Raw genomic sequence first — 144,179 nt, 5'->3', positions numbered from 1 at the left:
TAATTGTCTCTGGAATGCAATTAAATTAGAGACCTGCTGGGCAAGTGCTAAATGGAAATTCAGCACTTTCTTAGGTTACTTAATTTACTAGTCAGCTCAATTATTTAACTCTGCCACAAACAGCACAAACTGTTTATCTCATTTTGAAGAGTTGATGCTTTAAACTCAGTTCAACTGAATGCAGTCAAGATGATAGAGTTTCAGCCACATAACTCTGTGAATAATTATTATTGCATGTGTATTGACAGAGCTTAAACCATTCATCAAAGGCATAATAATCTATAGCATAATCTATATTTATTTTTTTATTTTACTGCCTGAATGATGTCAAACCCAAAGCTAGACAATCAAATACACTACAGTATATGGACCAAAGAATGTAGACACCTGACCATAACACCCATATAAGGGGTATTCCGAAACTGTTGCCAAAAGGTTTGGAGAACAGAATTGTTTAGAATGTTTCAGTATGCTCTAGGATTAAAATTTCCTTTCCCCGGCATGAAGGGGCCTAGCCCAAATGTTTTTCAGCATGACAGTGCTCCTGAGCACAAAGTGAGCTCCACTGCCAAATTTCTTCTTCTGGGCACAAATCCTCACAGCCATGTTCTAATGGAAAGCAGTTATAGCAGCTAAGGGGGAACAACTCAATGCCCATGATTTCGTAATGGGATGTTCAATACTCAGGTGTCCACATACTTTTGGCCATATAGTGTATTACCAAATCACTGTGGTTGAAACAAAGTGAAAAGGAGGTCCATTAGCTTATTTCCAAACCTAAAGAACTAGCTATCAACTATTCATAAATAAGTCATAAAAATTGCAATCAAGATTCTCTGACCTCTACCATAGGCATGTAACGAATTCACAACCCATGTGATGAACCTGTTACGGGAGCAGTCACGTACACGGCCCATCTCACCGAAAGAGATTGAGCGTATGGTCAGCATCATCCATCGCAAGTTCAGTTCCATCCAGATGCAGCTCAAACAAAGCACCTGTGAAGCTGTCATGATCCTGAGGTCTCGCTTCCTTGATGCCAGGTCTGTTTTTGAATGAAACATTTTAAGTTTGATCTGCAGAGTGAATCTGACCCAGCACCCACCACTCCCCCAAATACACATCTATTTGTTATCGAAATTATATACAATAAATGACAGACAGATGTGATAGATGTCGACAGATGGCCTGAGCATTGCCAGGCTGTGCACTTCAAAGGCACTTTAGATTAGACTTAATTTTAGATGAAGTCATTTGTGTTTGCTGGATAGGAGACCATCAGCAGGCACTCTAGATTACAGCAGTAGAGCAGTACTCAGTTGTCTGTGATGGTAGTTTTTTTTTCTATTATTATGAGATATACACAAATGAATTTTAATCCCTCCATCAAAGAAAGAGAAAGAACAGGTAGAGAGAGAAAGAGTGAGAGAACCTGTCTCCATGAAACACTGCACATTATAAGCTTGTCCAGTAAATTGTGTGTGTGTGTGTGTGTGTGTGTGTGTGTGTATGTGTCTTCCAAGTTCAAAAGCGGAGTGTTTTTTCTCATGTCCCCTCATGTCTCTTGTCCCCTCATTTTCCTTCAGCTCTTTGAGTCAGACCCTGTGCAGTTATCTCAGCTCAAACTGACACATTTATGTTATTCTTAATATTTACTTTCCTCTTCTCTTCTTCCCTCACTCCATCTCAGACGAAAAAGACGTAATTTCAGCAAACAGGCAACAGAGATCTTGAATGAGTACTTCTACTCCCACCTCAGCAACCCCTACCCCAGTGAAGAAGCCAAAGAAGAACTGGCTAAAAAGTGCAGCATTACAGTATCCCAGGTGAGAACTACCATTCCATTAGTTCCCTAATGGCCTAAACTTACAGACGACAAAGATGTACCAAGGTTCAGAGACGGAATGACTAAGTGAAGTCTCAAAAGCAAAGCAGTGTGTTCCTAATAAGTAAATATATGCAAACAATACTGCTATCAATTAGTAACTAATTTTGATAACAGAAAAATATTATCTATGTAGTAGCGTAAATAAGAATGGAGATCATTTGAAGGTTGGCGTGGTTGAGAGTGTGAGTTTAATACTGGACCCCAAAACTTCCCTTTCTTTGTTCTCATCATTGAGTTTCACTGAGTTTTGAGGAAAGACCAGCCTGTAGCCATAGCATCACATGCACCACTGTTCATAAAATCCCTTGTTAGCTGCTATGCCTTTCAGTAACCATGTGAGTGCCTTCCTGCATGTGTGTGGCTGTTTGTAAGAGTGACGAAGCAACAGAGATAGCTGGATGAAATGTCACAACCAAAGTGATTGTCCCACTCCAAAAACATTAAGTTAACATATACCTGAAGGCAGTTGTGCCCCCCTCATCCATTTCCCCACAGACAAAAATTGTTTTAGCACATGAAGCCACATGGTGGTCTTTTACAATGTCTAATGTTAACCTGCAGGTCCCAGCATGTTCTACAGAAATTGTTTGTCAAGTGTAAATGTTTATTTTTTCTGTGGGGAGGGGGTTGTGGAGGGCCACTGAGGAGTCAGATACTGTAAAAGCCATTTTTTTTTGCCTTCAGGGGGTGGGAAGCACCATCACAGTGGCACAGGTATGTCAGACTTCTCCTGTTCCACTCTTGTTCTGTTATATATATATATATATATATATATATATATATATATATATATATATGTGTGTGTGTGTATATGTGTATATATGTATATATAATACCCATTTTTGTGCATTAATCAAAATCAAATCTCAGGATACAAACAGATGTAATCACCACCCCCAGTAATGTACCTGAACTGACACTTTTTTGATTTTACTAAATGTCTTTTAGTGCAGCATTAAATATTGCATATATACAGGACCCATTAGCACAAAACACTGACCTGTGATAGACCACTTACTGATCTTTTAATCAAATCAGGTTAAATTAGCTACAAAATTCTACCTTGATTACATGTCCCAGTTTATGTTCCATGTTTGCTACACAGTGATAATGAGAGGTACCTGTGTTTAATTCTATTAGAAAATATCTCATGTATTTGAGTGCTGTGATCAATAGTCAGTTATTCTGTGTTGCACAAATATGCTGCCTTTAGAATGTTGGTGCCTGGGAACTATTGCATTGTGGTTTGTGTTTTGATGGCTGTTAATGTTTTTTGGGGTTTTTTTTTTTGTACTGGAGAACTCTTTCCCTTTATACACCTCCATTAAATGGGGTACCATAGAAACAAGTCAGCCAATCAAGAACATTAGGATTTAAGGTGGCTCTAACAAAAATCACATGAACTTAGTTGAAGAGCCCCCAGGAGGATCCAGTGAACGCATTCTAAAAGCATTTAGTAGAATTGAAGGGCACACTATTTTGAGGATCTCTAATTCAGAAAAGCAGTGGCCAAGTACTCTCTTACAAAATCTCCTCTGTGTTTTTTATTTTTTATTTTATGTAGTGTGTCCACACTGTTGACTGGCAGCAAGTATGAAGAGCAAAAGTATGTTTTTTCTATGTATATTATTTACTTGAATAACAAACAAATGTACATATAAAAACACATTTATTCATTTACTAGCTAATTTTATTTAAAAGCCACTTAAGTAAATGTAAAGTAACAGTGAGTTCAATAAGTTTTACACAAAATCTGGGATTGTGATGGTCACCTTGTTTAAAAGCTGAAGCATTGCAAAACTCTGCTTTTCTGTACACTGCACAAAATTATAACTTAAGTGAAAATATCTTGAATATGGAAATTAGATTATTATGAGATTATTATAAATCAAAAGTTAAATAACTATTATAGATGGTTTTACACATTTCAAGCTTTAAATTTTCATATTCTATTAGCAGAATTAAAAAAAAAAAAATAATTTCTGGAAATAAATGTTTAAAATTACACAAATCTGCCAATATAACAAGACTAATTCAAGCTTCAGATTACATTTACAGCATTTGGCAGATGCCCTTATCCAGAACAACTTACATTTATCTCATTTATACAGTACAACTGAGCATTTGAAGGTTAATGGCCTTGCTCAAGGGCCCAGCAGTGGAAGCTTGGCAGTGCTGGTATTTGAATTTACGACCTTGTGATCAGTAGTCCAATGGCTTAACCACTGAGCTACCACAGCCTACAGATTAGCAATGTTATCTAGTGTAGCAATTCATCCTCGTGTACAATTTATTATTATTTATTTTTCTTTTTTATTATTATTGTTTTCCTGTTTATTGCACTTGGCAAGTAGCCATTATTTTAGCACTTTAATAGGTAGCTATAGTGTTTGGCACTAAAGCCATACAATTTGAATGTTGCTATTACAATGGGGGAAATAATATTGAACGTGTCAACATTTTTTTTTCAGTAAATATATTACCAATGAGGCAATTCACATGAAATTTTCACCAGACTTTGGTATTAACTGAAGAAATCCACACATATTAAGAAATCCAAACATTAAAGTGCATAAATGAAGTTATGTGTATTAAAGCGGAATGACACAGGAAAAAATTATTGAACACGCTAAATGAAATTTATTTCATACTTAGTGGATACCTCTGTTTGTAATGATAGCTTCAAGACACTTTCTGTATGAAGAAATTAATTTGCCACAGCATTCAGGTGTGATTTTGGCCCATTCTCCTAAACATATTGTCTTTAAATCTTGTTCAATTGGATCAAGTCAGGTGATTGACTGGGCCATTCTAACACCTTCATCATCCTGCTGGATGGCACCAGATTCTTCTCCCAAATCTCCCAGTAAACGGCTCCATTCATCGTCCCTTCAATTATACGAAGTCTGCCAGTACCATGGGATGAAAAACAGCCCCACACCATGATGCTTCCACCTCCAAACTTCACTATTGGAATAGTGTTTTTAGGGTTATGTGCAGCGTCATTTCTTTTCCAAACATGGTGTGTAGTATGACAGCCAAAAAGTAAAATTTTACTTTCGTCTGACCAGACTACACTCTCCCAGTATTTCATAGGCTTGTCCAAATGAGTTGTAGCAAACATTAAACCAGCTTTGACATGCCTTTTCTTTAGTAATGGAGTCGTAATGCAGGGTGAGCGTGAGCAGTGGACTGCATTGTCTATTGTTTTCTCTGTGATGATGGCACCTGCTGCCTCCAAGTGTCTCTGGAGCTCTTTCCAAGTGGCCCTTGGCTCTTAGGCTACTCTTCTGACTATTCTTCTGACTCCCTAGTCATAAATCTTGCGAGGCGCTTCTGTGCATAAGTGTGCATGTGCAGAGTGATGTTGCTTCCACTTGCGGATAATGGCCCCAATGGTACTTACTGGAGGATTCAGAAGTTTTGAAATACGTCTGTATCCAATTCCATCAATATGTTTCGCAACAATAAGGTTCGGAAGGTCTTAGGTGAGCTCTTTGCTTTTACCCATCACGAGATGTTTATTGGTTGACACCTTGGTAATGAAAAGCCTTTTTATAGGCCATCAATTTACTAGCCCAGCTGATATTAATTTGCACAGATAGGGCTATAATTACTAACAGATTTCAGATGGTTCCTTACCTTACCTTGCCTTTGAGAACTGCTTTTTCTTAGCGTGTTCAATACTTTTTTCCAGTGTCATTCCACTTTATTACACATAACTTTATGGACTTTAATGTTGTGAATTCTTTATATTTCTGGATTTCTTGAGTTAATACTTCATGTGAATAGCCTCAATGTAAATGTATTTACTGGGAAAAAAATGTTGAAACCTTCAATTCTTATTTCCCCCATTGTATTTCTTAGCTTTGATCAATCCTGGGATAGACTCTGGAGCCACTACAACCTTGACCAGGATAAAGCGGTTATTGAAGATGAATGTATGAATGAGTGATTTACATTTCTAAATTTCAAGTCATTTCTTGTTCTTAAATTGGACCAACAAAGAGATTGGGATGATAGATTCCTTTTGTTACTGATATTCGTGAATGTAATGATGATTATGAAATTTAAACATTTGTACATGTAAGTGCATAAATCTGCTCAGAATTAAAATTTAATTATTGTTCATACACAACCATATAGAAGGGCCTTTTTAGATGATCATTAATGTCTTTTGCAGACTGAGTGAGCATGAGTAGAAGTGAAAATGTTTGTCAATAGCCAGTTAGGTTGACTTATTCTACTATGATACTCCTGGGGTTAAAACAAGTGATGCTTATCAATATGTCAGCTTATAAATGTAGCTGAGCTGTGAGGTAATGTGTTAGCAAAGTAATGCAGTAATATTTATTATTCATTATTTAACATTTGTTATTGAATATTCAACAGCTATTGTATCCACTTTTGACAGTTTTATTTTCCTCATATGTGGGTCATGTTGTATGAGTTCCTTAAGAAAAGCTGCACACATCTGATGGTATATAAACCTATCCTATTCCCTTGCATTAACTTTAGCAGTGTATTGAGCCAAGCATGGGGGTGGCGAGCTGAATTATTTACTTGAAGCCCATTGGCTTCCCTCTACAATGGGAAACCAAACCCGAGTTTGAGTTGCAGAAATACAGAAATAACACATTACTTGAACACAGCAGAGGTCATTCAGCCTAGTAGTCAGTGTTGCATGCTGTAGTGATCAGTTGATTGAAAGTCTGAAATTGTATCTCTCTCGCTCTCTCACACACATCCACACACACACACACACACACACACACACACACACACACACATTTTTTGGATGAAGCCCTTTGCCATTTTATGCAGTGAATATAGTGTAATGTGGTGTTTATCTATTCGAGGATGGCTGAACTCCATTTGCTATTTTGGCATAAATTTCCATTTAACCCTCCTATTATAATGGGGGAAAAAGTTACATCTATTATATTATGGGCCAAAATGACTTCCACAGTAAAACAGTAAAGAACAACTTAAAACAGTAAACCTTTATTATGGCTTGTCCAAGACAAGACATAAGAATAAATATTTGCATACAAGTTCATGACCCTAAATGAGGAAAGTAAAAAGTTTAAAAAAAAAAAAAAAGTCAAAGAAAAAGAGAGATTAACCAGTATTTCAAACATCTCAAATGTGGAAATGGGTCAAATTGACCCATAATATAATAGGAGGGTTAAATAATTTCACTTAGTTGGTACAAACATTTTTAAGAGTGTGTATTCACTTGGTGATTACTACATGTGAATCTTTTTGTTGCCATTTCATTCTTCTCTCTTGCACAATTTCTTAAGACACAGATACTTTTCCATATAGATAATTCATATTGATTTGTCAGTGAATGATTTCCAGTCAGTCTGGAACATAATTTCGTATGTGTGATTCTTTTCTCTTCAGCATACCATGTTAATATATTGGATGTATACAGGACCGTAACACTGATTTGGCCTTTTTTCACTCTACAGGTTCAGTGGACTGAGTCCTGGCAGACACGTGAATGCCTTTAAAATAATCATGTACAAAAAAACACAACCTGATTGACCAAGAACGAACACCAAATGTGTAGGATTTTATGTCTTGTTATGTAATCCTTTACATGGGTTAGACAATTTAACTCTTCTTTATAAAATATTTTTCTTTTTTATCTTTAGATATTTTTTCATTGTTACTTTTCTTTTCTTTTTTCTTTGTAAGTTCAAATTCCAGACATATGTCCCAGGCAAATATAAGTGATATTGCTCCATTTGGCTGAATAATTAGAGAAGCCTAACAGTTTACAGCTTAATACCTAAATGTGAATTTTACCCTGACCCTAACTCTAAGCAGATTAGCCAAAAAGGATGATGGCTATTGCATTCATTATATCTGATTAAACCTTGCTTGTTAGTTTAACCTCTATGTAAACCCATCAAACAATTAATATCAAAGCAAATTCCTGCCAACTGTGGGGGTTTTGGCTGAGCAGTCATTAATTTTAATTGCCTAGATATTAAAGTTTTAGAAATGGTGGAGTAGCACTGATCAGATGCCATGTAAATTTACTAGCTTTGGCATAGCATGGCTGCAGCTCTTCAAGATATTAAAGAGGAAATGCAGTGAGAATTAAATAAAGCTTCATTACAGTGGTTTGGGCTTTCTGCCTGGCCCAGTCAGTACAGAAATATGACAGAAGAAATAGCCATAGTGACAGGCCTCTGTAATGTATAGGGTTATAAAGAAACAACCCATAATCTCTTTATCATTCCACAGTTATTGCAGTGCAAGCATTGACACTTCTGGTGCCCATGTGACCTAGATCTTATTGTTTTCAGTGGTCTCAGTTTTTATACTATTGTAATAAATGTATGAGGTAAATGTTGTAGGAGGACGCTAAAGTTTTCTATATGAAATAGTTTATTGTGAAACTATTTACTGTAATATGTGTACTATAAATCTAAGAGGTCTAAGGAAAATTGCATGATTAAAATGAATAAAATGTAATTTAAATTGCTTAATTATACTACTAGATTTAATTTCAGGCATAAATCTAACAATTTTTGGAAAGGAAATTAATACTTTACCAAAAACCTATATAATGGAGAATTTTGTCCCATTGCACACCAAGGATTCTTTCCATCTTTGAAAAAACTTTGCCATCTTCAGTTGCAGCTTTGGTGGCAGAGCAGCACTGAACTCACTGTCACAAGACAAGCAGTCTCTGGTCTGTTGGTTTTGTCTAGAGACAAACAGAGAGCATGTCTTGCTCTCATGCATAATAGTGCACAAGCTCTGTCTGATAATCGCTTAATTAGTCTGTGAGCCAAACGGAAATTACTGCACGAGGCTGGGGACCATCAACTTGATGGACCCGAACGAAACAGCTTGAAGTGATCACACTGTGTGGTGCACAGTGCCTTGTCCACCTTGACATCTGACACCCTTCCCTCTCCTCTCCCAACCCCCTTTTTTACTTTTTCTCCCCCAGGTATCTAACTGGTTTGGCAACAAGAGGATCCGTTACAAGAAGAACATCGGCAAGTTCCAAGAGGAGGCCAATCTGTATGCTGCCAAAACTGCTGTGAATGCAGCACATGCTGTGGCTGCTGCCGTGCAGAACAGTCAGACCAACTCCCCCACTACACCCAATTCTGGTAAGCATTACTGAACCTGGACCATCACCACCCTATTTCTCCTTTTCACTTTATTTGTATAGCGCTTTTTACAATAGACATTGTCTCAAAGCAGTTTCCATTTCCTTTCCTGATTCCTTGCACAAGTTTATCTTGATGATATGATAGAAAGTTCTCTTAGACTAGAGAATTACACTTCACTATAGTGCCTTCCACAACATACAGTATCTCACAAAAGTGAGTACACCCCTCACATTTTTGTAAATATTTGATTATATCTTTTCATGTGACAACACTGAAGAAATGACACTTTGCTACAATGTAAAGTAGTGAGTTTACAGCTTGTATAACAGTGTAAATTTGCTGTCCCCTTAAAATAACTCAACACACAGCCATTAATGTCTAAACCACTGGCAACAAAAGTGAGTACACCCCTAAGTGAAAATGTCCAAATTGGGTCCAATTAGCCATTTTCCCTCCCCAATGTCATGTGACTTGTTAGTGTTACAAGGTCTCAGGTGTGAATGGGGATGTGGTGTGTTAAATTTGGTGTCATCACTCACACACTCCCTCATACTGGTCACTGGAAGTTGAACATGGCACCTCATGGCAAAGAACTCTCTGAGGATCTGAAAAAAAGAATTGTTGCTCTACATAAAGATGGCCTAGGCTTTAAGAAGATTGCCAAGACCCTGACACTGAGCTGTAGCATGGTGGCCTAGACCATACAGCGGTTTAACAGGACAAGTTCCACTCAGAACAGGCCTCGCCATGGTCGACCAAAGAAGCTGAGTGCACGTGCTCAGCGTCATATCCAGAGGTTGTGTTTGGGAAATAGACGTATGAATGCTGCCAGCATTGCTGCAGAGGTTGAGGGGTCAGCGGTCAGCATGTTAGTGCTCAGACAATACGCCGCACACTACATCAAATTGGTCTGCATGGCTGTCGTCCCAGAAAGAAGCCTCTTCTAAAGATGATGCACAAGAAAGCCCGCAAACAGTTTGTTGAAGACAAGCAGACTAAAGACATGGATTACTGGAACCATGTCCTGTGGTCTAATGAGACCAAGATAAACTTATTTGGTTCAGATGGTGTCAATCGTTTATGGCGGCAACCAGGTGAGGAGTACAAAGACAAGTGTGTCTTGCCTACAGTCAAGCATGGTGGTGGGAGTGTCATGGTCTGGGGCTGCATGAGTGCTGCCGGCACTGGGGAGCTACAGTTCATTGAGGGATCCATGAATGCCAACATGTACTGTGACATACTGAAGCAGAGCATGATCCCCTCCCTTCGGAGACTGGGCCGCAGGGCAGTACTCCAGCATGATAACGACCCCAAACACACCTCCAAGATGACCACTGCCTTGCTAAAGAAGCTGAGGGTGAAGGTGATGGACTGGCCAAGCATGTCTCCAGACCTAAACCCTATTAGGCATCTGTGGGGCATCCTCAAATGGAAGGCGGAGGAGCACACGGTCTCTAACATCCACCAGCTCCGTGATGTCATCATGGAGGACTGGAAGAAGACTCCAGTGGCAACCTGTGAAGCTCTGGTGAACTCCATGCCCAAGAGGGTTAAGGCAGTGCTGGAAAATAATGGTGGCCACACAAGATATTGACACTTTGGGCCCAGTTTGGACATTTTCACTTAGGGGTGTACTCACTTTTGTTGCCAGCGGTTTAGACATTAACGGCTGTGTGATGAGTTATTTTGAGGGGACAGCAAATTTACACTGTTATACAAGCTGTACACTCACTACTTTACATTGTAGCAAAGTGTCATTTCTTCAGTGTTGTCACATGAAAAGATATTAATCAAATATTTACAAAAATGTGAGGGGTGTACTCACTTTTGTGAGATACTGTAAATGCTATACAAGACAAGTAAAGTTAAGCAGACAAGATTAAGCTCTGTTGTGTATATACTGAAAAGAGAAAAAAAAAACCCAAATGGTTCTATACTACTCTCACTGTCCCGTTTCACCATACTCCTGTGCATTAAGGTGTTACCATTAGAAGACTAGTAGTATGATGCAGTATACCACTGCAACTAAAAGAACATATTAAACAGAAGAGTATATTGCGGATATGGCCGAGTCCCTTAGGCTTTGTGGGCAAGAGATTTAAAGGGATCCCCTTTTTCTTGCATCCAGGATTCCAGATGAAAGATGAAGAATTTCAGCTGGATTCTGCAGAGAACAAAAACACTCTTTTAACCAGCATGTTTACTGGTACTGACCTTTTCCATTAGCATCTATCTGTTTTTATTGTCATTGCTACATGATCCCTTACATACTAGTCATTTAGAATAGCAGGTGATATGAAAACCCTGTGGAGGGTGGGCTGCTATTCCCATACACAATCTTTGTGTATGTCTGATGTTAATTTATTTATTGTATTATTTGTTGGTTCATTTGTATTTGAATCTTAGTATATAGTATAGACCATACTATTGGTCAGTTTAATCTCTTTTCTTTCTTCAATTTCATCAGTTCTTTTCTCCTTTGCCACACTCTAGTTGCTTGCATTTTTTGGCTTTATGTGTGGTGTGGTAATAGCTGTAGTAAGTATGAATGTGTATATGTGTGTGTGTGTGTGTGTGTGTGTGTGTGTGTGTGTGTGTGTGTGTGTGTGTGTGTGTGTGTAAATCCCCTTCTCTTTCTTAGTCTCTAAACTCATTTAGACCCTTACATTTTTCCTTTCCAGGTTCGTCAAGTACTTTTAACCTCCCAAACTCGGGGAACATGTTCATGAGCATGCAGAATCCGAATGGGGATTCTTACCAAGGGGCACAAGTCGGAGCCAATGTGCAGTCACAGGTAGGCTCTACGTACAGGGACTGGAGCTTTATGCCAGAACAGAGAATCTATTAGTTAGCAATTTATCCTCAGTGCAGCCTCAAAAAAACCACCACCAATTTACAGATAACCACATTCACAAATCTCATTGAATTGTATGCTCTCTCCTAAGTCCCATTTTAGCAAAAGATTATTAATTGTTGATAACTGATGCATGGAGTGGCCATGGACAGACAATTTGAACAATCCATCAGTGCCCTTCAATTAATTATTTTTATCTTGGCTTACAGTAGCCAATAAAAGCACATTATCATTAGAGTTAATAAATTGATCCCACCTCTGGAACAGATCCTATTTTACAGGTGATGTAACAAATGCATTTGGCTCTGACTTTCGCTCTTGGGTTGGTATTGAGTGTATGTAACTTTCCTTTCCTTCAAGCATCTGTATTCTTTCCTGTCTCTGTATAACTGTGTTATTCTATAAATGATTTACTTTGATATACATCTCATCGTCATTAGAAAATTATTTTCAAATGGGAAGGAGGGTTTTTTGAACTGTGATAATATAGTTACAGATGATTGTTAAAAATCAAATTTGTTTATGGCATGTTATGATTGATTTTTAACATGCTGCATCATGTAATATTACTGACTTCAAAACACAGATCCATGTAATTAATGAGTATTTGTTATTATACAGTTCCATGTATGTTTTTGTTATGAAAGCTCTATGCTTTCAAAGAAATGCTGTTTACAAAAAGTAACATATATCTACACTTTGCACAAATTCATACACTAAATACATTTCCATATTTTATTTACTTACAGTATTTTATTTAAATATAGTCATAGTAGAGAGTTAGTTAGAAAAACATATATAGCAACTGACCAATGACCTGATGTAAATGTTATAACAAAGACATAGTTTCATCAGCTCAGTTCAAATCAGTGGCTCAGTCAATTAACTAGCATGGCAGACCATGGAAAAAACATCTTTCTACTGTAGGAATGGTAAGGTTTAATTCATAGGATGCATCATAGTATTCAAAGTACTTAACATGTAGCCTAGCCACTTGTAGAAAAGAGATGACAAAGATAATTAGATAAGTTCAATATTTTTCACATAATCGCAGATGATAAGAAATGCTAACATTCAGATTTATAATAGACTGCATTTCACTGGATTGAAATAGTGAATTTGCTACTTTGTTTTTGCTTTGCTTCCACCTTTAATTCGATTAATCCAGTCCAATAATCCCTCCACTGTTTAGATCTGAGTGTTTAATGTGTTAGCACAAAGCATATATGTTTCTGATATTTCCTGTATTCCTGATACACAACTTGATAGGCTTTACTTCCTCTTATGTTCTCTGCAGGTGGATACCCTGCGACATGTTATCAGTCAGACAGCAGGATACAGTGATGATCTGGGGGGCAACTCCATGTACAGTCCACATAGCTTGGATGTAAGTAAACACTGACACATCACAAATAATCTTGAATGCATTTCAACCTGCACAGGGCACACATCAGTGACATTACAGACTTGATGGAGCTCATCCACATAAATTCATATACATTCCCCTCTGAAAGTATTGGAATAGCAAGGCCAATTATTTTGTTTTTGCTATACATTGAAGACATTTGGAATTGAGATCAAAAGATGAATATGACAGATCAGAATTTCAGCTTTCATTTCCTAAGTTAAACCAATTATGTCACCTTTTGTTTGAATCCACCCATTTTTCGAGTGATCAAAAACATTGGAACATGTGAATGACAGGTATTTCTTGTTGTCAAGGTGTGCCCTGTTAGATTGAGTATTTAAACAATTAATAGCTCTGAATGTCTACTCTTGGTTTAAACCATGGGTTTCGCCTGTAAAGACTGCAATTATTGTTAAAGAGGATTAATCTACATGAAGTTCAGAGAGCTTTATATGGGAGAAAAGCAAGCCATTTTGAAGCTGAGAAATGAGGGAAAATTTATCAGACCCAGTGCACAAGCATCGGGCATAGGCAGTGAAACAATTTGGAATGTCCTGAAAAAGAATGAAACCAACTTTCAACAGTTGATTGAAACATTGTGAGAGCTGTAAAAAAAAAAAAAAAAAAAAACAACAGTCAGTGACATCACCAATGACCTCCACAGGGCAGGGTTGAAGATATCAAAATCCACAGTTTGAAGAAAACTCAGAAAGCAGAAATATAGAGGCCATACCACAAGATTCAGACCACTCAGCAGCAGTGGTCAGAGCACTCAGCAGATAGAAATTCATAAATAAAAACAGAGATGAGCCACATTTAGAAGAAAAAAATTAATAAACGACAGCATTGAGGAGTTCAGTATCCACAACCAGTTGCCTTTGCAGGTAGTAAAACAAGACTTAAAAACCCCTACTGTTCGTTTTGGCTTCTAATTTATAGCCTACCAGCAAACCTTGCACCTCTACTTGACATCCTAAAACAATACATTTACGAGACTTTCAGTGATTTTCAGTGTTTTCTCACTACTGTTGGGTTGATGAATGTGCTTGGGTCAAATAGACAGCACAAAATGGGTTTCGACAGCATGTCAATCAAATAAGACTGTTCCCAGCGCATGTAGACATCACAACATGTGTGATATAATGATGTACACAAAATGTAGTGCATCATAAAATGCACTATTCGATGCACTGCAGCTTTTTAGAGTAATGGAGAGAGGAAAAATATGTGTTAATGTTATGGCTGATAGGTAGGCTCGCTCTCTCTCTCTCTCTCTCTCTCTAAAAAAATATATATATATATATATATATATATATATATATATATATATAATAATAAGCCCACAGTCACTCTCTGTGCGACTCAGAAATCAAATGCCTGCTCTACGCAGATGACCTGGTCCTGCTGTCTCCCACTGAACAGGGCCTTCAGCAGAACCTGGATCTGCTGTATCAGCACTGCCAGACCTGGGTCCTGGTAGTAAACCTCAAAAAGACTAAAATCATGACTGTTCAGAAAAGATCCAGACCCCAGGGAACACTATCTAGGACTAAAAATCAGTTCCACGGGCAACTAAAACTCTGCAGTGAATGAACTGAGAGATAAAGACCGTAGGGCATTTTAAGCCTTCAAAAGACAATGCCCTTTAGAGATTCCTGTTAGAATTTGTCTGAAAGTATTAGTATCAGTAATTGAGCCAACTGCCCTCTATGGCAGTGAGGTGTGGGGTCCACTGCCGAATCAAGAATTCAACAAATGGGAAAAACATCCATTTGAAACCCTGCATGCACTATTCTGTAAAAATATCCTACAAGTATATTGGCACACAACAATGCATGTAGGGCAGAATTAGGCAAATATCCGCTAATTATAAAAATACAGAAATGAGCAATCAAATTCTGGAAACACATAAAACTCACTGACCCCCCAATCATATCATTACAAAGCCCTGCAATACCAAGAGCTGATCAAAGAAAACAGTCCCCTCTCTCGACTTGTCCGAAGCTTTAGCCCTGAAGGATCACCAACACCTACTAACCCCCACCACACTGACACTTTAGACCAGAACAATAAAGTCAAACAAATCAGATTAGACCAAATTACAACACAAATGAAGCAAAACTACATCAACTATTGGGAAACCCAAACACAACAACAGAGTAAAATACAATGCTATTTGTCCCCACAAAGGCATGTTGACAGATAAAAAACTGAGAAGCACCTTAAAAGGTACAGACTCAGTGGATGCGCCGTAGCAATAGAAACAGGCAGACACAGGACAACATGGCTTCCACTGGAAGAAAGGTTGTGCCTACATTGCAACCAAAACACAACTGGGACTGAGCTGCGTTGCGTAACAGAATGCACAAAATACACAGACATCTGAGAAAAATTCTTCCCATAAATGAAACGCACACACCAAACATTTGATGATCTATCAAACAGTGATAAACCTCTCCTCCTACTAGGAGAAAATAAAGACTGCTGAATATTAGCAGCACAATATATCTAGGCCTGCCACTGTATGAGTGACAGTGAGTGGTCTGCCTCACCCTTGTGTTTCTTGTAACTGTTGTGATTGCTCTTGTTTATTATTGTTTTATATTTTTCTTCTCTTTATTAGCAAATTCACATATACATATATATATATATACACACATATACATATATATATATATATATATATATATATATATATATATATATATATATATATATATATATATATATATATATATTTGACATTTGACACATACCACCTACCTAAACATTGTTTCAGACCAAGTACACCCCACAATTGTATTCCCTAATGGCAGTGGCCTATTTCATCAGGTTAATGCATCTTGCCACACTGCAAAAAAATTGTCCAGGAATGATTTGAGGAATATGACAAAGAGTTCAAGGTGTTGACTTGGTCTCCAAATTCCCCAGATCTCAATCTGAACAAGCATCTGTGGGATATGTTGAACAAACAAGCTGAGATGGCAAAAGTACACACATGCTTCACTCAAGTAGAAGTACAGGTACTCATGTTTAAAAAGACTCAGGTAAAATTTGAAGTACTAACTACATTTTTTTACTCAAGTTAAAGAAAAGAAGTATGGGCTCTGACATACTTAAGTAAAAATTAGCCATCACTACTACCTGTTTTAGTGTCATGCTGGTAACTGGACCTCACATCATATTAATATATTGATACAAAAAAAAAATTGCATTTAAAATTTTGTTAGCTAATGAATGTATCCCGGCTGAGCAACCACCATGTAGAACACAAACAGAGAAAAGACTAAGCTGACGAAAAAAGAAAAACTATTTGCCATCACCTAGGCCATATCCTCTTGTCCTTGGAAATGACAATAGTCATAATGCTTTAAAAATGACAAAAAGTGTTATACTGTAAATTTTATTGAAATCCAAACAGAAAGAAAATTAGAGTGCAAGCATACTTTTTGGCCATACAGATAAGTGTAAGACATCATTAGAAACTAGAAAGGGTCTAATTTTATTTGTCTAAACTCACAGTAACAACAAAACCTTGTGCTTTTGTAAAATAAAGAAAATAAACAGGGTGTACTGTCAGCTGTCTCTGTCTCCGTGAGAATCTTTCTGAAATGTCTCAAAAATGAACTGAAAATCAGCGAATACTTGAAACATATGTCTAAAGAAAGCTTGAAATGCCTACTTTTAAATAAAACATTTCACAATGACAATGCTAACATTAGCAAACACATATGCTGCACTAAAATTGAGAAGCAGTAAAGCACCTATATGAACTTATGCTAACATTACAGACCTAGCAAACATAGTAAATAGACTATTATTACTGAAAACATTGAATTGGCTCATGACAAGAAAGAGATAACAATAAAACATGTAATTTACCTATATGTGCTTCCTCAAATACGACTGTGAATTCTTGCAAGCCAGCACTTCCTGCTTTTTAAGTTGATTCGCAACGCATTCGCCAAAAATCCTTTTTGATGCAGAAAATTTCGAACATCTCCCTCATATATGGACATGGGTGATCAGGAATGTTTCTATTCTCAGTCATGTTGACATCTCTAACTCCGTCTCTCATCCATAACGTTAGCCATTGTTCTTGTTGCCTTCTGCCTTGCTCAGTGGTAGCTTCATAGACTAGCTTACGTTTGTTGTGCACGATACCCAGAAAATGAAAAAAGCGCGCAATGACAAGAAATAACATTGATCATGCTGCCAAATACAGATTAAAACTAAAGTAATGAGTCTGGTTTGAAAATGTAAGAAGTAGAAAGTATAGATATTTGTGCAAAAAATGTAAGGAGTGAGAGTAAAAAGTTCTCAGAAAAATAAATAGTGAAAGTAAAGTACTGATACCAGAAAAATCTCATTAACTACAGTAATGAAGTATTTGTACTTTGTTACTTCTCATCTCTGCAAACAAGTCTGATCCATGGAGGCCCCACATCACAACTTACAGGACTTAAAATATCTGCTGCTAATGTCTTGGTGCCAGATACCACGGGAGTGGGATATACCTTTATTTATTTATTTATTTATTTTTATTTAACACAAAATACAAGTCTTACAATTAAGCCAGTATGTATAAGAACTCTATTTTGGCATGTCTCCATTCAGAGACGTAATGAAATCATTCTTGTATATAATAATGCTTAAGCGTATTCATACATTTCACAAATCAATACATGGCTTCATTCCCTCATGCTGATAGAATTGATAATTCCAGCATTACTACATTTAGCTTGGGGTTCTCTCACTGACTACCTCACCACCATTTTAGTTGTTCCATATTTTTTTTTTTTATAATATATAATTTTTTATATGATGAACATCTTAAAGAGTTCTTGTGGAGTCCATGCCTCTATGGGTCAGAACTGTTTTGGCACCAAAACGGGTACCTACACAATATTTAGCAGGTGGTTTAAAGGTTACGGCCAATCGGTGTACTGTATGGTTTAGATGGATTATAGTGCTGTCATTGTGTGTGGTTTTCATTATGCATTCCACATTACAATTCGTGTTATAAATGAAAATACATGGGTGGGTTTTAACAACAGTGGGACGTGGCAGTGTATCCATTGCAAATATTCATTCTGTCTTGGGATTTGACTTTGTGGCCTGCAGCAGTGCAGAAGAAGTGTCATGCTCTTGCAAATCACACTTGTATACTAACACTCTCACTGTTATCCACTTTCTCACTCTGATATAGTGCTTGGTTCACTCACTCCATTAATCCATTAGCACTAACACAAGATGTCTGCATATGTGTTTGTGTGTGTATGCGCACCCACCAATATTTCCCCCAGACAGAAAATGGAGGTGTCAGGCTGCCTACTCGTCTGGTCACTAGCCTACAGTGACCAGAGAATGATCCATGTCACCAGGGTTGAACAGACTTCCTCAACTCTCCTATTTCAGTCCTAACCATGACACTGTGGCTGAAAAAGGCCAGCTCAATTTATTTATCGACCTATTCTGGAAACTCAGTTTCTGACACAGAAAAGCATAATCGACTGCAACCTCTACAAAAAAAAAAATTCTTAGGAATTTCATATGAAGAGGTGTCTCACACAGTGTATGCTTGGATCTAGGCTATACAGACAACTGTACACAGGCATGTTCACACCCATCATGCTTTCTCATAAGCATACACCCCTCAAGTCAGACACTCAAATGGTTATAAATATTTGTTATATAATTGCCATAGATATGTAACATTTTCCATATGCTTTGGCCTGATGTCTTAGGAATTGAGGAGGAACAGTGTGTAATTTTGGGAACTTTGGTTTGATATGCTCATTACTATGTTGTCTCACACATATTTTGCTTCTCACATTCACAATTTCATGTCACTTCACTTCTAAATCTTGTTAATGAATTCTCTTTATTTTTTTCTACTGCAGGCTAATGGGGGATGGCAAGATGCTATGACCCCATCCTCTGCAATCTCCCCTACTGAAGGTCCTGGTAGTGTGCACTCTGATACCTCGAACTGATCTCTGCATTGACACACTGACCAATCGGAGACTGATCAGTCAGAGACATCACAAACTACCATCTTCACAAATACATTCAGCAGAACATTTGAACATTTTGATGTCTCTTAGGAATTGAATTTTCTGGTCTCAGCAGACAATGTCTCTTCATTATTTTACTAATATTTACTGTTACATTCTCAGATTTTTTTGTTAATTACACAGTATATTTTGTATTATTTTCTGTGAATGTGCAAATAGATATGTTTCATATCTCATTTACATTCACAAGTACACATTTAGACATTTAGAACATAAAACCTGATAGCAAATCTAACCCATTTAATTTAGATAATATTTTTTGGATGGCGGTTTTGGGAATTTTAAAGATGATATGCATTTCATTATTTTCCCTTTTCTTTTTTAACCACACTAAATTAGAAGATGAACTTGATGATTTGGGGAATAAATTAAAATTATGGAAATTTTGGGAGAAAAAAATATTCCATCAGTGAAATGAGTTTCACCTGCTATCCGATATACCTTACAATTTAGCCAGTATGTATAAGAACTCTATTTTGGCATGTCTCCATTCAGAGACATAATGGAAAAACATTCTTGTATATAATAAATCTTAAGAGTATTTATACATTTCACAAATCAATACATGGCTCCATTAACTCATACTGATAGAATTGATAGAATTCCAACATTACTACATTTCTCTAGCTTAGAGCTCGATCACTGACTACCTCTCAAAAATCTCATCACCATTTTAGTTGTTATAGTTGTTCCATATTGTAATTTTTTATGTAAGGTTATGTGGGTGCATTTTGAATACACCCCTCTCACGTAATGTAATGCATATTTTATTCTTCAAAGAAAATTAGTTGCTTTATTGCGACTTACAAAAAAATGACAATAATACCATAGAGAGTGAGAGAATTTTGGGGGAGGGTGTGGTTTAAGAACATTGGAATGGAAATTTACACTGTTAAACTGCTGTAAGTAGTGAAAACATTTTAAATGTTACTCATCCTATTACTAATTCACTAAAATAAGAAAACAAACAAACAAACAAATAAGAAAGATAAAAAATATTGTAGTGCATAAATGGTCCAGTATTCAAAACTGTGCATTTCAGGCCCTGTTTGACAGGTCCCCAACTTCCTTTCTCTCTTTTTTTGCATTGTATGTGACTTCTGAAACTGATTTAAAAAGATCATGAACATTTATTTGTGGCAGTGATTCTAATGTATTACTGATGTTTTTCATTTCTTTCTAACCAGACTACACCTCGGACTGAACAGTCTTCCTTGTGGAAGTTATGTGTAATTCCAAACATGAATAAACATCTTTTCCTTTCATGGTGGAACACTTTGATTTTTGGTTTTGTTTTTTTGTTTGTTTGTTTTTTGAATCAATGTATACTTAAAGATCAGTTATACAGTGATGGGGAAATAAGTATTTGGACGCTTTTGATTTTGTTATTTAATATACTTCCAGTGCATACTATCTCCATATTTACATGTCTTTTGTCATGTCTTTTGACTTTGCACTCATAAATATGAACAAAAAGTGTGTATTCATAAGCATAAAAAAGAAAAAACCATAACTGATATGAATAAAGTAGTCAGACACCATAAATTAACAACATAAGTACTTACAGTCATGGGAAAAAGAAAGTACATCCTCCTTCAATTCTATGTTTTTATTTATCAAGGCAGAACTTTTGGCAGTTTGGTGTTTTGTAGCATTCAGGTGCATGTCTACATCATGACAAGAAGAAAGGACATCAGCCATGACCTCAGAAAAGTAATTGTTGCTGTTCATCAATCTGGGAAGGGCCATCTCCATTCTACAGTGAGAAGGATTGTTTACAAATGGAGATCATTCAAGACAGTTGCTAATCTTCCCAGGAGTGGACGTCCCAGCAAATTCAGTCCAAGGTCAGACCATTTAATACTCAGAGTTATAAACAAATCACCAAGAGCTACATCATGTTCCTACAGGCCTCTTTTAGCACATTAAATGGTGATGTTCATGACAACTCAGAAGAAGACCAAACAAGTATGGCTTTCATGGAAGGCTGGCTAGGAAAATGCCCCTTCTCTGCAAAAAGAATATGGCACTTAAAGTTCTTAAAGAATAAGAACTTAGCTATGCAAAATTGCATCTTGAACAAATCATTTGAACAAATCACAAATGTTCTGGAACAATATCCTTTGGACTGAAGGTGGAGAAGTTTGGTCATCATGCACAGTACCCTGTTTGGCAAAAACCAAACATAACATGTCTCCACAAACACCACAGGCCAATTGACAAGCATGGTGTTGGAAGAGTGATGATTTGGGCTTGTTTTAAAGCCACAAGTCAATGAGACAACGATGGACTCCACTTTATACCAGAATATTCTTGAGACAAATGTGAGGCCATCTGTCCAGCTGAAGCAGCTTAAGCTGGGCCGAGATTCGATCATGCAACAGAACAATGATCTCAAGCACACCAGGAAATCGACAACTGAATGGTTAAAGATTACAAAAATGAAGGTTTTTGGAATGGCCAAGTCAAAGTTCAGATTTCACTTAAGAGAGCTGTGCATAAACAAATGCCCTCAAACATCAATGGACTGAAGCAATCTTGTAAAGAAGAATGGGTCAAAATTGCTCCAAAACAATGTGAGAGACCGAAACTGTTTACTTCAAGTTAATGTTGCTAAAGGTGGTTCTACATGTTTCTGAATTATGGGGTGCACTTTTTCTTCCCCAGCTGATTTCTGAATGTTGGTTTATTTTTTTAAATATTAAAATCTGTTGTGTTTTTTGTTTGTTTGTTTCTGTTGTCACCTGAGGTTATTTGTTTTTTTTATAGGAGAATGAGGCCCACACAATTGTTATTTAGGCCCTGATAACTAAAAACTAAAAGGAGTATGTACTTTCTTTTCCCCCATGGCTATATGTTTTTAGCAGTTGTTGGCAATTGCAATTGTTGGTCATTGCAGATTTTTCAAAAACCAGTCTTGAGTTATTTTGTCTGTATGTTTGGGGTTGTTATCTTGTTGAAATAGTCATATTCTTTTCAAATACAGTTTCTTGGCCGATGAGATTAAATTATCCTCTAATATGTCCTGGTATATCGCTTCATTCATGTTTCCTTTGGTGACGTATAATACATTAGTATCGTTTGCAGAGAAGCAGCCACATATCATGATGCTCCCACATGTCTACTTCACTGGGTATGTTGTTCTTGGGATCATATGCACAACCCTTCTTTCTCCAAACATGAAATCTGTATTATTGCTAAAAAATTAAGTTTCAAAGGAGTTCTGATATGTTCTGATATGCAAAATGTGCACACAATGGGCTTCATTTATCAATCTTTTTGTAAAATGGTGTGTAAATGTTTGTGTAAGTCAAACAAACTGATTTTTCACCGGATTTACAAAAGATTAGGAAATGTTGATTTTCTTTGAACATGCGTGTGTATGTTGAACACATATAAAGTGCAAAGTGCATTCCTGACACAGCTCATTCACATCTAGTGACGCCCAAACAACCTCCATAATAGTTCAAGTACACAGACAGATGGGAGCATGAAATGAATGATGCGAGTAAAATCAGAAAGGCAAAAGGAGTTATTTTGACTCATAATTAATGATGAGTATAAAGGCAGAAAGGCAGTGGTTATTTTGACTTCTATACAAATAAAAAATATTTAAGTAGTGTTGCAGCACCTGAAAAGGTCAAAAGCTAGAGACAAATTACAGAAAATGTGAAATAGGTGTCTACTAAGTGAGGTCACAAGAAAATGGTGTGACATTGAAATGGTGGAGGAAAAACGGAAGCACACCAGGCATGTCAGACAGAGAAACTGCTATTTTCAAAAAATAGTTTTAAGTGTCTCTTCCAATGTGCATAGTGTTAAAATAAGATACAGTGGCAAATGAAAAAGATTTATAAGCCAGCATTCATTCTCTGAAGAAAATCATACCAGTCTTTGAACATCCTTTCACTAATAAGCAAGCACTAAATATTCGGTCAGCTGAAGCATTTGTTTATGGATTATGGCTATGCGCAGACAGACAAGCCTGTACAGCGGCATTTCCTTTGTCATAAATGTTGGCTCACTTTCTTTATTTTATATATTCTTTAATTAATACCAATAATATAGATTACTGGTTTTCACAAAATGTTCTCAATGGTTCACTTAGTCCCTGACCTAGAGAACTACCATGATGACATTTTTTTCAATACAGACTACAAGGCAGTTCTATAAGTTGCTCTGGATAAGGGCTTCTGCTAAATGCTGTAAAAATAATAAAAATAAGCAGTTTAAACTCGACAATATAATCTGTATATTAAAGTACCGTTATCTTAGCAATTAAGCAAATTATATGATCTGAAGTTGATCAAGCCAAGGTTTATTTAGGCTACTAATGCACAAATTTGCACACCATCAAGAGCACAAGTGGAATATTAACTTTTTCCAAACTTACAGGATTTATGAATGATTTACGTATATCCAGCTTGATAAATGAGGCCCATTGTGATTAAAATAATTGTTCAATTTACTACAACTATAGCTCATTATTCAGACTTACTGCCTACAAATTTGCTATTGCATGAGGTGCAAATTGCACTTTAAAAGCCAATGTGAAGTGGTGATAAAGGTCACCCATTAAGCTGTCAAACAGCTAGGGAGTAAATATGAATTTCAGTAATGAAAATCATGTAGCCTCCATCAATAAAAGAAGTTCTTGTTAAATAAAGACTCTTGCATCAGAACAAGTAAACAGTGCTGAGGGCATTAATATAGCTGATATGGCATTTCATTACTAATTGAATTTAAAGAAAGGCTGCTGGATATGGAAGAAATTACATTGTATTCCTTTTTTCTTGTAGTTGACTGTGTTCCGTAATATTTAGAAAATTATCACAGAAGTCCTGTTTAATGTGTTGAATATCTTTGTTGGATGTTAGGAAGACTGATGTATTCCTGAAATGTGTGCTTTGACAAAGGTCACAAAAGTGGCACAGTTGTCAACCAGTATTATTCTTCTATGTATTATAGTTTTCCTAAATAGCAATTTATAGGCCAAAAATGGTTTCTTATTACACATTCTGCAGGAAAACCATGCAGTTAGCAACACTGCCTATAAAGATGAATATGAGATGATAGATCAGAATTTCAGCTTTAATTTCCTGATATTTACAATTAAATGTGTTTAACAACTTAGAATATGGCATCGCTGGTGGCAATTTTTATGTGAGCAAACGTATTGGAACAGATAGACCTGCATCAAGCCGGCAACCTACTGACATAACCAAATTGTTGCATTTTTCTTTTGTTATGCTTTTCCAGGCTTATGCCACAGCTTCTTTAAGTTGATGTTTGTGTTGGGGGTTCCTCCCTTCAGTCTCCTCTTCAAGATGTGGAATGCATGATTGATTGGGTAAAGGTCTGATGATTAACTTAGCCAATTTAAAACCTTCCACTTTTTCACCTGATGAAATACATTTTGTTGGCCGTATGTTTTGGGTCATTGTCTTGCTGCATGATGAAGTTCCTCCCAATTAGATTGGATACATTTCTCTGTAAATTGGCAGACAGGATGTTTTGTTTACTTCTGAATTCATTCTGCTGCTTCTGTCATGTGTTACATCATGAACAAAGATTAATTAGCCCATTCCAAAAGCAGCCATGCAAGCCCAAGCTATGACATCACCATAACAGTGCTTGACTGATGAACTAGTATATTTTGGATCATGAGCAGATTCTTTCTTTCTCCACACCTGAAAGTGTGAGAAAGATGGCCTTTCCATCACTTTGGTAGAGGTTAATCTTGGTTCCTGAATTTTTGTGGCTGATCTGTGTATTTCTCTGTGAATTCTTTGTGATGTCTGCCCTTCTGATTCTTACTGCTGATGAATGATTTTGTATTTAAATTTCTGCTCTCAAAGTCTCCTTCAAATAGTGGACTATGTTACCTTTACCCCTGCCCAGTGGAGGTTGTTGTTGATGTCACTAACTGTTGCTTTTGTTTTTTGCACAGTGCTCATGAGGTTTCCGTCATCAACTGCTATTATTTCCTTGGCCCACCTGTTTGATGTCCGGTTATTAGTACACCAGTAGTTTCTTTCTTTTTCAGGACATACCAAATTGTTGTACTGGCTATGCCCACTGCTTATGAAATGTCATTTCCCCCTCTTTTCTCAGCTTCAAAATGGCTTGTATTACACCTATATGCAGCTCTCTGGTCTTCATGTTGGTTTATCTTTTTTTAAACAACAAATGCAGTCTTCATGGGTGAAACTAAAGACTAAAATCCAAAGTAGACGTAGTAAAGAAGATATTCAGACCTATTCATTTTCTAAACAATCAATCTAACAGAGCTTATATCATGCATGAAAAACTGACATAAGTTCAAGGTCTGTATCTGAAGTATCTGAGACACACCTCTGTTTTTTGGCAGACTCTGCCCTGTTCATACAGGTACATCTCCTATACAATTAACCCATGGGATAACTTTGGATAAATGTGGATATCTGCAGGTTGGCTGGAGAGTTATAGAAATAAATGCAGTGGTTAGATTAATGGGAAATAGAAAGAAAAATTAACCAAAGATAAAAGAGCTTGAAATCAGATAAATAAAAGGTCTTTGGGGTGTACTTTCACCTAATGACATCATTTGAAATATTCATAATCAGGTCACCCTTAAAATTTCTTCCTTCAAATCTTAGGCCACTGAAGGAAAATTTCACACTTAATTTCTGTTGTGCTGTAAAGTATCTTAAATATCATATGAAGCAAGGGAAAGAGTCATTGCCTGCAGTAGTGTGTCACTACCATATGCCAGTGCTTGAAGTTACTATGAAATTATATATGCCACTGTACTATGACTACATATAAATCTTTAAGTGATAGGCAGAAAAGATTAAGTGATGTGGTCACCCTCTCTGGATTCTAAATCCCACTCAGCAAATTTTGGAAATCCTGACGCATATGACCCTCTATCTATCCATCACCAATAATTTTATCATATTTTTACAGCGTACAAACTGTAAAAATGCTAGTTGTTTTAAATTGTATTGCTTTCTTTCTTGCCTTTTGTGTCTAATTTTGTTCAAACTTACCCTTGGTTTGTTGTGTTCTCAGAGCAGGATGGTCTCAAAATTGTCACACTGCAGCTAAAACATGGGAGTGTTCAGAGAACAAAGTAGCATGCCCTGGTACTCCAGTCAGTAGCTACTCTGTAGGAATAGCAGCATCAGGCTCTCCTTGGCCTGCAACAACAGTAGCAGAAAATGTATAACAAGATGAAGGAAGCTTAAGCTGCAGATCAGACCCTGTTGAAGAACTACATAATCCTTTCTTCCTCTTCTCTTGCATTCATTAAGGTGGAGCACTACCCTCACATTCTCCTCTAAAAGTTCTTTATGCGATTTTGAATTCACTATTCCCTCAATGAGTGCAAGCTGTCCAGGCCAAAGCAGCCCCAAACCATGATGTTATCTCCACCATGTCCTCTGAAATTTGTTTGATCATGGTATAGTTCACAGGGCAAGGTTCATATGAACATACCTTTCTTAAAAAGAGCAGACTGTCAGTAACCAGATGTAGTATATGTTTTATAGGACAATGCCTGACTCCATTTAGCCTCTGGTAAAGTTGTTAGCCCAGAGGTTTACACAAATTTTAAAACCTAGACTATTAAACTTAGACATTGGCAACCCTACAAAAAAAATATTCTGTAAATCACAGCCATAAAATCCATAGTACAGTCTGTCAGACCTTAATGGCATTTAATAGCACCAATAAACAAAAAGAAGTATGTTCACCACATGGATACATGGATAGCAGATGGGACTAATAATGCAAGTCTAGAACAGCCCTATTATGATTTTGCTCATGCCAGATGGTGTAGTCTGTATTTGACCAAGGATTTGAAAAGGCTATTGGAAAATTTGGTTTACACCAATTTATCATCCATCCATCCATCCATCCATCAATACATCCATTTTCTTCCGCTTATCTGGATCCAGGTTATGGGGGCATCAGTCTAAGCAGAGATACCCAGACCGCCCTCTTTCTAGCCACCTCCTCCAGCTCCTAAACAGAGATATCCAAGCACTCCCTGTTTATACTAGTGTGTTTTCGTATAAAAAAAAAAAATGAAAATGATCCTCGTCCACACTGGCGTTTCTGCTGTGTTTCAGAAACGATCTTCGTCCACACTACACGACCGAATACGCATGTCTCATGACCATTCATGCACAATGGGCATGCGCATACAAGTGTAAACAGGAAGTTGATTGCTAGTCACTGGCAGGCACAACAATGCTAGTCACCGGCAGGCACAACAAACTGGCATTCCATGTAGGGCTTTCGCTGCTTGAAATGAGATTTGTTGCCGATTGCTCTAATCATAGCTTGCCTCTTGCGCATGTAGACAGCTGCAGTATTATAAAATACAGAATTTAACTGCACAATGGCTGCTAATAATGACAACAAAGCCAGCAAAGCTTGCGGTTTCGGTCTACATGTTGCTGTGTATATGATCAAGGTAGCATAATGGTCACATGATAGGGACTTGACGAATTAGGGAAGGATACACAATGATCCAGACGACCCAATCAGGGAGCGAATGTGGGCAGCCGCACCTTCATTTTCAAAAGTCTTGTTTGTTCTCACGAGCCTGGAAAATGGGGTCTTTAGCATTTACAAAAGTCTCCATTTTTGAGGGTCAAAAATGCCTGAGTAGTGAAGACAACAGGTGTAACTATAGAAAGTGTTATGTGTTTTAAAACGAAAATGCACTAGTGTAAATGGGGCCATCCAGTCCTTGGTCTGCCCTAGGGAGCCGTCCCAGAGGCACCCTAGATGGATGCCTGAACCACCTCAACTTTTGACACAGAGGAGCAGCAACTCTACTTTGAGCTCCCATGAATGTCCGAGCTCCTCAACCTATCTCTAAGGCTGAGCCAAGCCACCCTGTGAAGGAACCTTGATTCTGCCATTTGTATCTGCAACCTCAGTCTTTCAGTCACTATTCAGAGCTTGTGGCCTTAGGTGAGGGTTAGGACATAGATTGACCAGTAAATTTATAGCTTCACTTTTTAACTCAACTTCACCATGACAGACCTGTACAATATCCACATGATTGCTGATTCTGCACCAATCCATCTGTCAATCTCTCGCTCCATTCTACCCTCACTCTTGAACAAGATCCCGAGATACTTAAACTCCTCTGCTTGAGGCAGTGTCTCATTCCCAACCTGAAGGAAACAACCCACCCTTTTCCATCTAAGAACCATGGCCTCATTTGTAGGTACTGACCATCATCACGGCTGCTTCACATTCAGCTACAAACCGCCCCAGAGCATGCTGGAGTAGAGGTCACTGCTTGATGAAGCAAACAGGACCACATCATCTTCGAATAACAAAGATGCAATCCTGATGACACCAAACCGGACACCCTCCACTCATTGGCTGCACCTAGAGATTCTGTCCTTGAAAATTATGAACAGAATCAGTGAGAAAGGGCAGCACTGGTGGAGTTTAATGTGCACTGTGAACAAGTCTGATCTGACATTGTCAATAAAGGCCAGACTTTTGCTCCGAGTATATAGGGACCTACAGATGTGGACTTTAAGAATGCACGTTTTTTCACACAGTTTCACATGATTCGTCATGTGCAATCACGTGGAATTCTGCAAAAACGGTTATAGGAATTTAAATTCATTTGTTGTGCTTCACACAATAACCACCTGGTGCGCATGGAAAAACATACTGTAGCTGAACATTGTACAATAAAAATGGAATGTGTGGTTGAATCGTTATATTACGTTTCTCATCAAAACTTATGATGAACCTAAATTAAACAAGTTTCTAATTACAAGATTTAAGTATATAAAGTGAGTGTGATTGAGTCTCGTAGTACAGGTACAATAACTATATTATTTAACTCAACATAGCACCTTCATGCGTGCTAGGATAGTGTAGCAGTAACATGCACGTGTACTACACCAATGACTGGGGTTTGATCCCCACCTCAGTTTAGTGTATTTCAAATGAGCGTTTGTTTGTTTGTTTTTCACTGTAGAAAGTTCCTTGAGGTGACATTGAATGAATTCCATCTTCTCCTTTCTTACCAATGGAAACTTTTGTCCTTTTCTTAGATTAGATTTCTTTTCCTAGTTTTATTATTATTAAAAATAAATAAAATAAATAAAAAAATAAAAAAAAAATAAAAAAATTTATTAAAGTAAACACAGAAGTCCACACACTTTTTATTGCAAAATATTGCAAAATATTAAGGTATATAATATTTAAGTAGTTTGAGAGTGTAGGGATCATCCATTATGCCAATCTCAGTGCTTCATGGTTCACTGCACCATGATTCTCTTTTATTAAAATTAACTAAAAGAAACTAAGTTTATTTAATAAAGGTAAAGTTAAATCAAGTTTTTTTTAAATACATTACCTGTCAAAAGTTTTGAAACACGCTTATTCAAAGTTTTTTTTTTTTTTTTGACATTTTAGAATTATATTACCATCAGCAAAGCTATTGTATGGAATAACACAAATGGATTAGGTCTGTGTACTTAAAGTTTACTGTAGGAATAAACTACAATCCCAAATTGTTGTTGTCACTTTTGTTTTTTTAGCAAATCTAAACAGGATACATAATGTACAAGGTAAAGTTATTGAAAGTTTGGAAATGATCTGCTACATGCCAATGTGTCCGCCTTGACGCTCAACCACGCCTGGAAGAACTTTAAACAACTGCATACCGTTTCTGTCAGTTCCTCAAACCAGAATTTATTTATGGCAGCAACCAAGTCAGACTTTGTTGTCAGTTTAGCCTTCTTCCAAATGTAGTCCTTTATAGCATGCCAAACCATCTCGATTGGATTCATATCCGGGGATTCAGCGGGAGTCTTAACCCGGTTTATACCCTTTACAGCAATGACTCTTCTTGCAGCAGTGTGCTTAGGGTCATTTTCCTGAAAAAAACAAAACAAAATGGTGGTATTCTCCAAAGTTATACCTAATATATGGGGCTGCTGTTTCTTTTATAATAGCATCCTCAAAGAAAGAACGATCCATTATCCCTTTGAACATTGCAAGAAGCCCCGGTCCTAGTCTTGATATTGCTCCCCACACATGAACTTTCAGTGGGTGTTTTGACTTTGGTTTAAAGACACATCTCCCTGTCTTATGGAATGACATGGTGGCAAAGCGCTCCCAAGCCACTGTTGTTTCATTGGTGAAGATGACTTTGTGAAGTGTCTCCTTGTTGATCCATTTTTGCGCTTGCTGGAGACATATCTCTCTGTTTTTGTCTCTGATCATGGGACAGTGTTGGGTTTTCATGTACTTCCAACCCATGCTTTGCCTGATCCTCCGAATAGATTGCTCACTGATGTCTACTCCATTTTCATGCCACAGCTGCTTTTTTCACAGAAGCTAAAGTCAGTTCATCATTCTGGCTGGTGATGTTATCAATGGCTATAATAAAATCATTAAAAACCAAGGGAAGAAAATAAACATGTCATCACCAACATTATAACACCACTGCTTTATTTTATTTTACTTTTTAATACCATATCATATATTGTATGAATTGGTAAGATATAACTTACATATTTATCTTGCGGGGTTTAAGCATGTATGGTCTTCGTTCTTTGTAATGTCTTCTAATTGTGCTCAATGTAGTCTTTACTCCAACGGATCTTAGATGCTGGTGTATTTCTCGGGGAACTTCCAGCAGCCCTCATCGTCCTGATGTCTTGTGAATGCACTTTGCTGATCTTGGTCATTTTGTGTTGCGTTTACAGACGGGTCATCTGTATTTATCCATGCAGACATAGGTGGCCATTGGGGGCGTGAACAACACTAACTGGAGGCCCATGCCAATTAGAAAGATTCAGGTGATGGACTATTAGCAAGTTATTGTCATTCATTCGTATAATTCCAACAATTATTAAGTTATTTTTTCCCCACTATTAATCTGTCTTGTTATTTTAAGGATCTAATAAATTGCAAATATAAAATTATTTTATTAACAAGTGTCATGTTTGTGATTTTTAGGTTCTTTGTCATTTAGTACAGCTTTTGACCCTCAAATAAAAACAGATGTGATTTGATGACAGAATGCTTATTTATTCAGAAACAGAACTAAATACAAAAATGCTAATTTAAATTTTAACTCCGTCAGCATGCTTTAAGTTGATGGACACCCCATTTATATTTTTGATAAGCTGCAGAGATATTCAAGACCACTAATATATATATATATATATATATATATATATATATATATATATATATATATATATATATATATATATATATATATATATATATATATATAGTTTTATTCACAAGTGTCATGTTTGTGATTTTTATTCTTTATGTAGAATACTTAGATCAAGCAATGTACAGAAATAGATGCATTTGTAAAGCCTACCATTTCATTTTCCAGTTTAACTTTTATTTAACTGTAGATCAAAAAAGAATGCTTTGTAACATTATTTTACTTTCTTTCTTTCATTCATTTCTTTTTGCCATGCCAGCTTCTATGGCTATGTTCATGGCCGGAGCTGGGTTTAGTTATTTAAGTTAGAGTTAAGTAAGGTGTTTAAGATTAATTTTTCCTAAAAACTTTAAAACTAAATTTGGATTCACTTGATTTAAAACCATTTCAAAAGTATCAACTGAATAATACAGTTTCCTCAAATGTGTAGCGGTATGATAGTCCAGAAAAATATGCTTAATGGATAGTGGGCTCTGACAACTAGTGGGTTATGAGCACTTTGGTGGATTTTCTCCTATTAGTAAAAATTGGTGTGCGAGTCTTATATGTCCTATCCGGCATCGTGTGTAAATGACTTGATCCCAGCAGTTATTAAAAGGGAACACATATCTTGTACCAACAAATTTTATTTTTTGTAATTTGTTGATTAGATGTTGATCCCAGTCTGACTGCGATTTGTTTTTGATATATGCATTCAGAGTTCGTTTCAGATCTGTGGAAGTTATAGGGCATTTTACTGGTTCAGTAGCCAGTGTTTGTCTGGCAGCTCTGTCTGCTTAATCATTACCAGAGATTCATGAGTGTCCAGGTACCCATCAGAAATAATATTAAAACTCTTTGCTTCAAGAGACATGATTTTGAATCAGTTATTATTAAAAAATGCTTTTGTGGAGCAGTCTCAATAAACTTCAGTGCCAGTAGTAGAGCGTTTGCCTCTGCAGTGAAAACTGAACTTTGGTCAGGGATGCATTTACCCTGACACAGTTGATTTGTTTCAAAAGCTGCTGCCACTTCATTTCCAGATTTAGATCTATCTGTGTATATTGGGATATGTTGTGGGTATACTGCTCTTATGTGTTGAACCTGTTGATGGAATCCATTCAGATGCATTTTGGATTTATGGTTCCTTGTTAAATGCAGATGGATTTTAGGCTTTTTGAGATCCTATGGAGGAATTTTGCAGAAGTGTGTCTGTTCCAAGCTGTTTAAATCCACTTACAAATTATACAGATGGGTTTTATATGTAGTCCAAATGGATGAATGAAACTTGTTTTTTTTTTTCCATATATTGTTGAATGCTCTCTACATGGATGGCTCGCCATAATTGATGGAACAATGAATTTTCAATTATATATCAGCAAATTCTAAAGGAAAATGTCTGTGAAATGAATCTCAAGAGAAAGTGATGACCCTAAGCACACAAGTCATTCTACCAAAGAATGGTTAAAGAAGAATAAATTTAATGTTCTGGAATGGTCAAGTCAAAGTCCTGACCTTAATCCAATAGAAATGCTGTGGAAAGACCTGAAGCAATAGTTCATGTGAGGAAACCCACCAACACCCCAGAGCTGTAGCTGTTGTGTACTGAGGAATGGGCTAAAATTCCTCCAAGCTGCTGTGCAAGACTGATCAACAGTTACCGGAATCATTTAGTTGCAGTTATTGCTGCACAAGGGGGTCACACCAGATACTGAAACAAAGATTTACATACTTTTTCCATTCACAGATATGTAATATTGGCTAATTTTCCTGAATAAATAAATGACCAAGGACTTGTATGTTTTAGGTTTTATATTTTAGGCAGAAATATAGGACATTCTAAAGGGTTCACGAACATTCAAACACCACTGTATTAATGTAATATTATAGGAATGTAATGCTACACTCCTGTCACAATTTGATTAAATACACAAGACTGGCTTCATGATTCAGGACTCCATTTAATTCTTAGAATATTATGAACAAAATTTTGATTAAGCAAAATGATGACTAAAAAGACTTTTTATTTCTGTACAATAAACAATGCAAAACTATGCTTTTTTTGTCTGCATAAAACTAATTTAAAAAACTGCTATGAACAGAGTTTTAATATTATAAGCAAAATGTACTATGGGTTTGCCATGTCTTAAAAATAAGTCAAACGAGGGGTCCCCCTGTCACAGGGGGACGTAAGGCATGTCATTAACAGAGCGACCTGGCAAACGTCTCAGTTTTAAAGCATGGTACTAATATTGATTTGTGTAGACAGTTGAGTGTGTGAGTGTCTTCACATTATTCTAAGTTTGAACCAATTCAGGTAAAAATGGGAGTGATATTCCAAAGTATGTAAAATTGGCCACACTTCTTGCTACCAGTTGGTGGCACTATGACCAATAACAATAGCAGATAACAATAACAAATAAAATTCTCAATTTTGATCTAAATCACACAATGCACATTAAAGATATGAGCACTAGTGCCACACTTCCTGCTGCCAGTTAGTGGCACTATGCCCATGCCCCACAATAGTCACATCCATGTGATCAGTCCACAATAACAAATGAAAATTTTAATTTAATCTAAAAATGGGTGAATGTCTTAAAAATAAAAATAAATAATAATAATAATTAAAGCTGGAAGCAGCAATAAATGGGCCCTCGCAATCAGGTGCACGTTGCAGCTCTTCTGCTAGGGGAAAGCCATTCCATTTTTTTTTTTTTGACATATTTTCCGGTTGCCAGTAGGTGGTGCTATGAATGTAACGGAATATTGGCACGTAGATGTCCTCAGGGCAGGATTCATATGAAATATGTGAAGCTTGGTACAGATTGGACATTGTATGTTTGAGTTATAACAACTGCCTGTTTCATGGTGAAACATCAAAGTTTGTGAGACTGCCACGCCAATGCTGCACAGCAAAAACTCAAAAGTTTCGTAATTTTGAGCTTCCGAATATGATGTCTATCTGATGAAATCTCTAAGCTTTCACTTACTGCTGCCAGTTGGTGATGCTATGACCGTGCCCTGCAAGACACATCCATGTGATCAGCCCCCAATAACAAATAAAAATCTCAATTTTGATTTAAATCACACAATGCACAGCAAAGATATGCACTCTTCACATGGAAGTTTATCGGAGTTCCATGTGGCAGTGCAGCAGTAGCACGCAGCGACCTCTCCAAATCCAAAAAGGTGCTATTTTTAAGATATGATAAAATAAGATAATATAAGATAATACTTTATTAATCCCCAGATGGAGAAATTTGACATTTTTGTCTCGTAGCCTGTTTTTTTTTTTACAGCACATGGACATCAGAGAAAATGGTGTTCATGTTTACCACTGTTAAAATACAGAAATCATGCAACAACCAACCTGCATAATGATCTGTTGGAGAAGCTGTGCGATCTCGGCTTGCTGCAGAAACCAGGCCTCCAATCCTCAGCATTGTCTTATGCTGGTGGCCGTGGTAAGGGACATCAAAAGCGGTGTGCAAGGAATCGGAAGTGTGGAATTAGGACAGGGGTCCATGATAGGCTAAAAGCAAACCCTAGCTGGCCGGCTCGCCTGTCCATCCTGCTCTCCAATGTCTGCTCTCTGGACAATAAACTGAACTACATCCGCCTCCAGCAGGCAACATGGTGTGAGTTTAGAAACTGTTTCATCTTTGTTTTCATGGAGATGTGTCTCAGCGACCGAGTTCCAGAGGCTGCCATTCAGTTAGACGGGCTCTCCTCATTTCATTCCAACAGAAACGCAGCTCTGTGCGGTAAGGCTCATGGTGGTGGCTTTTGTGTTTACACCAACATGGAATGGTGCAAGAACTTGATGCTAGCTTCTAGTTACTGCTCAAACTCATTGGTCAAGTTTGTGACTGTTAGATGCAGACAATTTTATTTACCATGGGAATTCACCACTGTCCTTATAATCGGAGGTGCATGCACTGCTGAGGACCTGAGACTCTGCCTTCAGGGCAGGTGAGAAGGTGGCTCTAAGAACAGCAAGGGCCAAACTATCCCAGGCCATCAGAGAGGCAAAGTGCGCACACGCCCAGAAAATCCACAGTCACTTCATGGATAGCAGCGATACGCAACGCATGTGGCAGGGCATTCAGGACATCAGCAATTACAGGACATCATCCACCTGTGACAGTGATGCCTCCCTTCCAGATGTGCTGAACAAATTTTACACTCGGTTTGAGGCACAGAATGAGTTGGCCATGAGGAAGACCACCCCTCCTCCCAATGACCAGGTGCTGTCTAACCACGACTGATGTGATGAAAACTCTACACAGAGTCAACCCACGGAAGGCTGCTGGACCAGACTACATTCCTGGCAGAGTGCTTGGAGGATGTGCAGACCAGCTAGCAGTTGTTTTCACTGATAACTTCAACATCTTCCTGAGCAGCACAATCATTCCAACATGCTTCAAGACTGCCACCATTGTCCCCGTGCCAAAGAAGTCTTCAGTGTCCTGCCTCAATGACTTCTGTCCTGTTGCACTCACATTCATCATCATGAAGTGCTTTGAGTGGCTCGTCATGAGGCACATCAAGACCCTGCTGCTTCCCTCACTGGACGCGCTGCAGTTAGCGTGTCGCCCCAACCACTCAAGAGATGATGCCATCGCCACCACCCTACATCTGGCCCTCACGCATTTGGACAAGAAGGACTCCTACCTTCGAATGCTTTTCATAGACTTCAGTTCAGCATTAAACACAATCATTCCTCAGCACCTGATTGGAAAGCTGAATGTACTGGGACTGAACACTGTCATCTGCAACTGGATCCTGGACTTCCTGACTTGGAGACCTCAGTCTGGATTGGGAATAGCATCTCCAGCACCACCACACTGAGCACGGGGGCCTCTCAGGGCTGTGTGCTCAGTTCATTGCTGTTAACTCTGCTGACTCATGACTGTGCAGCAATGCATGGCTCCAATCACATCATCAAGTTCACCGATGACATGACCATGGTGGGTCTCATCAGCAAGAACAACAAGTCAGCATACAGAGAGGAGGTGCAGCAGCTAATGGACTGGTGCAGAGCCAACAACCTGTCTCTGAATGTGGACAAGAGAGATTGTTGTTTACTTCAGGAGAGCACGGAGATCATCAAAAGCACCAAATTCCTTGGTGTTCACCTGACAGAGAACCTCACCTGGTCCTTCAACACCAGCTCCATAACCAAGAAAGCCCAGCAGCGTTTCAACTTTCTGCGAAGGCTGAGGAAAGCCCATCTCTCGCCTCTCATCCTCATAAAATTCTACAGAGGAACTATTAAGAGAATCCTGAGCAGCTGCATCACTGTCTGGTTCGGAGCTTGCACCTCATTGGATCGCAAGACCCTGCAGCGGATAGTGAGGACAGCTGAGAAGATCAATGGGGGTCTTTCTTCCCTCCATCATAGACATTTACACCACACACTGCATCCGCAAAGCCACCAGCATTGTGGATTACCCCACACACCCTTCACACACACTCTTCATCCTCCTGCCATCTGGAAAAAGGTTCTGAAGCATTCGGGCCCTCACGGCCAGACTGTGTAACAGCTTTTCCCCCCAAGCCATCAGACTCCTCAATACTCAGAGACTGGACTGACACAAATCCACGCACACACATTCTCTGAACTTAACACCATCCCACTCCCATTGCAATATTAGCACATTCCTGCATTGAGTCCTGCACTCCCATTGCAATATTTGCAGATTTCTGCATTGACTCTGTTGCATTTTTACTGCTACTGTATTTATAAAAATATAGTATTTAATGTATTGTCACTATTATACACGTTACCTAGCTGCTGCCACAATAACTGCTATGTCCATATTTGGTATAAGCTACTCTGCTGAAGACTAAGTCATAGCATGTTATGTTCACATTTATACCATTTTTAAATTATATTGTTTCTCTTTGGCAGCTTTCTTTTGCCCGACCTGTTATATCGGACACTTCCACACTAAAACTGTGTACTGGTCAGTGCTACACTGCCACTTACCGTGCCTATCATCCTGTTTTAGTAGTATTGTACTGGCCTGTGTTAGTAGTATTGTACTGGCCTGTGTTGTTTGCACATGTTTTCATGGGCACTTTGTGTAGAATGTGTAGATCTTCTGTGTCGTCTCATGTGGTTAGTGTGTTGTTCTATGTAGGACCATGGTCCTGGAGCAACGTTGTTTCTTTTCACTGTGTATTGTACCAGCTGTATATGGTTGAAATGACAATAAATCCACTTGAACTTGAACATGGCTGACTTCCTGTTGGGTGGAATCAGATAAAACTACGTAAACAATAACCATACCAAATCTTGCGGACCTCCGACAATTTCATCCCTACCACTTACTGCGTTTGCTGGCGCTGTAGAGCTCCTTGACCACACCCAAGCCTAAACACATACTTTTTTTATTTTACGCAGGCCAGATGTGCATGCCAAGTATTCTCACATGACAAATGGCTAAAAAATGGGTGAATGTGTTCAGAATAACTACTACTACTACTACTACTACTACTACTAATAATAATAATAATAATAATTGTGAAAAAACATTTCAAAAACAATAGGGCTTTAGCACCTCCGGTGCTCTGGCCTTAAATATAGCTGCAAGCAGCGATGATGGGCCCAAGCAGTCCAGTGCCATCGCCGCCTGGTGGATGTATGAAAACAATGCATAGTGAAGCGAGTGCTGTAGTGTAAAACACCCGAAATTACAAAAAAAAATAGTATTAAAGTTTGATGTGTTACCACAGCAACACTCAAGATATCAAGACTCCTTTTGAAATTAGCTATATCTCAACAATATTTTGACCAAGTTTGAAATGATTCTGATAAATAAAAGAAGCCTATTTAAAAGTCTGTTTTAAGTGACAATTCCTGCTGCCAGTTGGTGGCGCTATGACCATGACTCACAGAGGTCACATCCATGTGATCAGCCCTTGTAAACAAACATGTTTGATCTATATCACTCATTGCCTGCAGAAGATATGAGACACTTCCTTTAAAACTTCTCGTTTGGTGGAGCTAATAACTGTCATTTTGAAAGTTGTCCAGCTTGATGAGAACAATGTATTTATTGAGTTTGGTGACTGTAGGTAAAACCGACCCCACCACTTTAGTCAAAAGGGGGTGCTAGAGAGCCCCTCCTCTATGTCCATCTCTTAGCTTTTGCCTACTCCTAACGGCTGACAACTCTGATGTGTGTGCAGAATTTCATGAAATTTAAAGCATGCTAAGAGCCTCAAAAACATCAGAAAATAGTATTTGTTTCATGCGTTACCATGGCAACACTATTTAACATATAAAAAAAATCATTTAACAATTTTAGATCAGTCATGTCTTGACATTATTCTGAGCAAGTTTGAAGCGATATGGATGCACATAAGAAGACTATTTAAAAGTCTGTTTTAAGTGAGTCACTTCCTGCTGCCAGTTGGTGGCGATATGACCGTGACTCACAGTCGTCACATCCACGTGATCAGCTCCTGTGACCAAACATATAGCTCAAGTTACATCTAAAATCATTCATTGCATGCAAAAGATACGTGTTTCCCTTTTGTGCCATAACTTTATTGCCTCACCATGGCGAAACCATTTGAGATATCAAAAATCCCTTAGAAATTTAGCATCTTCAATGTCTTGGCATAATTTTTAACATGTTTGGTGACAATCACATGAATCGCCTAGGAGGAGTATTTAAAAATGCAGAGCCTGCAATTTAAAAAAAAAAAAAAAAAAAAAATTAAATCCTAAATGGCCAACTTCCTGTTGGGTGGAGCTAATGATGTCAATGCAAAAGTTGTTCGAGTCGAGAAGAACAATATGTTTACTGAGTTTCATACAAATACGAACCCGTATGTAAGATTTATACCCCAAGGTTTTGTACAGTGTAAAAGGGGGTGCTACAGAGCCACCCCATGATGCCCATGTGCTACTCTTTGCGTGGGCCTAATGGCCGATGACTCTGATGTATGTGCCAAATTTCACGAGTTTATGAGCATGATAAGGGCCCCAAAAGCCTCTGAAACTTTTAAAAAAAAATCCTTGGGAAAATGTTTGGGTTACGCATGTAACCCTGTTCCCTGAGAAGGGAATGAGACGTTCCGTTTAGCATAACACTATGGGGAGCGACTGGCATCTGAAGCTTTTGTAAAATTATGCCTCTATTTATATGATCAGGTGATGTGGCAATTAAGCGTGTCATGTGATATATATATCGCACCTGTTAACCGTGCCGTCAGCCTTTATTATCTGAAGCAAAGGCACAATTCACAGGCCTACCCCGGTATGACAAAGCTACGCAGCATATCGTTCCCTTCTCAGGGAACAGGGTTACATGTGTAACCCAGATGTTCCCTTTCAAAGGGAACACCACATTGCGTTTAGCATAACACTATGGGAACAAGAATACCCATGCCATCATACCGAGGGAATGGCCTGTTCAAAAAAGACCCAAGCCCGAGGGTCACTACAAGACACTCGAGCCCGGGGCGGAATGAATATCCAGGCTGTGGTGTAGACCACCCTGCAGCAGCACGAACATCCTGTAAGGAAACCCCTTTGGACAAAGCCTTCGAGGAGGCGACCCCTCTAGTGGAATGAGCCCTTATGTCCAGAAGCATAGCAAGACCGCGCGCCTCATAAGGGATAGAGATTGATTCCACTATCCAATTAGAGATGTGCTGCTTTGACACAGCATCACCTCTACTGTCACTGGCAAGCAGACCAGCAGCTGCTCCGACTTATGCCACTAGCCGGATCGGTGGACGTAAGTACAGAGAGCCCTTACTTCTTTTTCCAGTGTGAGGAACAGAGGAGGGCAGAAAGTCTGCAACACCACAGGGTGGGCAGCAGATGTAGGCACTTTAGGAATATAATCCAGCCTAGGATACAGAAAGGCCTTGGCTAATCTAGGGGCAAAGTCAAGGCAGGGAGGGGTCACTGAGAGAGCTTGTAGATCTCTTACTCGCTTGAGAGATGTCAGGGCCAGCAGAAGAGCTACCTTTAGAGTCAGAAGCTTCTCAGAGGCTGACTCTAAGGGCTCAAATGGGGCCCGTGACAGATCTTGCAGGACCACAGAAGGTGCGGTCTGCAGATGGGCCTCAGCTGCCTTAAACCTTGAAGTTAGAGGAAGGATGTTGCCCCACAGAGGGTGCATCAACAGGGTCATGGCTGGTCGAAATGGTGACCACGTAAACCCTGATTGTAGAAGGAGCCCAAGCCACTGAGAAACGTTGTTGTAAGAACTCCAGGACTGTAGCTATTGCTCAGTTCACTGGGTCTACAGTGGTTCCCTGTGGATGGGAATCTCCCAAGGAGCGCCATCTAGCAGGGATATTATCTCTGAGAACCATATTGGAGCTGGCCAATAAGGTGCTACTAGCAGCAGACATAGACTGTCTTGGCTAACTCTCGCTAGAACTTGTGGGAGCAGAGCGATCGTGGGAAAATTGTACAGATCTGACTTCATGTGCACCATGGCGCCCAGCCCTCATTGTGCGGGAGGAATGAGGGCAAACCACAGAGGGCTGTGTGTTGTCTCCTCAGAGGTGAACACATGCAGTCCGACTTGGCCAGACCTCTGCCATATGGACTCCACCACTTGTGGATGGAGCCACCAATCCCTGTGCCTCAGACCCTGCCTCAACAGGATGTCTGCCCCCACATTCCAGTTGCCCAGAATGTACATTGCACTCACTGACAAAACTTTCCCTCTGCCCAGAGAAGAATTAGTTGCGCCAGCCTGAAGAGGGGGCGCGGACATAATCCTCCCTGGTGGTCAATATACAAGACCATCGCTGTGTTGTCTGTAAACACATGGTGACCTCTCAATTGAGGAAGAAGGAATTTCAATGCTTCTGAAATTGGAAATATAGCCCACATTTCTAGGCAATTTATATGCCGCTCCAGATGAGGGCCGCTCCAGAGACCATGAGTTGGACAGTGGTCTAAGACCGTGCTCCAGCCCGTGAGGGAGGTGTCCATTATTACCGTCTTGCACTAAGGAGACACCCCTAGAGTGTGACCCAAGGCTAGAAACCGAGGACACTCAAATTCTCAGAGCATGTTGGCATCGCCGCATGACACTGATTACTCTCAGAGATTTCGTCCTTGGACAAAACCCCCAACTTCTCAGCCACCACTGAAACTGTCTCCTTTGCAATAGGCCCAATGGCATGACATAGCTCCAATAGTCTCCCATAGAGACTGGAGGGGATGCCAAGAGCCAGCTTTATCTTGCTCAATGTTGACAGGATTGACCATACGCATGTTGGGGATAGAAACACCCTCATCGTAGAAAAGTTCTCTACTGCACTGGAGAAAGCATACTTTTCTGAGGTTCAACCTGAGCCCCAAGCTCTTCATGTGGACGAGAACAACATCTCGATGTTGAACAGCCAGTTCCCTGGATTGTGCTAGAATTAACCAATCATCCAGGTAGTTTAGTACACAGATACCCTGGAGTCACAATGGAGTCAGAATGACATCCATGCACTTTGTGAAGGTGCGAGGGGATAAAGCTAGCAATATTTCTATGTGGAAATATGCACCTTTTAGATCTATCGTCACAAACCAGTCCTCAAACTGAATCTGTGGAAAGATAAGTTTGGGCGTCAAAATCTTGAACCTGTATGTCCGAAGAGTACAGTTCAGATGACGCAGATCTAAAATTGGACGCATACTCCTCTATTTTTTGCAGACCAGGAATTAATGGCTGTAAAAACCTCCCTTCCTCAGGGAAAGGGGTACATGTTCTATGGCCCCTTTGTCCAAGAGGGATCTTACTTCCTGTGCTAATGTCGGGCTCTGGTCTGTGCTGACTAATGTGGTGAGCACAACTCTGAACCAGGGGGGGTGTCGAGCTCTAAACTGGACCTGGTAACCCTTTTCTACGGTAGACAGAACCTATGAAGACACATTTGGCAGTAGTTTCCACGCTGCCAGACAGTCTTTTAGTGAAGTTAAATTAAGTGACATTAACTATTCCACATTCTATTGGAGGGAAAGCATTACATTTTTATTGCCCTGTGAGAGCTTGTTGACCAGAGAACACTGAAAACTTGGGACAGCCTTGGCTAGAGGAGGCCCTACAGTAGCACTAGGGGCTAACTGCCCTAACAACCTCCTGTCCCCTGATACATCCCTTCACGGCCCGTCAGGACCGCTCCTCTTTGTCTGCTTGGCCTTTATGATCATTCTCAGATCAGGCCTAGTAGCAGGCCGCGACTGTGGCTGCCCGGTTCTCCTAGCTGTCTGCGGGGGTTACAGGGCTGCCATACTTGCCTTCTGTGTCTCCCTCGCACTAGCCCTGGCCTGGGCTCCACTCCTGGATACCCGGGTGAACTCGACACAACAGGGAAGGAACTGGCTGAATGCCATATGTCGAACTCACTCAGCAGGTCTGCTTGGTAGGCCTGCAACACTGTCATTGTCTGCACTGACCAACAAGCAAGACTACTGCTGACTAGGCCTTGCCCAGCAATGCCACAGTGGCCTTACACGTTGATATGGATGGCAAAGCTGGCCCCCCTAAATTACCTGCCATCGATGGAGAGAGGTAGCCTCCTCCACCTTCATCATAGATAAATAGCCATGCCGTTCATGCCCCACAATGGCCGAATAATCCCAGATCGTGGGGTATTATAAACATGGCTTATGGCATTGTTTTCCCTCAGAAGCCTGATATTTTGTCATGCACTTCTGGAAGAAAGGGGAGTTTTCTGTAGTGTGAGGGATTTACTTTCACTGGGGAGAAAAAAGCTCATCCAGTCTTAGTAATCACTTCAAGCAGCTCTTTATATGCTGCTCTTAGTTTTTAGCAAAGAGATTTTAGCACCTCGGAGTTATTTTTGGGTGTGTGGTTTTTTTTTTTCATAGTGGAAGGAGGAGTCGCGACATGAGGTCCAAAATCCAGCAGAGAGCCTGACCAGGAAGACAGAGGAAGAGACAGAGCAGCGCTCGTCTCCGGCTTCTCTACCGGATCCATAAGAGATCCCCCAGATCTGAGACGGCTAGCTGCGTCGGCAGCGGCCATCCTAGATCCGCGAGCCTCTGAAACCCAACCCGCTTCGGCTTCCGAGAAGAGAGCGAGTCGCAAGCGGAGCTGCCTAATGTAGGCATTACAATGTGTAGTCAGACATATCGAGGGCTGCCATCACATGCTCCAACCCCTAGACACTTCACACAGAAAGTGTGCACTACTCCCCGTGATGATACGGGAGCAAGGCATAACATAATTCCTGAATTCTCTCACTCATTTTTCTTTCTCACTCATTCCTTTCTTTTTTCTTCTCTTTTTTTAAAGAGATAGAAAAGTCCAGAGATTTTGAGAAAAGATAGAGAGGAAATGAAGCGTCTTTTTGTTTATTTACGCAAATAACCGACATGCACTCTTGCTGAAGATAATAAGGCTGACGGTGTGGTTCACAGGTGCCATATTTTATATATATATATATATATATATATATATATATATATATATATATATATATATATATATATATCACACGATGCACTTAATTCCCACGTCACCTGATCATGGCAGGTCTATAAATAGGCATGATTTTACACAAGCTTCAGATGCCGGTCACGCATGAGGGCGCTCCCCTGTGAAAAAACTAGGGCCGCCCCTAATAGTCGACTAAGCTTCAGTTAACTAGAAAAGGCTTGGTCAACAAGAAAAACAATTCCACAGGAAGTGGCGAAGTCACACAGTCAGTGACAGAAATTTCACTAACATGGCTGGCCTGGCTGATCCACCTGCTAATAAATTTGTGAATAAGAAAATCAAAAGTGTGGGATCATTTTGAAAGGATAAAGGATGACCCCAAAAAGATTGCCTGCAAACTCTGCAGGCAAACTTTCGTCTATCATTCATTGACATCGAACATGTCTTATTATTTAAAACATGTAGGTAGCAGCCTAGCATTAGCCACTTTACATGGCTGCTCATTTTAATGTTAAGGTTAACTATGTTAACTTTACTTAGATAAATGTGTACTATTACACTACATTATCCAAATATTTGTGGAAGTTAAATCATACTGATATGTGAGAGTCACGTGACGCCATGCGAAGGGCAGACGTGTGAAAGACAGTTCTGTGCACTATGCTAATTTTTCTAATTATTTTCATGATATAATCTGGTGAAATTCGGTATACCCAGTTACACTTTTGCTGTTTGAGGTAAACATAGCAAAGAAGTTAAAATTCTCGAGCTCTGGAGACATTAAAAGACACTTACGTGTTCAAGATGGAAGCCTGAACAAGCCTGTGGACCGCTGACTCGTTTTGGGTGGTGCAGCGGGAGAAGAAATCCAGCGCCAACTGTCCAACATGTCGGGGATGTTGACGAAGGTTGTTGCTGACTTGGAAGATCTCGCTGTAATACGACGTTCGATTACTGCGATAGAAATAAAATTCTCTGAGTTAGTTACAAGAGTGGCGGATGCTGAGAAACGAATCGAGTATCTTGAGTCTTCGGAAAGGGCATTATAATGCGCTAATCCGCCCGCGACCAAGAAAGACTTGGAAAAAATATTTGAAAGGTTGGAAGATTTGGAAAATCGAAGCCGAAGGAATAATTTGCATATAATATATATATATATATATATATATATATATATATATATATATATATATATATATATATATATATATATATATATATACACAAAATATTGGAGTTCCTGAGCATGAAAAAGGCAGAGATATGGTGAAATTTCTGGACGAGCTTTTCCCGAGTCTGCTCGACATAACAGGCCACAAATTAGAACTCGTGCGGGCCCACAGAGTCTCGGCTCAGAGATCTGGCGAGGGAGACAGGCCGTGACCAATCCTAGCCAGGTTTCTGAGATCATCCGATAAAGATCTCGTGTTGCACCAGGCGTGGAGCAAAGGAAAGCTCTCTTGGAAGAATCACAATATTTTCTTGTTCCCGGACTTTGCGAACTCGACAAGAGAGAAACGCGATCGGTTCAAGGAATGCAAGAAAGTCTTGCACCAACGTAAGATCACGTTTGCACTGATGTTTCCGGCCAGACTGAGAATAAACACCAAAGACGGCAGCAAAATATTTACGTGTTCCAATCAGGCAATGTCTTTTATTGAATCAATGGGTGAATAATCCATTGGATGTTTCTCTTGTGAGTGGGTCGACTCGCTGTGCGCACTCTGGATTTCGGAGGAAAATGGGCGCCGTTTTTTTTTTTTTTTTTGCGTTGGCGCCGCCGAACGGCTAGAGGTTGTTTTGTTTTGTGAAATATCACTTCCTTAAAGAAACTTTGGCATGGACGGAAGATCACTTTTACAATGAAGTTCCAGCCCAGATTAATAATAGATACTACAGATGACCGCAAAATTATGCGGCCTCCGATTGAATTGGCTCTTGACCATCAGAGGAACCGGGATGCGGTTTTGTTTCTTTTTGTGCTGGCTCCGCCTAGCGGCAGGGCTTCTTTTGTTGAATAACACTGCTTCAGGACAGTGGCAGATGTCTCTGCTCGCTCCTTGCGCTTGTGCCTCCTGTTGGCTGAAGTCCGATTTGTGGAGTACTTCCACGTGACTTTGGAATAATGACGTCATTCTTTCATAACAGCCAGCTCGCTGATTATTCGTTTGTCTGTCCGAGGAAACTGAACGGCTCTATATGGGCTGGAATTTGCTTTGTTTTGTGAAGGAACACCTCTGAGGCAGTTCTGTGAATTAGTCTATACATTATTTGTGTTTACTCTGCTTATTGGTTGGGGTGTATTTTATTTTAGAAAATATGTTATGTAATTTTGCCTCAGAATCATGCAATCCGATGGCAGAGTTGTCGCGGGGGCTCTCGTAGGCGTACATGGACTCTGAGTTTAGGGGGATTGGCACCGGTTGGCGCTGTCATGCGCGGGGTTGATGCGCATGTTTTTCTTTTTTCTGATTGTTTTGTTCGGGGGGAAGCTTGGGGTTTTATTGTTGCATCAATGTTGAATTGTGGTCTTCATAATTTTGTTTTTGACACACAATTAATTTTTTATGTTATATCAAAATGTCAGATGTTAATATGAGTGTACTATCCCTCTCCATGTGGAATGTGAAAGGGTTAGGACACCCCATAAAAAGAAGGAAGGTCATTACTTTTCTTAAGCGTAAGAAATATGATATTGTGTTTCTTCTTCTGTGTTTCGCATCTTTCCCAGCAGGAGGCTGAAAAATTTGGGAAGATATGGGGTGGCCAAGTTTTCTTTAGTGCTGGCTGAAATAAGAGCAGAGGAGTCATTATATTGGTAAATAAGCATCTACAATTCAAATGTCTCAAACAGTTTAAAGATAAATTAGGGAGAGTAATTATTGTTTTAGCAGAAATTCAGGGGCAAAGTGCTATTTTGGCTAATATTTATGCACCCAATGCTGATGATCAGGGCTTTTTTATAGATCTTGAAGGGATGTTGCAATCTGCTGGCACCCCACATGATATAATATTGGGAGGAGACTTTAATCTTTTGATGGACTCAGTCCTTGATCATAGTGTTGCAAAAGTGTGTAAGCCCCCTAGAGCAACAGTGACGCTTCACAGGATGTGTAAAAATCTTGGTCTTGCAGATATTTGGAGACATTTGAACCCATCTGGTAGGGACTATACATTTTTTTCTTCAGTCCATAAGATTTATTCTAAAATAGATTTTTTTTTTTTTATATCCAAATCACTCATTTCATCTGTTGCTGAATGTTCAATCGGAAGCATTCTAGTCTCAGATCACGCCCTGGTGAGTTTAGAGATGGGGCCACAAACGGAGAAGAAGAAATCATTTAGTTGGCGCTTTAATGTATCTCTTTTACAAAATCCTGATTTCCGACAAATGTTAAAGACTGAACTTGATGTTTATATGGAGACCAACTGGTCCTCAGTATCCTCTGTGGGCGTGGCGTGGGAGGCACTTAAGGCGGTTCTTAGGGGTCGGATCATACAGTATGCCTCATTCATTAAAAAATCCAAAGCACAATAACTCGTGGAGTTGGAAGGACATATTAAAATTGCAGAGGCAGAGCTGAAGCGCCGAATGTCGTCTGATGGTCTCAGAGAGTTGACCAGATTGAAATATAGATGTAATACTATTTTGTCGAGGAAAGTGGAGTTTTGGTTATTCAGGGCAAGGCAGTCATATTTTGAGTCGGGGGACAAAGCAGGAAAACTTTTGGCTAGATATATAAAACAGAGGGAGGCCCTTTCTACCATTCCCGCAGTGAAGTCTGTTAGTGGCGAAGTTTTTACCTCGGCCATTGAATTAATAATGCTTTTAAAGAATTTTATTTTGATCTCTATAGTTCAATGTCTTCATCTACTGATGAAGATATTAGAAACTTTGTGGAACCATTAGAACTCCCGAAATTGACGACGGAGCAAAAAAATGCTCTTGATTCTGAGATAACCCTGGAGGAGCTTGGCGAGGTAATTAAGGCCCTGTCTATAGGCAAGTCTCCAGGGCCAGATGGCTTTGCCGCTGAGTTTTTGAAATCTTATGCTACAGAACTGGCTCCACTTCTGTTAGAAGTTTATACAGAATCATTAAAGAATGGAAAGCTTCCTCCAACCATGACACAAGCCCGGATCAGTCTGATTCTTAAAAAAGACAAAGATCAAAGTGAGTGTAAAAGTTATCGTCCAATTTCCCTGATCCAGTTAGATGTAAAGATCTTGTCGAAAATTCTGGCTAACTGATTAAGTAAAGTTATGACATCTCTTATACATATAGATCAGGTGGGGTTTATTCGGGGCCGTAGCTCTTCTGATAACATTAGACGTCTCATTGATATCATGTGGTCAGTAGCAAATGATCAGTCTCCGGTTGCTGCCATCTCACTTGACACCGAAAAGGCGTTTGATATGGTAGAATGGGATTATCTTTTTAAGATTTTAGAGGTGTATGGGTTCGGGAATACTTTCATTGGTTGGATTAAGCTACTTTATAGACACCCGGTAGCGGCAGTACAAACAAATGGACTAATTTCAGATTATTTTACCCTAGATAGGGGCACCCGGCAGGGTTGCCCTCTTTCCCCATTATTGTTCTGTCTTGCCCTGGAACCATTAGCAGCTGCGATAAGAAAGGAGAATGATTTTCCAGGGGTTGTGGCGGGAGGTGTGGCGCATAAGCTTTTGCTTTATGCAGATGATATTTTATTATTCGTCTCTGACCCTACTAGATCTATGCCTTGCCTCCACAGAATTATTAATTCCTTTTCCAAATTCTCAGGATACAAAGTCAACTGGTCTAAATCCGAAGCTTTGGCTCTGACAGCGTACTGTCCTGTAACGGCCTTTCAGCCTGGTGCCTTCCAGTGGCCCAAACAGGGCATTAAGTATTTGGGTACTATATTTCCAAAAAAATTGTCCGATTTAGTTAGTGTTAATGTTGACCCGTTAATAAAAAGGTTTTCGAGTGATGTAGACAGGTCTTCTTTACATTTATCTATGATCGGGAAGGTTAATGTTATTAAAATAAGTTGTATTTCAAAATTCAATTACCTGCTACAATCTCTCCCTATAGATGTCCCTCTTTCTTATTTCAAGCAATTTGAGAGCATAGCAAAGTCTTTTATTTGGAATGGTAAGCGTCCCAGGTTAAATTGCAATAAGTTACATAGGCCGGTTGACAAGGGTGGGCTAGGCCTACACAAGATTCTGTTTTATTATTATGCGTTTGGTCTCAGACATTTGGCTCATTGGTCACTTCCACCTGAGAGAGCCCCTCCCTGGTTCTGCATTGAACAAGAAGTTCTTGCCCCTATTTTGCCACTGCAAGCCTTTCCATTAATCTAACCAGAGTAGTTAAATCACACCCCGTTATTTCACATCTGCACTCAGTGTGGACAAGAGTGTCCGGAGTATTTGATTCTGATATTTATCTCAATGTTGCCTCGAGCCTATGGCTAAACCCCAAACTACATATTAATAAGTCCACTTTTTGTTGGTCAGAGTGGATCACGAGGTGGGTTAATACACTCGGTGATCTTTATGAGAGTGGTGTGATGATATCTTTTGAAAAATTGGTTCAACATTTTGGGATCCCCAGATCTCAGTTTTTTAGGTATCTTCAACTACGCCACTTGCTCTGTACTATTTTTGGGAGTAGCATGCACCCCCCTAAAGCAGCAGATACTCTGGGAGAGGTGATTTCTGCTTTTGGAAGAGGGCATGAAGCATCAGTGTATTACTCCTTACTGATTCAGAGTCTAGGGGACGGAGTCTCGACCACTCTCAAGAGATTATGGGAGAAAGATTTAAATTTGGAATTGGGGGAGGGAGAGTGGGCTAGGATTTTAAAAAATATAAAAACTGCATATAGAGACGCAAGGGTGCACCTTATACAATTTAAGATTTTACATCAGTTCTATTGGACCCCCTCTAAATTGTATAGGCTCGGTCTTAAAGACACACCCACCTGCTGGCGATGCCATTCAGAAGATGGAGACACTACCCATGTTTTTTGGGGGTGTCGTAAGATCCAAGAATTTTGGTGGAAGGTGCAGAGCTTTGTATGTGAGGTGTTGAACACTCAGATCTCGTTCTGTCCCAGACTCTGTATTTTGGGAGATGGGGAGGTCACAAAATTGGATAGGTACAAAAAAGATTGGGTTTTGACCAGTGTGATGATTGGTAGACAGGTTATTTTAAGGGGATGGAAATCAGATGGAGCGCCCTCGTTTCCAGAGTGGAGTATGGAGATGGGGAGGGTGGCTGCCTTTGAGGAGGGGTCGAGCAGAAGGATTGGAGTTGGGAATTCCTTCAGGAAGAAATGGAGCAGTTATTTGGCGTCTTTGGGGGACTATCGAGGAGGGGCAGTGGAGAGTATAATTTAGAGTTTAGATTATACTTGATTATTGTATTTTTTTTTTTTTTTTTTTAAATTGTGTGTATTTTTATTTATTTTTATTTTTTTGGATATGTGAGTTTATATTCTATTGACCACAGGGGTGTTCGTGGGGTGACCAGGGTGGGGTGGGAGGTTGGTAGGGGGAGGGGTTATAGTGAGGATTTATGTTAAAATAGTTTGATTCATTATATATGTTGTTTGTATTTTTTTGGGTTAACTTGTGAATCAATAAAAGTATTAATTACAAAAAGTCATACTGATGTTTAATTTAACGTGCATTTCTCTCTAGGCTCATCCGTTATACTGTGGAGATGTCTCCATGCCATATACTCCGCAGCTAACACTGACTCAGCAAACTCTTGTCATCAAACCGCCACTTACCGAGAAAAGAAAAATAGAAATTATGGACAAAAGAGTTGATTTTGGATTCGGAATTCGATGGAGTAGGACACGAAGTTGGAGGCTCCTGCTGATTTCGATTAAAATTGTAATTAATTTGCGCTTTTCGGTCATATAATATATTTTGACTTATTCTACTCTGTTTCCTTGTTTTCAATTTTAACTTTGTGGTACGTTAAAATGTCTGGAAAGAATACGAAAACCCGTGGTAGCATTCAGAAACGACTGAGGCCAAGTGTGTGCGCCACGAGCAAGCCTCCTTCTCCCCCTGAATCCACATCGCCGAGCGGTGACCCTGACTTCACCGCACTCAGGCTTGAGTTGCTGGCTTTACTGAGGAAGGACATCGCCGATATTTTTAAAAAGGAGCTCCAGAAGCTCCAGCAGACTCTCGGGGGTGCGCTGTATACTATCCAGCTTGACCTGCAGGCCGTGAAAACACAGCTGGCTAGTGATTAAGTTGCTACCGAGGCTACCATATCAACACTGAAAGGTACTGTTGTGGAAATGGAGCACACGCTCTCCGGTTGCACCGATGACATAGCTCACATGAAGACTACTATCGAGTCTCTCACTGCGACCATGACTCAATTAGAGAATAAATGTGAGGATTTGGAGTCGAGGTCACGGCGCAATAACGTTAGGATAGTCGGAGTTCCAGAGGGCACTGACACCTGTACAACTGCTGCTGTAGCGGCCTTGTTAAAAGAGGCGTTTGGTCTGGAGAAGGAGCCGGTTTTGGTCCCACCGGACCCTTCAGCCGAAGCCCAAGAATGGTGAACGACCACGACCTATTGTGTGCAGATTCCACTATCACAGTGACTGTGTTGACATTTTACGCCGTGCGAGAGAGCTCCAGCGGATTAAAGTGAGGGATTTGACCAGCTCCGTTTTCCCCGACAACACAGCCAAGACAGCCCGGGCCCGGGCCGCGTTTAATGAGGTTCGGCGTCAACTTCGTGGTATTAAGGGCACTCGCTATGGAATACTTCACCCAGCTCGGCTTCGCATTACATATAACGGTGTTCAGAAGGACTTTATTTCAGCGGAGGAAGCAGGAGACTATGTTAAACTCTTGATATCGGGGTGAACTGCATCACCTACACAGCTTCATCTTTTTCGCTCTTCTATTATTTTTTATTTTTTGCACTCGGCCTTCCAGCTCTACAGAATTCTGATTTTTATTGAAAATATTGTCGTTGCATTACTCCACCTAGATTTTGTGGGCTTACTCCTCTTAAAATTTACTTCTCTGTTTTGATGCTCTGACCGGGTTACAGTTTCTGTTTATTTAATTTTATTAGTGTTATCTCCTCGGCTTTATGTGCTACACTGTTATATTATTTGTTACAAGTCCTTAAAGGGTAAGGACATTATATTTATTATTGTATGCAGACTGTTTATCAGACTTGGTAATTTTGTTGGTTAGTTCAGCTTACTCTCTGAGTTGTTTTCACATGAGAGTTGTTTTTACATTGTGGACAATGTTCGGTTTTTGTAGGATACACTGCTGTCTCATTTGTTTATGGAGACTTTGGAGGATTGTGAGAGTAAGCAGAACATGCCAATGCTTTGAAGGATGTAATGTTATTTAATTGCGAATCTGTTTGAGTATTTAAACCTAATATGGTGAACAAATTATATTATAGAATTCAGGCAATTTTACTGGGGTTATCTCATACAGTGTAGCAAGTAATAATCTGCAAAGACCTTTGTAATATCACAGTCTAAAACTGTATTTAAAGAGAAGCAAATTAGTAAATGAATCACATGTAAATGAATCATACGTAAATGAATCATATGAAAATGTATCACTTGAATATGAATCTCATGAATATGAATCTCATGAATATGAATCTCATGAAAATTAATCACATGTAAATGAATCATACGTAAATGAATCACATGAAAATGTCTCACTTGAATATGAATCTCATGAATATGAATCTCATGAATATGAATCTCATGAAAATGAATCACATGTAAATAAATCACATGTAAATGAACCATATGAAAATGAATATATAAATTAAAGACAAAAGAGTTGATTTTGTTGCACTTGAGGTTACATTTGAGGTTTCAAATGAATGAATGAATTCCTTGAGCCAGGATAGAATGTTTCCAAATGTGACACTGTAATGCATGCCATAACAAGCAAGTTCAACACAACTAAAGACTTTGTTGTTGAGAAAATTAAAAGTTGTACAGCAGTCAGCTTCTCAACAAACATATGGACCCCATACCAGATGAAAATTTACATGACCATCACTGCACACTGCATTTCTGACAAAACAATGGTTGATTCAGGGCCACTGACATGGTGGCAAAAAAATGAGGAACGCTATCCCAAGCTTGCTAGAGCTGCTAAACCCCTGCACTCCATCCCTTCCATGTCCAAACCATCAGAACACTTTTTCTCCAAGGCTAGATTCATTGTGACTAAGATTTCTTCCCAAAAATGTAGACAAACTTGTGTTCCTTTCTTATAATAATATGAGAAAAATGAGATCGGAGGGAAAAAAAAACAATAGTTATAACTGGCCATATTTTTTGTAGTGTTTCAGTTTGCTGTTACCCTATCTATTTACTTTATTCGTTATGTATAGGCTATATTATTTATTTTGTTTAGGAACTTCTGTTTCATTCAAAGGCTCATCCTTCACCTGAGTATGTTTGCAGTTTGCACTGATATAGAGCAAAATCAAATATTTAAGAGAAATATTTGTTTGTTTATAATTTATACTTTGTTCCTACATTTTAAAAAACATTTTAAAATGCTGTTTTACGCTATTTTTCTGTTTGAGTTTTTGCACCAAACAATTTTCTTGCTACTTGTCTGCACTGAAACTCAAACCATTTATCCCTGAATATACTTAAGTAATTAAATTAATATCATAAACATTAGATTAAGTAACTAATGGCTTATATGAACGACTACTAGCCAACTTAGAAAATCTATATTCACGGGAAGCCCTAGAAAAAGCATTCCAAATACAATAGGGCTTTAGCACCTCCGGTGCTCAGGCCCTAAAAATAAATGTATGAATTCTCCCAAAAATTTAATTGAATAAACATGCTTGATATATAATGAGCTCCTTAGCAGTGGCTGAGGCATCATTTTAACCGGACATAGATGATGTCATCAGTGGGTGCCAGTATTTAGCTGTGTCAACAGCCAGTGCCAGGCATCTTCCACTTGCCGATGCTTACCTGACTGCATTTGTGATTGTGCTTGGGCAGTTCGCTCCTTGGTTTACTATGATATTTCTGGTTTTGAACTGTGGGTGCACTGTGTATATCTTATACTAAATAGTTTTAGATCTTTGAACAAAATACAAAAAAAAGGCAATCTGAGTAAACACACAATGCAGTTTTTATTTATTTACTTTTTAGTTGAAGCAAAAAAGTTATCCAATACCTATTACCCATGTGAAAAACTAATTTCTCCCCTGAACTTAAAATCTGGTTGTGCCACCACTAGAAACAATACTGCAACCAAATGCTTATGATAACTGGAGATCAGGTCTTTCACTAGGTCGTATAATTATACTCATATGCTTTGGATCATTATCTTGCAGCATAATCCAGTTGCGCTTGCGTTTCAACTTGAAGATCCTTTAGGATTTTCTGGTTGAGAGCAAAATGCATGTTTATTTCAATTATTGCAAGTTGCCTAGGCCCTGAAGCAGCAAAAGACCCCCACACCATCAAACTTTCACCATCATGATTGACCATAGGTATGATCATTTTGTGGAACTCTGTGTTTGGTTTACACCAAATGTAATCACCCTTCCTCCAAACAGTTCCACTGTCGACTCATCAGTCCACAGAACACTCTCCCAAAAAGGTTTGCTAATCATCAAGGTGTGTTTTGGCAAAATTCAGACGAGCTGTAATGGTCTTCTGGGTTAACAGTGGTTTTCACCTCACCACACTTCCATCGATCCCATTTTTGCCAAATTTCTTTCTGATAGTGGAGTCATGAACAGTGACTTTTCTTGAAGCAAGAGAGGCTCATAGTTCCTTTGATGTTCTCCTTGGCTCTATTGTGACTTCCTGGATGTGTAGTTGCTGTGCTCTTCAAGGAATTTTGGAAGGTTGGCCACTTTTGTGAAGGATCACTACTGAGTTTTTTCATTTGGAGATAATGGCTCTCACTGTGGTTCTTTGGTGTCCCAAAGCCTTTGAAATAGCTTTGTAGCCTTTCCCAGACTGATGTATTTAAATCACCTTCTTCCTAACCATTTCTGAAATTTCTTTCAATTTTGCCATAGTGTGTTCCTGGTTAAGGCCTTTTAACCAACTTTATGCTGTTGAAAATTTCCATTTAAGTGTTGATTTGTCTGAACAGGGTTTGCAGTAATCAGGCCTGTGCAATGAACTTGAACAGTCATCCACTGCAGGTACCTCAGAGGGCTCGCCAGACCATGGGAACATTGGTGGTTGACAGCCTAATACACACTGAAAGGAGGTTAAACCTGTGGAGGTGTGTTTCAGGGAATTCTGCACATACTCAGTCCAAGGCAAAAATACATGCCATTGATACTGCTCACGACTACAATATGAATGCCGAAACCTTCCAATATTTTGATTTAGTCTCTTCAGTTGTCCGTTAGCCTGCAAATGATAACCAGAGCTTAAGCTTACATTGATGTTGAGTTGATTGCAATGACAGAGCATTAACAGTGGGGGCAGTGGTGGCTTCGTGGTCAAGGCTCTGGGTTACTATCGGAAGGTCGGGGGTTCAAGCCCCAGCTCGGCCAGGCTCTGGGTTACTGATCGGAAGGTCAGGGGTTCAAGCCCCAACACTGCCAAGCGGCCACTGTTGGGCCCCTTGAGCAAGGCCCTTAACCCTCTCTGCTCCAGGGGCTCTGTATCATGGCTGACCCTGCACTCTGACCCCAGCTTCCTGACATGCTGGGGTATGCAAATAAAATTATTTCACTGTGCTGTAATGTGTAGGTGACCAATAAAGACTCATTATCATTAACTGTTTCCATGGCTGTTGGTAGACCTTTCAATGGGAGGAGACAACATGACTTAGAGAATCTATCAACTATAACAAAAATAGTAGTGAAGCCATTAGAGTTGGGCAAATAAGTAATAAAATCAACTACTAAATGAGACCATGGTCCAATGTGTCCAATAGGTTACTGACTCCTTCCGCATGCAAAGTAGTGAATAGGTTATCGGTCTGACAACCATTAAGTATTACTTATGCACGAAAAGATTTAGTTGATAAATGCCTGGAACACGAATGGGGCATTAGCTAACCCATATGGCATGACCAGATATTCGTAGTGCCCCCTAGTGGTGAGGAAGGCGGTTTTCCATTCATCTCCTTCCTTAATTCTGATTAAATTGTAGCTACTTCTCAAGTCCAGTATTGTAGAGATCTTTGCATAATGCAACTCTTCCAATACAGAGGGGACCAGAGGAAGGGGATATGGATACTTAATTGTTACAGCATTAAGTGCTAGATAGTCAATGTAGAGACTCAGATCACCATCTTTCGTATCAAAGAAAAATCGTGCAGCAGCAAATGTAGATGGCGATGAAACCATAAGCAAGAGCTTCTTCAGTATATTCTTCTATAGCTTGTGTCCTCGGGAGTGATAAAGGACAAATCTTACTTTTAGGTGGTGAGGCATTGGGCAGCAGTTCAATGACACAGTCCCAGAATCTAAGGTGACAGTTGGGTAGCCTTCTCCTTGCTCCTTCCTAGCCTCCATCATGTCACTGTAGTCACTGGGGATGTGAGGCTGGGATTGCTGCAGTTGGCTTTCAATTCACATGGTTAAACATTGAAGTCAGATGCAGTCATTAAAACAGTGGGCATGGCAGAATGGAGACCAATTAAGTAGTTCCCCCTGTCTCCAAGATATCTGTGTGTCATGCATTGATAACCATGGATAGCCTAGAATTATGGGGCTAAGTGGTGAAGAAATAATATAAAATGTTAGTTCTTCAACATAAAACAGTCCAATCTGAAATTTCATGGCAACAGTTTGCAAGGTTAGCTGTCCTTTTCCTATGGGTCCATTTTCAACAGCAGTAATATGTAATGGTGGTGTAATGGAGGTGTAATGGATATTATTGAGATTATTATTGAAGTTCTTTGACAAGTTCATGGTGGATGTGATTAATGGCAGATCCAGAATCAATTAATTCTGTAACACACTAAGGATCATCATCATTATACAGCTTTATTGGAAGAGTGAGACTTTGATTTGTGAGGTTAAGGAAAGATGTCACACTCATTTTTAATTCTTTCAGAGTTCCAGTGCTGGTTTCATTTGGGCAGAGAATGCAGCAATGACCAGGTTGGCCACAACAGATACAGACATTCCAGTAAACATCACAGATGCTCTTCCATGCTTCACTTGACTCTCTAGACACAGAAGGCTGAGATTCAGATGCAAAGGTAACTGACAGAGAATGACTAGAATGTGGGTTGTGTCGTATCATTATCAACCTTGCTAGCAAGAGTGATAAATTGGGACGGAGTGAGTGCCTCGTCCTTAGACGCTAGTTCAACTCATAACACTAAATTCAGTCCCTCAACATGTTCAGAGCATTATCATTCCAGCCACTTTGAGTGGCTAATGTACGGAAACATAAAGCATAATCCGCTGCTGACTGATCATCTTGTCATTAATGTAGTAGTTGCACAGAAATGTCTCTTCCTTCAGCAGCACATTCAGACACCTCTTTGATTGGTTGAGCAAAATAGGAGTAGGAACTTTGAACTTGATTGTCGTTGTCCCAAACCGCAGTGGCCCATTCTAACACCTTACCCATTAGTAGCAACATGACAAACACATTTTGTATGTTCTTGCTTAATTGCGACAGGCTGATTTGAGAAATAGATGGCACATTGCTGTAGAAATCCCTTGCACTTGTCGGCAGATCCATCAAATTTTTCAGGTAAGGCCATTTTTAGTTCCGAATGGGATGGTGGAAGAGACTGAATGTAGTGTGTGAGATTATCATTAGCTGCTCACAGAGTCATTAACTGACCTTGCAATCCTGAAAGCTCCTCATTCTGGTATGTGATGGCTGCATGAAGTTGAGCAACATTCACTGGATTCTGGTCAGGCGAAGTATTCAGTAATGAAATTGAAACAGGAGGAGGAGTAGAATCCATATGTGGGTGTTTATTGTATAAAACAACAGTACCAGGCAGATAATCCAAACAGTGAGCAAAATGCATAATTACAGTCAAGGCAAAGGTGATAAACATGAATGCATCAAACAACTCCAAAACATTAATCCAAACTTATAAATCTAAAAGACAGGCAGGGAAGGTATACATGAGGCAAACAGTAATGTGACCCACACTTAGTAAGACAGGCTAGATCCAACAATACTTTCCAATGAATCTGAGAATCTGCAGAGCTTATATACACATGAGATAATGAGTAAACTAGCCACAGGTGTGTGCAAGATGGCAGGGACAAGGATTCTGGGAGATGTAGTTTGTGAAATATTAGTATTCTGGGGATGGCTCCCTCTGGTGGCTAGTTGACTGATCTGTGAGTTGAGATGTAACAGCCTGGTTGCGTCTAGTCCAGCTGAACCCCATTATGAATGCAGTTTCATAGATTTGGGGAATTAGTAACTATGTGGGCAAATACATTTTCACACAGGCCCAGTTGGTATTGGAGATATATATATATATATATATATATATATATATATATATATATATATATATATATATATATATATATATATATAAATAAATAAATAAATAAATAAATAAATAAATAAATAAATAAATAAGTATGTATGTATGTATGTATGTATGTATGTATGTATGTATGTATGTATGTGTGTATGTGTGTGTGTGTGTGTGTGTGTGTGTGTGTGTGTGTGTACTGCAGTTTTCAAACGGGGGCCACAATTCTCAATGGGATTGAGATCAGGGCTTTGACTGAGCCACTGTAGGCCATTTACCTTGTTGTTCTTGAGCCACTCCAATGTTGCTTTGGCCTTGTGCTTGGGATCATTTTCCTGCTCAGAGGTGAATTTCCCTCCAAGCTTCAGTGTTTTAGCAGACTGAAGCAGGTTATCTTGCAGTATTTCCCTATATTTTGCTCCATCCAAGTCTAACAAGATGCTCAGTCCCTGCAGATGAGAAGCATCCCCACAGCTGCCACCACCATAATTCACTGTAGGGATGGTGTGTCCCGGGAAGTTGTAGAGTTTGTGCCACATGTATTGCTTTATGTTTTGGCCAAAAAGCTCATTCCTGGGCTCATCTGACCACAAAATCTTTTCTTACATCACAGATGGGTCATGCTCATGCTTTCACATGGTACTTTTTGAGTAATGACTTCTTTCTTGCCACCCTCCCATACAAGCCAGTGTTATGCAGTGCTCTCGATATGGTTGACACCATTACTCCATTCCCAGTCACTGAACTCTGTATCTCCTTAAAAGTGATTGTTGGTCTCTATGCGGCTTCTCTCACAAGTCCCCTTCTTGTTTGAGCACTAAGTTTTGAGGGGTGGCCTTTTCTTGACAGTGTCTTGGTGGTGTACTTCCACTTCCTGATTATTGATCAACTGTGCTCAGTCCGATATCCAAACACTTGTACCCTTTTATTTTGTACCTTTTCCCTAATCTATGCATTTGTGTAGCGGATTTTGCCTATATAATTAGTGTGGCAAAAGACGCCATGGGTTCTCTTACCCTATTCAACTTCAATGTCTACGGTTGCAATTCCCCTTGTATGTGTTTCAATGTCATAAACTGTCACTAACTAGATGAATGTTTTTTATATGGTATACTTATGTGTAAGCTTGTTAACTGAGGTAATACTGTGTAGTCAAACACCTTTTCTAATGTGTACACTCTATTCTATATTAAATGAATATAATCTTAATCTGACACATCAACCCTCCACACCCCGTATAGCAATAATGAATTCCCAACAACCAGGTAAAGTTTAAGTATAAGTATTAAAACATAATTCTTTGCATGTATATCAACTTAGAAATCAAATATATTCAAAACTTTAACTCAATGTTATATCTTTTTCTGAGGTTTTTAAATCAATACCATTACTAAATCAACAGGTCACATATAACCCCATGTACATGCATAAAACAAGAAGTTTTCAGTTATACCCTTTAACCTATGGGCACAAAACAATAGCTAACTAAGCCGGCACACCAGAATTTCTATAAACCCCCCACACACCACTGTTCGTGATGCAGGCCTGAATCGTAGCTTGGGGACGATGAGGCCTTAAAACTGTATTGGCTGCTTCATGCAAATCGTGCAACAAAACCAAACATATTCACTCACGAGGTTGATGGGGATGTCCGTGCCCAGAGAGGGTTCATGCACCATCACTGCAGCCCTGCTCACGCGCTCTCGGTGTGTGCAGTTGCTCACGCAACGCTGTAGTTCGCGTATCAGTTCAAACAGCAAGCTGTCTTCCTCCGGTTAGTCTCGCAGTCTTGTTCCTCAGAGGCAACTCATTGGTTGATGAAGCCAGTTAGCCTAACACAGTCCCAGCTACCGAGTTGCTAACTTTTCAGGCAATACTATTGGCTGAGCTATTCCGACAAATTCGTTTTGAAAATGTCTCTATGTGATACTGACTTCTTCCGCATGCAAAGTAGTGAATAGGTTATCGGTCTGACAACCATTAAGTATTACTTAAGCACGAAAAGTAGCATTAATCACTTTACAGTTCTCCAGTGTGATCTTCTCCGTGTCTCGCCTGCAGCCGAAAGAGAGCGTGACTTTTCCTTACGCAGGATTTGCCCCCTCCCCTGACCTCTCACCTTTCCCATTGATTGGCTAACCTTTTAACCTAGAAACAAATAATTTTATATCTTTCATATTTTCTATCATTTTTGTAGAACAAAGTAGCAATCTTTTCCACATGCATTTGTACATACAATTATTTAACATGGAAATACAAAATTCCAAAAATACAGTGTCTGTGTATTTAAATTCGTACAAAACAAAAGGAAACTAAACCGTGTATTTTCTACAGGGTTACATTTGTTTTACTTTTTTTTTTTTTTTTTTTTTTTTCCAAATTTCTGTAAAATGCTCTTTGGTCTTCCTTCAGATTAACAACCTGATCAATGAGCCTTCAACAATGAGGTTTTATCCATAAAACATGACAAAAAATTAACGTTTAACAGTTGGATGCCAATGGAAAGGTAGATGTGTCCTTGTTAGGGAAATTTCTTTCATTGGTGTAAACTGGGAGTCTGCACAGCAGAGGTTGAATACTTATACAAACAAGATATTTTAGTTTTTAATTTTTCTTAAATGTTTTCCAACATAAATGTAATGTTACCTTACAATAATTGATTTTGAGAGAGAGAGTGATTGTGTGTGTGTGTGTGTGTGTGTGTGTGTGTGTGTGTGTGTGTGTGTGTGAGCAGTGCAGTGCATAAAATAATATGGGCCAAGAGCATTGGGTAATGTTCATGACTGGTTTGAATATTTATATAACTGCTGATCTGCTGGGATTTTCAGGTCAGATCAGTGGAGAATGGCCAGACTGGTTTGAGCTGAAAGAAAGGTTACAGAAACTCAGATAAAATCTCTGTACAACTGTGGTGAGCAGAAAAGTATCTCAGAATGGTGAATATGGTGTAATGATGTGAAGAATATCTTCTTGGCACACATTGGGCCTGTTAATACCAATCAATCATCATTTGAATGCCACAGCCTACTTGAGTGTTGTTTCTGAACATGTGCACATGTTCATGGTCACAATTTACCCATCTTCTAATGGCTACTTCCAGCATGATAATGCTCCGTGTCACAAAGCAACAGTCATCTCAAATGGTTTTATGAACATGACAGTGGGTTCAATGTTCTTTTCTGGCTTTTCACAAGAACTGAATAATCTGCAGACATGACATGATGCAATCATGTCAACATGGACCAGAATCTCAAAGGAATGCTTCCAACATCTTGTCAAATCAATTGCACAAAGAATTGACACTGTTTTGACAGCAAAGTGCAGCCTCACAGATATCACCAAATTGTTAGTTTCTTCTGTGATGCTTTTCCAGGTTTTTACCAGGTTTCAGTTGTTGTTTGTTTCAGGGGGTTTCTCACTTCAGTCTCCTCTTCAAGAGGTGCAATGCATGCTCAGTTGGGTTAAGGTCTGGTGATTGACTTGGCCAGTCTAAAACTTTCCACTCCCCCCCGATAAATTCCTTTGTTGAGTTGGCAATGTGCTTTGGATCATTGTTTTGCTTCATGAAAGTTCCTCTTAATTAATTTGGATGCATTTCTCTGTAAATTGGCAAACAAAAAGTTCTTCATTCTGCTGCTACTATCATGAGTTACATGATCAATAAAGATTAGTGAGCCCATTCCAGAAGCATACATGCAAGTCCAAGCCATGACACAACCTCCACCATGTTTAACAGATGAGCTTGTATGTTTTGGATCATGAGCAGGTCCTTTCTTATTCCACACTTTGGCCTTTCCAACACATTGGCTGATGTTAATAATTTTTTCAGAACCTTTGTTACAGATACATCTCTATATTTCTTTGCAAATTCCAATCTGGCTTTCCGATTCTTACTGCTTTGCATCTTGTGGTATGTGGCGAAGGTTGCTAGTGATGTAACTGACTGTTGTTTTGGGGTTTTCTTCACAGCTCTCACAATGTTTCTGTGATTAGCTGTTGTTGTTTTACTTGGCCAACCCATTCACTATTCAGTACTGCTCTTTACACCAGTTGTTTCATTCTTTTTCAGAACATTCCAAATTGCTGTATTGTCTATGATCAATGTTTTTCCAATGCTTCTGATTGATTTCCCTCTTTTTGATATAAAACCCAAATATTTTACATATGAAATCTATAAGTCTGCATTGAGCTTGACTGAGAGGCATTTTGTGGGAACCTACTGACGCCTATGTCTGTCTGCTTTGCTATATAAGACATAAATACAGAAATACACTCAGTCTGAAGCTGATTTTTGGTGTCCTGGGTTTTATTGCCACACACAACACAGATGACAGATCTTTAGCAAGGGTTTTTAAACTCGCTACAGTTAAATGACCAAGTCTAAGTTCAGATCTCAAGCCCATTGAAATGCTGTGGCGGGATCTTATGCCCTCAAACATCAATGAGCTGAAGAAATGTTGTAAAGAAGAATGAGCCAAAATTCCTCTAAAATGATATGAGGGACTGATAAAATCCTCCAGAAAATGTTTACTTCAAGTTATTGTTGTAAAGGTGGCTCTACATTTTAATGAATGATAGATGTGCTTATTTTTTCCCACCTGGTTTCTGAATGTTGAGTTACAATTTGGGAAAATTGTGTTTTTTGTTGTCACCTGAGATTATTTGTTTGTAGAAGTTGTTGATGACCATACAATTATTATTTAGGCTCTGATAAATAACAATGAATGTATGTATGTTTGTGTATTTATGCTAATTCTAGCTATATAATTATAGCTAAACTACCATGCCAATATTGAAGAAGGTGCATGAAAAGTTTTACATTTACATTCCAGTGGTGTCTCTTTGGTTAGTCATGATCCATTAAATGAATTCAGAGTAGTCAGTTGTGGCATTGATAAAGATCAGAGAGAGAGAGAGAGTCCTCAGTCTGGCACAGATCAGCAGAAATTATGCTAAACGTCTAGTCATAGTGTCTCATAACACATGAAGTGTTATGTATCTTATGATATTTTGTTTACAGTTTTCTGAGGAAATTGCACTGACGGTCCAACCATAGCCTCAGTTTAGTCAGCTTATCCAGAGACTGTGGCAAAGGCCTTCATGACTCACTGTGCACAATTACTATCTTTGAAGGTCCAAATTGCTTCTTCTCTATGTTTTGCAACAGTAGAGACTTGGTGGAAATTAAGGCAGGATCATCCAGTATTAAGAGTCAAAATCACGACTCTCCAAGAGTTCATTCAGAAAATTTGAGTTTATGTAAAGAAAATTATCCATCCTAACCTTTTTTTGCTATGGTTTCTGGGTTAGGGGTTATACTGCTGGCAAAGTTTCCACTTCTACATAAATGTCTTTAATCTAGACATAAGAGAACGATGCTTAGTAATCTTCTTCTCATCAGAGGAAGCTTCATCACATATTAATAAAATTTTGATCAACAAAAAATCTACTATATTGAATATTAACCGGTTTCAGCTCCTTAGAAACACTTTGCTTGCAGAACTGATGAAAATGTGTATGAACATGTGTTATTTGTATGTGTATTTGAAATAATTTTAATTAATGGCATATTTTTTTCCCAGATCATGTAGAAGAAAACATTATGGAATCACTTTGTAATTTGCATTTCTAAAACAAATACCAGCACAAGTCTAAAAATGCTAATTAGTCTGCAGTTAAAAGAGAATGCTTACTGGCTTTAAAAGAGTGCTTTCAGACCTTAATGTTGGACTTTTTGTAAGGAAAAATGGCCCCAATAAGAGAGCTGTCAATTGAAACAATAGAAAGGATTATAAAACATCTTCCAGAAGGAAATCCAACATGGAGTGTGGCAAAAGATATTGGTTGTTCCCAGTCAGCTGTGCCTAAAATTTGGTGCAAGTAGAAACAAAATGCTAAAGTTATAAAAGGAAGACATACAGGTAGACCAAGGAAGATGGCAAACATCAGGATAGAAAAATCAAAGCAATATGCCTTGAAAATAGAAAATGCACAACAAAAATGAAAAACAAATGGGTGGAAACAGGAGTCAATGTTTGTGACAGAACTGTAAGAAATCGTCTGAATGAAATGTGTTCCCTTTCAAAGATAACCCCACGTTGTGTTAGCTCAATGCTGTGGGAAGTGTCGTCGCATGTGACCAGCATCTGAAGCTTGTGTAACATCAATCCTATTTATAGGCCTGTCGTGATCAGGTGACGTGGCAATTAAGTGTGTGACATGATATATATACGGTACCTGTGAACCGCGCCATCAGCCTTATTATCTTCAGTGAGTATGCGTGTCGGCCATTTGTGTGATGCTCGCAAAAAGACACTTCATTTCCTCACTATCTTTTCAAAAAAAAAATGAAAGAAAAATCTGTTTACTTTTCTGTCACTTTAAAAAAGAGATAGAATTCAGGAAGTGTGTTACGCCTTGCTCCCATTTCATCATGGGGGACGGACGGACACACTTTCTATGTGAAGTGTTTAGGGATGGAGCAGCCCTCGACGGGTCTGACTGTGTGCATTGTGAATGCCTTACAATTAAGCAGCTCCGCTTAGGACTCGCTCTCTTCTCGGCCGAAGGGAGATGGGTTTCAGAACCCCGCGGATCTGGGCCGGCTCAGGTCCTGGGATCTTGTATGGATCCCATATAAATCTCCCTCACACCACAGAAATCTCCCCTTTTTTCCAGAAGTGCATAATGAGATATCACATTTAAACCATACACTAGCCATGTTTATAACCTCGCGCCGTCTGATTATTCAACCATCGTGGGGAGTGAACAGCATGGCTATTTAGCTACGCCGAAGGTGGAGAAGGCACTTGTGAGCCACCCCTCTCCATCAATGGCAGGTAATTTAGGGGGGCCAGCTTTGCCTTCCAAGCCATGTAAGGCCACCTCAGCATTGGTGGGCAAAGCCTATGCAGCAGTAGGTCTTGTTTGTGGACCACTGAATACAATGGCAGTGTTTCAGGCCTACCAAGCAGACCTGAAGAGTGAGCTTACCACTGGGGAGGGAATTGGGCCCAAGGCAGGGCAATGATTCTATAATCAGCGTCTATGTGGCTGCTGGTGTCAGGCGGCTGAGGCACATCTGCAGACCACACATACCTTCCTGGGACCTTTCTGTACTACTGGAAAGTCTGTCGGGTGCCCCATTTGAGCCCTTAGAGTCAGCCTCTGAGAAGCTTCTGACTCTAAAGGTAGCTCTTCTGCTGGTCCTGATAGCTCTCAAGTGAGTAGGATTTCTACAAGCTTTCTCTGTTGCCCCTTCCTACCTTGACTTTATGCCTGGATTAGCCAAGGCCTTCCTGTATCCTAGGCCGGACTATATTCCTAAAGTGCCTACATCAGCTGCCCAGCCGGTATTGTTGCAGGTTTTCTGCCCTCCTGTATTCTCATTCCGACAGCATTGAGCTAACACAACATCTCGTTCCCTTCTCAGGGAAAAGGGTTACATGCGTAACCCAGACGATTTACATATAGAAAAGCTAAATGAAAACCAGCACTAACAACTAAACAATAGAAAACAAGGTTACAGTGGACTAAAGAGAAGCAATCCTGGAGTGATGATTAAATGAAAGTGATAATCATTGATGAATTACAAATCTGTATTGTCCAAGGAGATCATGCTGGAAATTTGGTCTGGTGCCATGCTAATGAAACATATAAATATGACTGGCTGAAGAAAACAATCAAATTTCCCCACTCATTTATGATATGGGGTTGCATGTCAGGTAAAGGACCTCACCAGTCAATACACAGGTGTACATTGATATTTTTTTTTACACTTTTCTCATTTCATTGGTAGAAAATAATTTTCGTGATAATTTTTCAGGATGATATTGCATCTTGCCACAGAGCAAAGAGTGTTAAAGTTTTTCTTCAGGAATGGCATATCAACTCAATAACATGGCCAGCAAACAGTCTGGATCTCAATCTGATTGTCCATGACAAGGTTCCATCTGGCAAAGGTGACCTGTCAACCACTATTCAAGAAATTTGGAACCAGATTGATGGAGAATATTGTTTTTCATTAGTGACAATGTAAATTCCCTGAGGCATGGACGTCATAAAAGCCCAAAGAGGAGTAACAAAGTATCAATTGTTTTTTTTTTGTTGATGATTCCATAATTTTTTCCTCTACTTAAAACAATTTAATTTAACTTGTTTGAGTTATGTTTCATGAAGCCAGAATGTTCATCTGTTAAACAAAAATTGTTTTGTGTCATATCTGTAATTTTTTATTTGCTACGAAGTAAAAAAGCCAGGTGAGCATCTTCTAAGTGTGATGATTCTATAATTTTTGCCACGGGTTGTAGTCCAGTACAATGTAAAGAGCTAAAAGAAAATAATTTTACCGTTCAGGATTGATCCTTATGAATTGTAATTGCAATCTTCATATGTAAAGATACCTTTACAAAGTAGTGAAGTACGAGAATAAAGCACCTTGTAGAGAAGAAATATCATGATTAGTACTTGTTAAAGTATGATGCATGACAGCTATATGGAAGTTATTACACTGCACTCTCTCTATTATTGCACCAAAGGGAAATTTTTAAAAGGAGTCCATCCAGGCCTTTAATATATGAATATAAATGAACTGATTATTCTAGCACAAGTGTCTGATGTATTACTTGTAATTTGTCAGATAAAGTATACTCAAGGTTGCAGTTGGAATAAACTGTGAACTAAGTTTAGCAGTATAGCTTAATTTTAATCTTTATTTACTATTGTAGTGTGTCAGTGAGTATATAATATTTTAAAGAAAATCCAGGCTGCTTCATCGATGTAATGCATTATGCTTCTTGAATCACTGCCATTAGGGCATGCGTGCCATGTAACAAATAGCAAATAATTTGACATAAAACATGCATATTGATTTTATTTGTGAGTAACAACCTACAGATTTATAGCCGCATTAGGTCTGGTTTACACTTGAGGCATGCAGGCAGCAGCAGTGGCAAAGTAAGCAGCATTGTTCACATAGTTGCATACATAAATTATGTACATCTGGATGATTGAAGGGAAAATCCACTAGATGTCACATCAGAACCAAAACATCCCTGATCATTTCTTGCACAGCAAGGGTGGAAAAGAAAAAAAAAAAAAAAAAAAAAAATCACAAGCTCTGTCTCAAAGACTTTCTGCTCTCATGAACTATGTCTCAAATTGAAAACTCTGACCTTAAATTTAAAAATATTTACTAATCTAGAAGATCCAAAAGACTGGTAAAAAGTCAGGTCTTTCAGTAGATTTGAAGGCTACATGAAAGATTTTTAAAATAATAAGACATCTGCTAGAAAAAATAATAACAATAATTGTTAGTAACACAGTAGCACATAAAATAACAAATAGGACTGCAACTAATGATTATTTTCATTAATCAGCCGATTATTTTTTCAATTAATTGGACAGGGGAAAACCCTATATATATATATATATATATATATATATATATATATATATATATATATATATATATATATATATATATATATATATATATATATATAGAGAGAGAGAGAGAGAGAGAGAGAGAGAGAGAGAGAGATTTATTGATAAATGGTGCAAACAAACGAACAAAAAATCTGTTGCCTGTACCATGAAGCCAGTTTAGATGCTAGTGAGACAGGTTTCAGTTTAATTTGTGCTAACCCTGGGTTTTAGGTACCATGAAAGCGATTTGGCTTTTACGGTTTTTCTCACCATAGTAATAATAATAATAATAATAATAATAATAATAAATTTATTTTATAAAGCGCCTTTAAAAGCAGCTTCTCAAAGCGCTTTACACAAAATAAGCAGTACACAGAAAAATAAAACATAAAAGTTAATAAGAACAACAACAATGTTAATAATAATAATAATAATAATAATAATAATAATAATAATAATAAAATAATAATTTAAAAAAGACATCAGCAGTCAAATGCAATTTAAAAAAGTGTGTCTTGAGTAGAGCTTTAAAAATGCCAAAAGTCTGAGCTTCCCTGAGTTCAGGAGGAAGGGAGTTCCAAAGTGAAGGAGCGTAGACAGAAAAAGCCCTGTCACCCATAGATTTTAGGCGGGTTTGTGGAACAGCTAACAAATTGTACTGTGAGTAGCGTAGTATGTGATTTAGGGTGTAAGGGATTAATAAACCAGATAAGTAATGCGAAGCCAAGCCATGTAGTGCCTTGTATGTCAACATGATGATCTTAAAATCGACATGGAACTTGACCGGGAGCCAGTGTAAGGACTCCAAAACAGGAGTAATATGTTCACATTTCCTGGTTCCCATCAGGATCCTGGCGGCAGAGTTTTGAACATATTGCAATTTGTTAATTGTGGATTTAGAGACTCCAGCTAAAATGGCGTTGCAGTAATCCAGACGAGTGACAACAAATGAGTTTATCAGCTTTCAGCCACAGAGAAGTTTAGCATTGGGTGCAGTCTAGCTATATTTCTGAGATGAAAAAAGGATGCCTTCACAGTGCTCTGAACAAAAAAATCAGGTGTGACGCTGGTAACAAAAATTACTCCAAGGTTCCTCATTTTTCTCTGGGTCTCTAGAACAGAGCCATCAACAAACAGAGACAGGGAAAGAATAAGCATGACTTCGGTTTTCCCGCTGTTCAGGCACAGAAAGTTATTGCTCATCCATGTTTTTATCTCAGAAATACAATCAGAAAGAAAACAAACATCAAGGATTTCACCAGATTTTGAGTGGATGTAGATTTGGGTATCGTCAGCATAAAAGTGATAATGGAGGCCAAGTGATCGCCCAAGTGGAGATACATAAATATTTAAGAGTAGAGGGCCTAAAACTGAACCCTGAGGAACACCAGTGAGCACAGAGCTAGTGTCAGACCTGTAGCCACCCACAGAAATAAACTGGGAACGGTCAGTACAATAGGATTTAAACCAGTTTAAAACTATCCCAGCTCTAAGATCAAGAAGAATAAGAATGGACGTAGCTCCAGAATCAGAGGCCATCAACAAGCCATTGGTAACTTTGACCAATGCCGTTTCAGTGCTGTGAAGTTTACGAAAACCTGACTGAAAGGGTTCAAAGAGGTTATTAATTGTTAGATGCTTACATAGTAGAGAGCAACAACACGCTCAAGTATTTTTGCCAAAAACGGAAGATTTGAAATGGGACGAAAATTGTTAAAATCATCCACGGAAACATTTTCTTTCTTTGGTACAGGTGTAACAGCAGCAGTCTTTTGTACTGCTGGAACAACCCCAGTCTCCAGTGATTCATTAATAATGCTGAGGATAGTAGGGCACCAAACATCCAAGCATGATTTAAATAGGTTCGTGGGAATTGGATCCACCAAGCTAGTGGTTGATTTCATGTTGGATACCTCTCTTGTGAGAGCCTCGGAATCAAGCAGTGAGAAATGAGTGAAAGAAACACCAGTGAACCCAGATGGACGAAGGAGTGAAGTAGCAGATTCAGGTGTTACAAGAATTTCTTTGCGAACATTATCGATCTTAGAATTAAAAAACTGAAGAAAAGAATCGCTTAGCTGCTGAGAAACAGGCAAAGTGGTAACAGCATTAATTTGAAGCAATCTGTTTATGGTTTGAAACAAGTGTCTGGGATTATTTTGATTATTTACAATAACCTGAGAGAAGTAAGAGGATCTTTCAGTCTCCATTAGTGCTCGATAATCACCCAGAAGATCCTTCCACACTTGATAGTAGACATTCAGTCCAGTAAGGCGCCATTTGCCCTCCATTTTCCAACAAACAGCCTTTCTAGAGCGCAGATTGTCATTATACCAGGGAGCAGAGCGGGCGAATGTGACCTTATGCGATCTTAGAGGAGCAAAAGAGTCAAGATTAGCAGCAAGAACAGAATTTAACTGCAGAACTTTCTCCTCCAGTGATGAGGGATGCAGATCACTTAAGGTGGAAACAACAGAATTGGAGAAAGCTGTCTGATCAATGGACTTCCACTTCTGGAAGGTTACTGTTCGGATGGTAAGCTCACTTGGATGGTACACTTCCAGATTAAAAAAGACAGCTGAATGATCAGGCAGTGCAATGTCAACAGAGGAAAACTGCGATACAAACGAGCCGTTTGCAATCACGAGATCCAGAGTATGGCCCTCTTTATGAGTAGGGTCAGTTAAAAACTGTGTGAAGCTAAAACAATCAATTAGCGACAGAAATTCCTTAGCTGCCACAGAGTCACTCCAGTCCACATGAATGTTAAAATCTCCCACAATTAGAATTCTGTCAAACTTCATTCTCAACATTGACAGGATGTCAGCAAACTCTGATATAAAAGCTGCATGTGTCAGGATTATGTGGTTTATAGACTGTAGCAATGATGGTAGATTCCGCTCCTATAGCGGAAATACTCAAGACCAGGCATTCACTTATGTTCCATGGCTAACCTGCTCTAGGACAGGTTATGTTCTGGATTCAAGATCTCAGATTGAAATTTGAGCAATCAGCTATGAGCAAAGACACATCTAGGTGATGTAACTAATTGTCATTGTCTGTTGCAATGGCTTCAATGTTCTTCCAAATCCTGTGGACATCTCTGCACAAATTATTAGATGAGCACTTTGCAGAGAAAGAGTTTTTAGGGCTAGACAAAATCCCCTTGCCTTTCCGGATACTTACTGTATGAAAGATACCAATTTTCCACAGAAGGAATCATGTATCTTTGCGAATTCCTTGAGCCACACATAAGGAATATGACATGTTGTAGCCATGCCCTTACTGCACCACAAATGGTATGTATTGCGTTGTGTTTGTTTGCAAGTGGTACATACTTGTATGTGGTCGGTGATGCAGAGTACCTAGGGAAAAACACGGTTTGTCGAACAATTTGCAAGGTGGTCCTCGCACTGCAGGGGTACATAAATAGCTTTACTGTCTTCCCTGGACATTTATCAATGATGTGCTAATGAATTCTGCTAATGATTATTTATAGACCCCCAGGGTCACATTCTGAATTCCTTAGTGAATTTTCAGTTCCCTTTCAAGGGGAGCTCGACGTTGCGGTTAGCATAACAGTATGTGAGCGCTCTTGCGTGCCACTGGTATCTGAAGTTTGTGTAAAATCATGCCTCTATTTATAGGCCTGCCATGATCAGGTGACGTGGCAATTAAGCACGTCCCGTGATATAAATATGTCACCTGTGAACCGTGCCGTCAGCCTTATTATCTTCAGCGAAAGACTGCATGTTGGTTGTTTGTGTAAGGAAACAAAAGACGCTTCATTTCCTCTCTATCTTTTCTCAAACTCTCAAACTTTTCTTTTTTTTTTGATCATAGAATTTTAATTGGAAATTTGCATTTCACATGTTATAACATCACACCCAACAACCCCAACAAAACAACCACAGCCAAAACCAAAAGAAAGGGGGAAACAAAAAACAATAACAAACAAACATTCAAAGAAAAAACACATACAAAAAAAAAAAACCCAAAAAGGTAAGATGATTAGTGTTTACCGTCTACCTCTCCTCAATCCACCTCCAGGGTATGAAAATCATTGAAGTAGGTAATAAATTGTTGCCATTTTCCCAAAAATGAGTCACCCCTGCCTCTGATGTTGTACTTGATTTTTTCGAGTTTTAAACAGAACATTAAGTTTTTAAGCCAGACTGATATAGAGTGGGGTTGTGGAGAGGTCCAAGACAACAATATTCTGCACCGAGCAAGTAACGATGCAAAGGCCACAACACTGGCTTGTTTATGGTTCAGAGGCTGACACTGAGCTGAAACACCAAAGATGGCAATTAAAGGACAGACATCCAGTTTGATTTTTAAGAACGTCAGACGTAATTTCAAAGAAAGAGTTCCAAAAGTTCTGCAGTTTGGGACAGAGTGCAAACATATGACTCAGGTTACAGGGCGAAAGTTTGCATTTTTCACACATGTCAGGAGCATTGGGATATATTTTATGCAGTTTACTCCTAGAGAGGTGAGCTCTGTGGACCACTTTAAATTGTATGAAACTAAGTCTAGCACAGGACGTGGTGGTAGGTATCTTATCTAAAGCTCTGCCCCAGTAATCATCCAACAATCCTCAATGCATCCCCAATTCCTCTTCCCAAGAACTAATGGTTTTGATATTGTAAAAATCGTCCTGTGACCAGATCGTTGCATATATCCGTGAGATAATGTCACCCTTATGAGGACTCAGCTTGAACACCTCTTCCCATGCAGACTTTGTAGGTAAGGAGGGAAAACCAGTGAATAGGGAGGAGACACAATGCCTAATTTGAAAGAAACGGAATAGGTGAGACAGAGGCAGACTGAATGACTAGGACAACTCAGAAAAGTTTGCAAACACATTATTAATGAAAAGATCCTCAAAGCATTTCAGACCTTCCTTTTCCCACAAAGAGAATGTGGAATCTGTAAAGGAGGGGGGAAAGAGGTGGTTATTACATATTGGTGCCTAAACTGATAGAAAATTTTTAGAGAGGTACATACTATTGGATTATCCGTGTGTTATGAAGGGCTATAGGAAGGGAGGAGAACACCACAGCAGGGAAGGAGGTTGAAATACAAGACTTTGCTTCTAAGTGGCACCATGGAAGAGAGGGGGCCTGCACCCAGAGCACCAGTTTCTGAATATTAGCCATCCAATAATACATGAAATTGGGCAATGAGAGGCCACCACTTAGTCGACTCTTTTGAAGTGAAAATTTGGAAACGCTGAGTTTTTCCTGCCCATATGAAAGAGGAGATTAATTGGTCTATATTCTTGAAGAAAGATTTGGGTAAAAACAAAGGGATGGATTGAAAAAGGTAGAGGAATTTTGGAAGAATGTTAATTTTTACCGTGTTTATTCTACCAAGAGGGGATAATGGTAGAGCTGCCCATCTCTGAAAGGCTGACTTCATGTATGAAATTAAGGGTGTAAAATTCGCCGCCATTAATGCAGAATAGGAACGGGTGGCATTAACTCCGAAATATTTGAATTTTGAATCCTCCAAATGAAAAGGTATTTCAGTCTGTTTTATCTTTTGGCCCGATTGGTTTACGGGTAAGCATTAACACTTTTGTAGGTTAGTTTATACCCTGAAAATTTCCCAAAGTCACTTAATACGCGTATTATCTCTGGAATAGATGCAATTGGATCTGTAACATAAAGTAATACATCGTCAGCATACAGGGCTAGTTTAAGTTCAATTCCTTTGAGAATTATACCATCAAATACAGGAAGAGTTCTAAGCGTTATTGAGAGAGGCTCAATCACTATGGCAAAAAGTAAGGGAGACCGAGGACATCCCTGGCGCTTACCCCGTGACAAAGTAAATTAGTCAGATTTAGCATCGTTGGTATATATGGAAGCTTGCGGTTCCACATATAATAAACGGATCCATGATATCAGTCCATCCCCAAAGCCAAACCTCTTTAGCACTATAAAAAGATATTCCCATTCTATCCTATCAAACGCCTTTTCTGCGTCCAAAGAGATGACCACTTCAGAGGAGTCTCTGTTTTGTTTTGAATACAAAATACTAAGTAGAGTACAAATATTAGAAAAGGAATGCCGTCCTTTTATAAATCCGGTTTGCTCATCTGAAATAATGCTATTAAGAATCCCCTCTAAACGAGAGGCCAAAAGTTTGGCTAAAATCTTGACATTAACATTGAGGAGGCTGATAGGTCTATATGAATTACATAATGTTGGGTCCTTCCCATCTTTGAGCAATAGAGTTATAGATGCTTGTCTCAATGTTTGTGGCAACGTACCTAGTTCTAAGGATTCCTTGAATACAGCCAGAAGTAATGGGGCCAATGCAACATGAAATTTCTTATAAAATTTAGAAGGAAACCCATCCAGGCCAGGTGATTTCTTAGATTGATTGAGTTGATGATCTCTCTAAGGTGATGGGGCTGTCAAGTTCAGATGCCAATAAACTGTCAACTCTGGGAAAATCAATATTTCTAAGAAAATGGTCCATGTTACCTGAATTGTCAGGATCCCCAGCTGTGTATAAAGAGGAGTAAAAAATTTTAAAAGTTGAATTAATTTCTATAGGATCCGAGGTTAATGCACCACTGGACTGTATAATCTGAGTAATAGAGCGCGAAGCCACCCGGCTACGCAATTGGTGAGCCAACAACCAGCCGACCTTATCTCCATATTCATAATAATTGCCACGCGTATGTAACAACAGCCTCTCCGCCTCACCTGTCGATAACAAATCAAACTCCGCCTGCAAATTAAGCCTTTGTTTTGCTGGCTGAAATTTTGCCTATTACCTGAAGACACTTAACATAGAAACAGATACTCACATATTCAATTGGAGAAAGAAAAATAAGACACCAGCCGTGAGTGAGAAGAAGCAAGGGTCCAGGTTTATTCGTTCCGTTCCACCACACGAGATCCACACAGTTTGAGACGCCCCAAAATGCGATCTAAAAAAAACAGAGCGGAAGTTCTTCTATTTATACAGTTTTCTTACGGTCAGGATGACCCAGACACCAATGTGTTTTAGAAAGAGCTTATCAAAATTACCATTCTGTTTTAGAAAGGGCTTATCAATATTACCAGTATGTTTGAAAAGAGCCTTTTCCAAACACCATTAGGTTTGAAAGAGGTACGAAACACAACATTTCGGAGAGACCTTGGTCTCACAGTTATCTCGCGGGTGCAACGTGACTCAACTACCCTTATAAATGGCCCCTCTTGGTTCTCTCTTAAAAATTAAGGCCTTTGTCTGTATTATTCCTGACTTTTTCTCATGAAATAAGACTCTTCCCCACCTCCAAGTATATTATGAGTAAGTTTCTTTCACATTTTTCTGTATTTCTGGTTTATAATTTCCTTTCACATTTGCTCTACATTTCTGTTATATATATATATATATATATGTATGTGGTTATACTGCTTGCAAGTGGTTTACTGTACTCCCTATTTCATAATATCATTATATTATCCATATAATATCTTAATACTCCTTTTATTATTCTTATAATGTTCTGTTTTCCTTCTGTATGTGTGTGCGTGGTGGAATAGGCCTGTGTGTGTGTGTGTCTCTTAGTTTACCATCAACCTACACTCTGAGGCCTGCCGCACTAATCAAATACATGTATGGTTTGCGCCTTGCTTATCTGTGTGTTGTGTCTTAGGTAAACATCCGTTCATACAGTCCACCAGCCCAGTGAATTCTCAATAAGATTACATATTACTCATACTAGGTTTCCCTCGTGTTTATTTCATGTATATTTTATATACAACAGTTTATGCAGCTCAGGGGTCGGGTTGAGAGCATATTGGTCGTCAATAGCTTGAATATTATCAGATAACTCTTTTTCCTTATTCTTGTGTTGCTTATTGGCATGAGCAGAATAAGAGATTATCTGTCCCCTTAAGAAGGCCTTTAGAGTTTCCCAAAGTAAAGAGTAAGAGATTGAATCAGTTTGATTAGTAAGAAGAAAATCATCTGTCGAAGTAGAAATATACTTGCAAAATGCTGAATCGGATAAAAGTAGAGAATTAAGCCTCCATGGTGGGTGAAAGGCGCGATGTGAAGGCAGAGGAATGTCAAGACTTAGAGGAGCGTGGTCTGAAATAACAATTGGTAGATATTCAGAGTTTACAACCCGAGAAATTAGAGAATTATTAATAAAAAAAAGTAATCAATGTGAGAAAAAGATTTATGTACGTGAGAAAAAAAGACAATATTTTCTCACTGTGGGGTTAAAATACCTCCACGGATCAATGTAACTATACTGAACCATAAACTCAGAGAATACCTTTGCCATTGCAGAGGAAGCCTTTGCAACAGTGCTAGATTTGTCCATAACTGGGTCAATAACACAGTTTAACTCTCCCCCAAATATCAAGAGATGTGTGTTCAAAGCAGGAATCTTTGACAACAAATTCTGAGCAAAAGGAGCATTATCAAAATTCGGGGCATATACATTCACCAAAACTACTGGCATTTGTGAAATTTTCCCTTCCACAAGCACATATCTACCATTTACATCAGAAATAACGTTATCAAAGGAAAAGGGCACAGTCTTATTTATCAGGATAGAAACTCCCCCAGACCTGGAATCAAATTTGGAGTGGAACATATGCCATGTCCAGTGAGCTTGGAGTCTGCGTTGATCCATGAGACAGAGATGAGTTTCCTGAAGAAATGTAACGTCAGGTTTTTGTAGTTTTAAATGTGTCAAAATCTTGGATCTCAGAACTTTTCTATCCATTTAAAAAAAGAGAAGAAAAAAAAGGAATGAGCAAGAAAGAAAAATATGAGTGAGAGAATTCTGGAAGTGTTACGGCTTGCTCCCGTTTCATTACAGGGAGTAGTGCACACTTTCTGTGCGAAGTGTCTAGGGATTGGAGCATGTGATGGCAGCCCTCGATAGGCCTGACTGCGCATTGTAATGCCTACATTAGGCAGTTCCGCTCGCAACTCGCTCTCTTCTCAGAAGTCGAAGCGAGTTGGGTTTCAGAGGCTCGCGGATCTGGGATGGCCGCTGCCGATGCAGCTAACTGTCTCAGGTCTGGGGGATCTCTTATGGATCCAGAAGAGGAGCCGGAGATGAGCGCTGCTCTATCTCTTCCTCTGTCTTCCAGGTCGGGCTCTCCGCTGGATTTTGGAGCTCGTGTCGCGACTCCTCCTTCTGCTATGGAAAGCCAAAAGGGAAAAAAAGAAAAAAAAAACACCCACAAAAATAATAGTAATAATTATTCTCTGACTCCGCGGAGCCAAAATAGTGTACTAAAAACTGAGAGCAGCATATAAAGAGCTGCTTGAAGTGATTATTAAGGCTGGATGAGCTTTTTTCTCCCCAGTGAAAACAAATTCCTCACACTACAGAAAACTCCCCTTTCTTCAAGAAGTGCATGACAAAATTACAGGTTTCTGGGGGAAAACCATTCATATCATCATTATTTATAACCCCACGATGTTGGATTATTTGACCATTGTGGGGAATGAACAGCATGGCTATTTAGCTATGCTAAAGTTGGAGGAGGCACTTGCAAACTACCTCTCTCCATCGATGGCAGGTAATTTAGGGGGGCTGGCTTTGCCATCCAAGCCACCGTTTAAGGCCACTGGGGCATTGGTGGGCAAGGCCTATGCAGTAGTAGTCTTGCTTGTGGGTCACTGCACACAATGACAGTGTTTCAGGCCTACCAACAGACCTGCTGAGTGAGCTTGACATTAGGCGGCATTCAGCCAGTTCCTTCCCTGTTGTGTCGAGTTCACCTGGGCATCCACGAGCGGAGCCCGGGCCAGCACTAGTGTGAGGGAGACACAGAAGGCAAGTATGGCAGCCCGGCAGCCCCCGCAGACAGCCAGGGGAACCGGGCGGCCACAGTCGTGGCCTGCTACTAGGCCTGATCTGAGAATGGTCATAAAGGCCAAGCAGACAAAGAAAAGTGGTTCTGAGGGGCCATGTATCAGGGGACATGAGGTTGCTAGGGCAGGTAGCCCCCAGTGCTACTGTAGGGCCTCCCCTAGCCAAGGTGGTCCCCAAATTTTCAGTGTTCTCTGGTCAGCGAGCTGTCACAGGGCATTGAAAATCTGATGCTATCCCTCCAATACAATGTGGAATATTTAATGTCACTAAAATACCATCGGACAGCGTGAAAAGTACTGCCAAATGTGTCTCCATGGGTTTTGTCTACCGTAGAAAATGGTTACCAGGTCCAGTTTATAGCTCAACCCCCCCAATTCACAGGTGTGCTCACCACAGTAGTCAGCACAAACCAGAGCCCGACGTTAGCACAGGAGGTAAGTTCCCTTTTGGACAAAGGGGCCATAGAACATGTACTCTGTTCCCTGAGGGAGGGAGGTTTTTACAGCCGTTGTTTCCTGGTCCACAAAAAAGATGCGGCCAATTATAGATCTGTGTCGTCTGAACCATACTCTTTGGACATACAGGTTCAAGATGCTGACGCTCAAACTTATCGTTCCACAGATTCAGTCCGAGGACTGGTTTGTGACGATAGATCTGAAAGATGCATATTTCCAAATAGGAATATCGCCCAGTCACAGGAAGTTCCTGAGGTTTGCGTTTGGAGACAACACATACCAATTTTGGGTTCTTCCCTTCGGGCTAGCTTTATCCCCTCACACCTTCACAAAGTGCATGGATGCTACTCTGGCTCCCTTGCAACTCCAGGGCATCTGTGCACTATACTACCTGGACGCCTGGTTAATTCTAGCACGATCCAGGGAACAGGCGGTTCAACATCAAGATGTTGTTCTCACCCATATGAGGAGCTTGGGGCTCAGGTTGAACCTCAAGAAAAGTATTCTTTCTCCAGTGCAGAGGACAACTTTTCTGGGTGTTATATGGGATTCTACTACGATGAGGACGTTTCTATCCCCAACACAGGATTGATCCTATCAACTTTGAGCGAGATAAAGCTAGGTCTGGGCATCCCCTCCAGTCTATACGAGAGACTGTTGGGCCTTATGGCAGCAGCAGCCAACGTCATACCGTTGGGCCTATTGCACATGCGACTGTTTCGGTGGTGGCTGAAAATTCGGGGTTTCATCCAAGGATGAAACCTCTGAGATTAATCAGTGTCACGCGGCGATGCCTACATGCTCTGAGTATTTGGAGGTGCCCTCAGTTTCTAGCCTCGGGTCACACTCTAGGGGCGTCTCCTTACCGCAAGACGATAATGACAGACACGTCCCTCACGGGCTGGGGTGCAGTCTTCAATGGCTGTCCAGCTCACGGTCTTTGGAGAGGCCATCATCTAGAGTGGCATATAAATTGCCTAGAGATGCGAGCCGTATTCCTAACACTGAAATTCTTTCTTCCTCAGTTGAGAGGTTACCATGTGCTAGCTAGTTGTATCAGACAACACAGTGGTGGTCTCATATATCAACCAGCAGGGAGGGTTACGTTCACGCCCCCTGTTCAGGCAGGCGCAACTAATCCTTCTCTGGGCAGAGGGAAAGTTCTTGTCAGTGAGTAAAATGTACATTCTGGGCAGCCGGAATGTAGGGGCAGACATCCTGTTGAGGCAGGGGCGGAGGCCCAGGGGTTGGAGGCTCCATCCTCAAGTGGTGGAGTCCATATGGCGGAAGTTCAGACAAGCAGAATTGGATGTGTTTTCCTCCAAGGAGACAACACACTGCCCGTTGTGGTTCGCCCTCACTCGTCCCGCACCAGTGGTGCACATGTGGCCGAGGTCACATCTGTACACTTTTCCCCCGATTTCTCTGCTCCTCCAAGTTCTACTGAGAGTTCGCCAAGACAGTCTATGTCTGCTGCTACTAGCACCTTATTGGCCAGCTCGAATATGATTCTCAGAGATAATATCCCTGCTAGATGGCACTCCTTGGGAGATTCCCATCCACAGGGATCCACTGTAGACCGAGTAAACTGCACAATAGCTACAGTCCTGGAGTACATACAAGAACGTTTCTCAGCGGTGTGGGCTCCTTCTACAATCAGGGTTTATGTGGCCGCCATTTCGGCCAGCCACACCCCTGTTGATGGAGCCTCTGTGGGGCAACATCCTCTAACTTCGAGGTTTATGCATGGTGTCAGGTGGCTGAGGCCCATCTGCAGGCCGCACATATCTTCCTGGGACCTTTCTGTGGTCCTGGAAGGTCTGTCAGGTGTCCCATTTGAGCCCTTAGAGTGGATCTACTGTCTCAAACTGGAAGGCTGATTTATCACCCTCGGCCAGAACTATGGAAAATGTGTGTCTGGCCCCTGAGGGGCACCAGCTCATAGATTCTGGTCTCACAACTGAGGATGTAGAGACCATGTTAATTGCTTTAGCACCATCCACAAGGAAATTGTATGCACTCAAGTGGCGGCTTTTTGTCTTGTGGTGTGAGGAACATCAGCTAGACTTCAATTCAATAAAATTTTATTTGTATAGCACTTTTTACAGTGGACATTTTCTCAGGGCAGCTTTACAGAAACATATAAACATGGTATACAGATTTTAAATGGGCGAATTTATCCCAATTGAGCAAACCGGTAGCGACGGTGGCAAGGAAAAATTCCCTAAGATGTTTAGAGGAAGAAACCTTGAGAGGAACCAGACTCAGAAGGGAACCCATCCTCAACTGGGTAAAAAAAAAAAAAAAGTTCATTATGGTTTTATATGAAGTCTGATCATAGAAAACCAAAGGTCACTTAGATACTGTGGTGCGAGACCATTTAGTGCTTTATAAGTTAATAGTATTTTATAATCAATGTGAGATTTCACTGGGAGCCAATGCAGTGTTGATAAAATCGGGGTGATGTGGTCATATCTTCTGGTTCTAGTTAGGACTCTAGCAGATGTCACTCATTACTGGTTTCCACTAATAGGTAATATTTGATGCATCCCACCACATCACCAACATGGAAGCAAAATGGCCAGGGTCTGTACATGATGGCAGAATATTCTGGGAGTTGTTGTTGTGCCATCCATTTGAACAGGGTATGTTTTGCCTTAAACAATAGTTTTTTTTTTTTTTTAATTCTACACTGTTTTAACCACGTGTATATATATATATATATATATATATATATATATATATATATATAATATACACACTGCCCCTGTCATTACAGGGAACTTCAGCGGTTACTTTCTGGGGGACAGAGGTTACCCCTGTCTGCCCTATATGATGACACCCTACCCTAAACCTGATCGGGGACCACAGGTACAATTTAACATGGTCCACAGTAGAACATGGTTCAAGGTGGAGATGACATTTGGTATCCTGATGGACAGGTTTCAGGGCCAACATTGGCTCAGGGTCAGTCCAGAAAGAACATGCGACATAACAGTGGCTTGAATTCTACTTGAGGTCCCACAAGCCTCCACAGGGATTCCCCCATTCTCATATTGTATGGGTGCACCTCGCAGCATCTTAGACGTCATTTGACGTCATCTTAGATGTCATTCTAAGTGTAAAAGTGAAATTCAGCATGCTCTTGACCTGAGAGCAAAACTCCACACCCTCCAATTAGCACAAGAGAATTTGCTACAGGCTCAAGAATGTCAATCCCAGATATGTAATGATACTCAGCTACAGGAATTTGCACCGGGAGATAAAGTGCTCGTATTATTACCCACGTCGAGCTCCAAATTGCTTGCCAAGTGGCAAGGGCGCTTCAAGGTCAGACAGTGAGTCGGGCACATCAAATGTGAGGTAAGGTGAATACATAGAAGTGGGGCAAAGCAGGTGTACCACCTTAACCTCCTGAAACCATGGAGGGAGGCGGTTCCCATGGCTTTGACGATGGCGGTTCCAGAGGGGGATGAGTTAGGACCGGAGGTAAATCTAAAATCAGCTACTCAATCCACCCCAGTCCATTGTGGAGACCACCTCTCTCCATCCCAAATCATGGACATTGCTAAAATTCAGCGGAGCTCTCCAACATGTCCTCGCCTCTACCCAGTTGCAGTAATCTCATAGAGCACCACATAGAGACAAACCCAGGGGGTGATATGAAGCCACTCCAATCATCTGACCGAACACAAAAAACGTTGTTTGGGGTGAGCTCAAGGCTATGCTCGTCATGGGGTAATTGAGGAGTCTCACAGTGACTGAAGCAGCCCAGTGGTTTTGGTGCCCAAAGCCGATGGAACAGTCCATTTCTTTGAGGATTCGATCAGTATCAGTTAAGTGCAGCTTGCTTTTATTCCACAATGGAATAGAATTGAATTGATCCTTTCAGGAGGTTAAGGTAGTACACCTGCTATGCCCTGCCTCTATCCATTCGCCATACCTCAAGACGATATCCCCAACCTCAAAGGGCCCTTGCCAATTGGCGAGTAATTTAGAGGTCATGTAGGTAGTAAAATGAGCACTTTATCTCCAGGTGCAAACTCTCATAGCCAAGTACCCTGTTATACAGCTGGGACAGACGTTTTTGCAAATGTAGAAAATTCTCCTGGGTTATGTGACTTAAAGTGTGGAGTATTGCTCATAGGTCAAGAATTTCTCTTTTACTGTTACTTCTCCCAATTTTTCCAAATGACATTGAGCATGCAGCAAGTCTTCCACCCATGCAATAACTCAAATGGGGAAAATCCTGTGGAGGCTTGCGAGACCTCTGATACTGCAAATTATAGGTGCTCTAGCCACTTATCCCAACTCCGTGCATTGTCCTGTAAGAAACTTACGTATCATGATTTTAAGAGTCTGATTAAATCATTCGACCAGCCCATACGGATGATAAATGCTGGTGTGAATCAATTAAATCCCCAATAATGTGTAATGCTCGTGTAGTGTTTGTGACATGAAAGACATGCCCAGATCAGTCAGGATCTCTTTTGGGATCCCAACTTTGGAGACAACAGGGAAGAGTGCCACTGCAACATTACATGTGGAGATATTGCGGCCCGACGAGGTCCATGGCAATTCTTTCAAAGGGGACCTTGATTAATGGGAGTGGGTGCAACGGCAATTTTGGGGTGGCCAGCGGGTTCACCAGCTGACATTCACAACATGCTATTCACCACCTGCAAGCATTTCCACAAATGCGTGGCCAATAGAAGCGGTCATGAGATGGTCAAGTGTTTTATTCTACTCCGCCATTGGATTATGGTGAGCTGCCTGGAATAATAATTCCTGACAGCTCTTTGGAACCAACAACTGGATCGTTTCCTCCTGCGTGTGTGTGTCCTGCATCATTCAATAGAGCCTATCCTTCATAATTGTGAAATAGATGTGGGTGAACACAACATTAGGCTGAATTTGCTGACCATATTCCATAAAATGGAATACCAGCCTGCTGGAACAGGCCCTGGAGCACCTGCTGGTCCACTGCCTAGGCATTGAGCAGGTCTTTTCTCTGCTGCTCTTGTGTGTGATGCAATTGGAAGAGGGCCTAAAGCTTGGTCTGGCGGAGGTTGGTGAAAGACGTGATGTCAGCCAGCGTGAGGACTCCATGTCAGGGTCTTCCTCAGATCCTGGCTTTCAGCACCAGTCTAACCAGCTTTGTGACCTCTGCAAAAATGAGGAAGCCAGAGGCAGGCTTTGGACAACTCAAAAAGATGCTTTTATTTCTCTTTTACTTAATTTTCTCGCACCCGCACACACAGACACAGCTTTCTGCTGATTGCTGTCTCTCAAGGCACTCATCTCTCCCCTTTTTATCCTCACATCTTCTCACTGCAACACAGGACACTCATTAATAGAATTCCCCCCAGGTGTGCATTCCTCACCACTCTCCTTCTCTGGCACCGCCCTCCATTCACAAACCAGTGCATGAGCACACTCCCACTTCCACAAACATGCTGAAAAAATTAATACATCTAACTGCCATTTTTGCTACTTCTCAAAATTTTGCCCAGTCCTCACTGAATTTGTCTCACATCATCTTGAGATCTGTCTGAACAAAATTTGTTCAAAGGAGTACTGATATTCAAAACTGTTCTCCTGTCACATGAAGGCAAATTATAAAAACAGTATGTGAGGGTCTATCTCAGCAATGCATCTACATATCATCACAAAACTTGATATTTATCTTCAGGACCATGCCTTGAATGTACCCAAGATGTTTCATGACTGCACCACCTTATGTCCAAGAACTGTAATTTTATATATATATATATATATATATATATATATATATATATATATATATATATATATATATATATATATATATATGTATATGTTTTTACCTTATATTGTTTAAAAAAGTTTGTGCTAAATTCACAGGTCAACCATCTGGGATTTTATCAAAAACTTTTGTTTTTGCTACTCCTCCTACAAATTATGTCCAATCAAGATCAAATTTAGCATACATCATAATCAGATAAACCTGAAAAAAAAAAAAATCAGACGAATGTTGATATTCCAAATGGTTTGCCTGTAATGTGCCAACAAATCTGATTGTGGTGCTACCAAATAGGAAGTGAGGCTGTATCTCAGCAATGTCTTTGCACAATGCCAGAAATCTTCCTAGGCATCTTCAGGACCATGCCCTGAGGCTATACAACAAAGGTTGTAACAGTGCCACTTACTGGTCAAAAGTTACAATAACTTGATAATATTCAAATCTGTTTTCCCATAATGGACTGGCAAATGTGTGAAACTGCAAATAATTCTTGAATCCCTTTGCCTATACTTATGGCTCTGCTTTCCTGGGATTGTTTATGCAACAATTGTAGTGCATCTGTGAATGTGCGGCTCACCAAGTCTGGGTGTTTGGCCTTTATTATTATTATTATTATTATTATTATTATTATTATTATTATTATTGGGCTTACATGGCTGCTTATGGAACAGGTTCAATAATCTTTATTGATTTTTGAATTTGCAAAGAAATACACAGATGAGCCATAAAAGTTCTGGAACCAACATTAACCTCTATGGAAAGGCCAAAGTGTGAAGAAAGAAAGGACCTGCTCATGATCCAAAACATACAAGCTCATCTGTGAAACATGGTGAAGGCAGTGTCATGGCTTGGGCTTGCATGGCTGCTTCTGGAACAGGCTCACTAATCTTTATTGATGATGTAACTCATGATCTTATCAGCAGAATGAATTCAGAAGTTTACAGGAACATTTTGTCGGCCAATTTACAGGGAAATGCATACAAATTAATTGGGAGGAATTTTATCATACAGTAAGGCAATGATCAAAAACATACTGACAACTAAACAAAGGACTTCATTGGGGGAAAAGTGGAAGGTTTTAGACTGGTGTTGTGGAAATTAGGCAAACACCAATAGACTCATCCTATCAGATGATCAGTTTATTACAGAAGCAAGATACAGGAAGAAGAATGAGAGCACTCTGGGGCGCTTGTGCTGAACATGTACTATATATATGAAGCTCACGGCATGATACACTTCTATGTACGGATAAGGAGCAGTTTGAGGCAGTTCAAACAGGCTTTGTTTCAGAGTCTTAGCAAATGTGCAGACGAACCCTTAACAGAAAAACATGTTTGTGTCTCTGTATGCAGATAAGCATTCTTTACTAATCTAAATGACATGACCTTCTTAGGTGTTATCCACTGATGAACATGAACAGAAAAAGAACAGAACTATTACAAAGTAAAAATTAATAATTTCCCTCATGTCCCCTTTTATCATTACAAAAAATATGATAACTGAAACGAACACAGAAATTATTATGCCGTGAATACATCAGAACTGAATTCATCATAAAACAGACATAATGAAGGCCATAAGACTGTTTTTTTGTGGATATTAAGTATCCTATGGTCAAGCAAGCTCATTTTAGGCTGAAATGAGAGTCGTCATGGTCAAATGCATATTTACAATAGGCGTGAAATGAATGTCAATTGATCCTCATTGACAGTGTTGCTGGGAGGATCTAGTACCCAGTCAGGTTTAGGATACAGATCAGGTTGATCTTCATAAGGGTCATAGTCACGTTTTGTGGATGTTTTAACAAGCATCAGCATTTGGTCCTCAGTCACTGCTCTCAGTCACTGTGGGAGAGGCACCCCTGTACACAGGAAATTATGCACGGTGTCACGAGGAGGATAAGCAAAATGACAGCTAGTATAGGAGCACAAATGGTTAGTACCCACAATCCCCAACTCCCGAAAATGGAGTTCACCCAATCAAAACCCAACTCTCCTGTTCGTGGGGGAGTGCGAACTGCCGATGGCATGTGTTCGATAATATTGGTTAAATTCTGGTGTGAATCAGGGATATAGAAGCAACATGTATTACCTAAGAGTTTACACACACTGCCCTTTTCTGCCAATGGAGTATCTAAGGCCAATCTATGTTGAATCACGACAGTCCTCAGTGAGACCAATTCGGTGTTTATTGGTTCTAAGGCTTCCTCAGTTTCAATAGCTAGGGTCAATACTTGCCATGCCATACCATTCAATTTATTGAACAAAGCGGCTGTTCCCCCTCCGGGGAGCAGAAACCACCCAGTGGACACAATTGGTCCTGCCCATGGGTCACACAGATGATAACCTTGACACCACGTGGGCATTTCTGTGTTCAGTGAGTGTCTGCGTCACAAGTGAGTCGCGTTTCTGTCTTGCGGAGTTAATGAATGAATGAATGAATGAATGCCTTTTTAGTGTCACTATACACATGTACAATGAAAAGGAGCCACTCCTTTTTTGTTCCGTGCCAACATGTACATAGAATAAACAAGAAGAATAAACAGATAAATAAGATAAATAAACAGATAAATAAACAAGATGAATAAACAAGATATTGGGGCGGATGGGGGAGGTACTATGAAATGCACAGTTTTGAGACACTATATACACATGCTGTGAACTCAGTACATGTATGTGTTTAGAATGGTAATAGCTTTTGGGAAAAAAAAAAAACTATTCTTAAATCTATTAGTCCTTGTTTTGATCCACCTGTAACGTCTCCCTGAGGGCAACAGATTGAACAGATCAAAGCCATGGTGAGAGCTGTCCTTAATGATGTTTTTTCCTCTGCTGAGGCAATGGGAGGTGTAAATATCCATCAGGGAGGGGAGAGGGCAGCCAATGATCTTCTGTGCTGCTCTTACTACTTTCTGAAGCCTCTCCCTGTCTGCTGCGGTGCAGCTACAGTACCACACCGTGATACAGTATGTCAGCAGGCTCTCGACGGACGAGCGGTTGAAGATCAGCAGCAGATTGGAGTCCAGATTGTACTTCCTAAGAACCCTCAGGAAGTGTAGCCACGTTTGAGCCTTCTTGATAACCGCTGTGATGTTGTCCGTCCAGGAGATGTCTGCAGAGATAAGGACGCCAAGAAACCGGAAGGTGTGGACCTTCTCCACACACTCACCCTTAATGAAACGGGGTGCCAACTCAGTGTCGTGCTTCCTGAAGTCTACAATGAGTTCCTTGGTTTTCTTGGTGTTTAGAGCCAAATTGTTCTTTGAACACCAGGCAGCCAAGTTTAGGACTTCCTCTCTGTAGGCTACCTCATCTCCTTTTGAGATGAGTCCGACCACTGTGGTGTCGTCAGCAAACTTGATGATAAGATTATTGTTGTGGATTGGACTACAGTCGTATGTGTAGAGACAGTACAGGAGGGGGCTCAACACACAGCCCTGTGGAGAACCTGTGCTCAACGTGCGAGTGGAGGAGAGGTGGGGTCCGAGTCTCACTGTCTGAGACCGGTTGGTGAGAAAGTCCTTTATCCAGGCACATGTGAGGCGGGGGTGGCCAAGGATGACCAATTTGGTGATGAGAATGTCCGGAATTATTGTATTAAAAGCCGAACTGTAATCCACAGAAAGCATCCGGACGTAGCTCTGTTGCTGCTCTAGATGTCTCAACACATAGTGGACAGCTACGGCGATAGCATCCTCTGTGGATCTGTTTGCGCGATAAGCAAACTGATAAGGATCAAAGTCTGGGGAGAGGTAGTCCTTGATGTGCTGAAGAACCAATCTCTCAAAGCACTTTATGATAACTGGAGTGAGGGCCACAGGACGATAATCATTCAGGCTAGTGGTGGGCGACTTCTTTGGCACTGGGATGATTATGGCTGATTTTAGGCAGGGCAGGATGACTGCTTGGGCCAGGGAGAGATTGAAGATTCTGGTAAAGATGTGGGCAAGCTGGTGGGCACATGATCTGAGCACCTTACCAGGTACACCGTCTGGGCCAGCAGCTTTCCTGGGGTTCACTGCCAGAAACATCGGTCTAACATCGTGTTCCCTCACAGTAAGTAGAGTGGTGCAGGAACCAGGAGGGGATGGAGGCAGGGCTGGACTGGTACGGGGGCCAGATGAGGGTGGAGGTGAGGCTGGAGCAGATGAGTGCTGTTGTTGTGATGTTTCAAAGCGAGCAAAGAAGCAATTTAGCTCTTCTGCCAGCATCGCACTCAGGTCTCCTGTTGTCGCATCACGGCCTCTGTAGTTCGTGATGTTCTGTATGCCCTGCCACACCTCCCGTTTATTTTTGCTGGACAGGTGGGACTCTATGTTCCTCTTATAGACCGCCTTAGCTTCCTTAATACCACCTTTCAGGTTGGCACGAGCGGCTCTGTACAGAGCTCTATTACCAGACCTGAAGGCAGCGTCGCGGGCGTTGAGAAGTGTGCGGACCTGTTTGGTCATCCATGGTTTCTGGTTTTGGAAAACCCGAATGTTTTTGTCCACAGTCACATTTCCGATACAGAACTTGATATAGTCCAGTACCATTCCTGTTAATGTTTCTAGCTCTTGATGTTCAAACAAATCCCAGTCTGTCTGTTCGAAGCAGTCCTGTAGTTTGCAGAATGCATCATCAGGCCAGGTGGTAACAGGCTTTATAGTGGTCTTGACACTGCGTCTGAGGGGGGTGTAGGCAGGGGAGAGCAGGAGGGAGAGATGGTCTGATTGGCCGAGGTGGGGGAGAGGTATGGCTCTATACGCATGCTTAATGTTGTAACATGGTGAAACTAGGGACCACAAGGACTGGATAGCAACAACCTTGCCATATCTTTGGCAGGGCATGATAAGCATGTCTGCCACAAGCCCACAATGTGCTGGGCATGGAATCAAAGAGTGTTGTAAAATTACATTTAAACTGCGTGGTATTAGCGATACATGAGTCTGTAGTTGCATTATACAGAATATTGGTGTGGCATTTGGACACTCCCACCAGGGGCAGCATCGTTTCTCCCTGTCCTTTTATGAGGGTGATATTAGGCTCCACTGGGTTACCTGAAATGGCGATAATGTTGTGTCTGATGCCAATATGTTAGAAGTTTCATGATTCGAGGAAGAACATTCTGGTCTGTAACATTAATCATTGCATATGTTAATGGCGTGCTCTGTCATGTAGATGCTAAATGATGGCAAATCCAGCAGTTAGGCCAATAATCAAGGTTTTCTTTGTATAAGAGAGCCAAAGCGCAAGCCGTGTTTCCTTCACACAACAAAAGTGTGTGTTTAGAATGTAGGACCACATGGTCAGGGAGGGCCAATTCAGAAAGAGCAAAACGGTTTAAGAGGCGGCCAATATCGGGGCATAGGTCTATATCTATGAGTTTGTGTCTAACCCACAGCAATAGTCAGTCAGGGAGCTCTGAGGTTGTTCATGCGAGGTAAAAAATTCCCGCTGTCTAAGTCGACCTCTTTCTCCCTACCACGTAATATACTTTGACGGAATTTAGTCCGTTTAACCACCAGACGTGGCTGTCAATAACAGTCTCCGCTAAGACCACGTGCCCTAGGTTCCTTCTCAACACTTGCATTACCCACTCATAAACCATGACAACTGTCCTTCTATACCTCCATCAGTGTGGCAGAGGAAATCCTGTCAACTGCCTGTTCATGTCAATGATGGAGCACGCTACTAGATACCACTTAAGACTGTCTGTCGTGGAGTCGCCTGGGCTTGGTGTGATGATATGTGTCTGGGTGCAGTGTGTCACGTGCATATGAATGTGCGTATTTATTGCTTGTGAACATTGGTCCTTCTAAAGTCCTCTTGATAGAGAATCATGGTCTAGCTTTCCTGTTGCAGTCCTGTCTTCTCCAGCTTGACTATTGGCAATGGCACCCTCCTGCAGTGGCTCGCGTGCACCCACGTGGCTTGCTGGTTGACTTTCACCGCTGAGTGAGAGACGAAGCGAACCTGGAATGGCCCAGACCACTCTGGCTTCTTCCACTTGGCCCTGCGGAAGTCCTTGATCAGTAGCTACTCTCCAGGCTTAAGATCGTGTAGTAGACCCGTTGCTGGAGCTGGAAGCGCTGCTTTTACCCGCTTGTGGATAGAGTGCAGAGCAGAGGACAGGGTTGCATAGAAACTTGAAATAGCATCATCACATGTTGTTGCATCGGGTAGAGGAACTGTCACAGGCCCAACTCCTGTTTGTGGAGGTCGCCCATATAGGATTTCAAAAGGGCTGAGCCCATTCTTGGGTCTTTCTCTCATTCTCATCTGCAGTAATACAACAGGTAAGACCTTGGTCCACCCTAAACCCATGTCAGAGCAGCACTTACTCAATTTATTCTTTAGAGGTCCGTTCTCCCATTCCACCACCACACCACTGGCCGGATGGTATGCACAGTGCTGTTTCAGATCAATGCCCAAGTATTCACTAACCTGCTTAAGGGCCATGTTGACGAAAAGTGTAACATTGTCACTCGAGTTTTTAGTAGGGCTTCTGCACCTCGGAATTATGTCCCTAAGCAGTGCCTTTACCTCTGCGTCAGAGTCTTGTTTGGAGTTAGGGAATACTTCCACCCATTTAGAAAACATGCCTACTATTACCAAACAGAATGTCTTCCCTTCACTGGGTGTTCAATGCTAAATGAAATCCATCTGTAGATGGTCAAATGGTTTCTCTGGAGCTGAGTGAGCTACCTGTTCCACCTTCAAACCTTGACCCACATTGTGAGTGGCACATACTACACACCTTAAACAAAGATTTTGAGAGTAACTAGAGAAGATCTTTGTGAACCAATGGTTGGTTACTACTGCTATCATTCCCCCTTTTGACGCATGATCTTTCCCATATGTCAACTTTGCATAATATAGGAACATGTATTTGGGGAGGTAAGGGCGGCCTTTGGGGCATCGCCACACACCGTTAATGATGGGACAACCCACTTTGCACCATACTGCCTTTTCCTCTGCTGCAGCTCACACTTGGAGATCTGAAACCTGTAAACAAGGGGTGGTTACTGTTTTAGAGGAAAATGCACAAAGTTTTGAGGTGGGAGATGTTGCTACTGCTGCTTTTTTCGTTTGGTGGTCCACTACCACATTACCTAGGGAGACAGGATCTGATTTGTTAGTGTGTGCAACACATTTGCATACTGCAATAGTTTTGGGGAGTACGACTGCATCCAGCAGCTCAGAGACTAGTTTGGGGTGGGCTTGTGTGTTCCTGAACTTTTCAGGAAGTTCTTGTGTTTCCAAATTGTTCCAAAATCATGCACTACCCCAAAGGCATATTTACTGTCTGTGTAGACAGTTACTGACTGTCCCTCAGCATGTTTACATGCCTCTATGAGGTTATACAGTTAAGCTGCTTGTGCTGAAAGGTTTGAAGGTAGACTTCCTGACATGACCGTTTCGTCATGTCACATGACCGTTTCATCATGCGGTCACTACTGCATGGCCCACTTGATTTTTACCTGTCTCTTGGTACAGTGATGTTGATCCGTCCACAAAGAGAATCAGATCTGTGTTTTCCAATGGTACATCCTTCAGGTTGACACTAGGAAAATAAAGTTCGTTAGTTTTTGCAACACAGTCATGTGGCTCCCTGTCTTCTTCTGTTGGAAGGAGGGTAGCTGGATTGAGGATGGTACATTGCTTTATAGTGACATTTGGCATATCTAATAAAACTGTGTTATACAGTGCATCCGGAAAGTATTCACAGCGCTTCACTTTTTCCACATTTTGTTATGTTACAGCCTTATTCCAAAATGGGTTAAATTCATTATTTTCCTCAAAATTCTACAAACAATACCCCATAATGACAACATGAAAGAAGGTTGTTTGAAATCTTTGCAAATTTATTAAAAATAAAAAAACAAAAAAGCACATGTACATAAGTATTCACAGCCTTTGCTCAGTACTTTGTTGAAGCACCTTTGGCACCAATTACAGCCTGAAGTCTTTTTGAGTATGATGCTACAAGCTTGGCACATCAATTTTTGGGCAGTTTCTCCCATTCTTCTTTGCAGGACCTCTCAAGCTCCATCAGGTTGGATGGGGAGTGTTGGTGCACAGCCATTTTCAGATCTCTCCAGAGATGTTCAATCGGGTTCAAGTCTGGGCCACTCAAGGACATTCACAGAGTTGTCCTGTAGCCACTCCTTTGTTAGCTTGGCTGTGTGCTTAGGGTCGTTGTCCTGTTGGAAGATGAACTTTCGCCCCAGTCTGAGGTCCAGAGCACTCTGGGGCAGGTTTTCATCAAGGATGTCTCTGTACATTGTGGCATTCATCTTTCTCTCGATCCTGACTAGTCTCCCAGTTCCTGCCACTGAAAAACATCCCCACGGCGTGATGCTGCCACCACCATGCTCCACTGTAGGGATAGTATTGGCCAGGTGATGACTGGTGCCTGGTTTCCTCCAGACATGACGCTTGCCATTCAGGCCAAAGTGTTAAATCTTTGTTTCATCATGGTCTGAGAGTCCTTCAGGTGCCTTTTTTTCAAACTCCAGATGGGCTGTCATGTGCCTTTTACTGAGGAGTGGCTTCCGTCTGGCCACTCTACCATACAGGCCTGATTGGTGGAGTGCTGCAGAGATGGTTGTTCTTCTGGAAGGTTCTCCTCTCTCCACAGAGACAAGCTGGAGCTCTGTCAGAGTGACCATGGGGTTTTTGTTCACCTCCCTGACTAAGGCCCTTCTCCCCTCTTCGCTCAGTTTGGCCGGGTGACCAGCTCTAGGAAGAGTCCTGCTGGTTCCAAACTTCTTCCATTTATGGATGATGGAGGCCACTGTGCACATTGGGACCTTCAATGCTGCAGAAATATTTTTGTACCCTTCCCCAGATCTGTGCCTCGATACAATCCTGTCTCGGAGGTCTACAGACAATTCCTTGGACTTCATGGCTTGGTTTGTGCTCTGACATGCATTGTTAACTGTGGGACCTTATATATGCCACAGTGAACCCTCTGGCTGGTAGCAAGGAAGATTAATTTTGTTATTCTCGTCCTTTTCATAATCTGTTTTCCAGACCTCCGCTTCGTTCTTTTCTTAAGTATTACTGGTAACTTTAACCTAAGAAACTCTTAAGCTGAAATCAAGCTGCAACCGTGATTGACTGCTTCAAATCGCCGATCATCAACTCGACTAGGCCGCCTGACCTCCGCTGATGTTGCATGCCTCATCTCCCACTAACTATGGCAAGCAAGTACACATTTTCCCATGTTTAATAAGCTGGTGCAGTACCTAGGAATCCATAGCCTATAATCAGTTTTTGGGTCCCTCATAGTACAATGATGGTTTACTCAGGTCAGAGTCTATTTTGAAGCCATAGTTTGCTGAAACACTAGCATTCTGCTTTGCCTCTGTTGTAAGTCTATTCCTCTCTGTCATGCTCATGTGTGGGTATATATGTGTGCGCGTGTGTGTATATGTGTTAGCATAGTCTTTGTGTAGTAGTTAGATTAGTTTATGTGGTAGAATAGTGTAATGAAGTCTTGTCTATATTAAAGTGAAGTTGCCTGTGATTCATTTACTCATTTACTGAGTACCTACACTTGCTGATTTTGCTGCCCTGCTCAGAAATATTGTGTCATCACTAGAAGGTATTACTATCAAAGGTCACAAGAGTACTAACTTCCAGAATCAGTGCACATCCTCACCAAAAGTTTCAGTGGATGAATAAATTGGTTAGCTGCTGTTATTTGATTCTGGCAATATTTCCCTAAATTAAATTAAGATTCCTTGGGAGTTAAAGCTTTCCTATATGTGTGTTATATTGGTGGAGAATATGGTTAACTAAATTTAACTATCTAAATTTTCCTTAAATACACTTGTGGAGAATTCATCAAATGAATTTAAACAGCTATTTTTCCCTACACTGTGTTGTTGTTCAATAAGTAATTGACCCTGTGCACCTCCATGGAGACCTATAAATCCTCACGTTACCTGAGTCATATACAAGTTCGCCTTATGTGTCTATATATATATATATATATATATATATATATATATATATATATATATATATATATATATATATATATATATATATATGAGAGAGAGAGAGAGAGAGAGAGAGAGAGAGATGCACACATTTATCGGCTGCATTTTTTCATAGTTCCGATGATTTAAATATCCGAAGATCAGGGACAATTGTAGCCTGTCAATCAAAAGAGGGCAGGAAAACTGATTGATTTCGTGCTGTGTGTAAAGATGAGTGCTTTTACACCAGATGCTGCAGCAGTGATGCGGGAGTTTAAGGGAGTTTAAGAGGGAATTAATTATTATTAAATTAAAAGAATGTATAAAAGGCAGAACCAGAAAAACTATCGCTATCCACCAAAGTATCTGCGAATATCACCCTTAATAATCGATTATATGGTATCAGCTGAGAAATTTATTATCAGTGCATCTCTAATATACATACACACACACACACACACACACACACACACACACAAACATACATACATACACACACGCACACACACGCACACACCCAGACACACACACACAGATACATATGTGGCTGTGGCTCAGTTGGTAGAGTGGGTTGTCCACTAATTGATGGGTTGCATGGCAGCTCTGCTACCACTGGTGTGTGAGTATGTGTGTGTGAATGGTTGAACGAGACACAATGTAAAGTGCTTTGGAACTGCTAAGGGTAAAAAAGCGGTATATAAGTGCAGTCCATAACAAATTCACATTAGTAAAATAACCTAATCCAAATCATTATAGTGTTGATCTAGAGGATGAACACCTACAGCCTACTTCAGGAAAATGTTTCAATGTCCTAAACATATATTTGTATAAACTGAGTGGTTTCTTTTGGCTCCCTAGAATTTTTGAACACCATTTAATTTGATAAAGCATGTTGAGGTAAGTTTTGCTATATCCACTTGGCCACCACCTACCAAATGGCTTGCAATTAGCTTGTTTTTGTGCCAGTCATTTTTTAACCATTTCTGGTTATATTAACTGTTCAAAGAATTTCAGTTCTCACATCAGGCGATTGTCATATACATTGGATGGAGTGAGTAATTTGATTTAGTGGACATTATGTTATCAAGCTTCAAGAGATGCAAAAACAAAAGTACAGGTAGGTAGCCAGGGGCATAACCTGGTCTGGGCATTCGGAGCTGTAGCCCGGAAGATTTTTTCCTTAGCCCCGAAGCTCCTTCCTTAGCTCCACTTGGAACAGTTTGTCACCATGTAACTTCAACGTCAGTAAAAGAAGATGGCAGTGTAATTTTATCTTCAGTGAACAGAGGCAAGACCAGTCAGACAGGGTTTACAGGAAAATATATGCAAATATTTGTCTGTTATTGAGTTCCAGTTCTCAATTCTACCAAACACTATCTCACACAATCAGTTATTATGAGGGAAAAGTAGATATATGCCGGATATATAATATGGATATATATATTTTTTTTACCAGTAAAGCGTTTGAAAGTGAAACACTAACATCCTCTCATGCTGAGCCAGGAAAAAAGGTGTATAAATGTTTATATGAGCTCCAAGTTACATGGAAACGACATGAGCAGTGTAAGGATAAGCATGATATGAGCACTTTAAAAGGTGTAACATGCCAGCTACACTCATACAATGATAGTTTGGCTAGCAACACCAAAAAAGCCTAGTCTCGTGTTAGATAGCCAATAAGTTTTATATATTGGTCTGTATATCAGTGATAACACTCAAGATAAGTTTTATGATAAATTCAACTTTTTGTCCAATTTTCACATATTTTAAGCAATTAGCCCTTACCCATGTCAGGATATCAATTACAGACTCATGACAAATCATGATCATGCAAATTCAAAAGTGTTTTTTGTCCTTGCCCTTTACACACAGTGATTTGACTGGTTTCCTTGAATCTTTTGATTACATTGTGCACTGTAGAAGGTGAAATGCCCCAAATCCTACCTATTTGCCTTTGTGGAATGTTGTTCTCAAAGTGTTATTATTTGCTTACACATAAGTTGGCACATTGGCCAGCTTTGACCAATCCTTGCTCTTGAAGGACTAGGCCTTTTTTGAAGGCTCCTTATATAGTATGATTAGATGATTGCGGCACGTGTTTAACATCACCTCTATTATTTTAACTTGTCACATCGCTATTAGTCCTAAATTGCCCCTGTCCCAACTTTTTTTCGAATGTTACGTGCATGAATTTCAAAATAAACATTTAGCTTCAAAAAACTATGCAGTTGATTAGGTAAAACATCAAATAACTTGTCTTTATCCATTTTTTTGTTTGTTTGTTTAAATACAAATCAAAGTACATTTACAAATCACTCCTCTTTGTTTTTATTAGCATTTTCCATATGGTCCCAACTTTTTTGGAATTGGGGTTGTAACTTCATGCTTATTGGTCAAATAATGATAAGATCATCATGAATTGTCATAAATGATTGCATGATTAGCAAGAAAGGTGATACATATATGATAAAAATCTAAAAATACTACAACTGTTATATCGGCTGAGCTACTCCACCTTAACCTTGGATCACTTTGTAAATCTGATGTTGGCATGTCCAGGGGAGCTTGGCAGAATCAGTAAGGTTTGACACTGAGTATGCAGTACTTGGAGCCTTGATTATGGCATCAAAATATCATCTGTTTTCTTATTTTACACTCTACTGCTTCTGCTTGTTCCTGCCCTTTTTCTTTCTATTAGTATGTTTCATCATCTTTTTGGACTGTATCACGTATCCAGATAGCTAATGTTCACTCTCTCTTACTTTCTTAATCTGCTCTTTATTTATTTGCCCACAAACATATCTTAAAGATGGAGACCAGGAGCATACCCAGTAAAGGAGATGATGTTCATGATAATGTGCCCATGGATTTTTCATCATAATTCACCTTAATGATCTTTATTTCCAAATGATCTCAGTGTTTATTTTATGTGGACTTTGCCAGTGATATAGCCCCTAGGTATAACCTTTCCTGTCCAACCCATAAACCATCCCAAGAAAGGTCGACCAAGGGGTAGGAGGGATGCTTCATGTTTACATGAACTCCAGTTTCTGCCTGCGTGGTATGGTCATAAATGCCCTTCGATGCCTTTATCTCACTGAAGGTACTGCAAGACCACCAACCAGAATGGCCACAATGCACAAGACTTCAGCCCACTCTGCTCCAGGGGAGCTGACTCAACATACTTTAAGCTCTACCAATGCAACGGCTGATAATGCTGAGCTTGCTTCATGGATCAGAACCTCCAAAAAGACAACACCAGAGCATAATATAAAGCGTCTTTACATACCTTCTTGTACTCATTGTGCACGTCTGACATTTAGCTTAATTTCATTCAATATTTAATTGTATCTTAATTACTTTCTCTATATATTCTTTCTCTATGCTTTCTCTATATATCGTAAGTGCACGGTGGCTTAGTGGTTAGCACGTTCGCCTCACACCTTCAGGGTTTGAGTCCCGCTGGGGCCATGTGTATGCGGAGTTTGCATGTTCTCCCCGTGCTGCAGGGGTTTCCTCCGGGTACTCCGGTTTCCTCCCCCAGTCCAAAGACATGCATGGTAGGCTGATTGGCATGTCTAAAGTGTCCGTAGTGTATGAATGGGTGTGTGAGTGTGTATGTGATTGTGCCCTGCAATGGACTGGCACCCTGTCCAGAGTTTACCCCGCCTTGTGCCCAATGCTGCCTGCGATAGGCTCCAGGTTCCCCGTGACCCTGAAAAGGAGTAAGTGGTAGAAGATGGATGGATGTTTTATGTATGTGTGTTTCCCACTCTTCACAAATGCATTCTAAAATTCACCAGTGGATTTATTTGTAAATCAAATTTTGTTCAGATTACTATTTCTTATCTTGGTGATGCAACATGTCAGGTATTTCCCACTCATGCTCAAGTAGACCTGACTGCAACTTGCAGAATGGGACATGGCTGCACATTTTGCCCATAAGAGTTAGGGGTTAGGGTTATGAGTAGGGTTATGGGTGAAGTCATTACATTGCCTCTAGCCAATGAGACCAGTTAAGTACAGAGTGACACATGTAGCCCCGCCAAAAAGTGCAGCCCCATCCCGTTCTGCAGGCTCCAGCCAGGACCTTCTCCTTGTGCTCAGCGTGCTTAAACTACTGCCAGAGCAACAGTATGCGCTTCTGGGTTTTGGCTTTGTTTGCTTTTTCCATGAGACTGATTTTTTTTTTTTTTTGGTTAATTTCAATTGTGAAAATTACTGCAGTGTCAAGTTTATGTGTCAACTGATAGTGTATCAGCTTTCTTAATAGGCACTGTTTCAAATGTTTGCTTGTCCAAATATGTAAAATAACAACAACAACAATAACAATTTCCATGGGGTATACTTATATGTTCACATGACTTTATATCTGGCTTCTAACATTTTCTTCTCTCACTTTAATTTTTTTCCTTATAAAGAAGGTAGTGGGGGTGTTTTCAGAAAAAAATTAAATTTGGTCTTTCACAATGACCTGAAAGGATATGGCACCTTTTGTGTTGGTAGGATTGAAGCTTTTGAGGTGCTCTCATGAAAATACTGGCATGCTCTATAAAGTTCCCTGTTGCTTGGTTCTGATGATGATGATCTGTAGGCACAGAACAATGAAGGATACTGTCAAATGTTCGGACATATTGTATTTACACCCCTTGTCAGGATTTCCAAAAGTTATGCCCTATATTTGCTGATTGTACATTTCAAATGATCTTTTGAGTGTATTCTGCAGATGATTATATTAGTCAAGCTTATTATGTGACCTAAATGTAAGTTTTCTTTTTGTAGCCAACATTAAAAAAAGCCACACACTTGACTCGATCATATTGCTTTTCTGTTTCTGTGCTTATTTGGGAAGACAGGTTTGTTCCACTACCATGGCAAAGCATATCACAAATAGGCAGTTATAGATTTTAGCAAAGCCTTGTAAAATCCCAATGCTGCCACCATTAACCATTATTGTACAAATGTTGGCAGGCTATAGGGTTGACTGTAAAATTTTTCCAAAAGGATCATTAAAGATATTTCATTATCTCCATATTGTGGAGGTCAGCCTGTCCATATATCCAGTTTACAGCTGCTGAGGGAATATGCTGCAAGTGTAGCATAATAGACCAGAAAATATCCACACTAGAAATTATGGCAAATCAATATCAGGCCCCAGTTCATCAATATAAACACCATTTCCAACAGCAGGAAGAGGCAAAAAAGCAAAGGAAAACAAATTAAAGCAAAGAGTATAAAATATAATAAAATAACACTGGTTGCTGTTCATTTAGCTGGGGCTAATCCCCAAACAAGGAGAGTATGAAACCAGATTTAGGTTGATTTTTAATTAAGGATGATTTCAAATTGTGTAGTGTAACTTTATTATGGCATGGAACACAGTGACAACTTTTTGTTGTTGTTGTTCCAGTTGTTGCTGCTATTAGATTTGCTTTTTTTGTTCTTATCTGCATATGGCACACACTCAAACTATCCTGGGGGAAGTTATCAGCAGTTTTTGTTGCAACTAAATACCAGAAAGTAAAGACACAGCTACATGATACATGAATATATTATCATGATCCGTAGCTTCTGCTTCCCGTTTAAATCCAATGTTTGTGCAACAAATTCTATGTAAGCAGTTTGCAGTTTGTTGTCATTCTGTCTTGTGTAGAATTGACAAAGTATATTCAGGCTTGTGCCTTATTAGGTTATTACACAGACATTTGAATGAAAACAAAATACATTTGGATACTGAATATAGGACAGTAGCTTGCGGGTAAGGGGACATTGCACTGGATAGTCGCTCCTCAAATAGAGGGGTTAAGATATTAACAAATGAAAATGCATTTAAAAAATATGAACAGGAACATAATGTATCTGATAGAAAACACTGAACATAGGGTAGTAGGATACTGAACAAAGGGGAGTAGGTTATAGGTAAGGGTGCATGCTAGCGTGGGAGAAAGTTAGAATATTACATACTGTTAAAAAAAATAGATAGTTTTTATGCAATGTGACCACTCATAGCACATAATGAAATTGCTTTAACTTGCAAAATTAATATAAAAACTCAACTGTCTGTGATAAAAATAATTTGTACAAGTATTAGTACAGATGGTCAATTAATAAGCTTTAGACATGCATAATTACATATTTTGCAAACATTTCATTTCTACATGTAACCTAATGCTGGTGTGGGGGGAAAAAAAGGCCATAACATAACCCATAGTTAAGCTCTCTGAATTTGCGGATTCAATTTGGGTAACAGCAGAGTGTGCATACGTAGATCATTACCACACTTGAACAAGTGCCAAGGGTCTTAACAACAGCCATATCACAGTCACATACTATCTCTCCAGCTTCAGAAACACCTTCAGCAGGATCAGCTGACCAGTGAAAAACATCTTGCACTCTCTCTGGATGCAGATCAGTGTACTCATGCCTGCCTCCATTTGTCCATCCAGTCAGCTACTGTCAAAGTTCTTTGGGGTCACTGCTTCCACTTCCCTCATGGAGCATTATGCCCTGTTGTGAATCCAAACAATAGTTTTCAATAATGAAGTAGTCTTCAGTAAGCTGCTGATAGAACAGTACCATCCCAAGAAATGTCCTTAACTTTTTTCAAGATTGGATCCCTGAGCTCTCTTCCATAATGTCAGCCTTTGTAATGGTAGTGATATCTCTCACATTGTCAGGTTCAGAAATTTTAATGACTTCTGTGAATAGTGGAATTTTTTAGTGGAGCCACCTCCAGGTAGTGAGCCTTGAAATCATCTCTAAATATTCAGTGCAAGCTGCGTAGTGTGAGCAAATACCAAAATATCATCAAGGTAGCAGAGCAAACTAAGGACATTTTGACAGGACTATTACACAGCCCTTGCAGCATCCTGTTGTACTCATACAACCCAAAAGGTGTGAGTGTGATATATTTTAATCATCTTCATGGGCATCTATGTTCTAATGCCCCATGTTTAGGTATAAGGTACAAAAAAATGCATTTGACCCTAAAACAGCCAGTGTGTTTGCAAAGTGTTAGAAAAACACTATGAGCAAAGATTTGTCACACTCCAGATTTTTTTTTAAAGTCTGTTAGAATATTTAATAAAGTCTTAGTTTTTAGCATTTATATAGCTATAATACCAACACTTAAGAAGATGGCACTGGGCCAGTAGATGACACGTAACATAGGAAGGGGAAAAGGTACATATCTCTGGGACACAGGAAGTTGCAGTTGCAGAACTTTGCACCACTTAACAACTATGTCTGTTTGTCTATTACTAAGGTAAAATATCGCTTTATATTTATTCATCACCATCTAATATTGCCTGGGATAAAATCAGAAGTGTTTTGTTGATATGGTTGTGCTGAGGTTGTGATGATTGGCACCAAACCAATTAATTCCTCTCATTCAAGCAAACAAATGCTATCATAAACGCAATTCAGCCTGGTACTTCAAGTTTGGTTGCTTTTATTTTAACACATGTTCACATTTTTGAAAGAATCCTTACTAAAAAAAACAGCTAAAGCCAGCCTAGGCTGGTTGGCTGGTCTTTGTTGGTTTAAGCTGGATGCAGCTGATTTAAGCTGGTCTCCCAGCCTAGCCAATTTGGTCAAGCAGGTCTCTCAGCCTGGCCAAGTTGGTCAAGCAGGTCTCCCAGCCTGGCAAAGCTGGTGTTCAGATGTTTTAGATGGTGGATGGGTCAGCTGGTCTCCCAGCCTGACAAAGCTGGTGTTCAGATGATTTTAAATGATGGGTCAGCTGATTTCCCCATCAAGATGGTGTTCATCTTACCTATTTACTAATTAGATTGTTTTATTAGTTATATCTACTGATAAGGGTAATTACAAGGGTAGTCAGGCAGGCTTGGTAGCATAGCTTAACTACTTATTTCAGTTGTTAATAATCTAAATTATATCTAAAAATTTTACAACAAAATCATTAAACTGGATGCACAAATAAATTAGAACATATAATCTGTAGCATGTTGTGAATCATACCAGATTAAAATATTGTCTGAACAAATAAATTCACCATAAATTGTCTGACCAAATAGTCAGCTTTTTTATTTTGAAAATTTCAGTATTCAATAGACTTGTACACAAATTACAGGTGAACCAGACATAGTCTTTATATAATAATAAATAACAACATTAGTATCATATGTAAATGTGAAGTACTTTCAGAACTGATCCCCACCTATCATTTTTTCCATTTCTGTTTAATGTGATTCTGTCAAATGTAATGAATTCTTAAATTTTATTTTGAATTCACTTAAATTGTAATTTGCCTAGCCCCCTTAAACTTTTCATTTTATATCTGTTTTTCAACCCTGTAATCCTATACACATCAGTTTAATTAAATCTTTTTTCTCAGGAAAAATAGAAGACATCATGCACAGCAAATTCATCAGTGTTGATTTCCCAGTGTTAAGGCATTTCAGAGTTAAGTGTTGAAGTTGTAGTATTAGATCTTGAGAAATTAACTCTGTCAGTGTAGAAGCTGGTTTACATCAGTGTAAAATCACAGAGTTATAGGTAATCAACACCTTCCAGTGTTATTTCCAACATCCGGGCATTTATGCAGCTCTGTCACTGAAGAATTTTCCATATGACATATTTTTTCTTACTTCGCAGAGCATGAAAAAAAAAGCAACTGGTGAGTAAAGCTACTTAAAAGTTTGCATTTGATAGACTTTCTGTGTGGAAATATATTTATATATGTACTGTTAATTAAATTATTTAGGATACAGCGAAAATGTTAACGGATTATTTGTCGTCGTTTGTATAGTTGCTAACTAGAAGCCTGTCGAACTATCTGAAACGGTCCTTAACTACTCATTACTGACCGCTATGAAAATGTGATTTAAAGTCATTTTAATGTCTGTGAGTGTATTATATAACTGTGTTTCACATTTTCTCGAACATTAAGATGTTGTGTGGTATGTCTAGACATGTTACGTCTACTTTTTTCCATGTGGTGCCTAAAAGCATGAATTTCACATTTACACCGCATTTCTGTCTCAGTGTAGGCTATTTTAATGTAATGTAAGCATAATACTTTTTGGACCACTTAATTCTATCAATTTTATTATTTGAATTATGTTTCTCAATTTCTAATAACGCATGTATTTTTCCAAAATTGCCAGATTGCTAATATTGTTTCCTTTTAGATAATATGGCAGAGAACCGAGAGGAGCCACAAGGCTAGCTAGCTAGATAGCTACTTATCTGGCAAATTGAGGTAAGGGGTTTAAAAGTATTTTAAATGCCTAGGTTTATCAGTTTTCTCACTCGACCTGGTTTTTGTTATATTTTAAGAACTTTTGTGGGGAAAAAATAACTTGTTAATTTATGTGATTAATGTTTAATGCATTAAAACATATCAAAGCAAATAAATTTTATTTTATTTGCATGTAATTTTCCCCACTTCCTGTGGCGCTGGCAGATTATGGCCATGAAATGCAATTTGTTTTATATTTTAAGGGAGTCGTGCATTATTATGTTCTCGAATATTCGCTGACAGTTTAAGTGTAAGTGAACATAACTCAAAAACGTGCGATTTCCTGTTTAAAATTAAACGTGCACCTGCGCGCGCAGCTGAATCTCGTGTGGAATTTCCATGAAGCGCATGTCGCACTCTTCTCTAAATGAAGACAATACAGAGAAAATATCAGCCAACACAGCAAGAAACAGCTGGGAAGAAGCGCTTTGAACGTTTATTTCCAGGCCAGGTATATTAACTGTTCATGTTCACTTATGTTATGAACATGTGTTTGAAGCAGGGCTGGACAGTGTGAACACTTCACTCGCATTTTCGACTAAAAATAAATGTGTGCAAACTTTGAAATGTTTTTAGGAGTACATGAGTGAATAAAAAGCATTACAAAAGCAGCCCTATTTTTATTCAACAGAAAGGTTGATAACAATAATGACTAACACTGCACTGAACCAGTGCTGTTCGCTGAAGAAGGTAAACAACATGTGATCCACTCGTCAGGGCAACGGGCACTCTAGACACCACTACCAGCAAAACGCAATTACAATGCATTATAAATGGGCTTTAATGGAAATGTTACCATGAATTCTATTACTATTGCATATAATATGCAGTAAAATAATAATGGTAACACTTTACAATAAGGTTCAATTTGTTGTATTAGTTAACTACATTACCCAGTACACTACATAAGTTAACATGAACTAACAATAAAAATACATTAACTAGGATTAACAAATGCTGTTAATGTTAATATGAACACAAACTAGCAAAATTTTAAAATAACATTATATTTAACATTAGTTAATGCACTGAATGCATCTACTAGGTTAGGGTTAGACCTAATGGAAACCGAAATCCAACCTAATCTAAACTTATGCTAACTGAAATCTCAAAACCTGCCTGCCAAACTCACATGTCGATAACATCTAAAATCAGCATTAAAATATGACGCGAATGGTATAATTATTGTTTCATATATTCATATAGCTGAAATATAGTATATTTCCATTTGTTTTGGCCAACGTGCATGTGCAGTGCTGATTGCAGGTCTCACAACGCCAACCATTTTACAGCTGTTTTTATGTAGTATTTAAGAGCAGCTGCAATGACCTTGTAAAGACCAAGCAACGACTTTCCCAACTCACACTCTTCTTTGGAATGCGGGACTTTCTTTAACATTGCCTGATGTTAGAATTTGAATTTTTCTTCCCTAGCATCTTTTGTCATGTTGGTGAAAGTCAATATCAAGGTGTGAAGAAATTTGTAAAATTGATAAATGATTTTACATTCCAAGACATTCTCACGGAAGGTAAGCTTGTTCTGCTGCTTAGAAATGTGCTGTAGATAGTCATGGATCAACTATGTTTGAGACATAAGCTGACATCAAAAGTCCACATGACTTGTCTCCATGTTTCAAAGCTGTGCTGTTTGTACTTGATAAGTTATTAAAGGGATCATGACATGATTTTTTTTTTTATCTTCCCTGAGATGTAATTATAATATTAGTAACGTTTTTTGCACAAAAAAACATATAAAATGTAGTAATTTATAAATATTTTCTATGCTGTCTCTGACTGAAACGACAATTTTTTTGTCCTTTACTGTTAAGACATCAATGTAAACACCCACGGCTACAGATCACATGCACTCTACTGTCTTCACTCCCATTGGTAGTCGCTACACCAAATCTTGCTGTAGGGTCAGTCATATACAAATGTATTTGCCCGTGTGATGTCACAAATCCTGCCACATCCAAATGAGCCGTTTTTGGAGCTTGGTTAAATAAATGCTCTTTTTGTACTAAAAAGAATGTATTAAGCTATGAAACCTGCAGGACGTTTTAATGGTACAATGATATGTTAAAAGATTAAGGACAATTTTATTTTAGATTTAGATTTCTCATGTCATGACCCCTTTTAGGTTTGACTTAAATATGAACAAATAAATTTAAATGTCTACGTTCATGCCATTGATAAAATTACTTTTCAGTTAAAAGCAAACTCGGGCTTGCAACAACTGCAGCTCTTCAAGTCTTCGATGACACAGACCCCAATGTAGAGGAGGACATCTTCCACAAATTGATTGAAGGCAGTCTACATTTATGCTTAACTGTAAGATGTCCAGAAGAAAATCTTTTTGCTGGATTGCCTGAAGGTAAATAAATTATAGAATTTCAGACATTCTTTCAAGGGCTCCAGTGTAACAATATTCTGGGGACAAAAGAAAATGTTTTTGTGACAGAGAAACAAACCCAATGTTACACTGGTGGGGCATCCTTAGTTTTACTATTATTGTTGTTGTTGTAGTACTAGATTTATAATGGAAAATCCTTGCCTTACGGCGGCAAAGAGCACTCATAGGTGCTTGATGGTTGTCTAAAAGGTGTATCTGTAGCTCTGATTTAATTTTACAGAAACAGTTTTCTCCCACAACATCCTCAACCCCCAGTACATGCACTGATACTCTTTCACTCTGTTCAACGGATCATGAAGAGACAGAGAGGGTTGGGCAGAATCAATCAGCAAGGACCAGCAGCAGAGAAACCATAGATGCTGAAAAGGAAAAACGGTGTATATATATACATATATATATATATATATATATATATATATATATATATATATATATATATATATATATATATATATATATATTTACTCATGGTTAATTTGTCCGTGTAATACATAACTTTACATCTATGTTTTAGTCTTAAATAGTCACCTGTATTATTATTATTATTACTATTATTATTATGTTTAATCAGATTGTTTTTCCAAGGCATCTTGGACAATCTGGTGGTGAGGAAGTGCTTGAACAATACCAGATAACCAAAACTTTAAAGCACAGCACCGGACGGCAGCTTGTTAATATTGTTGTCAGTCACATGGCAGAGATTCATGGGTAAGATTTCAGTGTACAGATGCAAGAAACACACACTGTTGCCCATACAGGCTTTGTATCATCTCGTGTAGAAAATAAGGCTTTTATGTTTAGCTGCACATAGTAACCTCACTGGATTTTTATACATTTTATAGGAGGATCCCCACCTGTAAGCAAAGGGAGATTTATGCCTTGGACATTGTTTCTCTTTTTCCTGCTATGAGAGACCCATATTCAACAAAGGGCTGTGTAAGAATTATACATCTTGATTTACTTGTGTAACTATCTAGTTGTGCATGTATGATATTTTCAATAACAATTTTCTGCTTTAGACTGTGTTGTAGTTGGTTTTCTGTTTTGTGGTATGACACAGTGTTCAGATGAATGTTCAGATCTTACAAAAAACATTTTCTTTTGTCTTTCTGACAGGAACATTTCTACGATCCGGACAAGGGAACGGGCTTCAGCTCCTGGCACCATAAACTTTGTCAAGGAAGAACCCAAAACATATTCTCTTGGAGATTCCTGAAAGTGGACAGCCAAATCGCTGAGGAAAGATAGACAATGGGCAACAGCTTGAAGGAGATGCATGCAAGGAGGTGGTTTCCTTCCTTGTCCACACAGCTGATGAAGCTGAACTTATGCAAAAGATGAAGGAAACTTTTAAGCATAGATAAGAACAGGTACACAACCCTGAAACATCAGCTAACATCCTTAATATCTTTCCAAGAATTTTGAAGTTGAAGGGATTGGTAAATATAACTCTCCTCTTTCTTTTCAAAAGATTAAGTGTGTATTTTATATATCTTGGCTTTTTGTATTTTTTTTTAGATTTCTTGTAAGGACACTTGGGTCATAATTACTACTTGAGACTTACTCATAGATTTATCACTCTCGCTCACAACTCTCACATGTGTCATAGTAATCATCAGACCTGAACTCTGTCACAAATAATGTCCTACTTCATTCACACATTCACGATTTCTTAGTCTATCAATCTTCTCACATGCACACTATACATTTTGGATGTAAAGTATTAATAAAATCCTAAGTAGCCTCTCGTATACTTGAAATATGCTTAATCATTAGGTAAATCAGGACTTTGCTCTGCTGTTCAATGCTGAAACATCCAACTGTTCCATGCTCAAACATCCAAGTTGTTTGAGAGGTGGGAGACCGCATTCAAGCACAAGATCATCAACAAGCCGAGTCTCTTACTTCAACTGCAGAAATTCAGTGTCTTCTCAGTGCAGCTGGGGGACAAGGATCTGAAAACGGTAGGCATGATTTGTGATGTCATAGTTTCAGATTTGCTCTGGCTTCTTGTATTGTATTTTTGGTCTGGCTCCTCAGTATTTTTGTATTTTATTGTGTGTGTGTGTATATATAATCACTCAGATTGGGACAGTGACATTTCATCTGTCCTGCTATTGTTGCATTTCCTGCCACCTTCCTCAGGGAGGAAGAAGACTAAGATCAGTCCAACGGAGGCTGTTGATAGGCTTGTGCATTTCCATAAGGTAAAACTCACAATACTGTTGCGAAGTCTTTGTGAACTGTATTATTATTATTATTATTATTATTATTATTATTATTATTAGTGGTGCTTGAAAAGCACTACTATTGTTCTTTTGCATACTTATTATAATTATAATTATAATTATTCTTCTTCCACTTTTTTTTCAGCGCATAACTAGTCCCGCACCGTTTGTCGGAGATTGACAGGTGCTATGACTTTTGGAAGAGATCGGAATGTCGGCATTCCCAGTACAGAAGCTCAAATTCTGAAAATTTCCCATAGACTTGCATTGAGTTGCGAAAGTATTGGCCCTCTAAACAGAAAGCTGTAAAAGTATTGCCTCGGTACACATTCGGCTGTAAGATGTGTTGGCACCCGATCTGTTCGGCTCTCAGAAGTATTGGCACCCTATCTGGCCGTCTCTCAAAAGTATTGGCACCCCACACGGCCAGCTCTCAATAGTATTGGCACCCCACACGGCCAGCTCTCAAAAGTACTGGCGCCCTTGACGGTCGGCTCTAAAAAGTATTGGCGCACTACACGGCCGGCTCAAACAGTGCTGGTGCCATATATGTCCGGCTCTAGAAAGTATTGGCGCCCTACACGGCCAGCTCTCAAAAGTACTGGTGCCCTTGACGGTCGGCTCTAAAAAGTATTGGCGCACTACACGGCCGGCTCAAACAGTGCTGGTGCCATATATGTCCGGCTCTTGAAAGTATTGGCGCCCCAACTGGGTTTCGCTGTGTCAAGCACCACTCACATATTCTTCAGGAAATGTACCTGTCTAGTTATAATTATAAATAATTATTCTTCTTCCACTTTTTTTTTGGCGCATAACTAGTCCCGTACCGTTTGTCGGAGATTGATGAATGAGATGTCAAATCGATCGGTTTATTGAGGAGAGGTGTGCTATGACTTTTGGAAGAGATCGGAATGTTGGCATTCCCGGTACGGAAGCTCAAATTCGGAAAATTTCCCAAAGACTTGCATTGAGTTTCGAAAGTATTGGCCCTCTAAAGAGAAAGCTCTAAAAGTTTTGCCTCGGTACACATTCGGCTCTAAAATGTATTGGCACACGATCTGTTTGGCTCTCAGAAGTATTGGCACCCTTTTGGCTGGCGCTCAAAGGTATTGGCACCCTTGATGGTCGGTTCTAAAAAGTATTGGTGCACTATATGGCTCTAACAATGCTGGTGCCCTACGCTGTCGGCTCTTGAAAGTATTGGTGCCCGTCCCTGTTTCGCCACCGCAAACGCCACTTGCATTTTCTTCAGGAAATGTACCGTTCTAGTTATTATTATAATTATTAGTGGTACTTGAAAAGCACTACTATTGTTCTCTTGCATACTTATTATTGTAATCAGTGGTGCTTGAAAAGCACTACTATTGTTCTCTTGCATACTTATTATTATTATTATTATTATTATTATTATTATTATTATTATTATTATCATTATTATTATTCCACTTTTTTTTCGGCACGTAACTAGTCCCGTACCGTTTGTTGGAGATCGACAGGTGAGGTGTCAAATTGATCGGCTTATTGAGGAGAGGTGTGCTATGACTTTTATAAGCGATCGGAATGCCAGAATTCCTGATATGGAAGCTCAAAGTCGGAAAATTTCCCATAGACTTGCATTGAGTTTCAAAAGTATTGGCCCTCTAAACAGAAAGCTCTAAAAGTTTTGCCTCCGTACACATTCGGCTCTAAAATGTATTGGCGCACAATCTTGTCGGCTCTCAGAAGTATTGGCACCCTATCCGGCCGGCACGCTAAAGTATTGGCACCCTGCACGGCCAGCTCTCAAAAGTACTGGCGCCCTTGACTGGCACTACACGGCAAGCTCTAACAGTGCTGGCGCCCTATCTGTCCGGCTCTCGAAAGTATTGGCGCCCTACGCTGTCGGCTCTCGAAAGTAGCCGACATCCCAGTACGCCCATCCCTGTTTCGCCACCACAAGCACCACTCACATTTTCTTCAGGAAATGTACCGGTCTAGTTATTATTATTATTATTATTATTATTATTATTATTATTATTATTATTGGTGTTGTTATTATTGTTATATACTTGAAGGAATCAATCACCCAAAAATGTAAATTTGCTGATAACGTACTCATTCTCAAATCAGTCATGATGTATGTGACTTTCTTTCTAAATTCGAGCTCTGCAGGACAGTAGAATACAAGTGAATGGGTGCCATCACTTTGAGAGTCCAGTTAGACAGCGTCACAGTAATCCACACGACTCCAGTCAATCAAGTTATGTCTTCTGACATGAATCGATATGTTTTCGTGAAAATCAAATTGCTAATCAAAATGCTTTTAACTTTTAATATGTTCCGCTTCTCAGCTCTTTGAATAACTGTTCTTTTATTACTGTGCCACTGTCTAAATGTACATTTTGGACTCTCAGAAAGATGGCACCCATTCATGTGCATTCTATTGACTTACAAAACTCGAATTTTTTGAAAATTCTTGTTGATTTCTTCATGTTCAGATGAAGAAATAAAGTCATATAAATCTTGGGTGGCCTGAGGGTGTATCAGCAAGTTTTCTTTTTTGGTTGAAATATTCCTTTTATGAAGTTGTCCTGAAGTTGCCAGTAAACATGCCAGTAAACATCATAATCATAAAATCATAAAGAATGATACAAACTGGTTTTATTTTGCACATATTGAATTAAGAATGTTTGATGTGTTTCTTAATTATGATATCACATTTTTCATCACAAAGTCTGAATATGTTACGGACTACATTTCATGGATTTCATTTTACAGATTTCATCATTGCACATCATAATTGGTGTATTTTTTATTTTTAATCAAATTTTTATTGTTGTTTTTTTTTTTCCTAGTCATCCACCAGTTGTCACGTATCGTGACATAAGGAAGATAGGACGGATGCAAACGCAGTTTAACAGTTTTATTGATGAGAGACACAGGCAGGTAAATCCAAAACGCGGTATATATACAAACATAATCAGCGTCATAATGGCTGATGGCAATTCAGACACATGTGAAACAACAACCAATGACAGAACAGGGAGGAGACATAACAAATGCACATGTCGAAATGTCACGATTGTCAACAATGAAAAAGCAGGTGCTCACGCACCATGCTCGGCATGCGTGCTCACATGCTCCGCAGCACGCTGCTTAAAGGGGAAATTGTGATACCAGTATTGAAGCCCATCTCCATGCCAGGAAGGGCCGCCAGCCATATATACTGGCATTAGGAAGGATCAAGGTCAGGATTGACAAGATTAACTCTTCAAAGTCCACTATGCGTTCAACCTGTCGTATGAGGAAGCCCTTGTCAACATCTTTACCTTCCTGCAGACTACAATCTACAACATTGATGTTGGTCTTACCAGTAAGTCTCCCAGAGTAAAGGAATTGTGTGCCAAGCTTTTGAACTAGGTTAAATGTTAAAGTGTTTCTGTTGTCAAAGTCTGCATGCAAATAGCCACTAGAGTCACGCACAGGTTCTATCCTTTGTTAAAGTTTAAGTTGTTATGTGTGCTGTCACGAACCGAGGTTGAGGCAGAAGCAATCACAGATATATTAACGTTTATTAAACAATTAAACAACAAAACAAAGGCACGAAGACAACTTGGCATAACACTGTGGCATGAAACAAAACACCATGACATAGAAGGCAGATGTCTAAGACAATGAAAGACAGAGAAACAGTGCAGACAATGACTATATATACACACACAAGAGTGCTCATTAACAGAACATGAATCAGATGCAGGTGGTCATGTGACTTGTAGTGCAGTGCAGTGGCTGATGGGAACTGGAGTCCAGAGAGATACATGACATGCGCAGGGCGGCTGTAGCCGACAGTTTTGTGGACAAACTTTTCACAGAACATTTCTCAGAGCATCCCCATGCACTTAAAGTACATATATGTGACTTGGGTGAACTTGTCAAAGCCCAGAGTTTGAAGTTCTACAGGCCTTTTGATATACAGTGTCCATATGGGTCAGATGATGGTGAATATATTATACCTCAATTCATGCTGGTTTGTTACATCTAAGATACTGTGTTGAAATTAAAAGTTCAACTTGATACAGCAACTGATATGTTAGCTTCTTTTATTGATGAGTACACACATTTTAAAGGTATGCATTTTTAGTAATACAGGGTGTAGATTACATTTAATTACCTCAATCTGGGTATGAACACTAGTGTTGAAAATAACTCCCTTAGTGTTGAGCTATTGACACGTTTAGTGTAGATTCAACAGTTGCATAGTGTAAATGGAGCCCCTGAGGAGTAAAAAACTACACCAATGGTGTTAACAGTGAACACTTTCATAGTGTTGAAAAGCACTGTGAGTGTAGAAAAAATAACACTACTTAAAGTGTAAATTTAACTCTATTTAGTGTAGACCTATATAAAATCTGGATAAGTGTTAATTTTCATACTCACTGTGAAAATAACACTTTAAATTTCACTGTGTGTGATCAGTTAATCAAACAGACTGTCAATCAGATCAATCAGTGATTCTTTAGCATTTTTTTTTAATACAGTGAACTAGTCTATATGTTACCCAGCCAAAATCAGCAGTTAAGTCTGGTTAACTAAGGCCAGCCTGACCAACATTGACCATCCATTACCAGCCTAACCATCTAAGACCAGCTTGAAGAAACACTGACCAGCTAAGATCAGCTTAAACATCTCAGACCAACCTGACCAGCTAAAAAAAGTGGCCAAAACCCCTCTAAAACCAGCCTGCTCTATCAGCTATGACCAGGCTAGGAGGCCAGCTAAGACCAGCCAACCAGCTTAGGCTGTTTTTTTCAGCAGGGATATTAGAGCATCTTTAATGGTGTGAGCATTGAGCCAACAAAATCAGTACAGAATCTCAGATCTCCTGATTATATTATATGATTTCTGGAGATGCATGACAAGAGTTGATATCAATGTCGGACAGTCCTAAGTCATGCAGTATGGAGCAATTTGAGCGATGTAGCTGGCTATGAACACTACACTTGCCAGATTGTGTAGGGGTAGTGGCTGCTAAATTCTGGCTATTTTGGCCTGAAGACTTGCTCATTCTGCTTTAAAGGTACTTTAACACTGTCTCTCAGAATCTAACAGTAGCTGTGAAAGTCTTCCAAAGCCATGCAGGAAAAACGTCAGTGATTAAAGCATTTAGCATGCTGCACATCTGTGGCCAACAGCATGATGCATCCCGACACATCGCAAAAGGTACCACAGACCTCACTGTGTTTGGTCGAATGTTGGGTTCAATATCTGATAGCTGATTTCTGCTCTAACACACTCTCCAAAGATCAAGGACCCAATCAATTGGCTCAGCTTAGCACAATTGAGGTGAGGCTGATGTTGGTGCAAGGGGAACTGTGTTTGATGTCCTGAAAGAGACGTACCAGTACTGACCTCTTGCTTTAAGGTGGTGACACTTGGGCTAGATTTGTTTGGATAGATGAATATGCGCATCCTCTAATATTTATTAAAACCTCTCCTTATCAACTGCTTACTCTCTGAACCTTCCACTCTAAAGTACATAAGAGCTTTACATCTGACTTCAATATCAGACTTAAATTATTTTATTAATTAATTAGTTAAATTAGTTAAATTAATTGAGAAGCTGTTCTTTGTCTGTGGTGGCTAAATCTGATGCATTCCCAATGCTATGCATTGATGAACTGCTTGATCGGTTAGATGCAGCTCGCTTTTATTTGACACTGGATTTAACCAAGGGGTATTGGCAGATTTCCTTGACTCCAATATCCTGAGAAAAAGAAATGTCATTTTCCAATCCATTTGGGTTATACCAATTTGTCACCCTTCCGTTTGGAGCCCCAGTGATGTTTCCACATCAGAGAGAGATACTTTGTATATATTGTAACCTTAGTTTTGACAGGTATAGGTCAAAGGTCAAAAAGATACACATTATAACTCTCTATATCTAGATCAAAGGTCATGATCATAAAAATATTTATAGTTATGTTAAACCGGGATCAAATCCATTCGTGAGACAAACGTTACCATACATGGTACGGCCATATGTATTCCAGACACCCACACACATTGCACACATGGTCTTTCTTTTCACATAGAATATGAAACTCTCTGAGGTAGGTCATAAAAATATATATAGTTATGTTAAATCTGGATCACATCCATTCGTGACACAAACGTTACCATACTGGGTACGGCCATATGTTTTCCACCCACACACGTTGCACACATGTTCTTTCTAATACTCTGTGGTAGGTCATAAAAATATATATAGTTATGTTAAATCTGGATCACATACATTCGTGACACAAACGTTACCATACCTGGTACGGCCATGTGTATTCCACCCACACACGTTGCACACATGGTCTTTCTAACACTCTGAGGTAGGTCATAAAAATATATATATAGTTATGTTAAATTGGGTTCCCATCTATTCCTGACACAAACGTTACTATACATGGAATGGCCATGTGTATTACACACAGACATCCAAACAAAAATATGACACACACAAACACACTTTATTTTCACATTATTTAAAAGGAATTTAAGTGTTATGTACTAAATGACCATAATTATGAACACAAGCTGTTAAGTTGACAATCATTTTTAAAATTACGTTTCTCCATATAGATTGTCTGCAGTAGAATGCAGTCTTTTAAACCAGAAAAAAATGACTGCCTTTAAGTTTTATAACAATAGTAAGTAAAATCCAGTGTGATTTACATTACAAATCTCATACGTAACATCTCTGCAGGATTTATAGACGTTAAAGCACTGAATGAAATGAGCAATATAGATAAAAAACACTCTGTGTCTACTACTTTGATCTCTCTCATAGAACTATCCACAGTCCGAAGGCTGTGGAGCTAGAAGGCTACGTGTGCGAATGACAAAAGATTTTAAAAAATAAAATAAAAAAATGTATCAATACATGAAATTAGATTACACAATGTAGTTGAGGTTTACATGAATAAGCAGAAATGTAATCATGCTTATCTTTCCTATAGCACAAATGAAAAGCCCTCTCTAGATGAGCAGATTTGTCAAATGAAACTTTTTCCTTCTTATCCACTGCTACGGTAAACTAAAGAGTAGATATTCAAATTACACTGCTAAATATGACTAGCATTAGCTACGTGTAGTAGTGCAAAATAGTCCATCAAATGTATTAGCAGGTGTAGCCTATACACGAGTCCACCATTGGTCATATCACAATTGAGAACATGCCCCAAATTCATTACTTTAGTAGAATTTAATTGTAAGTGAAATGATACTCACATTGTAATGTCCTTAGTATTTGTTCAGTCTACAGGTCCTCTAACACTCTGTTAAATTAATAAATGTAAATGTACTACGACGTAAATTTTGTTTTAAATCAATTAACGTAGAAATTACACACAATATTAAGTTGATGTAATTATCAACATTATTATGTCAACACAACTCATCAAAATAATGTGTACAACTTTAAATATTTAATTAATTCAATAAATTAGAATTTTTATCTTGCAACCACACATTAAATTTAGATTGTGGGGGTTTGTTTTGCATAGCTCCGCTGTTAGAAAATACATGATGGTTGAATGTGAACATAAATGAGCAGAATGTAAGCTTGTGAAATAAATGAAACTTTATTGATTGCACGTTTGAGAAAATGGCATGACTTTGAATAAAATTTACTGAAATAAATACTGTAAAACATTGATATACCCGAAGAAATGTAAAAAAAAAAAAAAAAGAAAAGAAAAGAAAAGAAAAGAAAAAGTTTTTACATACCTTCTAAATAGGTACCTTTAGGAGGTAAACGTTTTAAAGACGGTGTTTTATAAGAAACGCGCATATTACATGTCTTCTAAACCTAACCCTTTAGGATGTAAAATGTTTAAAGTGTTGCTTAAAAGAATCGAGAGTTTTGTTTAAACTAGAAGACACATTTTCCGGGCGATGTCTTGTAGGCCTATACACACTGTCCTACACATGTGTTTTCCCGGGGTGACAGTTCTGTAGATAGTGTAAATTTTACATTTATGAGCTCTGGTGACAGTGTCTGAAGTGTGTGTGTGTATGTGGGCGTGTGGGTGTGCGTGCGTGTGTGTGGGTGTGTTAGAGACAGAGAGAGAGTCATGTGTTTCTTGGGGGTTTGCTGACCAGAATGCTTACAGTGTGTTTATGTTAATGAATTAAGGGACGAGTCGTGTGTTTCAGGGTTTGACGATCCCTACCAATGTGTACATTTGTGGTTTAAGTGAATCGTTGTTTCTGAAATTACTTCTGTGGTAATTATCAGTTTGTGTAACTAATCTATCAGAAAATACTAGACCTGGTGACTGAATGTGGTAGATGTATTAGAATTTTGAACATGTTATGCATGTGTAACTCCCTATGTGTATGATCTATGTGTAATCCTTCTGTCAAGAAATGAACAGACTGAGGTTTGTGAAATAATTGAACTATTTATTGGCTACGTTGTTGAGAAAAACATTGTGATGTGTAAAACATTTCTACATTCCTTCAAAGCTGTATGATGTCGTTGTTCTCTTTTACTGAAAGAAAGGTCAAAACCATCGGTGTTATTCGTTGTGGAGACTGAAGTGACAATATGTCTGAAGAAAATGAAAATATGTATTACACATCTTACCTTCTAACCAGGTTATTTTAAGGGTGAAAAAACCTTTTTTAAAGACGGTGTTTTAAAAGAGTCGTGCATTTTGTTTAAACTATGAACAAGATTTTAGAAAATGGTTCGCCAACGAGGATACTTACACAGAACTGTCGCTAAATACATAAGCTTTTGTCTATGCTTTGACATCCCATGTCCCAGCAGTACGTTTATGACCTCTGGTAACCATGTGGGTGTGTGGGGGTGGGTGTGTTAGAGAGAGAGAGAGAGAGAGACACACAGGTGTTCTTTTGGGGGTTTTGCTGACCAGAATTCATTCAAATGTGTTTGTTAACGAATTAAAGGGAGTCTTGTGTCTCAGTGTTAAAATAATGGTTAAGATGTCGTAGTTAAAACACAGAAGAAACTCTGCAACTATCTGTTACAATGTCTGCTCCGAGAAATCCTAATACCCTTAGATGATTGCTGTGTATTCACAAACAAGAGGACCTGTTGAAATGAGAGAGGACCTGACTTTTGCTCCAAATTTAAAAAAAAAAAAAACCAAGAGGTTAGTTTGACAATTTATTAACGAAGGTAATGTAAAGACGTTGTTGTTTGACCCTGAGCAGGGCGTCAACAACTACAAAGATCGTTTCTTAAGTCCGAGGGTTTAGTTAGGAGGTAGAAAAACATTTAAAGATGGTGTTTTAAAAGAAACGGGTGTTTCATCCTTAATGGTAAAAAAGAAAAATGGTTGTACTCCAATATGAAATAAAACTATGAGTATAAATAAAAAAAAATATGAGTACACGCTGAGTACATTTCTGTTCCACAGTCTATAAGGATCCCCAAACTTCATGTAGTGTGAAAAATATATACACCCTCCGTGACTACGTTACTTAAGGTTTAAACATTTTAATTTTGTGATGGCTGCAAGACAAAACAGTTGTGCATTTGGTATCTGGTGATTTTAGAATTAGGCCCCAAATGTCAAATATGTTTTGTGAATTGTTTCGTCAGGCAAAGATCACGATGGTATGGAAAGAGTATACAAGAGTAATTGGGGTGATCTAATGCTTAGGACTTGTACAGTACTTCAACTCGGGAACGTCCCACCATGACGTTCAGAGAGCCATTATCTAAGGTACACGTATATATAATATAGATCAGATCACCAGTCTGTCTTTACCCAGTCCTGATCTGGGGGTTCGGGGTGGGGGGGATAGCGGTTCGGGGGGAGGATAGTTCAGGCATATTTCCAACAGAACAGAATATTAGACATTTAGTGTAAACTAGTGTAAAAAATAAATAAATAAATAAATAAAAATCTCTGAAATATTTCAGTGAAAATAGTGGTCCATATTTAATGCATTATGTTAGAAATGATAGTACAGTCTTTGTTGATCAGTTACCAACTCATACTTTATAATAATTTGTTTAGGAGCATCTGAATCTGGCAAATAACTTTTATTTCATTTAGGCATACAATAAAAGTTAATAAAAAATTAGGAAGAAATGACTTGTGCACCGTCTTTAAAGCACCGTCTTTAAAACGTTTACCTCCTAAAGGGACCTATTTAGAAGGTATGTAAAAACTTTTTTTTTCTTTTCTTTTCTTTTTTTTTTTTTTTACATTTCTTTGGGTATATCAATGTTTTACAGTATTTATTTCAGTAAATTTTATTCAAAGTCATGCCATTTTCTCAAACGTGCAATCAATAAAGTTTCATTTATTTCACAAGCTTACATTCTTTTATGTTCACATTCAACCATTATGTATTTTCTAACAGCGGAGCTATACAAAACAAACCCCCACAATCTAAATTTAATGTGTGGTTGCAAGATAAAAATTCTAATTTATTGAATTAATTAAATATTTAAAGTTGTACACATTATTTTGATGAGTTGTGTTGACATAATAATGTTGATAATTACATCAACTTAATATTGTGTGTAATTTCTGCATTAATTGATTTAAAACAAAATTTACGTCGTAGTACATTTACATTTATTCATTTAACAGAGTGTTAGAGGACCTGTAGACTGAACAAATACTAAGGACATTACAATGTGAGTATCATTTCACTTACAATTAAATTCTACTAATGTAATGAATTTGGGGCATGTTCTCAATTGTGATATGACCAATAGTGGACTCGTGTATAGGCTACACCTGCTAATACATTTGATGGACTATTTTGCACTACTACACGTAGCTAATGCTAGTCATATTTAGCAGTGTAATTTGAATATCTACTCTTTAGTTTACCGTAGCAGTGGATAAGAAGGAAAAAGTTTCATTTGACAAATCTGCTCATCTAGAGAGGGCTTTTCATTTGTGCTATAGGAAAGATAAGCATGATTACATTTCTGCTTATTCATGTAAACCTCAACTACATTGTGTAATCTAATTTCATGTATTGATACATTTTTTTATTTTATTTTTTAAAATCTTTTGTCATTCGCACACGTAGCCTTCTAGCTCCACAGCCTTTGGACTGTGGATAGTTCTATGAGAGAGATCAAAGTAGTAGACACAGAGTGTTTTTTATCTATATTGCTCATTTCATTCAGTGCTTTAACGTCTATAAATCCTGCAGAGATGTTAGGTATGAGATTTGTAATGTAAATCACACTGGATTTTACTTACTATTGTTATAAAACTTAAAGGCAGTCATTTTTTCTGGTTTAAAAGACTGCATTCTACTGCAGACAATCTATATGGAGAAACGTAATTTTAAAAATGATTGTCAACTTAACAGCTTGTGTTCATAATTGTGGTCATTTAGTACATAACACTTAAATTCCTTTTAAATAATGTGAAAATAAAGTGTGTTTGTGTGTGTCATATTTTTGTTTGGATGTCTGTGTGCAATACACATGGCCATTCCATGTATAGTAACATTTGTGTCAGGAATGGATGGGATCCCGATTTAACATAACTAGTAACGTTTGTGTCAGGAATAGATGGGAACCCGATTTAACATAACTATATATATTTTTATGACCTACCTCAGAGTGTTAGAAAGACCATGTGTGCAACGTGTGTGGGTGGAATACACATGGCCGTACCAGGTATGGTAACGTTTGTGTCACGAATGGATGTGATCCAGATTTAACATAACTATATATATTTTTATGACCTACCTCAGAGTGTTAGAAAAACATGTGTGTGCAACTTGTGTGGGTGGAAAACATATGGCCGTACCAGGTATGGTAACGTTTGTGTCACGAACGGATGTGATCCAGATTTAACATAACTATATATATTGTTGGCTCAAATTTAGCCTATTACCCAAAAACATTTAAAACTCAACTTAGAAGCCAATACTCACATCTACCTCTGAGCCCAGTTGGAGATAGAAAAAATACACCAGCCGTGAGTGAGAAGAAGCAAGGGTCCAGCTTTATTGTTCCATTCCACCACACGAGATCCACACCAATGAGAATTCTCAGAAGTGATCCCCATACCCTGAGCTTAAGCTCCAGTATTTATACTGTATTTACACACTAGATAACCCATATGTTTCCAGAAAAGGCCTATTTCACTTACACATAGAATCAGAACCCAGGCATTTCTAATAACCCAGAAAATAAAAACCCAGAGTTTTGAATTACACAGAGAATCAGAAACCAGGATTCTCATTTACCTTAGGTGGTCAGAAACCAGGATTCTCAATTACCTTAGGTGGTCAGAAACCAGGATTCTCAATTACCTAGGGAAATAAAATGACGTAGACAAGACGACTAAACAACCGGGAGGGACCTTGGTCTTATCGTTATCTCGAGGGGGGGGGGGGGGGGGGGGCAGTTTGACCCAGCCACCCTTATAACTGGCTCTCTTCATGGTTCTCTAAAAATTAAGGCTTTCCTTGCGAGACGAGAATCTTCACCATCTGAATCATGAGTAAGTTATATTTTTCTATTTTTCCTGTATTTCTCGTTTATAATTTATTTTCATATTTGCACTATATTTCTTATTTTATATATATTTATACTACTTGAAAAGCGGTTTACTGTACTTCCAACTTCTTAATATCATTACTGTTCTACTGTCCTGCATATCCTACTATTCTGTTTTTTATAGAGTTTCTCTATTACTATAAGATATTATTAAAGTTATTCATGTGTGTGTATGAGGAAGAGAGAGTGTGTGCGTATGTTGTGTCTACTTGCCCGCCCTTGACTGTACGAGTGTGTGTGTGTGTGTGTTTTAGCACTCCTCAGCTCGTACACTTCTTTCGACTTTTTGACTAACAACCCATAAAGATCTTTAGAGTGTTTCACCACTCTATCCACCTCTGACTAAAACCGCTTCTGTATGTCTAGGTGCCGGTGCCCGTCGTCAGTCCCCTCTCTCTCCGTTACTGGACCTGGATCTGGATCTGGATCTGGACACTCATTACCAGCTTGTGCATCTCACGGCTGATATCATGATGCTACTTAACTATCTTCGCAGCACCCCCCCTAAGAATAGAGACCCGGGGTTCCCCCCTCTTCTTCGGTACAGAATCTGCCCCACGAACGTGCGTGTTGACGCCTCTACACAGTCAGAACCAGAACCCCCCTCTAGCTTCCAATCCGAGGATGATGTTGTCTTCTCTGGTCCGGGCCCTGACCATCCGTCCCTCTTCTCACCCACCAGTCCGCCCGACTCTCAGTGGTCCGTTCACTTCACCCACCCTGATTTCCCCATGTCCCCAGGACGCACCCCATTTTCTTCCCCCTCTTACTCTCCTCCAGACTACGCACCCACCCGTCCTGTGAATTACCAATAAAATTACATTTTTACTCATGTTTATTTCATGTCATTTTTATCCACAACAATATTTTTATGACCTACCTCAGAGAGTTTCATATTCTATGTGAAAAGAAAGACCTTGTGTGCAACGTGTGTGGGTGTCTGGAATACATATGGCAGTACCAGGTATGGTAACGTTTGTCTCACGAATGGATTTGATCCCGATTTAACATAACTATAAATATTTTTATGATCATGACCTTTGATCTAGATATAGAGAGAGTTAGAATGTGTATCTTTTTGACTTTTGACCTATACCTGTCAAAACTAAGGTTACAATACATACAAAGTATCTCTCTCTCTCACATCTCATAGACAGAATTCTCTGCCCACACAGTGCATGTGCTGCTGTTGTCCTGAGTTGTTCTGAGATCCTAGAGATGGACGCATGGCAAATCCAAAAAAATGTGCAATTGAATGAGTGGAAGTATGGTTTTTGGGCTTCCATTTGGGCCATGGGCAGATGCATCCCCAAATTGATAAGACCACAGTGATTGCAGCCTGACCAAGAATGGAAAAGGAGGGTGAAGCTGATCCAGGGAATGGCTGGCTATTATCTAAGGTTTTACCTAATTTTTTTTGGAAATCACCAATCCACTGATTCTTCTCATTAAAAAGGGAGTGGGGTTTTTGCCAGGTAAAGTGGTTTTGTGTGGAGGCCCACTGTTGCATTCTCGCTTGGGCAATGGGGATGTGGGATATGAGGTAACGCGTGATGATTCTCACCTCTGTGTAATCATGGGAAGGTTACTTATATGTTGTTTGTTTGTCTTTTAGTGAGAACACCATGAACCACAGAGAGAGGGGAACAGAACTGACAGAGGTTGCAAATAATACCCACGCACGCCCACAGTGCGAGCTTGGAAAGTGTTGATGAACTTGAGCAAGATGGAAGCCCTGAAATATTGGGACGATGTTTTATTTTGTTGGGTTTTTTATCTGTTGCATGTTTTAAGTATGCTGAAAAGCTCTAGTTGTAAAAAAAAAAAAACAACAACAACAAAAAAACAAGCCTAAGGCCATGTCAAAGTCTTCCTATCTCCTAAGTCCTCCTTACCACCCACCTACACATATTGCGTTCTATACTGGTTTTGACTGATGCTGCAGATTTGTGAAACCTTTTCTGGAAAAAAATTATGCAAAAATCCCTTCATAAAGCATAGCTTACACACTGTGCTCATGTACAAAGCACCTAACATTCAATACAGTTAATTCATCCAAACCTTAAGCCTATTACCACAATTCTTAATGTATTAATAAATTGTTACGATTTGTGAATCTATATCCCGGGACAAGCCAAGAGAAAGCTGTTAGAATTTGAAAATAGAGAATATCCAGGTTACGATTCTTAAGCAGAGAGAAAGTTAGAGTACACAAGAAAGACAGCACCCTTGCCCTTCAACACCAAGGCCTTGGGAGAGTTTGCCAAATGACACACAGACACACAAAGTTCAAATGGCAAGATCTCTGATTTATTCAAAGAAAGGCAGAGTATATAACAGGCTTGGCACACAACAAAGACAATGGGTTAACTATTAATTGGGAAGGCGGAAGGGCATGTTTGCATGAAACAAGAAGGTATGTAAATGCGCACAAATGGTATTCGGGGAGATAAAGGTAAGTGGTGAGGGGCTTCATCTGTCCACACCTGAGTCAACAGATAAAAAAGGAGAAAAGATGCCAACACAGGAACCAGGAAACAGAAAGGGGAGAGTGTTCACAGTAAACTTGTCAATGCCCTCTTAAGTCCCAAAGGGACCTGCACACACTCTCCCCATAAGCGGTGAGGAATGCCCAGGGATCCATGATCCAATGACAGCTCCCACCAATCACATGCTCCCTCAAGACAGGGCACGAGTTGTTGTTTATACTTGTATGTGTTCTCAAGGCGAATACAATAAATTGTGTATGTGTTAAGATGATACGAGAATAGCCCCTCGAAGGACTGCTTGAGTGTGAATTTTCTCCTTTCTTGAGTGAGCTGGTTCTGGTCAGGCACCATTTCCGTCTAATGTCGTGAATCCACTGGGGTTGAGAGTCAGTTGGTACGACCATGCAAGCAACGGTTATCACCATTGTGTGAGGTCCAAAGGTGGCTTCTCCAACCTTTCTGGGGTTGAGGCTTTTCTAGTACTGTGTCACCTGAGGAAAAGGGGAGTAGGTTTCTCTGCAGGTAAAGGGAGAGAAAACATCACCAGACACAATGTTACATTTTTTCCATTAACACTTGCGTGTAATCTCCGACAATCACGTCCAGGTCTTCTGTAAAAGAAACATTGTGGTTAGCCTTAGTCCATTGGGTCGGAACTGGTCTGCCCATTTATTTAGTGTGTGCTTCATGTAGTAATGATCCCACTGAGAGTCCCCATACTGATCATTTATTAATAGTATAGCTGTATTTAAATCATCCTCATTAAAGGATCCCTCTCTAGGATAAGGACACCATTGAACAGAACCTGTAGTCCATCCTGCCAAATTGTAAATTGTTGTACAAAGATACCAAATCCCTGATCATATGTCCAAACATTAGGAGTAATCACTGATTTAGTCTGACCACTTCCACCCATGTCTAATGATTTACACACAGAACAAATAACACACAACAAAGACAACACACAACAAAGACTGCAGGAAGGTGCAGTGTGGCAGTAAAGTATGTTCAAACAGCAGGAGTAAAAAAGAAAGCAATATAGTGCACGACTGAGACGGACTCAGGTTATCCTCCTATTTCAAATTTTTTGGAAAATAGAGTAATACAATAATGCAGAGAGAGAATACTACTCAGAGGCCAGAACCAAATAACTATTTATGTTTATAATGCAGAGAGAGAGAACACTACACAGTGGCCGGAGCCAAATAATTACTAATTAGAGATGCACCAATACTAAATTTCTCAGTCGATACTGACAGCCGATTATTCCGAGTGATATAGGCCGATGCTGATACCGATACCGATATGGTGGTTCTGCCTTTTATACCTCTTTTAAATTAATAGTACCATTCCACCATTCTGAAGGAAATGCAAATATAAATGTTACTCTCTCCATTTCAACAAGTTGTTTCACAGTAACTGGTCTCATAAACATTAACACTAACTAAATTCTGAAGATAAAAGTAATATTTCTTAACTTATTGAATGTTATTAATTCAGCTTAACAGAATTAATTGACTGAAATCTAAAAAACCTCCTGTTAGGCTCACATTCACTCACCACAAGCAAAAGCATTTCTACTTCATCACTGAACATCAAGCTGGTAAATTTCTTAAATATTAACATTAACTGGATATGAAATATACTACTCTACAAATATATATTTTTTGTGCAATATATACTTTTTTGTGAACATATCTTCATTTAAATCTTTCAATGGTGTACTGGCGCTCGGCAAAAAAAAGATTAGCCACACACCGAAACTCACTGCTGCAGCATCTGGTGTAAAATTTTAGCAGTGAAGAGCTTACTAACTGCTGTTTTGTTGTCATTCCACACAAGAGACATCAACTTTACACCCAACATGAAATCAATGTGTTTTCCCTCCCTCTTTTGACTGATAGGATATAATCGGCCCTGATCATTGGATGTTGTTAAACTATCTGCTGATGGCCGATAGTGTGAAAAATTGCTTTTATTGGACGATACAAAATCCCCTTTGTCTTGATTCTTTGATGGTGCAACCGGAAAAACAGTCTTGTAGCTATGCTATACCTGTTTACTTAACATCCTCAATGGAATGTAATGGAGTTGAGGATGGATGCAAATGCAGATAACAGCTTTATTATATGAGAGACAGAGAGACAATTCCAAATCGTGAATCAGAGAAGTGGTCATAAACAGGCAATAGGTCAGGCGATCGGCAAACAGGCATAAACGAGGGCTAGAACAAGATCAAAACTAGGACACAAAACACGATGAATAACAGCTTGGTATATGGAAACCACACGTAATACTTTGCAAAGTTAGTGTTCAAACAAAGCTTTTGACTCTCTCCAAATTTGCTCTGGTGATGTGCAGTGGTGAATGGTCTACTTGGGTCCTTATGAAGTTAACAATCATCTCTTTAGTCTTATCAACATTAAGAGCTAACATTGTTGTCTCTACATCGAGCACAGAGCCCTGGGAAGCACCGGCCATTTGTCAGTGTGATGGTGCTAGAGGTGGAGTTACCAATCCTGAAGGACTGGTGTAGAATAAAGGGTTTAACAAAGTAAACGATATAATCCTTCACATAGTCCCTATTTGTATGAGACTTTTATTTAACTTTTTTCTTTTATGGAATGAATACTGGTTGTAAGCACAGGAAAGTCTTCAGGTCAGAGGAGTTTATGCTTTATGATTTCTCAGAAAAGTGACAATCTGAGTTTTAAGAGAGAGAGAGAGAGAGAGAGAGAGAGAGAGAGAGAGAGAGAGAGAGAGAGAGAGAGACAGAAATTAACTGCAAAGTAAAATGCAGGCCCTAAACAGACAGTACAGCGTGGCAAATTATCTGAGCACAGTGACTGATCCAAAACTGAGAACCACCTTGACAAATTAAAGACTCAGCAAGCACTGCTTGGCCATCGAGAGGGGAGACTGAGAGACCTGAGAGACCAGAGAGAACAGACTGTGCCAGAAGTACACACTAAATAAAATATGCAAAAATATGTAAAACTATGCTTTCAGTATCTGGTGTGACCCGCTTGTGCAGCAATAACTGCAACTAAACATTTCTGGTAACAGTTGATCTGTCTATAAAATTTTATCCCAATAAAAATTTTTAAGCCCATTCTTCAGAACAGAACAGCTTACTCTGGGATACTGGTGGGTTTCCTCACATGAGCTGCTTGCTTTGGCTCCTTCCAGAACAGTTCTATTGGGTTAAGTTCAGGACTTTGACTTGGCCATTCCAAAACATGAATTTAATCTTTTTTAACAATTCTTCAGTGGAACAACTTGGGCTTCGGGTCATCTTGCTGCATTCCCCACTTTTTCTTGAGATTCAGTTCATGGACAATGTCCTGACATGTTACTTTAAAATTCGTTGGTATTATTCTGAATGCATTGTTCCATCAATGATGGCAAGGTGTCCTGGCTCAGATGCAGCAAAACAGGCCCAAACCATGATATTATCACCACCATGTTTTGCAGATGGGATATGTTCCCTTTCAAAGGGAAGCGCCCTCAAGCGTAACTGGTATCTGAAGCTTGTGCAACATCATGCCAATTTATAGGCCTTCCATGATCAGGTGACGAGCCAGTTAAGCGCATCGCGAGATATATAAACGATACCTGTGAAACGTGCTGTCAGCCTTATTATCTTCAGCAAGACTGCATATTGGTCAACTTCTCCATCAAATGGATACTCCGGATGAGAGAGAGAGGGAATGGTTCATGATATCATGGTTTACTGTTCGGCAGAAAATCTGGTCAACCATGGACACATTGGCCTGACCTGTGCTATAGCCTCTTGAGAAGGGTGTTCCCACTCCACTCCTACTGGAGAGGAGTTCCCCTGGAAAAATCTTTTGGGGGGCTGTAGCCTCTCCTAACAAAGCCAGGCCCGAGGCTGACAAGGCAGTCTCTCAAACCAAGCCCAAGCCGGAGTCCTCTCATGTTCAGTCCATTTCTGCTCCTGACCCCAGTATCATTGTTTTGCCTTCTGACAAGGTGTTTGAAGTTTTGCCTAATTAACTGTATAGTTTTTGAAGGTAAATGTTTATTTTTAAATTGCAACACGTTCCAAAAAAGTTGGGACAGGGACAATTTAGAACTAATAGCGATGTGACAAGTTCAAATAAGAAGGTGATGTGAAACAGATGAGGCAATCATTTAATCATAGTATATAAGGAGCCTCAAAAAAGGCCTAGTCCTTCAAGAGCAAGGATGAGTTAAGGCTTGCCAATCTGCCAACATATGCATCAGTGAATAGTCCAACACTTTGAGAACAACATTCCCCAAAGGCTAATAGGTAGGATTTTGGGCATTTCACATTCTACACTGCACAATACAATTAAAAGATTCAAGGAATCTGGTCATATCTTGGTGCGTAAAAGAAAAGGCCGAAAGCCACTTCTGAATGTGCGTGATCTCCAATCCCTCAGACATCACTGTTTTAAAAACTGTCATGAGTCTGTAATGGATATCCTGAGATGGGCTCAGGAATACTTTGGTAAAACCTATGTCAGTCAACACCATTCACTGCTGTATCCACAGATTCAAGTTAAGGCTTTACTATACAAAGCAGAAGCCATACATCAACACTGTCCAGATGCGCTGCCGACTTCTAATCTGAGATGGACAGTAGCAGCGTGGAATCATGTTTTGTGGTCCGACAAGTCAACATTTAAAATTTTTGGACAAAACAGCTGTTGTGTTCTCCGGGGCAAAGAGAAAAAGGACCGTCCAAACTGTTATCAGTGTCAGGTCAAAAAGCCAACATCTATCATGGTATGGGGGTGTGTCAGTGCTCATGGCATGGGTACCTTGCACAACTGTGAGGGCACTATTAATGTACACATTTTGGAGCAACATATGCTGCCATCCAGAGCAGGGCAATGCCAAACCATATTCTGCCTGTATTACAAGTGCATGGTTGTGTAAGGAGAGAGGGCAGGTGCAAGCATGGCCTGACTGCAGTCCTGACTTGTCTCCAATTGAGAATGTGTGGTGTATTATGAAGTGCAAAATAAGGCAACGAAGGCCCTGTATGGTTGCGCAGCTGAAGAAATCCATAATCTATGAATGGGGGAAAATTTCCCTTGCTAAACTTGCTAAAATTAATAAGGCTGGATGAGCTTTTTTCTCCCCAGTGAAAATATATCTCCTTCACACTGCAGAAAACTCCCATTTTCTTCCAGAAGTGCATGACAAAATTTTCTAGGGAAAACCATTCATAAGCCCTATTTATAACCCAGCATTGTCAGATTATTCAGCCATCATGGGGAATGAATGGCACAGCTATTTAGCTATGCTGAAGGTGGAGGAGGCATTTGCAAGCTACCTCTCTCTATCAACTGCAGGTAATTTAGTGTGGCTGGCTTTGCAATCCAATCCATGTAAGGCCATCACGGCATTGTTGAGCAAGGCCTATGCGGTAGTGGGTCTTGCTTGTGGTTCACTGCATACAATGGCAGTGTTGCAGGCCTAACATGCAGACCTGCTGAGTGAGCTCAACATACAGCGGCGTTCAGCCAGTTCCACCCCGTTGTGTCGAGTTCACCCGGGCATCCATGAGTGGAGCCTGGGCCAGCGCTAGTGCGAGGGAGGCACAGAAGATGAGTGTGGAGGCCCGCCTCCCCCCGTGGAGAGCCCAGGGAACTGGGTGGCCATAGTTGCAGCCTGCGAATAGGCGTGATCTGAGAATGATCAAAAAAGCAGATCAGACAAAGAAGGAGTGGTCTTGAGGGGCCCAGAGAGACATATCAGGGGACATGAGGTTGTTAGGGCAGTTAGCCCCCATAACTACTGCAGGGCCTCGCTTAGCCAAGGCTGTCTCAAGTTTTCAGTGTTCTCTGGTCAGTGAGCTCTCACAGGGCCACAGAAATCTGATGCTTTCCCTCAAATAGAATGTGGAAAAGTTAATGTCACTAAAGAACCATCTGGCAGCATGGAAACTACTGTCAAATGTGTCTCATGGGTTCTAACTACCATAGAAAAGGGTTACCGGGTCTAGTTCAGAGATCGGCCCCCCGTCCCCCGGTTCAGAGGTGTGCTCATCACAGTAGTCAGCACAGAGCAGAGCCGACATTAGTGCAGGAAGTAGGATCCATTTTGGACAAAGGGGCCATAGAACAGTCCATGAGGGAAGGAGGTTTTTACAGCCATTATTTCCTAGTCTCTAAAAAAGATAGGAGTATTCTGACAATTTTAGATCCGCGTCATCTGAACTGTACTCTTCGGACCTACAGGTTCAAGATGCTGACACTCAAACTTATCATTCCACAGATTCAGTTTGAAGACTGGTTTTTGACAATAGATCTAAAGACGCATTTTTCCAAATAGAAATATTGCTCAGTCACAGGATGTTCCTGAGGTTTGTGTTTGGAGGCAATGCATACCAATATCAGGTTCTTCCCTTCGGGCAAGCTTTATCCCCTCGCACCTTCACAAAGTGCACGGATGCTGTTCTGGCTCCATTGCGACTCCAGGGCATGCATGTACTAAACTACCTGGATGAATGGTTAATTCTAGAACGATCTAGGTTTCTGTCTTATTAATTTATTGCACACACAACTGATGTAAAAGGTTGCAGGTAAGGGCATGTGCTGGCGTGGTGGTCAAACAGGGGGTTCAACATATAAACAAGTGACAGTGAATTTGAAAAAATATTACCAAGTACACAATGTACCTGAAGGAAAACAAAACACATGTGGGTTTCAGGTAAGAGTGTTTGCTAGAACAGGAGCTACTGCTGTAAAATTAGCTAGCTTTTATGCAATGTGACTACTCGTTCCACTTAATGAAATTGCTTTAACTTAAAGTCTTGCAACCATTAAAAAATGTAACAATTATTCATTCTTAATTCTTAACACCGCCAATGAAGTGAGAGGTAATGTTGTATCATGTTAAGGCTGATTTATATTTGCTATTAACTACGCATACACAAGATGCCCACTGTACATATCATGCAGTCATTTGCTGTGTTGCTTGTGCACATCCTCAGAAATTAACGTGATGTATCCGCCTGGTCATGGATTTTCTAGATTAATAAATATTTTTTAGTGTACGAAGAGGGTTATGGTGAGTTACAGTTAATGACAACAATCACGCTAATGATTAAACTTTTAAAGAGAAACAGAGCTCATTGGTCTGTTTAACTTTGCTGTGCAAGAAATTACTAACATTCCATTTCAACTTGGAAATGAGAACTGACAGGGATGTTTTGGCTCTGATGTGCCACCTTTGGTCATGTTTAATCCTCCAGATGTACATAAGAAGTGTATTGTTTAAGTTTACGCACTAGCACAGACATGCTGTGATGCAAGTGTGATCCCGTGATATGTATATTATCTCTACGGGCTAATTAGTTATATTTTGTAACGAATCCTGTGTTTGATATTGAGTTAGATATTGCAGTGTAATTCTAATTCTATTACTAGATTCTGCCTATAACCTTTAAATTAATGATACTATAGAAGTGTTAAGCTGTATTATTTTCTTTGAAGATGCGTTCTTTGCAAATAAAGCCTAGCATCTCAATGCTAAAGTCAGTGTTGTTGCACTCCATTGTACATTCTGTATATACAGCTTTTACTGTTATGTAAAAGGAATATGTTAGTATTCTGGACTGAACAGTGATTGGTATTGTGGATATGTACACAACATTCTTAACTTATTTTAATGTACTGTGTTTCAATTATATTTCAGACTGTGATTTAATACACTTTGGACACTTTGGAAAGAAGGCCAGTCTCCTCGTTTGTGTTCTGACCGACACATAGCTTCACTGCTTAAACAAGTCGAGTCAGAGCCTATCAGTCCCTTATCTCTCCAACAAATTGGTCCTTCAAGCCACATAACAGTGTTCACTCCTAGTAACATGGAGTCAGACGAAAGCCTTTGGGGCAACCAAACTAAAGTGCCAAACCCATCCACTAGCCCGACTCCTAGAGTTTGATGTCTGGTATGAAGGGGGCAGATCAGTATGTGAGAATGTAAGCTCACCTCCCTGGGAGGCACCTGTCGATGTGACACCTCTCTAGCCTCATGACACTATCCTGGCAACGCTGCTCTTCTTCCTGACCCTGTGTTAGGTTCAACAAATTTTATTTATGGTAAATGGTCTGCACTTATATAGCACTTTTTTAACCTTAACGATTATACAAAGCACTTTGCACTGGTTCTCATTCACCCATTCACATACACTCACACATCAATGGTAGCAGAGCTGCCATGCAAGGTGCTAGCTTGCCATTGGGAGCAACTTCAGTGTCTTGCTGAAGGACACTTCAGCATGTGTCGTCATCTGGGCCGGGAATTGAACCACCAACTGTACGTGTCCACCACCCTGATTGGTGCACAACCCACTCTACCACCTGAGCCACAGCCACCCAATCCAGCACTCAGTGGCAACCTACCACAGTCATTCACATCAGCCCAGCAGTATAGTTTCTCTGAGCCTGAATACCCTAATGACCTCCAGGCCATCCGTAGAGAGAATGCCCAACTTCCTCAATCACACCAAGCCCTGACCTGATGGAGTTGAAAGAAGTTCGTATGGCATTCAAAGAGCTGGTCAAAGCAGCCCAAGCACTTTGAGCTGACCACAGCACAGCTAAAAGCCATGACAGTCTCCCAGTACAAACCAAACCCCTCCTGCCATTCAGTCCTCCTAGCCAAATAGCCCCAAGTGAGATGACTGCATCAGCCGATGATGAAGAGTAGGTGGAACTTCTACCCTGGTATGAACCTGAAGCAGATCTGCATATGGGTATGGAAACTTTCAAATTAACCTATCATGGAGATATGGAGTTACATACCACCATTGTCATTATTATTCTCAAACCTCCAGCAGGTTACCACTACTGCCAACACCCGATGAGCTCTGAGAGTTATCATCCTCAGGTGCACAGCCCTCGTATCAGAGACCCTCATAGGGGTGAATTCCATTTTTTCCCCCAGACCTCAAACCATGCCTGCTCAGCTCCTAAGGTCAAATAAGAATCAAACATGCCTCCTCTTGCCCAGCCATAAACTTACTAGTTTATCATCAGATCGGTTCTACCTGGACGAACCTGTTGCTGGGAACTGTCATGCTGAATGTAGTTCCTGTACATTCAGTTCCTGAATGTAGTTCCTGTTCGTTATGAAGACCATACTCTAGATTCATTCACCTCCTGGAAGCCAGATCAGAGAGAACCATCCTACTCCTAACTTCTGCCAAAGCACTTGGCATACAGGGCAGACCTGCGGATCTCCCATTGCACACAGTGTGAGATGGCATTGAGGTTCTTCATGGATCCTCTATATCCTTTCAAGTATCCCCAACCCATAAGCCCCAAACCAGTTATTAGTTAAACACAACTTCACTGCCAAATGCCTCAATTTGTCCTACCAGTCCTATCCTGTGAAGCAATTGCAAAGGAGGCATAAACACGAGGTCTTCTGATGCTGTCTTTGAAAGATGCTCAGACCCTCCTTGTTGAATCAGATCAGCCACATCTCATTACCACACCTAAGCCTATCTGATTAGGATATCCAGGTGGCCCTGCTGCTGTCCACATCTGCTTGGGATGGACCCTCCAAGGCTGTACACCATTCACTGGGTGGTCTGCATCCTCACAACAATCCCTGCTGAACTCTGTCTTTCCACCACAAGATGAGCTCATTAAGAATGTCCAAAGATTTAGCAGATGGACACTGCTCCACACAGGGATGAGAAAGCGGTGACCTGGTCCAAGCAAGATCTAGAGACAATAAAACTGCTTGAAACCAAGACCATCTGCACAGAGGTGAATGGAATTCTCTGACTGGCAATGCCATTACAACAACTGAAGAAAATGACTTGGTTACATGCCCCCAAGGACTTGGTCATGTATTATCTTCACAGTGTCAAGAGACATTTGGTGAAGTATCCTGTGAAAGCTGGAATTTATATAGCAGAGATGGTGAAGCTTTTGCAGACAGGAGCAGTGTTGTGTTGAAATCACCAAAAGTTAAATACTACCAATTTTAAAGTCAATACTTACATCAGCTAGATCAGCTTGTGGATGAAGAAATACACAAAGAAACATGAGTGAGAAAAGAAAGGGTCCAAGTTTATTGTCCATCAACACAAGATCCACACAGTGAGATGTCCCAAAGTAATCTAAAAACCCCACAGTTGAGGGTTCCCTTTTATACAGTTGGCCAAAAGTTGTGTACGCCCCCTCGTTTACCCAAATTCCAATACCTTTGATTTTTAGGTACATTCTGTTACCATTATGTCTGAATTTTAGTTTTTTTCTGATTCCATTAAGTTCACCCTTTTTCTGTTTCCCTTTTTTTTTAAAAAAAAAAAAAAAAAAACAACTTCTGCTTTCTAGTGCATTTATGGTCTGACTCTCATCAAGTCAGGACCTTAGCTGTCTCTGTATTTTTCTCTTTAATATGGTTAAATACATGCATTTCTTTGCTCCCTCATTAATATTATATGTATAGTGTGAGTGGTACAATGTAAATAAATGTTAGTAATTTATCCTTTTACTCCTTGTATTTTATTCTCTCTATCTGTGTGTGTGTGTGTGTGTGTGTGTATTCCACTTTTTTCTGGTGGCTATGTAATGTCTGAATTAGAGGGGCTTTCTCTATGAGAGAAAGAGTGTAACTTTGTTCTTCTCGTTGTTTACCTTTTTCAGCTGGGCAGTATCCCTTTTTCCTACCATCCTTTCGTGAACTGATTCCATTCGCACACCTTTCTGCTGATCTGACTCTGTTGGTTGAAGCCCTTGCTGTGACCATGGTGTTTCTTGGTTCCCCTAACCCCTACACTACAGGATCATTCCTGTTACAATGTCTGTGGATGCCTCTACTCAAACAGAGACTTCTTCAGTTTTTCCTCTGGGAATCCTTTTGAGCTTCCTCCTGATGAGGACATTTCTTTCTCTGGGGATGACCCTGGCTTTAGTCCTACTTCAGATTCTCTCAGTCCTACTCCATATTCACCTAGCAGCCCTGAATATTCTCCTGCCTCTCCTCTACAATCCCATTATTCCCAATGTTGTGGATAAAAAATGTCATAAAATAAACATAAGGGAGAAGAAGGAAAAACGGGCACCTAGACACATAGAAGCGGGATTAGGCGGACATTGACAGATTGGAATTAAGAGCAATTTAAGAGCAGTAATAGTCAAAAAAGTCAAAAAGAAGTGTACGAGCTGAGGAGTGCTAAAAACACACACACACACTCGTACAGTCAAGGGCGGGCAAGTAGACACAACATACATACTGTGAGGAATTAGCCCGGGGAAGGGCGGCGTACAGACCCACAGGAGACCAAAGGATGGTTGCAGACGGTGCTTTATTGTGGCTAGGGTGAGGTGAACGTGTTATAAATGGAAGAGTGCGGGGGTTTGTGAAGGCGTGACGGCCGGCGGAGTCGACTCGTGGCGGAGGCGGGATTCCCGAGGCGGGGCGGGGGTTTTCCCGGGCCGGCGTCCTCCGTGTGTGCGGCTCTCACTATCCGGCGGTCTCGTCCGCGCTTACGACTCCTGGAGAGAGGGAGAGAGAGAGAGAGAGAGAGAAGAATTAGCGTGGGGCGTGAGGTTACCGTCGTGATCGGAGGTTGCGAATCGCTGCAAACACGCACGGAGTCCGTTTTGACGCCACGATATTCTCTTCCCCTTCCCGGCCGGAAGCGCGCCCTTTTATCCTCCTCCGTCGTCGCCTGAGTGGTGGGACTTCCCCGTTGGATCCGCCAATCGCTGGCCGGAGTCGCGTCAGCCCCGCCCTGCCGCGGCGGTCCTTCCAGCTGGCGGAATGTTCGGCAGGAAGCTGCCCACGTCGTGCCGGTGCGGCAGTCGGAGAAGGAGCGTTTTCCCTCTGGTGTGCGCCGGATCTCTGCCCGTCGCGACAGTACCCCCCCCTCAGCTCCGAGCCTACTGCCGCGCGGTGGTGGGCCCAGAGGGCGTCTCGTCGTGAGAGCCCATCCGCGTTACCATGCTGGGCCCCTGCCCGGTGCTTAACCTGAAAAGAGAAGTCTTGTAAGGCGAGGAACCAGCGGGTTACCCGGGCGTTGGTGTCCTTCGCCTTGGCCATCCACTGCAGGGGGGCGTGGTCGGTTATGAGGATGAAGTGCCTGCCCGCCAGATAGTATCGCAGCTCCTCGATGGCCCATTTTATTGCTAGTGCCTCCCGCTCGACCGCCGCATACTTCCTCTCGGCCGGGGACAGCTTCCGGCTGATGTAGAGGACTGGGTGTTCTTCCCCGTCGAAGGTCTGGGAGAGGACGGCACCCAGCCCGGTCTCGGACGCATCAGTATGTACAGTGAACGGGAGGTCAAAGTCCGGGTTGCGGAGTATCGGCGCGCTGGTGAGGGCCTCTTTTAGGGCCTGGAAGGCCCTTTCTGCATCGGCTGTCCACCTCACCTGGTCTGGCTGGCCCTTCTTTGTAAGGTCTGAGAGGGGAGAGGCTACAGCAGAAAAGTTAGGCACGAACCTGCGGTAGTAGCCCGCCAATCCCAAGAAGGCACGTACCTGTTTTTTCGACGTTGGACGTGGGTAGTCCTTCACAGCCTCGATCTTTTTTTGTTGGGGCTTCAGCATCCCCCGTCCGATGCGGTATCCCAGGTACTGGGCTTCCGTCAGCCCTAGGTGGCATTTCTTTGGGTTCGCCGTCAGGCCGGCCTCCCGGAGGGCTTTCAGGATCTCCCTGAGGTGGAACAGGTGGTCGGCCCAGGTGGAGGAGTGTATGACCACGTCGTCCAGGTAGGCCGCGGCAAACTGTCGGTGGGGTCGCAGGAGGATGTCCATTAGCCGCTGGAACGTGGCGGGCGCCCCGTGCAGCCCAAAGGGGAGAACCCGGTACTGCCAGTGGCCGGTGGCCGTGCTAAAGGCTGTCTTGGGCCTTGCCTCCGGTGCGAGCGCCACTTGCCAATAGCCTTTGGTGAGGTCCAGGGTCGATATGAATCGGGCTCTCCCCAGCCTCTCAATCAGGTCGTCCACTCTGGGGAGGGGGTAGCTGTCAAACTCCGACACCTGGTTCAGCCTCCGGAAGTCATTGCATAGCCTCATGCTCCCATCCGGCTTCGGCACGACGACGATGGGGCTGGACCAGGGGCTGCTGGACTCCTCGATGATGTGGTCCCGCAGCATGCGACTGACTTCCTCCTCGATGGCCTGGCGCCGGGCCTCGGGGACACGGTATGGCCTTTGTCTCACCACTACACCGGGAGGAGTCTTGATTTCATGCTGGACCAGCTGAGTCATTCCCGGGGCAGCCGAAAACACATCTGCAAACTGGTCGGTCAGCTCGGTAAGCTCCTGTCTTTGGGTGGGGGTGAGGTCCTCCCCGAAGCCGACCAAGGTACCCTTGCCCCGGTCCGAGTCCTGAGCTGCGAACGCCGACACCACCGGGGTTGGTTCCACCCACTTTTTCAGCAGGTTTATGTGGTATAGCTTCCCGTCCTTCGGCTTACCGGGCTGCTGTAGGTGGTAGTTGACTGGGCCCCGGCGCTCGAGGACAGTGTATGGACCTTGCCACCAGGCGAGGAACTTGCAGGCGCTGCTGGGCACTAACAGGAGGACCCGGTCCCCCGGCTGGAATTCCCGGGGCTGTGCGGGGCGGTTGTATACCTTCTTCTGCTCCTCCTGCGCCGCCAGCATGTGCTCCCGGACGATGGGGCCCACCCTGTCAATCCTGGCTTGCATGTCCTGCACGTACTCGACGACGGAGCGGAACGGGGATGGTTGCTCCTCCCAGGCTTCGCGGGCTACATCCAACAATCCCCGCGGCCGCCGCCCGAACAGGAGCTCGAAGGGCGTGAAGCCCGTGGACGCCTGGGGGCACTCCCGAACGGCGAAGAGTACGTAGGGGAGGAGGAGGTCCCAGTTCCTCCCCTCCTCGTCCACCACCCGGCGCAGCATCCGCTTGAGGGTCTGATTGAACCTTTCAACAAGTCCGTCGGTTTGGGGGTGGTAGACGGACGTCCGGAGGTGCTTCACCTGTAACATACGACACAAATCCGCCATTAGCTTCGAGACAAACGGCGTACCTTGGTCGGTCAACACGTCCTTGGGGATCCCCACTCGACTGAAGAGGAGTACCAGCTCCCTGGCGATGTTTTGCGAGGTGGCCTTGCGGAGCGGCACCGCCTCAGGGTACCGAGTGGCGTAGTCGACCAGGACCAGGATGTATTCATGGCCCCGGGCCGACTTGGGTAGGGGCCCCACGAGATCCATGCCCACTCGCTCAAACGGGACACCGATGATGGGCAGGGGTATCAGGGGCGCCGGCGGGGGCCTCCGCGGGGCCGTGCGTTGGCACTGCGGGCACTGTTGACAAAAGGTCCGGACCTCCGCGTCCATCCCGGGCCACACGAAGCGGTCCCGCAGTTTCTCCAGGGTATTTCGGGCCCCCAGGTGGCCGCCGAGGGGATGGGTGTGGGCTAGGTGTAATAAGATGGCTGTCTTGGCTCGGGGCACCACCAGTAGGTCCACCTGCTCCCCGCGGCGGCAGGCCCGTTGGTACAGGAGCCCCCCTCGGACGAGGAAGTACGATGTGGGGAGCCTCAGGTCTGGGCTCTGGTCGACCCCCTCTATCACCCGTACCTGGGCCCAGCAGTGCTTCAGTCGGTCGTCCTCCTTCTGCTCCCGGCCGAACTTTCCCTCCCGGTTTACCTGGGGAAAGACAGATGACAGAGGGTTAGTAGTTTGGGGGGTCTTACCTTCTGAGGTGGCCTCTCCGTCGTCCTGGGCCAGGTAGGCCGGCCGGGTTGGGATCCCCTTCCCCCGCCGCCGCGGTCTCCAGGACTCGGCTCTCGGTACCACCCGGAATCCTGGCCAGTCTCGTCCCAGGAGGAGGGGCACGGGGAGTTCGGGGATGATTCCGACCTGGAGGGGCCAGGTGCTGGCTTCGCTCTGGATCTGGACCTCAGCTGAGGGGACCTCCCGGGTGTCCCCATGGACGCATGTCACGGTAAGCGTCCCGCTTGGTCGGCGCCCCTCAGGCAGGATGGAGGGTTGGGCAAGGGTCACCGTGCTCCCGGTGTCCAGTAGGGCGGTTACCGATCTCCCTTCGACCCACACCGTCACGGAGGGCGCCTCCGGCGGTTGCTGCTGATGGAGGGCGCAGCCTGCCAGCCATGGTTTTGTAAGCAGCCGGGCAGCTTCCCTCTCCGGCTCTGTAGGCATGGGCTCGTCTCGGGGGTGTTCACAAGTGGGCGCCCTCTGTGGGTTCCTCCAGATGCGGGGCCGGGTCTGGCGGTCAGACCGGGGGCCCTGGGCACCGAGGGGCCGATCGAGGTGCTGCTGCTCCCCGGAGTCGAGCTCCAGGGTGGCCAAGGTTCGCTCCAGGGCAGTCAGGAGTTCCTGGGGCGTAGTTGGGGCGTGGGCCCCCACGGCCTGTCTCTCTGCCCGGGGTAGCGCTCTCAGGAAACGGTCAACCGCCACCTTCTCCGCCACCTCCGAGGCGGTATGCCGATCCGGTCGGAGCCATCGTTTGGTGATCCGGAGGAGGGCGTTCATCTGGCAACGTGGTCGAGCACCTGATCGATAAACCCAACGATGGAATTCAGTGGCGGCCCGGCCAGGGGTTCGGCCACACCACGCCAGGACTCCCTCCTTCATCGCCAGGTAGTCCGTAGCCTCCTCCGGGTCGAGGGCATAGTAGGCTGTTCGGGCCTCTCCCGTGAGCAGGGGACCAAGGGCACGGGGCCAGTCGTCATGGTCCCACCCCTCCCGGCAGGCGATACTCTCGAAGGTCTCGAAGTACGCCTCAAGGTCCTCTTCGGGGCCAAGGGGGGGTAGTAGGCGGCGGATCTCGCTGGTTGCGTCGGGGAGAGGCGTGGAGGCGGCGGGGGTCTCAGTCCTCATGGCGATCAGTGTCTGTGTAGTGACCTGAAGGCTTTCGGCGAGCTGCTGCGTCACGGCGTGCTGCTGGAGGCTGGTCTCCAGCAGGTGTTGCAGGGTGGGGTCCATTTTGTGGGCCCCCCTTTTTTTTTTTTTTTTTTCCCTCTCTCTCGCGGGTTTATTTATAAATTTTTTTTTTTTTTTTTTTTTTTTTTTTTTTTTTTTTAGTTGCGGTAGGCGGGTCTGTACTATGCCCGCATCCTCCACCAGTTGTGAGGAATTAGCCCGGGGAAGGGCGGCGTACAGACCCACAGGAGACCAAAGGATGGTTGCAGACGGTGCTTTATTGTGGCTAGGGTGAGGTGAACGTGTTATAAATGGAAGAGTGCGGGGGTTTGTGAAGGCGTGACGGCCGGCGGAGTCGACTCGTGGCGGAGGCGGGATTCCCGAGGCGGGGCGGGGGTTTTCCCGGGCCGGCGTCCTCCGTGTGTGCGGCTCTCACTATCCGGCGGTCTCGTCCGCGCTTACGACTCCTGGAGAGAGGGAGAGAGAGAGAGAGAGAGAGAAGAATTAGCGTGGGGCGTGAGGTTACCGTCGTGATCAGAGGTTGCGAATCGCTGCAAACACGCACGGAGTCCGTTTTGACGCCACGATATTCTCTTCCCCTTCCCGGCCGGAAGCGCGCCCTTTTATCCTCCTCCGTCGTCGCCTGAGTGGTGGGACTTCCCCGTTGGATCCGCCAATCGCTGGCCGGAGTCGCGTCAGCCCCGCCCTGCCGCGGCGGTCCTTCCAGCTGGCGGAATGTTCGGCAGGAAGCTGCCCACGTCGTGCCGGTGCGGCAGTCGGAGAAGGAGCGTTTTCCCTCTGGTGTGCGCCGGATCTCTGCCCGTCGCGACAATACACACACACTCTCTTCCACATACACACACATGAATAACTTTAATAAAATCTTATAGTAATAGAGAAACTCTATAAAAAACAGAATAGTAGGATATGCAGGACAGTAGAACTGTAATGATATTAAGAAGTTGGAAGTACAGTAAACCGCTTTTCAAGTAGTATAAATATGTATAAAATAAGAAATATAGTGCAAATATGAAAATAAATTATAAACGAGAAATACAGGGAAAAAAGGAAAATATAACTTACTCATGATTCAGGTGGTGAAGATTCTCGTCTCGCAAGGAAAGCCTTAATTTTTAGAGAACCATGAAGAAAGCCAGTTATAAGGGTGGCTGGGTCAAACTGCCCCCCCCCCTCCCCCCCCGAGATAACGATAAGACCAAGGTCCCTCCCGGTTGTTTAGTCGTCTTGTCTACGTCATTTTTTTTACCTAGGGAATTGAGAATCCTGGTTTCTGACTACCTAGGTAAATGAGAATCCTGGTTTTTGACCCCCTAGGTAATTGAGAATCCTGGTTTTTGACAACCTAGGTAACTAGAAACTCTGGGTTTTTGTTTCCTGGGTTGTTGGAAATGCCTGGGTTCTGATTTTATGTGTAAATTAAAACCCCTGGTTTCAATTCTATGGGTAAGTGAAATAGGCCTTTTCTGGAAACCTATGGGTTATCTAGTGTGTAAATACAGTATAAATACTGGAGCTTAAGCTCAGGGTATTGGGATCACTTCTGAGAATTCTCATCGGTGTGGATCTCGTGTGGTGGAATGAAACAATAAAGCTGGACCCTTGCTTCTTCTCACTCACGGCTGGTGTATTTTTTCTATCTCCAACTGGTCTCAGAGGTAGATGTGAGTATTGGCTTCTAAGTTGAATTTTAAATGTTTTTGGGTAATAGGCTAAATTCGAGCCAACATTTGGCACCCCAGATGGAACTGGGCTAAGATCTATATGTCTGGAATCTCTCCCGTGGGACTTCGCTCTCTAAGCAACAGACAGGCCGTATAGGAAAAGGCATTGCAGACGCCTGTTATTTCAAAGCTCTGTTTTAGTGGTCTGTTGTTACGATTGAGAAGCCCCGGGGTGGGAAGAAGGACTAAGTGGGTCTCCAAAAGAACCTGGAGTGAGTGAGAAGAGGTAAGAGAAGTGTAGATTGTAGAATGTACTTTTTATAATTGTAATAAAGAAATGGTATATGTGTTGTGTGAGTGAAAGTCCTGCAATACCGCTGGAGGAAGGGAAAAAAGGTAGAAAAAAGAGTAGAGAAATAGAGAAATACTCCAGGGCTGGGATAGAAAGCAGGTGGAAAATGAGGCCTCAGACCCCAGATACCGGCTACTAGACTAGACTAGCAGTCTAGTGGCGGCTGCACTGGTGGGGACCCCTAATACCGCTGGAAAAGGATTAGATAAAAGATAGATAGATTAGATTCCAGGGCTGGATAGAGAGGGGAATAAATCCTGGGCCCAGGTCCGGGTCGTGCAATACAGCATGCCCGGTGTATGAATGGAATATGTACTAACAAATGTGTGTGCTTAAAATATATGTGCTTATAATATGAGTGTGGTGTGAGAGCGTGTAAGTTTTGGAGACAGGGAAAAAGTATTTATTAGTGCTCTGAACAAGAGCTCCATACATAAAGAGGTATGTGTGTTGGATAAGTTGGATAAGATTTAGGGAAAAAGAAAAAAGAAAAAAAAAAAAATAATAATAATTTTTTTGAAAAAGTTGTATTTAATTTATGTGACTGTAAGCTTCATACATACGGAGCTGGTGTGAAGGCGCTTTATATTCTGAGACCACAATGGTGTGTATGTAATAACTAAATATGTGTAAGAGAGTGTGTGACACAATGTGTATGTGAGCGCGCCGATGTTGTTGATAGAAAGGGGTGTATGTGTGTGTCCCTATCTGTTTTTATCTGCGCAAGCAGGCCTGTCTTCTGTGTGGAAAGGAAAAAAGGAAAAGAAGAAAAATGTGTATGTGTGCGCACTTCAGATTGAGCTGACTAATATAGAACAGTGTGAGATTTTTGTTTTTAAATTTGTTTTAATGTTTTGAATCTGATATGGACTTTCTGTGAGTCGGGTGTGACTGTGTGTATTATAACTTTATTGGTATCAATAACTGCTGTTTTAAAAATTGGAGGAGCATACAAGAATTGTAAACAAACAAAAAAAAAAAACATTTTTTTTATATTTTAGGCATCTGTCAGACTGCCCATTGGGTGAATAAGAACTTCCAGACCAGTAATATATAACAAAATTGTTGAGAAATCAGGGAGTCAGTCCATTGGGACCTTTTCATTTATATTCCATAAATTATGAAGGTGTTGTTCAGTTAAATGACAAATAATAATACAATTTAATTTTTGTTTAATTACCCAAAATTGGGTAATGTTGAATAGGTAAATATTATGTCTAAGAATATTGTAAACATGTAAGAATTGTCTGTTGTGTGGGGCTGTGTGAATTACCTAAAGTTAAACTTAAAACTTATAAGAGTAATTGAATCATTTAACTTAATTAATTAATCTTCATAAGTAAATTGAATGTATGTACTCTGAGTGTATGTGAGTCCCTAGGGAGGCTGGCTGGGCCAAGTACCGACGGAAGGGAAAAGCGGGCATAAATCGGTACGAGAGAGGCTAAGCAGGCGGGAACAACAGGACAAGGTAGGAGGAAAACATTTGGCTGTGAGGCATAACTTAGTGGATTTAGGGGGTGTGTACGACCGACTCTAAGGGCTGAGAGGTGTGAGACACGACCAGAGTTATGGCTGGATGTAAGAAAAAGATGAGCCCGATAGAGAGGGTGATAAGCAAACACTGTACAGATGAGAAGGACATTAGACATTATTGTAAAAAATGGAGTGAGAAGACAAGTGGTGAGTGGAAATGGCCCGAGGAAGGTACTTTTGATGAACAGCTATGCCAGATAATGAAAGAGAGATTAGCTGTATGGAATGAACAGAAAAAAGGCTTGAGAGTGAGGGAGAAATGTGTGAAGACAGAGAAGATAGTGGACTGGTTTGTGGAGGCAGGGAAAGAAGAGAAGGAGAAGGATAGGCGGCAGAGAGAACGAGCAGAGGCGGTGATACGGAAGAAAGAAGAAAGGGAAGCAAGCCTAGGAAAAAAGATAAAAGAAGCCATTCAGGAGGAATTGGCTGAGGCCCCGCCCTCATATAATCCTCAGTACCGCCCTCCAGTGAGACCTGTCGGAAGTGCCCCACCCGCCGGGCTCTACATGATGCAAGACCTGGAAGACAGAGAAGATGAATGGAAGGAAACTGAGGTGGACATACAGGGAACATTCACCGGATACCAAAGAATGAGGCATCGCATGCGGGAGGATGGAGAACGTATCAAAATGGAAGAAGGAGCTGCCGAATACGAGGATAGAACCCCGGTCGAGAGCGAAAGCCCACGGCTGGACCTCCCACAGGTAGGCAACAAGGAGAGGGACAGGGAACTACAGGAGTATATGAAAAACTGGACCCGCACTCCGGGGTGGCCGGAGCACAGGGAGATTCCCCCCAGCACTAGCACCCCGAGGCCAGGGTCACGGCCGATGGTGCACAAGCAAAAAGACAAGGAACTGGAGGAAATACAGGAGCAGGAGGGGCATGGGACCAGGGCCAATCAAGAAGGTCGTCGGAGCGAGAGAGGGCACGAGGGGGGAAACGGAGCACGAGGGGCTCCACATACCAAAGGAGGAGGAAAAAGTGAGCCGAGAGACAACGTGGGGCGGGTGGTCCGTATAGAGGGGGATGTGGTGCTCTCCCCATATGCTGTCGAGGAGGATAAGGAATTGGAGGGGAGGATTCGACGGCTAGAGGACGGGATATCATACGGCGTGGGTAAAATGGATGAATTGAAAAATCTCGCAGGTCAAGCGTTCCAAATGGCGACTGCTGTGAAGAATAAGTATGCGCACAAGCCGCGTTTGGGAGAGTCAAAATCACAAAGGTCGAGAAGAGCACTGAACCAGTCAGCAGGAAAACATGTGAAAAGCCTGAGTAAGGCCTCAAAAGTCCTAATATATCACCAGCAGAAGAAGAAGCAAGTAAGTTCAGACATGGAACTGGACGACCAAGTGGGGACTGAGAGCGAGGGGACTGAAACAGACAACGAAGGAAAAGTTGAACAAGACGTCAGTGAGGAGGAGGACTTGGAGGATTTGAAGCTTAGAGGAGCTAGAACACTACGGAACAGGGAAAGCCTGAGGCCCCCAGTGAGATTCGAACCTGGTGTCACAGCGTGCTTGGCGCATGCCCGCTCCCAGTCGGAGCCCAGCCTTACTCAGATGATGCCCCTCATGGTTAAAGGAAAAGCCCTACATTATGCACCCTGGAGTTTCATGGACCTAACGGGCCTGATCCAACGATTACCCAACATGTGTGAAGGGGGGCAGAAATGGATTACACAGTTTGAGGAAAAAACATCAGGACAGCACCTGGCGATAGGCGATATCAAAGCCATTCTCTGCCAAACAGTGGGCAAGGGACGGGCTGAAGAAATTTTCGATGGGGCAGAACACAGGGATTTGATAGACGACCCCA

The 144,179-nt window shown here is 40.7% G+C and overlaps 1 protein-coding gene and 1 pseudogene across 8 annotated transcripts in view; both read left to right on the top strand.

Moving 5' to 3' along the window:
- The window catches only part of pbx3b (pre-B-cell leukemia homeobox 3b), a 193,503-nt gene extending 172,866 nt beyond the window's left edge, over positions 1 to 20,637 (top strand). For 2 of the 8 annotated variants that reach the window (XM_017468698.3, XM_017468699.3), the window contains 8 exons: positions 853 to 1,043; positions 1,691 to 1,826; positions 2,573 to 2,602; positions 8,865 to 9,030; positions 11,162 to 11,239; positions 11,715 to 11,827; positions 13,185 to 13,274; positions 19,199 to 20,637. In XM_017468698.3, coding sequence (XP_017324187.1) covers positions 853 to 1,043; positions 1,691 to 1,826; positions 2,573 to 2,602; positions 8,865 to 9,030; positions 11,162 to 11,239; positions 11,715 to 11,827; positions 13,185 to 13,274; positions 19,199 to 19,291 — 897 coding nt within the window. In that variant the 3' untranslated portion in view covers positions 19,292 to 20,637. The remainder of the gene's footprint in view (positions 1 to 852; positions 1,044 to 1,690; positions 1,827 to 2,572; positions 2,603 to 8,864; positions 9,031 to 11,161; positions 11,240 to 11,714; positions 11,828 to 13,184; positions 13,275 to 19,198) is intronic. The other 6 variants (XM_017468701.3, XM_017468702.3, XM_017468704.3 and 3 more) reach the window with 6 other exon arrangements.
- A 15,001-nt stretch (positions 20,638 to 35,638) lies between these two features.
- On the top strand, positions 35,639 to 111,278 carry LOC108265171 (uncharacterized; annotated as a pseudogene).
- Positions 111,279 to 144,179: the final 32,901 nt, after the last annotated feature.

The sequence above is a fragment of the Ictalurus punctatus genome, chromosome 5 (assembly GCF_001660625.3).
Source record: "Ictalurus punctatus breed USDA103 chromosome 5, Coco_2.0, whole genome shotgun sequence".
Lineage (NCBI taxonomy): Eukaryota > Metazoa > Chordata > Actinopteri > Siluriformes > Ictaluridae > Ictalurus > Ictalurus punctatus.
This window is presented reverse-complemented; position numbering and strand designations above follow the sequence as displayed.